The 144,179-nt window shown below is 29.2% G+C and overlaps 6 protein-coding genes and 1 pseudogene across 11 annotated transcripts in view; 4 read left to right on the forward strand and 3 right to left on the reverse strand.

The window, feature by feature from the left end:
- Positions 1 to 287: 287 nt before the first annotated feature.
- LOC147806299 (general transcription factor IIE subunit 1-like) lies at positions 288 to 16,794 on the reverse strand. Of its 2 annotated transcripts, XM_087169129.1 has the most exons (7): positions 16,551 to 16,780; positions 15,588 to 15,636; positions 14,106 to 14,415; positions 8,747 to 9,102; positions 6,010 to 6,232; positions 2,177 to 2,396; positions 288 to 525 (listed from the first exon to the last, which is right to left on the reverse strand). In XM_087169129.1, the coding sequence occupies exons 3-7, from the start codon at positions 14,388 to 14,390 to the stop codon at positions 356 to 358; spliced, it is 1,254 nt and encodes a 417-aa protein (XP_087025255.1). In that variant the 5' UTR covers positions 14,391 to 14,415; positions 15,588 to 15,636; positions 16,551 to 16,780; the 3' UTR covers positions 288 to 355. The 2 variants fall into 2 exon arrangements, with proteins under 2 accessions (XP_087025255.1, XP_087025254.1); XM_087169128.1 differs by lacking the exon at positions 15,588 to 15,636 and having other exon boundaries at positions 16,551 to 16,794.
- Positions 16,795 to 16,842: 48 nt separating this feature from the next.
- On the forward strand, positions 16,843 to 31,038 carry LOC107443930 (prostamide/prostaglandin F synthase). Of its 2 annotated transcripts, none has more exons than XM_071181231.2 (7): positions 16,843 to 16,981; positions 19,807 to 19,895; positions 21,215 to 21,419; positions 23,471 to 23,522; positions 24,701 to 24,764; positions 25,201 to 25,276; positions 28,217 to 30,764. In XM_071181231.2, the coding sequence occupies exons 3-7, from the start codon at positions 21,284 to 21,286 to the stop codon at positions 28,306 to 28,308; spliced, it is 420 nt and encodes a 139-aa protein (XP_071037332.1). In that variant the 5' UTR covers positions 16,843 to 16,981; positions 19,807 to 19,895; positions 21,215 to 21,283; the 3' UTR covers positions 28,309 to 30,764. The 2 variants fall into 2 exon arrangements, with proteins under 2 accessions (XP_071037332.1, XP_015913441.3); XM_016057955.4 differs by having other exon boundaries at positions 16,961 to 17,231; positions 28,217 to 31,038.
- A 1,482-nt stretch (positions 31,039 to 32,520) lies between these two features.
- LOC107443927 (ubiquitin carboxyl-terminal hydrolase isozyme L3 pseudogene) lies at positions 32,521 to 36,530 on the forward strand (annotated as a pseudogene). 2 transcript variants are annotated; one of them, XR_015428558.1, is made up of 2 exons: positions 32,521 to 32,812; positions 35,559 to 36,515. The product of XR_015428558.1 is annotated as a ubiquitin carboxyl-terminal hydrolase isozyme L3 pseudogene, transcript variant X1 (transcript). The 2 variants fall into 2 exon arrangements; XR_015428559.1 differs by lacking the exon at positions 32,521 to 32,812 and adding an exon at positions 33,060 to 33,400 and having other exon boundaries at positions 35,559 to 36,530.
- Positions 36,531 to 39,202: 2,672 nt separating this feature from the next.
- LOC107443928 (uncharacterized) lies at positions 39,203 to 50,104 on the forward strand. Its single transcript, XM_016057951.4, has 4 exons — positions 39,203 to 39,341; positions 44,640 to 45,119; positions 47,481 to 47,655; positions 49,363 to 50,104. The coding sequence occupies exons 2-4, from the start codon at positions 44,676 to 44,678 to the stop codon at positions 49,431 to 49,433; spliced, it is 690 nt and encodes a 229-aa protein (XP_015913437.1). The 5' UTR covers positions 39,203 to 39,341; positions 44,640 to 44,675; the 3' UTR covers positions 49,434 to 50,104.
- Positions 50,105 to 52,209: 2,105 nt separating this feature from the next.
- Positions 52,210 to 62,578, reverse strand: LOC107443934 (cationic amino acid transporter 4). The gene is made up of 4 exons (XM_016057959.5): positions 62,255 to 62,578; positions 57,068 to 58,821; positions 55,268 to 55,376; positions 52,210 to 52,497 (listed from the first exon to the last, which is right to left on the reverse strand). The coding sequence occupies exons 1-4, from the start codon at positions 62,286 to 62,288 to the stop codon at positions 52,301 to 52,303; spliced, it is 2,094 nt and encodes a 697-aa protein (XP_015913445.3). The 5' UTR covers positions 62,289 to 62,578; the 3' UTR covers positions 52,210 to 52,300.
- A 5,797-nt stretch (positions 62,579 to 68,375) lies between these two features.
- Positions 68,376 to 121,051, reverse strand: LOC147806300 (inactive pancreatic lipase-related protein 1-like). The gene is made up of 8 exons (XM_087169132.1): positions 120,857 to 121,051; positions 109,138 to 109,457; positions 95,116 to 95,262; positions 90,882 to 90,990; positions 78,425 to 78,535; positions 74,119 to 74,241; positions 72,004 to 72,285; positions 68,376 to 69,870 (listed from the first exon to the last, which is right to left on the reverse strand). The coding sequence occupies exons 1-8, from the start codon at positions 120,918 to 120,920 to the stop codon at positions 69,833 to 69,835; spliced, it is 1,194 nt and encodes a 397-aa protein (XP_087025258.1). The 5' UTR covers positions 120,921 to 121,051; the 3' UTR covers positions 68,376 to 69,832.
- Positions 117,835 to 144,179, forward strand: part of LOC147806301 (cationic amino acid transporter 4-like) — a 31,945-nt gene continuing 5,600 nt past the window's right edge. Inside the window, exons 1-2 of one of the 2 annotated variants that reach the window (XM_087169131.1) lie at positions 117,835 to 117,985; positions 142,536 to 144,127. In XM_087169131.1, coding sequence (XP_087025257.1) covers positions 117,973 to 117,985; positions 142,536 to 144,127 — 1,605 coding nt within the window. In that variant the 5' untranslated portion in view covers positions 117,835 to 117,972. Of the gene's footprint in view, positions 117,986 to 133,413; positions 133,632 to 142,535; positions 144,128 to 144,179 lie in introns of those variants that run through there. The other variant, XM_087169130.1, reaches the window with a different exon arrangement.

Here is a 144,179-nt window from a genome sequence, read left to right on the forward strand (position 1 = left end):
TCCTTTGTTCCTTCAAGAAAACAATATGAAATTGGGAAAACTTAAAATAAAAAAATATAAGTACAAATAATTTAACAAACTCTAATTATTCGTGTGGCTATTTCATTCCATATAATCCATTATACATTTTGTGCAGTTAAACAAAACCCTTTAATTAAAATATTTCTAAAATGCAACATCTTTAACAACTTCCTTCATATTATAACCATAAAAAACATAGATAGTCAATAAATAATGTGAGTAACATATGATGAAATAATGATAACTGATTATTAAATTTACAAATGGCCAGGTCATTCAAGATAAATTTATTTACATATGAAAATAATTCTTCTTTCAAGTATAAAAAAATGATTCATTCATATATACTAGCATATAAGTCTTGTGTTAGTCTGATATATGCTTCTTTTTCATCAGCAGTCATCCTTGATATCAGTTCCTCTGTGACTTCGTTTAAAGGATATTTATGGTCACCAACAGTCACCATTAAGTTATCATCTTCATCACTTTCCATTTCACCAATTTCTGCAGAAAAGAATTATCATATTTAAAAAAAAAAAAACACCAAAACTGTATAATTAATTATTAGTTGGGCATAACATAATATTTATATGGGATTTAAAAAAAAAATTGGAATAGGAAAAAAGGTGTTAGCTAAAAGTAATTGTTCCGTTAGAAATAGCTCTTTATAAAAATTACGCCTTATATGATAAGAGGATCAAAATTTTTAATATACACAGTACTATAAAAGTAAAAAGTTTGCATAACTCTCAAGTTATAAGTGATAAAAAAATACTCAAAACAATTTCAAAAATTTTAGTTTTATTAGTTATATTTAGAATATGCAACTCAAAAATCCACAAAATATGCATATAAAAGTTTTATAGGAAACTACTTACTAAAAATTGCATTCATAAAAATGTTTTTTTAATTTAACTATACTTGAATAAAAATGACACAACTTTTTGTCCAAGTGTTGCACAATTTAAAGAAATTTTTTAAAAATGAAAAAAAATTTTATCAATGTAGAACCATTAATATAGGTTTTGACATTACTGTCAAAAGAGGGAGATAATGACTCCTCAATGAAAATGGATGGTACAAAAAGTTACATTGTTTATTTCTAGAGATTTATTTTTTTCCTGCATATATATAAGCTTATATATAAGCATTTTTATTAGTTTTTATAAAAAAAATTATAACATCAGGAAAATATTACAAATTGTCAGTTTATTTATTAAATAATGTAAATTTCACAGAATTATTACAACAAACTAAATATTATAATGAACTGATAACTTTAAATTTACCGAAATTTCATTGTTAGTATAAATCAATTTTTGTAACATTAATTCATTTTAAATTATTATTAATTAGTAATCTAAAGGAATGTGAATCTAAAGAAAATTTTAAAATCTCAAGTGGCAACATACATATTAATTTAAAAACTGGGATTAATTTTTGATACATATTATTATTTTTTTTCCAAACTTTTCTTTTTAGGAATTCTTTAGAAACTTAACATAAATGAACTTAGCGTAAGATAAATTTAAATGAACTTATATACAAGGATACTCATGATTCATTTTAAGTTTCATTTCCAATATTATATTTGCCACTTTACATTTTTTACATTACGGAATCAAAAAACAACACTATTTAAATACAAAATTTGTTATGTTGCTCCACATTTATAGTTTAAAACATATTTTTACACACCTAGCTAACTTAAGGTTACATATGTTATATTTAATTTTATTTAAACTGAAAAAAGTAACAAATAAATTTCTTTAACTTTTTTTTTGAAACTGTAACAATAATATTGTACATTTAATACATTGTACAATAAAATATGTTTAACTTTTCATAGATTTTGAAGGTGCAAAAATTTGAAGTTAAAATTTTGTTAATTAACCCTGGGACACAATTTTAATAGTAAGAATTATTTTTAAGCAAATTTTGAACATAAAAAAATGAAGTTTAATTGACAACTTTATACATATTAAATCAATAATTCAGCAACTCAAAAACTATAAAAACTTAAAAAGGTCAAAAAAGTTTTAAAGAAGTATCTTTTTATTATGAAATTTAATTCTTTCCAAACTATTAAATGAAAAATTCAAAATGTTATATATTTTACGTTCACAATAAAATTTAGTTCTATCTGAATGCTTACCAGGTTCTGCAAATGATGATTGCATCGTTTTGGAATTTTCATCAGAACCACTACTGCTTTCTTCATGGTTATGTTGACCAGGAATAACGATTTTCTGCTCTGCATTACCTTTCCTTTCATGTGCTAAAAGTGCTTCCATTATATCATCTTGTTTAACAAAAGGACTACTGTCCACTGTATGTCCAGGTACTCTTTCCTGTCCCCAAGCGAAATCAGACGTCTAGAAAAATTGTTAAAACAATTCTATCAAAAATCAATTATATCAAACAATCAACACATAGAATTTTTTTTTTTTTAAAAAACTCGAAACTTATTAATAATATTCATATGTAGCACCTTAATACAGAATCTACTCAAAATTCTAAATCACAGCCAAATAATTTATTCTTGGATGAAGTGATGATGTTATCAAAAGCCCCTCCCCCTCAACATCAGTATTTCTCTTGTTATGGTCATAAAATGTGATATTAAATTATTATTTATTTAACTGTATAAAAGCCTTTCTATTAATTTACTTTGTTTAATTTTTAAATCAAATTTTAATTTTAGTGGAGAAACTATTGCCATGATAGTACAGTACACATAGTAGAGATAGGATATGATGGCAAATTCGGTAATGCCACATCTATCCACATTGCATTATAAATAGTTAAAAATCATTTTGATTATAAAATGTAATAGATTGAAATCAATGAATTGAAGTTTGTCTGAGAAGTAAGGGTGGTCAGTGCACAATGCTGACTCATGCTGTTGATCTCAAAATTGTGGAGTCTAAGCCCCTTAGCCAGTGATCCCAACAACCAGCAACATAGTCAAAATGTTTTTCACTATGTTTCAAAACTTAATTTATAACTTTTCTCACTTAAGCATTTGATTGCAATAAAAATACTACATAAGTGAGAGAAAAAAAAATTCCAAAGTGAAAATATGCTAAAAGAAATTAACAGAACATTTAAGTTAAATGAAACTAAAACCTAACTTGGTGTTAAAAAAAAATAGAAGGTTGCTTCATTATCAAACAAATACTCTTCATTTGCAAGTAGTATAGAGCTTATTTATACGTTCTGTGTCTGTGAAAGTGTTCCTGGAACCCAGTAAGGAGTTACAGACTATTGTATGGCAAGAATGTATGGTTAAGAAAAGACAGTTGAACAGAGGTCTGTACAACAGATTATCAGTGGAAGCAAATAGAACATTTGCAAGATACATAATTGAAAGAAAAGAGATAAAGAAAGCAAGGGAAAATGAAATAAAATGATAGAAAAAAACAAAAACACTGTTGTGATTGATGATGAATTTAGTATAAAGTATTATTGTGGCATTTGAACATCACACAAATGGACAGATAAAAAAATTTTTTATAAAGAAACATTTTCTCATTTCAGGTTTACTTAAGACTGCTCATTGATAGTTAAAGTGTACTCTAAACTGAATTTAAAGAAAGAATTACACATAATAGGCAGATCACGTTAAATCCTCATTAATCTACCATAAGGAATTTTTTTTTAAATCTTTAAAGCAAACTAAAACTTTTATTAAAAAAAATAATAATAAAATATTCAATTATTAAATCTAGACATAAAAACAATATGTATCCATTCATACCAAGAACATATTATTAAATAAGAAAAAAGTTTTTAAATAATAAGAATAATTTTGATATTGATTATACGTAATATACAAGTTTTAAAGAAAAACTTATGTAATACACTTTATCAATACCAAAATGAATGTAAATGTATTAATAGAAAAATACATACACAAATTTGCGTATTCAAATTGACTAATAATGCATTATTATAGTTAGAGTAATCATTGATTACTTTTATCCTCTTTTTATGGTCAGAATACTTGTATTTTAATTCAAATTATATATGTAGTCTACTTAAAAAAATTAATTTTGTAAAAAATCCAAATTATTTTAAATTTTGTAACAAATAAATCCTTACATTATTTTATTAAATGTTTAGTACTCCTGGAAAGAGTTGGCAAAGGGGTCATAAATGTTAAGGATGCTCCTCAATTTCGTAACAAACAACATGAGGGGGGCAATCTGTTCAGCAAACTCAACTGACCCCCTTTACTTCTCAGATAAACTAGTATCTCTCAATTTGAAGCTCAGCTGAACCTCAATTCTTCACAATTACACCTGAATGCCTTAACCACTGTGTCAACATGGCTTAAATGAATAAGAAAAATTTGCATAGCTGCCAAGATTCAAGAATAAAAAATAAAAAAAAAAAGATTCTGCATGTAGCACAATTTACAACATGAAAGGGATAGTTTGCAAAAACTGGGAATTTTTCTTTCTTATTGCAATTTCAATTTAAACCAGAAAAATAGCAAACAACTGCATATTGAATTTCAAAATCTGATATTATCAAGCTCTAACTGCATTGAAATTTTATATACACAAGTATTTGTCATAAATGGGCGATTTCTTTCTAATTAGAAAAAACAAAATTTTACTAACACTAATGAATAAAATTTATATCTTTAAAAATGTATCCAAATCACTAATTGAAAATATTCACAAAAATTTACCTGAATGAACATGCATTTACAATTGAAGCTGAAAAAGTGAACATATTCACAAAATTTTAACAGAATGAACATGCATTTACAATTGAAGCTGAAAAAGTGAACACATTCACAAAAATTTAACTGAATGAACATGCATTTACAATTGAAGCTGAAAAAGTGAACATATTCACAAAATTTTAACAGAATGAAATATATTTCAGAATATACAGTTGAACTTCAAAGTGAAAATATATACGAAACTCGGTATAAATAAACCTTCTTGAATGTTATATATATAATTTTACACATTTTGTGAATTTTGTCTTTTTTAGAAATGCTTTATCATCTAACATCATCTTTTTTAAAAATTTCACATGTTTTCAGCATTTTATGAATAATAAATCTTCATTAAACATGGATGACTCAAAGCCAGTCTAAAGGTCTGGTTTCTTAAGACAAGCGCCTTATCTGGGCTTCAGCGGAAAGTTGACGTAGAGCTGACGCCAAAAAAAATACTTTTTTGTTAGCTCAGCGTGAGCAGTCCGTCCAACGCAGACATTATCTCTCATTGCGCATGCGTTAATAACGTAAACAAATATTTATTTTGAATTTGTATTGATTTTTTTTGTCGGCCAGTGTTTTAGAGAACAAATAATGACTTTGTCCAAGAAAAAACACATTATAGCTAAGCTAAATGAAGAGTGCTATGTTTAATTAAGAAGCTATGTTTAATGTCAAAATCAAAATCTTGGCTGATTTCAATGTGCTGTTGGATGTTGTCCGCCATTGCCTTCTGTAGTTAATGTTACGTTGTAATCCAACTGCAGTAGAGTTGGACGGCAATTGTAAATCAAGATGAGCGTTTGATGACGTTTACTATCAAACTCACAAATGGACCAATCAGAGGTTAGCGCTGATTTCCAGCTGACGGCGTCCTGTCCTAAGAAACCAGGCCTTAACTGTCATTTTTACTTAGCTAACCTGGCAAAGACAAACACAACTTGACTTTAAAAGATCATGATTGCATACATCTGAGGAAACCAGATGCCAGTAACTATGAAGAAGTTGCCTGAATGCTTTATTTGCCAAATGGTGTGAAATGACTAAGTCACTTGTATTGAAAAAAATTGAAAGAAAAATGGTTTGCGGTATGAGATAGCAACCAGGCTCTATCCTAAACTAAGTTCATGGTTGAAGTTAGAAGAGCTTTAAAAAAGATATTAACTTTACATACTCTAAAAAATTTTTAAAAACACTTTTCCTCGCTTAAAGTTTTTAATTCTAAAATTAAATAAAATGTAAGTAAGTACATCTTTGGCTTCAGCTTTAACTGTACTTTCAACCATCCAGATAGGTTGTTCTTTCTTTTCTTGAACCTTTGTAGCAGCTGTGTTTTCTGCATTAAAGTTGACAGTAATGCCTTGGTTATTGCCAAAGTCATAACTTTTATTCCTGGTGGCATCACCACTCCAAACACCATGATTATCATTAAGAGATTGGTTTGGCCGAGAACTCTTGTTTGTGCTTGCATCCCTGAAAATAAGAAAATGTATGTTATTCATTTTAGAAAACACTTAAAAAACTGGCATTAAGTAAAAACTTTATAAGTAATTTATGTAACACTGCTTATTTACAGAGGGTGAACAAAATAATGAAAACATTTCTTTCCTAATACATTTTTACATATTTCTCCAGAAGTACTGAGAGAATCATTTTATAACTTCAGAAGAGTTTAGATCCTGCAATCGCTTATACACATCTTATCAATGAAGTTTAAAGCTTTTAGAGGTTTCAGGGACCGACAATAAATTACAAACGTAAAATGTTTTTGAACATTCTATGGCAAAAAAAAGCAGCAATATATTTATAACTTTGTGACTGCTATTTTTTTTTTTTTTTTTTTTTTGTCGTGTCTATGACATAGCCGAATCAAATGTTTCCATGCGTCTTGATTACTGCTTCTGCGATTTGCTTGATATTATTGTCATAAAGGTGTATCAATGACGGCAAGACTCCTATTTCTCTCAGATTAGCACTCATTGCTGGACACTCAAAGATGTGGCATGGTGCCAGCAGCCACACCTGACTGTTATGTTGGTTATTATATGCAAAAATTACACAAAACTTTTTAAGCCTAGCTTAAACATTTATGGATAAATGAAAATTTTTACAAACAAAAATTTTTTTTTTCTTGTTTCACGTTTTTTTGCTATAACTTTACAAATATTCAATACAATTAAACAAAATTTAAAATTATTTATAAAATTTAAAATTATTATAAATTTAAAATTTAAACAATTTAAAATTATTTATAAAATTTTTGCTCTAAAATTTGAGAAAAATTCATTTAAAACTGCACAGGAAATGACTAATTAAGTAGTTCTTTTATACTGCACGTGCAAGGGGAAATTTTTACAAAAAATTTCGTAATTTTATCGTGAATAGTATTTGGCAACTAATTAAAAGAAAATCTGATTAAAATATCTAAAAAATTTAAAGAGTTTCAAGCAATTTTCTAAGTAGTTATTGTACTTTTTAAATGAATACTCAAAATGATAAGGGGTTTTCCACATATTTCTTTCTGTACTATTCCACAAGATTTATTAAAAATGACATTAGCATTGTTGGTATCATCCCCCAGAAAAGCATCTTTTTTTTCCGTCTGTTTTCTTAACACATTAAGTCACATTTTGGTGCATGAACATTTATTGTATAGTATTATCATTTGCTGTTAAATTCTGTCACATGATTCAAAATAATATTTACAGAAAACCCCATATCATTTTGAGCTTTCTTTTAAAAATTTCTTTGAAAATTCCTTAAAACCTTTTAAATTTTTAAGGTAATCAAATCAGACTTTTTTCATTAGTTGTCAAATCGGATTCACTACAAAATTAAGAAAAAAACTTATATTTTTTGTACATGCACAGCATTAAAAAAACTATTTTAATTACTCATATTTTACACGCTTTTCAACAAATTTTTCTCAAATTTTAAAGCAAAAGTTTTGTAATTAATTTTAAATTGCTCTAAAAAGTTTATTTAGTTTTATTGAATATTTTTAAAGTGATAGCAAAAAAAGGTGAGACAAAAAAATTTGTTTTTTATAAAAATATCCATCTCTTCATAAATGTTTAAGCTAGGCTCACAAAATTATAAAAAATTATTTCATATAATAACCAAAATAACTGTCACAAGTTACAAATCTATTGCTACATTTTTTGGCATAGGGTGTTTAAAAACATTATTTTACATTTGTAATTTATTGTCGGTCCCATAAACCTTTTAAAAGCCTTAAATTTCATTGATATATGTATGAGAAATCACATGATCCAAACACTTCTAAAGTTATAAAATATCTCATAAAACATTTCCGAAGAAATATGTTGTTGTAGTTCATTTACATCGCACTAGAGCTGCATTAAGTAAGTCCGAAGAAATATGAAAAAATGTATTAGTATAGAAGTCATCCATTATTTGTATTTAATTGCACAAAATAAAATGGAAAGCTGTAAAACTGCTAAAAATGTCCAGATGCGATTTTTACATTAAAAAAAAGGCAAGAAATACCAGTTAAGTCCTCTTTCAAAAATATTACTGAGTTTTACAAAAGAGTAAAAAGTTATAAATAAGTAGCCAAGGAAAGAAGCTCCAGGAAGTTACATTTTTTGAATATTAATAAAAAAACTCAGCTACAACAAAACACATTGAAAAAAAATTCAGGAAAAGATTTTAACTTTTTTTATGGAAAAAATGAGAGAGGTAAATTTAAATAGAATAAACTTAGACTGTTCCAAAAACTGTTAAGATTTTTTTTTAAAAAAATCTAAACTTCACAAGAGAAACAGATAAAACAATTCAATTTAAAAAATAGCAAACATGCTTTTTATAAACAGAGTAAACTTATTTTAGAAAAATAAAAGAATATATTGAGAGGAAGTTTATATATTTTATATAATTCAGAAGATTGTTCACAATTTTCAAAAATCTTAACTTCATAAAAAATATATATATAAAACAATTAAATTTAACGGATGGTAAACACACCTTTTAATTTGGGACATGTCTGTAGGTTCTGGTTCAAGAATTTCTGGGGCTAATTTTATGTCATCCACTTCTCTTAAGAGACTGTAAAGAGGTTCAATTTGTTCATTAAACTTTGCCAGCATCAAGCGAGAATCTGTGGTAGGCAAAGCACTCTCATCTTCTTGCACTGGAGCATCGCAAAAACTACAGCGAAACTCATTAGTAGAAAAATCAAAAAGCATATCAGCTTCAAGGTCTGTAAAAGTTTTTGAACAAACAGTACATTTAAAAGATGCTCTACTAGTTGAGTCTCTTTCTTCGGTTTCAATTTTTCGTCTCATATGATCTAACTTGTATTTGAGAACATTAACAAAAATCTAGAGGGGGAAAAAATAAATAAGGGTTTAAACAATAACAAAGTAAATACATACAAGGTTACTGCATAAGTTTAAATACAATAGAATTACATGATTTTTTTCTTTTTGTTATGTGAGATCAGAGATACTGAAGAGAAACTTGATCAACAAATAATTCTAGAAAAGTATTGATTTAACTATTATTGATTATGTTATAATCCAAGTAAAAAGTCTATAATTGGTGAATCGAAAAATAGTTTGGTATTTTTTCACTACAAAGGACCAGATCAAAAGGTAAAGGTAAAAAAAAAGGTAAGAAATTATAAATTATAGGAAAGGTAAAAAAATTGTTAGAGCAAAATAAACCAGACTTACCAGAACACGTATTTTTCAGTTTAAAATTTATTCCAAAATTGAATTTTTTTTAAACTTTCTTTGAAGAAAAACCTTACAATTTTTGTATAAAATAGAATCCAAAACTGGAGACAATTATTGAAAGTAGGAAAAATTATTTGGATAAAAAATTAACTACAAAAAAATATTTGCAGTATTTCAATTGATTCAACATTGGGCACAAATTTTAGCAATCACAAAATAGGAATAAAAGTTTAGAAAATTTAATCACTGATTCCTAGCAACTAAAAAAAAAATTATGAACAAAATTAATATAAACAATCTAATATTAATAATAAGCTTGCAAATTACTAAAAAATACAAATGAAGCTTATACATGAAGAAGTTTTATAATTATGATTCTCCTAACTATAAATTTTACTATTCTGTTAACAACAATTGTTCAATAACTAAGTTAATATATAATAATACAAATTACAAGTTAATATATAATAATAAAAATTACAAGTTAATATATAATAATACAAATTACAAGTAATTACAGTTACTAAGTTAACATATAATAATACAATTGATACAATAATATCAATTTTAGCCAGTTTAATGATGTGAAAGTTGAAGATTGCCGTATTATTGCTTTTGCGGACGATATATTGTTGTTATTGAGACATCCAATTCTTTATCGCTTTGACCAATTGGCCACCTTCTGTCTCCCCGAACTGTCATCCTGGGCTCATAATAATAATCTTAAATTTAGTGATAACAAAACACAATGTATAACCTTTCCAAAAACCAAGAAGACAATAACGAGGTTACCAAATATTAAGATGAGTTATCAGCATAAACAATCTATTAAGCAGGTGCAAGTTCTTAAATATCTAGGAATTCTCTTTGACCCAGGATTGACTCGGATAGCTCACTTGAATCACGTTAAGGAGAGAGTTGGTAAATTTAATAATTTGATTAAGAGGGTGGCCAGGGCAACTTGGGGCCTGAAACCAAAAATTTTAAAGATTATCTACCAGAGAGCAACGGAGAGAATCGTACTTTATGTCGCCAGTGTCTGGTATCGTAACACTACTAGAATTAACGATAAAATTAATGCCATTCAAAGAACATCCTTAATAGTGATTACAAGGGCCTATTCAACAACTAGCACTGAGGCTCTCTAGATTCTGGCGGGGGTGAAACTTTTACTTTTATGCATTGCTTTTACCACGCACGATATGGATGTTTTATTCACTTTTATGTATATATTGTTTTTACTCTTTTAATTATGATCTTTGCGATTTTCAATGTGTTGGCTGGATTTGGGGTCATGTTTTTAACTGTTGTTCGCTTGTGTTTTATTCTTTTTCTTCTGGTTGTTGATATAATTTCTGATGTTTTGTGTAAAGTTTTATGTATGTTGTATGTATCTACTCTCGCATGCCCTTAAATAGGGCGGGGCGAGATACAAATAAACAATAATAATACAAAAAAAGGTGATGAAACATAGATCAAAACTGCAAGAAACACCCTGAACAGCAGAATACACATGATATAAATTTTATATGAAATAAAGCAAATAATGCCCATGAATAAAATGAAAATAAAAAATAAATAAAAAACATATTAGGTAAAACAGGGTTCGTGATTTTTTTGATTTTTTTAAAAAAAATCAAAAAAATCGGATTATTTTGATTTAAATCAGATTTTTATTTAAATACACTATAAGAGCTTTAATTTATGATCAAAAAAACTTTATAAATGTTTAATCAAAATTAAATTAATATTAAAACTATATTATAACAATATTTTAGAAGCTCTAACTTACTAAAATAATTTTTCATTATAATGCATAGCGACCATTTTGATACAAAGGCATGATTGAAATTAAAAGACAAGATAAAATAGATAATTTAAAGAATGCTACTTTAACTAATAACACAAAGTTTCAATTAGCATAGCATAATTTTAATTTAAAATTGTGATCTCTTTTTTTTCTCATGATTTATAAAATGGCAAAATAAATGCAACAGATTGTGTTTATAAATGTTGTTATTCATCAAAAAATAAATATTCAATCTATATATTTTTATGTTAAAATATTCATTTTTAATCCTTTATCAAAATACATAAGTTAAGCTAAAAAACATTTTTAAAAAAATCTATGTACTCATTGGAATTTTTTTTCACAAAAGAAAATCTGATAATTTCAAATATACAGTAAACATATTATGAGAAGAAAAATAAAAACCAGTTAATAACCCTACTGCTTCAAATAGACTTTGATAGGGAAGAATGACACTATATCAGGAAAAAAATATCTGAACTCAGCTTTTTTTTTTTTTTTCTATTTTTGGCATATTAAGGTAATTTCTTTTTAATATAACCTCAAGCTTTAGAAATATAGAAATTTCTATCAATAAACTATAATGTAGATTTGAATTTCATGCTTTTTTAATCAAAAGGTAGAATTTTAATTAACATTTGCTTTTTGAAAAAAAAAGCAGGTTTATTTACTTTCTACAGCTATGCAAGTCTATATTAAGACAGCATTAAATATTTACTTTAATCTGTACTTTCAATGTTAAGAATCAAAAGATTTTTAAACATGTAATTTTAAATGTGTTTAACACACTCCAAGAAAGAAAGTAATTTCGTTAACTAAAATTAATTAATGCAGCAATTTAATTAAAATAAATTTTAAAACTAAGAAAAGAAAATAATAAAAGTATCAATAATTTAAAGCACTGTTTTTTAACTTTTAAAATCAATGTAATATATATATATAAAAATCAGTTGATTTAAATCAATGATTTTTTTAAAAAAATCATTTGATTTTAATCATGATTTAAATCAAGCTGATTTAAATCAACGAACCCTGCCCTAAAATACATTTAAAAAATCAAAAGCTAAATTAAAAAGACTTATTAATATGAGGCTTTATCAAAATGAACCTTTTGATTTTCCACAAACTTTTCAGTTTGTTACATTAACCACCACACCCCAGTGAACACAAATCATTACTTTTTATTTGCTGATCAATATTGAATTAAAGTCTTGGCTTGATTACTGACAAGAAATCTCTGGTAAGTTAACATTTATGACATACTGGTCATCTTGGATTTTCAGTAATTTTTTTTAGGCTAATTTTTTCTCATCGCTTTTTATTCTTAACGAGCTTTTAATGATAGAGAATCATTCAACAGCACTATTTTTCATTCTTAAAAATCGGAAATAAAGGCTTCCTTCAACTAATTAGATTGAATAAAACAGGACAAAATAACTTGGAAAATTTTTATGGATTTCTCACAAACATGAACTTTATAAAGAACAATGCATAATTAACAATTTTGAAAGAAAACTGAATTTAATATATTCCTTTAAAACAAATGTTTTTGCTTACTTTTGTTTAAACTGGCATATATTAATTTTAATAAAAAAAAACACTCTTTTAACATAAACAACATGAAAACAAAGATATTTTTAAAATGTAAAAGTTATAATACTAAACTATCTTTCTAAAAAATCCTAATTCCTCAATTATAATAGTATAATTTTATCAGAAAAAAATCTGCTTTAAAGTATCATGACACTGACAATACTTAATTTTAGAATACCAAGAATGAAACAGCTTTCACTTGAAAGAATTAATAATGTCCCCATGGATGCTGTTCAGTTGGATACAGATGGCAGTAGACTTGATAGTGGCAGATCTGGAAGTGGCACTTATATTAAACTTTGAGATCAGGAAATAAAAATCTAGAGGAGAAATCTGGACTTCTGCCCGGTATTACGAAGGGAACTTATTGCAATTCTTGAAGGTCTGGACTCCATGATGTCGCTCTCGCGGTTTATTGATATCTCGATCTTTTCGGATAGTAAAAGTGCTATCCAGCACCTGGCCGATTGGCCTAATGTCAGGGACAGTGTTGGTGCTGACATTCTGAAGAAACTAAAACATCTTTCCCTTTCTCATCGGATCCACTTTCAGTGGATTGCCTCACATGTCGATATAGCTGGAAATGAGATTGCTGACAGTTTGGCCAAAACAGGTACTGGAGAGGCCTATACAACTGTCGTTCCTCTTACTTACTTGGAGCATTTCTCTACATGTAAGGCAAAGAATATGGCCATTTGGACGGTCCCGCCGGTACACTCATGGTATCAGAGTAGGTGCCCAGGGGGTTCCTTGGCTCGGGGCAGCAATAGACGAGGACAAACTGTCATCGCTCGTTTCTTCAGTAGACATCAGTCATCAATGACTTATCAAACATTTCGAAATCTGCACTAAATGTTCTGCAACCCAGGCCTCCCCTGACCACATTTTATCTTGCCTAGGACTTACCAGGCAGGACCTGGTTCAAGCTCCCCTGTTGGTGCTAGACTTTCTCAGAGTGAACGAGCTCATGGACCTGATCTAGCTCTGCTGGTCATTGGGATGGGAACAACAACAGAATACCAAGAGCTCTATTTCTCAAATTCCGAAAGAGTGATGATCTCATATTTTACATGTTTTGAAAGATACAACTAACTAGAAATTTGCTTCTAAAAATTAAATGAAAATGATTAAAAACATATATAACTTACTCTCTTTTCATGAAGACCCCATTAATGGCTAATGTAGGTTGAGGAAAAGAGGCTTTTAAACCATTTAAAATAATTAAAAAAATTACATCACTTACCTTATAATTGATATAGTAATAATTTTGCCTTGTAGCTTTACCATCAGCACCAGTTTCAATTCTTAAGCGAATTTTCACAAATCTATCACTTTTCAACTGAGCAATCAGAGTCCTCAATTGTTTTCTGTCAAATCTCAAGAGTTCAACCAAATCATCTTCTTTCATACAGGGATTACGAATCAGCATATCCATTAATATTGCATGTTCGACTGAATAAAAACCGCGCATAACCAAACGAACAAGCCTTTTTAAAGCTGTTGGCACTTCTGTCACTACTATTGACATTTTCTTCAATGGGGAATTACTACACCTAAAATTGAAAAATTATACATTTTATACATAGATGACTAATAGTAAAGCTTAGGAATAATGTGTGAAAATAACAGAACTAGTATAAAATCCCATTAACCATTTTACCAAAACTATAAATATGGTACCTGCATGTATTTTTGTAGTGATTTTAAATACCATGAGGAGTTTTAACGTTCTATTATAACATTATTCTTTAATGGTTTCCTGTGAAATACCTTTTTTTTCTGTTGTTAAAATACAATATATTTAAAGCATAGTTTTGTGTTTAATTATTTTTACAAATTAACTAAGTCACGATTCACATTCTAAAACATCAATTTCAATATGTTTTTTTTTTCTCTCTCAACCAGACTGAGTAGTAGTAACGACGCTGATCTCACATCAGAAAGGTCCTGAATTCAAATCCCAGACAAGCCTTTCACTCTCTCCACTATCAATCCTTACTGTGGGAGCAACAGTGACCTTCTATGGCGCCCCTGAAAAAGTGGCCAACAAATCTGCCTAATACCTGAATGACAAGTGTCGCATTGAAAAAAGTGGGCATTAGAAAAAAATTAATTATTATTTTTTTTTAATTAATTTTTAGTTTTAAATTCTATTAAATATGTAAGAGATACAAAATGATTTGGGGTTGATTTAGGGAATTTGCACCAACATTCCAGGTCAACTAGATTGTATAGATGCACTAAAATTGCATATAAATTTTAATGTGATTTATTTTCTAAAAAAAATTTTTAAGACGAAAAAAAAATAGTGGTTACATATATTTGTTAAAAATTTAATTTCTATAGACTGCATGATTTAGTTTGTTTGATTTGTATAATTTTTTTAAGAGGAATAAATATTATAAAGCGAAAACAATACAATCTGAGTCAGCAATAGTGTAATGATAACAAATTAAAAATCATAAATTTTTTAATCTATTTACTATGTAGCTATTTTTACAAATTTTTTTCAAAAAATTTTCCATTTTATTTGAATTATCATAACATCAAAACACAGCTTGACTTTAACAACCGAAAAAATTAAGGAAAAGAAGACAACACTTCAGATTTTATAAGTAAAAAATTTATAAACTCAGAATAATTTATAAGTTGTTTTAACTATTTTTTCATATTTAGTGTAGAAGTTTGCAAGAAGACAAGAAATTTTACAATTTCAGTTTGCTACCTGTTTCTAAACACTTCCTGATTTCAAGCAAGGGCTTTAATATAGATTTCTGAAACAGATATAAATAATGAGTATACTTTTGATCAAGGAGAGATAAATTATTTATAAAAAAAAGCAAATAAAGAAAACATGCTTCAGAACTGAAACATGTTCCTCACTTGAACTTACTGGCACCTAACACAAAATTGACAATAACTGGGTTTTACAGCAAAAAACAAGAAACTAAAACTAAGAAGATATTTTTGTATTGAGATCTCTTATGCCAACTACAATCACCAAGGAGCCAAATTGAATTTTAAAGGGGAAAATTTTATTAAAATAAAAAAACTTATAAAAGGTTTGATGGCTTCGAGTTGGTCCCTTTCACTGTTTTTTATTTTTTACTTTACTTTTTTGAGGGCAGACTTGGAGATTATTCTGCCACAGATCATGATATGGATATCTTCCCAAAATTAAGGAAAAGATATTGCAATATCTGGGAAACTTGAAAAATAAAAGTCAAAGCTCCATGAAGGAAAGCCCTAGAATACACTTTTTTTTTTAATTTATGCCTTGTATAACAAACAGGCAGTTTCACAAAGCAAGAGCAAGTACGTATACAATAAAAAAAACTGAAATTTTATTATGTATGGTTATCATTGAGAATAAAGCTAAATATCAGAAACTGATCAAACAGTTATGTAGAATTTCTTCAAATATTTTCCATAGATGACCTTAAACCATTAAATTTTAGGGAGAATAGGGTACTCTGCGATTTTTATTAAGGGCAAACAATTTTTTTTTTTCAATATTTATACATTGTCAGTTAAAATTGTCCACATATTTAAGGTCATTTCTAATTACAAATAACTATCCCCTCCTCCTGATACCATTAAAACGAATCTCATCACCAACTTGCCGCAGTTAAGATAATCCCCCTAACTCAACCTTACCGCTTTTAGAAACAAATATTATTACACTTACGAAAATGAGGTCTTGTTCTGAATCAAAACATTGACTTTCAAACCGAAGTTTTAGGAGATGAGCATACACATTAATCGTCACTACTTAGCACTCAATTCATAAAAGATAAAATAATTTTAAAGTTGCATTATAGGCAGCAAAAAAAAATAAATATTATTAAATTCAATAATTCAATAGATGGATCACACATTTTATTTGTGAGGAATTGTTTGTATGGTGGTTGGGAACCCGCCAAACGCTGCTTATTTCTGCTTTTTAAAAATCTATTTTCAATAAATAGTTCCAATAAACTTGAATAGTGACCTGTATGGAAAATGAAATAGGCAACAGGAAACGTTCAAGACGTACTTTTTCCTCAGAGGATGAAAAAAATAGAAAAACTAAATATTAACTAAGATTTAGCTGCAAGCAGTAAATAAGTGTATCTCAAGGTAAAACATCGATAATTTATTATATTGTCTGATTGTATAGGGAAATGACAATCGCTATTCTAAATAAAAAATTGATTCGTATCTCGGAACCTTGAACGTAGAAATTTTCGTATTACCCAGAATACCCATTTTATTTATTTTTTGTCTCTTGTTTACTCCCTTCTTATATAAGAATTCACAGACTATTGTTTTAACTTTATCAAACTCGCACACCCTCTACGTCTTAGTTTAGTGCTGGCTCCTTAAACATGTAAATTTTTCTATGTTCATATACTATATAAATCCTAATACTGCATTTTTGTATTTTTCACTTTTTACAGCAATTGGTGACCAAGTTTGTTTTTTTAACACTTATATTTCATAAAAACTTTTTTTATGTTATGAGTTTTTTTGAAATTGTATATAGAAAAAGCTTTTTTCTGATGCAATTTACTAACTTTATTGGCTTTAGTTAATACTCTCCAGGGGTCTGTCTAGGGTTTTCTGAGAGGTACCTATTTTGTGAAAATTTAGATATCATTTGTGAAAAATTAAAAATTATGTTAAAAAATCAACACAAAAATATGGACTTATGGTTTCTAAGGGATACAAAAATAAAATTTTAAGAAAAAGTATTTTGTGAAACTACCGTTTCTCCTAAAATTGAATTTGTGAAACTACCGTTTTTCGTAAAGTTGAATTTGTGAAGGTACCGCTAAACGGTAGTAAATTCGGCCTGGACAGACCCCTGCTCTCATTCCAAACCAAACTGTTTTTGATGATCATATTCATCTTAGTAATTACAGGATAGAACAGAAGCCATGTTTCTTATCTTCTTTCCTGACTAGTAGTTTTCAAAATGGTGGTCTAAATTGAAAATCCTAAGAATTTTGCCATTAGGTTATTTTATTGCTAGATTTTTACTAAAACTTTTGTTAAGAGGTTTGATAGGTAATACATCAGAATAAGTGCGATAATGATGCCTTACATGATTATTATTGTTTAAATATATTATGTATAATAAAAAAATCTTAAGATAATAATAAACATTTTTGGTAGGTCAATTTTTTTTATATTGATTAATGTCATAGTCTATTAATAGTTTCATCATCATGTATTCCTATATATTTTGTGTTATTTTAAATATAAAAGAATAGCTCAAGACAAGTACATTTATGTGTTTGTTTTATTTAGTAAAAGTTTTTTTTGATGAAGTTATCATTCACAAAATTTTTGTATAAAATTAATTATATTCTGAGAATAATATTTTATTTTAAAAATAATTGACTTTTATAAACTTAAATGGAAACAATGTTTCGTTCTGCCTCAGAAAAAAAAAGCAATTAAGATTAACTGCTATATTTTTGAAAGAATTTAATTTAAAAAGTGCTGTCAGACTAAGGTTTGTAAGACTAGTTCCAACGATTAGGTTTCGGTGTAATCAGCAATAAGACTATTAATAACACTTAATTACAGTTTCCATATTTATGTTAGGGATAAAACTGGAAGATGTAAATAATTTTATATCATTATGTATTGTTTGGTAGACATTGTAATATAACATAAGTTCGAAAGCTATTTCTTTTGAGTCTGAAATCTTAATCTGAATCTTATCAATCTTAAATCAATCAAAAAGAAACAAATCTATAACAAAAGAAAATGTTAATTTTAAGAAAATGTATTTTATAGCTTCAATAGCATTGCTTAATTTTTTCAATTAAAATAATAAAAAAGGATTATTGACTTAAGACCGCTGTCTTAAAGTTAAAGTTTATTTTTAATTTTTCTTATAAATTAAAGGCAACTTAATATTTGTTGCGTTAAAAATAACAATAAAACTCTAACAATAATTTTACTTACATGTATTAAAATAAAGAAAATTTTACTTAAGTAAAACTTTTTAAATTATTTGTTGAAAAGAATATGCTTTTGAAGTATCATTAGACTTTCTTTTATTTATTTATTTAAAATAGTTAAGTTTTATTAGCTGATGGTTAAATTCTATTTGCAATATAAGTAAAAATAAATGTTAGTTTTATTTTATTATTATTTCATTTCTTTAATATAAAATATCAACTTATGGAAATCGAATTATTGGTTAAAAAATACTGAATATCTAACAAATTATTAAATAAGCAAATAGTGAAATAATTTAAAGAGAAACTTTTTTAAAAAGTACTAAATTTGATAGCACTATTGTTAAATTATTAAAATGCATCAAAACATCTCTTAACTTTTAATTTAGTTTAAACATATTAATGATTTTAACTAATATCAACAAAAAAAAATTTTAAATAAATAACATTAACTTTTTCGAAATTTTTGTATATTTGAAAATGACTGAAGATTTATTAATTTAAAAATAATCAAATTATTATACTTACGTGTATTAAATAGATTTTTTAAAAAACACTTTTTATAACAAATTATAAATTACTTAAATGCTAAAGATCGCACTTAAAATTGTACTGCTTAAAGTGAAAAAAATTATTTCAGGAAAAAACAATGAAGAATCTCTTTTTCTTTTTATTCATAATTTCTTTTCATTAATAGATTGAGTTCAGAACAAAAATTAAGGTAAAAATAAATCCAAATAACAGGGTTAAATCATTAAATCGCTAGCTTCTTCTTAAATCAGCTGCTTAAATCATAATACAGATGCTCGCAAGAAAGGAAAACCGCTATATCAGCATGACGATATCTATATGTTCAATCAATCATTCGCGACATATCGATTTATGGCCCAGTCCTATTTAGAGATCAGATAAAATGTGCAAGCTTATAACTAGAAACTATAAAAAATTAATTAGCTTATTAAACTGAAGTATATCTCTTTTCATTATCAGAAACTTTGTTATTGTCGCAGAACTGAGCAACTATGAATGAAGCAAAAAAGATTGCAGAAAATACTGTCAAATCTCCTATTAGTGGAGAGGTAAGATTTAATGTGATTCATATCAGTGTTAATTATTTTTTAAAGGATTTTCTCATAATTATATGCTATTGCCAGGCTCTTATACTTGCTATAAATCCAAGAAATTGATTTTATTTTTAAATGAAATCTTTATAAAATAAGATATTAGCTGAGTTATTCCATTTTCATTTTAACAAATTTTTAAATAAGAAATTTTGCATAAATTTATATTTATTAAAACTATTTTATTTAAAGTACTGTTACATTTTGTTTTGATATATGGTTTTAATGAAATATATAATTTAATAATATTCAGTTTATTTGAAAATTCATAGTCAGTTTTTATCTAAAATTTTCTTTTATGATTTTCTTATCCTCTGTCATAATTGTACATTTTTGACTACTGTTTTTTTTTATGGTTCTCTGTTAAGGATCTGCTTTTAATAAAAAAGTGAATAATAATAGCAATGTGTCCATACTGAGAACTAACAATGCTTTTAATTTAAATTACTGACCTTAATGAAAAAGAGTGATTCTTTTTTATTAATTGTCTTTAAAAAAAAAATACTTTGTAAAAGTAATAAAAATCACACATGAAAATAATTATTTTTTACATTTCTTTTTACTTGAACAAATTGTTTCTTATAAATCTTAATGTGAACATGTCTCAAGTATTCTTCAATATGTTTTTACTTTGATTATAAAATCTAAACATAGTTATTAAAGAAATACTTTAACAATTTTTAAATAATTTTCTGAAGAATACTTTCTGAAAAAAAGCATTATCACGTTAAAAGTTATAATTTTTTATTTAATACACATTTATTTTGTTTTATTTATTTTCAATCTTGTCGAATGTAAAAGAGTGTTTTTCATTTACATCCTTGTTTATTTTTACTTTGACTCCACAAAAAAAAAACATTTATTAAATACTTTTTTGATTAAAATTACAAAACACTTTTTTTAGTGACAATTAAATCTTAATTAGCTCTAGAAAAATTCGTAATTATATATATTTCTAACTCTTTGAGTTATTTATGTTGGAAGTTTGTCTTCTTCCTGTAAACTTATTAACTAATGCAGCATAAAAATTAAAAACATATATGTTCTTTATGAATGAGTTATCTGGTACAGAAAGCAAAAGAATTTATCATAGCGATTTGTTGTACAATTTTTGCATTCACATTTTTTTTATGTTTGTTTAATAATTTATTTCTCTTTTTCAAAGTTTAATCCCTACTTTAGAAGGATGATTTTAAATTTTAAAAAAAATAGCTTTTATTGTCTAACTGAATAAAATATTAATTTTGAAATACAATCATCATTTTTTTTTCCCTTAGATTGTAAAGATGAAATCTTTATGGGAGAATCAAGATTGTGTGGTCACCTTCTTCAGACGATTTGGATGAATGTTCTGTCGCTTAGCTGCAAAACAGCTGAGCGACATAAAACCACAACTTGATACAAAAAATGTCCGCCTAATTGGTATTGGTGTGGAAGAATTAGGAGTGGAGGATTTTATTAAAGGGGAATTCTTTACTGGAGGTAAAAATCAAATATAAGTAATCAATGCACTGAGAAATATTCAACAGCTTAGAAGGCTTTATCTATTTGAAGCAGTTATTAATATTTAGTTAATTAAATGATATTGTTTTAAATTATTATTTTGCTTTTTTTTTCAATAAACTATTATTTTTATATAAATAGACATCTTGTTTTAAGCATTAAATTAAATTATCTGTAGTAAAAATATATTATGTGTAGTAAAAATTTTGAATTATATTTTACTTTGGGTTGGGTTTTTTTTTTTTTTTTTTTTTAATATTTTTCGCTGGATTTATAGGTTTCTTGACTTCTAAATTCATTAAAAATATGACATTTTTTATTTTTAGTTATTTTTGTTTTAATTTCTTTTCTTTAAGTATAGATTTATTTATTTTATTACATTTTTTAATTTATGTGTAATTATGAATTTTTTTATGTACAATAAACAAAATAATACTGATAATATCTCAACTCTAAATAGAACTTAGTTTGAGGAAAGCTATCTAAAAAGAATTTTTTAATTTTCATGATGAACTTATAATGTAAATTTATATGATAGAATCATTAATAAATTCTAAATGCAATTTTTTTTATTCACTTTTGCTTCTGATTTATGTACACATAAATTTTCCTTAGTTTTAAAATATAATTTTGTTTGAATATTTTTTCACTTTAAGCTGAAAATGATGTTTATAACTGATTTTTTTTTGTTCAATAATTAATGTAAATAAAATTTGTAATTTAATTATAGGTCATTTTCATTTATAAAAACAAAATGTTTATTTGAACTTCAAAATTTATATATTTTAAAACTTTTTTTTAATTTTCTTGAATCTAAGAAAGATGTGGGGAAAAAATTTTGTTTATGGTAGATGTGATTTTTTTTTTAAATTCTTTTTATGTAGTAGGTTTTATGTTCCTTGTTTGTAAATAACTTGTTAAGTTTGACCTTGCAAATTCTTTACTTGAAAAGCATATTTTCATACAAGAATGGAGCCATTTGTTCCTCAAAAGATAATATTGTTTTTAATTAATTAATGTTGTTTAATTCAACCTTTTAAGGAAAAGACCTTGACAATGAAGTATTAAAAACATAATCTAATAGGGAAAATTCTTGTTATTATTATTAGTGTTTGATTCACAACCAGCTTAAAATATTTCTCTTTTTTGCTACTTGTATAAGTGTTGAAAAAAAATATATATTCTTTTAATGGGGGGAAAAAAATCCAAAATTTAGTTTATACAGACTCACTTTTTTTCTCCTTTGCTCTGTGTTTATTTTTTTTTTAATCACTTGTACATGCCTATACATGCTTAATCATTTTTTTTCTTTTGCATTTTTAGCATGATCTAGTAATATACTGCTTTATTTATTTGCATTAACATGGTTTATTTTTTATTCTTACATAATTTATTAAAATAATGTTTTTGTTAAATAATTTTGGCTCATATTTTTCATAATATAACACTACAGTTAAATTTAAAATAGTACTTTTAAATGATTTTCATGTAATAAAAAGAGACAAAATATATAAATTAAAAGATGGTCCCTTTTCCATTCTTTAATCTAAAATGTTTGTCAAGATTTTTTCATATTGAAAATTAAACTTGGCTTATGTTACTTTTTTTGTTATTTTTATGATGGTATTTAATCCTTAAATTATCAAACTATTTAAACCTCTAATAATGATAAAATAAGACAATTTTTAAATTACTTTTAGCTCTTATAAGTTAGATTGATAAGTATCTGGTACAATATGTAACAGATTCGTCCAAATTCTCTCTCTCTAGTACCCAGTGCTATATTGGTGTGTACTTGATATTCATAAAAAAATTTACCACTTATGTAAATTTTTATTGTTTTAATTTAGTTCTAGTATTTTATTGTTTTAAGACAACTAATATATTTATAATCATTACTATTTAGTTGTGTATACTTATAATCATTACTATTTAGTTGCGTATATTTATAATCATTACTATTTAACTGTGTTATTGTGCTTTCAACTTGACTAATTGATGATACTTTTATATTGACAATTATGTTTCAGATCTTTTCGTTGATATTGATAAAAAGTGCTACAAAGACTTGGAATACAAAAGGTAAATATCTTTACTCTTATAGATGAGCAATCAAGACCTATATTGAGTTACTTTTTTATGCAAAATTTTATTTTAAAATTTAATTAAATATTTGTTTTTGTTTTTTTAATAAAGTCAAATATTTCTAATTTCACTTATAAATAGATTTGTAAATTTTCTCAATGAGATAGGACTTAATCTTCTTTTCTACTGGGGTGGCAGTCAAAGATGTACTGTGAACTTTCTTATAATATAATTTCTTGCCATCTTGATCGTGGCTGAAGTTTTAAAATTTTTTAATCCTTTTTCAGATAGTCAATAAACCTAAGGTTTTATTTTCTCTTTTTTTCACAAATCAGATAACTTAGCTAAGAAGATTTTTAGTTAAGATTCTTGTTCAAAATTCACTCATATTTATTTATTTTTTTTAATTATCTGTCTATTGCTTCTGAATATTTAGGAATCTTCTCAAAAAATTTTGTCGATCTCTTTGTACAGTTTATTTAAAATTATTTTAATCCAATTAACAATTCAGTAGTCATAGAAATTTTTAAACATTGAGCAAAAGGATTGCTATCATGTAAATATTTTTTTTAAAAATTTACCTTTTATTTATTATTGCAATGCTTAACCAAATGACAATTTTTATCAAAATATGAAATCTTCAGATTTGAATTTCATTTGAAAGTTAAGTAATTAAAGACATTTTATAGCAAGTTAAGTTGAAAAGTCTTATAACGTGAAGTAAAATTTCATTGTGTGTGTTTTTTTTTAAATAGTATTATACATAACTAAATAATAATTTTTTTAGTTATAAATTGAAAAATGCTTGGAAATCGCACAAAATTCATCTTTGTTTCTGAAACTGTTGTGGCATGTCTGATAAAATTTCAAAAAGTGTCTATAAACAAAAATTGACAATAATTGAGCACTTAAATTACTAGTGTTTGCTCTTATTTATGTTTGTTTCTATTGAAATCATACACTTTTACAATTTAATAAAATAATGTACGAATTTTGCATTTGAACTATGTATTTATTGTGATTTTAATGAACTATTAATTTTTCTAAGACCTGCTATTTCAATTTTGCAATAGTTTTCTTTCTAACTCTGCGAAATTTTTTTCATTCAAAATAATTACTCTTGTTATGGAAAATACTTACTTGATTATTAAATTTAATTTTGTATTTTCTTCTAGACATGGTGTTTTAAGTCTTGGTTCAGCTCTATTATACAAATCCTCAAGAAATGCTATGTCAGAAGTAAGATTATTTGTTTTATTTTTGCATTGAAAAATAAAGAAAAATTAAATTGTGATTTTAATTTTACTTAACCTTTTTGAAATAATTAATTTAGATAGTTCTTTTAATTGAAATTTTCTTATCACCTCATCATAGTTTGTAAATCTAGTGAAACAAAACATAAAACAGACTAATATTGTTGAAATTTCATATGATCTTCTATAAACATTTAGGAAAATATTTTATGCTATTTAAATCTAATTTCTAGCTGTTTGTTTTTAGTATATAATTTTATGATAAATAGGCAAAATATTTTTATTATATAGATATTGTTATTATTATTTTATTTCTTGTGAATTAAGACGGAAAAAGAATTATGATAATTAATTTTCTTTTTCATAATTTGTAAGGTTTGAATTTTCAAAAATCTAATGTGTATGTGTTTTTCTCTGTCTAGGCAAAAGCTGCGAATATACCTAATGACTTGAAGGGGGATTATTATCAAGTTGGTGGCACTTTTGTTGTCATTAAAGGTATTTTTTTGTACATTTGTATTATCTGGTTAATTAAAACAACTCTAATTTATAAATAAATGCCAATAACAGTACCGGAGAGGAAAGCTAATGCAGACAATTTTCAGAAATAAATAAAAAACGTTTACTTAAAATCTGTTTGAACATACTTAGTATTTTGTTAGCTAAAATTTAATTGAGTATTTTTTAAATCTTCTACATATCTAACATTTATTATTATTATTATTAAAGTGGGAAGGTATATCTTCATTTATAAACATAACGTGTGTTTTATGCATGCAAGTCATAAAATCTCATATTTGATCTATTTTTACTTATAAAAGGAGTGGTCGAATTAAAAAGGCAACATTAATTTTAATCTCAAAATTCAGTTTTGAAAAATAATTTTATCAATGATCATTTTAATTACTACTTGGGCCTTATGAATATTAATTAACAACTTATCCTTGTTCTAACTATTTAAAAAGTGAACAAGTTTGTTAGAATGTTTTTTTTAATGTATATATATATGTATATATATATATTTATTTATTCAATACAAAAAATATTTTATTAATAATGTCACAGTTGACTTTTATTTTCAAAAGTAATTTGACAAATCAATATAAAATATCAGCTGAGTGGAAAGGCATAAATAGAATTTTGAAAGTACACATTTTATATTGGCTATTAAAACTTTAATGAAATTCTACAGTGAATCAACATTTTGAATTGGAAAAAAAACGAATCTTAAAACATGTAAAAGCGTTAGTTTTTATAAAATTTTCCAGTTTACAAAATATTAATGAAATCTTTCAGATAAAAGCCTAAAATTTTTAAAACTGCATAAAAAAGTTTAAAACTTTATGAAATTAATCTAACTTTCTAAAGATTCCAATAAGTCATGTGTTAATTATTTACCCACATTATTATCACAGCTTAATATTGATATATTCGCACTAGCCTATATGTTCATCGGAGCTCTCTGAAGTTATTTCAGGCATGTGAACCTTCCTTTAATTTGCAGGCTTCCTCGAATCAATTTATATTCCGGCAAAATTTTCTCTGAATACCGCCAATCTAAAATATAATTTTTTTTTACTTTCGCAATATTTTGTTAACAATGCATTTATTTTTTGCCCTAACTAGTTCCTTCTTTTTTTTCTTTCTAAGTTCTCATTCACATGCAATGTGGACTTTTTTCTATACAGATTTGTTAGAGAAAAACCAAACTTCATATAATCTTCAAAAGAAAAAGTTCTATAATAACTTCAACTAGAATTAATGAACTTCAGAGGAAAACCCAAAAGTATAAAGTTGGTAATTTTGAAAGTAATTCTGAAATGGCAAACTTATAAACGAGTGTTTATCAGTAAAAATGGTGTTTTTTCTCTTCTTTTTTTTAAAAAAAAACTTATATTTTAATGCGTAGCAATTTTGCTGCTACGCATTAAAATGGGAAATATTTTTCCACTTTTTTATTGCAAAAAAAAAAGAATCTGTAATTTTTTTTCAATTTATGTATAGAAAAAAAAATTCTTTCTCTCTTTAAAATTTATAAATGTTACCATTGTGCATGTAAATGACAGTCTTTTAAATATCTTCTATCTATTAAGAAAAAGGTAAGTGCTAAAAAAATATTACACTTTGAAAAATAAAAAATTTTGATAATTTCTTCTTCCAGCAATCACATTTCTGGTCATTTGTTCACCTAAGTTAATTTTTGGTTGATTAAAAAAAAGGCAAATCAAAATATGTAATATGCAAATTCATTCATTGCATTATGTGTACTATTGTAAAAAAAAAAAATAATAATAATAAATTGGCAATTAGCAAGTAAATTGTGAATTTACTTTTCCAGTGTAAAAACTTTTATTTTCTCTAATATTTTGCTTAGCAGTCAAGTGCATTGTCTGCAACTTCATACATAATAAAGTATAACAGGATTTTGTCAAACTGCCAAATTTTGAAAGATAAATAATAAAAATATTCTTGCTGTCGACAATAGCTTAATTTTTTCTCTACATATATTTTAGCGTAGAAGATAGGTATGTTCTAACTTTTCAAAATTATTTCTCTTCAATAAATACCTTATATATACCTACCTTTGACAAACTAAAAGATAAAACTTCTGTTTTTTAATTATTGTGCAATTTATTTTATTTGTTTAAAAAATGTAATATGGTATGTTAAAAATCTTTAAATTTGATAATAATTTACTCCTATTTTATTCTTTTTTTTTTTATCCTTTAATATTACTAGCTGAAATTATTAATAGAAAAGTCGGTCTACTATTATAAACATGAGTAGAAAAATACTAAAGTTAATAAGTTGAAAAATGGTAAATATTAGTTATCATTGAAACAAGAAATTAATTTACTCTTTAAGGAATATCCTTAAAGTTCAAATTTTTATAATAGTATAAATTGTACTAAAAATATATATAGAATAAAAAGAAAATAGTAAAATATTTCTTTAAAGCAGAAAGCCTTTTGCAAACACATTTGAACAAAATGAAAATGTCATGACATATGGCTATGTAAACCAAATTTTTTTCACTTTTTATCTTCCAAAGCATAAATGATATTTTTTTTTTAAATTTGTTAATAAGAAAATAGAAAAATATTTCTTTAAAGCAGAAAGCCTTTTGCAAACACATTTGAACAAAATGAAAATGTCATGACATATGGCTATGTAAACCAAATTTTTTTTCACTTTTTATCTTCCAAAGCATAAATGATATTTTTTTTTAAAATTTGTTTATAAAATGATTTCTATAAAGCTAAGTTTTTAGCCTGATAGTTATTATTCCTCAATAGAAAATGTGATGCTATATGCCTTCAGCACAGAATTTTTTTATATTACTTTAAGAATGATGTGCAATTTTCTTAAAAATCTTTTGACAAACTGAATGTTTTTCATAATTCTTATATGGGCTTATTTTTTTTTCCTGTGCTTTAGGAGGTGAGGAGGTGATCTTTAGCCATAAGCAACAAGAATTAGCTGATCATGCTGATACTAAAGAAATATTGAAATGCCTGAATATTGAATAAATTGTTTCAGGGTTGGCATAATTTAAATCAACTGCAATTTTATTAAGAAATATATTCATTTAAACCAATTGATTTGCTTTAAATAAATCATTAAGTCAAAAATATTTTTATAAATATATCCTTTAGGATTATTTATAAAATTCTTGTGTGATTCATTTTAACAGTCTGGTTTCACTGATGATAAAGGTAATAATAAAGATTCAAAGAAATAATGAAAAGGGAATTATTATATTATGGAATAAAGTGAAAATTAAAAAAAGAGAGAAACGCTAAAAGTGGAAGGAAGCTTTAAGATTTTTCTTTTTCTGTACGTAAAATAATTTGTTGGCATTCAATATATCTCAATTGTATCCATTTAGTTTATAGTTCAATATTTGAATACTTTATGTGATTTTAAAGCATATTGAATATGTAATTAGTGAATACCAATTTTGAAGAAAGGCTTGTCTTACCTAAGAACCTTACAATAAGTTTTTTTATTGTATTTTTCATTAGGTATCTAATTGACAAATTGCCTCTCTGTCTTTAAAATTTTAGGATGAATAGCTTGAACAAAAATTACTGTGATTCACTGACTAGTTTGTAATAATTAAATTTTCAACTATTTTCGCTTTATTATTGTTATACAATTTTGAGTTCTGTTAATATATTTAACCAATGATTCGAAATAAAAAAGATCTGATTTAAATAAAATAATCTGATGATGATATAAAAAATCTGATTTAAATAAAATAAAAAATCCAATTTAAATCAAATAAATTTGATTTTTTAAAATAAAAAAAATCATGAATTTTGCCAGCCCTGAATTTTTTTGATTATTAAATATTCTTTTGAATCTTTGAAAGTTGAAGTGTTATTAAAAATGTTCCAATTGAAGTATTTTGAATATTAAAATAATTGTAACTTAATCTAATTGAACAATCTTGCCTTTAATTATGTTTTTGCCTGCTGATATAAATTTTAAAACCTTGTGCAAACTCAATTAAAATTATGCAAAAAGCTCTTTAGGAGACTTTTTTAAGTTTGTTGTTTAAAGATTACAGTGGATTTTTAAAAATCATTATATTAGTTGTTTTAAATTCAATTTTCTATGAGCTCAATTGGTGGGGGAATGTTAGCAATAATGATAAATATACTGAAGTCTTGTTTTCTATTTTAATTTAAATATTACAATTATAGTGACTAAATTTGTTTCTTTTTTCCTACCTGACAAAAATTTCTGAACTTAATTAGAAATTAATTAAAAAATTTTGTAGGACTGCATCATAGCCTAAAAATTATGGGTATGCATACTAGTTGATGTGAAATAAAAACTTGTAAAATTATTTTTATTATCCATATAAGAAAAAAAATTATAATCTGTATCAGAAAAAATAATGGAAAAAGGTGAGAAGTTTAATTTCCTAATGCAATCTTTCAATGGAATATGTTAAGTATTTAAATAATTCTAATTTATTTTATTAGATAATTTTGATCCTACTTAATCTTGATTTGAAATTTTTAATAAACTATATTTTTGTTTGAAAATTATGAACAATGCAGAATCCATGTTGATGACAATGAAAAATCCATATATTTTTATTTTTTTTATAATCTTTATTTAAATAAGGAATAAAAAATTCTGTTTACATTCAACTTTTTGGCATAATTAATTAGTTGACATTAATATAACTTCATTTAAGTCCCCTGTCTTGCCTGACAGAAATTTCTGAACTTTAATATAACTGAATTTAACCATTCTGAAAAGTTTTTAGTGAATGACATTGTTGCCTTAAATATATACGGACAATGGTTGATGTAAATGAATACTTACTGAATTGTTTTGATATCGGTTATCGGTATATGGTTTTTTATTATTATTTTTTTTAACCTTTTCATATTTAAGAAATGCTGTATGAAATCCATAGTTAAGTTTTTCACAATTGTTGAATTATGAATTTTTAAAAATGTAAGCAAAGCAGAAAACAATCGTGAAAGTGTTTAGTCAATGATATTGCTGCCCTAAAACTATGGGCAACAGTTGATGTAGATAAATACTTTCATAGTTTGTTTGATAACGTGTATCTTTTTTGTTTTACTTTCTTACATATAAACAAGAATGAGCACACTAACATTATAATAAGTTTTGAAATATGCAAGCAGAACTAAAAAAAAAATCAGTTTTAAAAATGATTGTATGTTTCAAAATACATAAATATGTGTGTTATATTGTTATTTCTACATAAGTATTATTAGAAATGTAGTTCTTTTTTTATATCATTATCTAGGCATTATTTAGTTTCTTCTTTATAAGTATTGTCATTTTGATTTATATTTTTTAAATGGTTTTGCCATGGTTTTTCCTTTTTTACTTTCTTTTCATTTTACATAAAATTTTGTTTTACCTTAATGTTGTTTGTTGTTTTTTATTTTATGTATTATAGTCAAAGTTGTTGTAATAAAAATGTTATCACTTACCAGAAGAGCCTTAAATGACGTTTTTGTTTTAAACATTCGGAACAGTAACTGATGTTCGAACTGTTCTGGTTTATAGGGATTATTTTGTGCAGAAATTAAGGATTAAAATTATGCTCTTTTTTTTTTAAAATTTCAATGTTTTGTAAATAACATGATTGAAACAAAATATTTTATAACATTAATACATGTATATATACGAAAATCTTCAGTGTTATAACCATGTGATATTCTGCACTTAATTTTTGTTTTTAATTAAAATATTTTATCTTTTTACTTGTACTGATTACTTTAACACAATTACCCTTTCAATATAAATATAGTCCAGAAACAACACTAAAATGCTATAAACATTAATCGTCGTCACATTTTCTTCAAATGTCAAGTTAGCCTATATTATTAATAAAGCTGGGGAATGTTTCCAAAAAGATATTGATTAAAGTTTTTACAGTAAAAGATTAAAAGTTTTTATTGCCATGTCTTTAATTAGAACATAACATTTGATTATGACGCATTTATACCCATACAATTTTAACATCATGCAATTAACCAATCTTTAAAACATCTTGTTTTTCTCTTTGCTTTAATAGTCATTATTGAGTGGAATATAATATTTAATCTTCATTAATATAACTTAAAGTAAATTAATTTGATCTTTATTAATATAACACCAAAGCTCTTGTTTTATGTATAAGTAAAAAAGAATTTAAAGAGACAAAAAGGTCTTTTTAAATATTTGCAAAAAAAAAAGATGTAAACAAGAACTATTTGCCTTTTATAATTTCATATTGCATCATGTTTAATTAATATATTTACTTTTATTCGTAAAACTATACTTTTTTTTCAATGGTTTGCCTATGTAATTGTGACTTTTAAATTAAAAGGGAAAAGAAACAAAATAGCAATGTGAATATTTTATGTTTAAACGATTTCTTTTTAATTATATGTGATTTAACAGTTTTTTTATTGGTTATTAAAACAATTATGGTGAGTTATTGCCATAGAAGAATTATAATGAATCAAAAAGTAAGTCTTTCTATAAAATGGAAAATAATATATCAAGTGTACCATAAGTTCTCATACATGGATTGACTAAATGTATTGTGTTTTTCATTTAGAGTAAGAGAAACAACATTAAATATAAAATTATAACAAGTATAATTTGACTTAATAAATTTTTAGTCTTTTTCTCAAAATTGATACTAGAAGCTCACTCTGCATCCATAGAAATTCATTTCCTTTATTCGCTACGCAAAGCTTCGAAATTGTTCAAATTTTTATTACAGCATCACTAAGAAAAATCTTTTAGGCCATTCAACTTTTGGCAGAAACCTTCCAAATTGCTTATGAAAATTTATCTTAAATAAAGAGCATATCCGGAAAAAATAGCTTTTAAAAAGATTCCAGTTGGAAAATTTTAAATGGACCCGTATTAACATCGATAGTTATTTTATTAATGTCTTATAAAAGTAAACATTTACTAATAAGGAAAAAAAAGTGAGAATTTCATAAAGTCAAAATGCTTTTGAGATCATTTTCTTCTCTGGAAAGAAATGTTTCCGAATTGGGTATAATATGAAAAAAACACAACTACTTCCACTTCGAAATTTTTACTAGGAATAACATTTACCTTTTAGTTTAATTAATAAGCTGAGTTTTAAATACGTTTACTAAATTCATGAACTTAGATAAAACAACAAAATAAATTATTTCAAAAGGAACTAGACTAATATAATTTCAACCTGCCGAGTAGCGACTTATAACAACACACTTCATTTAATGTGTACTTGTTGCTAGAAATCAGGTTCGCAGAAAATGCTGTTAACTAGTTAAATTTAGTAGGAATAACACGACCTGTGACGTAGGCTATATAGTATACCCAATTCTGAACCGTAAAATAAACGGCATGCATCTCTATTTCCCCTTACCTACAAGTTTTAGTAAATGATAAAAATGCTGGTTAACTTAAGCATAGTTAAGTATATCTGAGAATTACCAAGCTTTTTCAGTACAGAAATATGTATAGAAGAATTTAATCAAAATCCTAAATGTAAGTATGTGTTTATTACTATTATTTTGGTTTTAATAAAGTTTGCACTTTTGCTACTTGAATTTTTAAAAGTAAAAACTTCAAAAAGCGTACACTAGTGATAAAAAGGATTTTATATTCTCATAAAATCTTTCCTGTTAAAAATGTGAAATATTATGAATTTGTTTTACTTTCAATTTAAAATTTCATAAAGATTAAATTAGATTAATCCCAATATACGTTCCACGATGGATTATAAAGTTTGCTATCTATTGTATATTTGGAATGGTACGTTTTGCTTTTTAGCCATTTTGGAATTTGCTGTTTTGGCGACAGGTTTCAAAATCTCTTTAAACGTGTAGCGTATACTAGGATTTTACAGAAAATTAAATAAAGAATTTCAGTTTCAGATGCGGAGAATGATGCATAGCATAGTAAAAAGATTCATTTAATACTTTGAAAAACAGTGAACCTGCTGAACGTTAATCTTGATTTCCTTGATCTTTTTCATTCAAGAACTAAGATAAATTACCTTCGGCGTGACAAAACACACTTAAATGTGACAAAAATATCCTGTTAGTAGACGTTCGTAAAACATGCCCAAGCCACGTAAGTGTAGTATTAATTATTGTGATGCCACAATAGGTATTAAATATTTCTTAGCTATTAAAATTTCTAATCAAAGAATGAAACTAATTTAAAAATTCAGAAAAAGACAAAATAAGTAAGTAACATTAAAATAATAAATCAAAATGGAACGCTTAAAGCAGAAAACGACAAAAATTTTAAGATCTATTAAAATATCTCAAACTAATTTTTTTAACCCCAGCGGTATCTGGTTGACTGGAATTCTGTTCTTACCCGCACCGACCACAGTGTTGACGTAAAATCTCTGTGGTAGACGGAAAATGGGTTAGAATCCCCTTACTAACGGTAGGATGTTCGTTGTTTTCCTCTCCATGTAACGCAAATGCTGGTTAGTTTCATGAAAAAGTTTTCTACGAAAGCTAATTTGTTCAGATGCTTGATCAAAGAGATCCCTTGTCTTTTGTGTTGGGTTCATAATTACGAGGCTGGGGAATTGAACGTTAGTAGACGTTAACTCAAAATTGGGTTCGACTGTTCACCGACGGTTATAAAATAAAAAGAAAAAAAATGACAGTTGTGAACTCAGAATTGGATCGGCTATTCAACGCCGCATATGAAATAAAATAAAAAGTTCATGTTAACTATAAATTCACCTTGAAAAATTAGTAGTGCCATCTTATATTCTAAAATTTACTTTTGGGTACAAAAAGGCTGAAGACAATTGGTTTATGTCTTTTAAAACTGTAAAAATAGCTAAAATCTATATATATATTTCTCTTACACGGCACCAAAAAAAAGCCTCATTACAACTCCCCGAATGGCAACGTTAGAAAATCCACCAATGATTGCTGCTAAAAATGTCACATGAGGTGGCTCAACATATAGCGCTTTTAAAAACGGAAACAATAACCAGAGTGAGCATTATCAGGTTGTTCAATTCAGATTCCTGCCCTAAAAACATGATAATATTTAATTTAAACTGGCTCTGAAAAATATAAATGCTGTTGCCAGCCATAGAATTTTTTGAAAGCTAACTTAGCAACATAAAACAAAATGACATAGAAGCGCAACTAGATCAAAATTATGATACCTGAGCCCTTGACATAACGAATCCTTCAATTCTATAAGTGTTGTATCGCCAAATGCCCAGATTAACAATTGTGTTTTTAAAGAAATTTTACAACTTCTTACATTTTACAACTTCATATTAAACTTCTGTTGTGTGTCTGAATACTGACATTTAGAACAAAATTAAGGTTTAGAATTGCCTCGGAGAAATTTGAATTGTTAACAATGACTTAAACAAAAAGTTTTATTTTAACTGACAAATACTATATTATAATTTTAACTTTTTCTATGACTATACTCATTTTCTTATTCTTTTCTTTGTTTTTTATACATTTTATATTTTTGTGATAAAATAAAAAACTTATAGTTGTTCTGCTTCTGAACACTGATGAAAACACAAAATGATGGGCTTCATCAACAATCAAAAATATATACAATTATTTTACAAATTCCATATTATTAGGGTGACGCCCTTCAGAGAATTAAAAATACAAAATTATCTTCATCGAAGCCGATGCTTTACATACGGCGTCCAGTGGGAGACTACTATTTCATATTGTTTTACAACACATGGCTTTAGCCCTCTGGTGGGAAAGACTTTAAAACAAAACTTACAATAATTACTTTTCTCAACAACTGAAATTTAGAATAGTGTGATTAAGAAAAATATGTAAACTGTTTGCAATTTCAAATTAATATTGAAATGTACAGGTTTTGAATTTTCGACAGTGAAAAGTTTTCGGAACTTCAGTATTCAAAAAAGTATACAAAAGCTAGATGTTAAGAACGTATCCAATGAGCGAGCAAAGCGAGCATTGGATTGCGAAGCAATCCGAAAAGAACTGGGAAAGCAGTTCCGGGGGTTGACGAGCGCCAGCGAGCAGGGGGCGAAGCCTCCTAGTTAAAAATATTCAAACTATACCTGGCCTAAACTGCTTGGCAAACTATGCCTTTTTTTTAATATTGTTTTATCATTCCTTATTGGTCGTGTAATTTACGACAATCTAAGCAGAAGTTTTCGAAATTATAGCCAGTTGCGATTTTCAATGCTATTTATTGTTTATTTTTAACTGTTTAATTTAAACCTTAAGTTGCTGTTTTTTTCCCGTAGGTGTCTGATTGTAGAAATTGCTTAAATCCTACATTAATTTAGCAAAGCCAAAAGCGCCTACGATATTAAAGATTCAAATAGTCTTATCTTTTTTTGTTTGTCTTTTATGATGAGTGACTCGGAATGGATGGAACTGGAATCAAACCCAGATGTGATGAACAATCTATTGATATCTCTAGGGGTGCCAGCTAAATGGAAAATATTTGATATCCTATCACTCGATGATGAGTATCTAGATACGATTTCTCAACCAGTTCTGGGTGTTATATTTATTTTCCCATTTACAGCGATCTATAAAAAATATTGTTCTAATCTAATGCGACAGTTGGAAAAGTCGCTACAGAATGTAGATCCAAAAGTTTTCTTCATGCTCCAAACAATCAGAAATGCCTGTGGCACCATAGCCGTCATCCACGCTATTGCTAATAACATGGAACACATGAATTTAAATCCTGAATCCATAGCCTTCAAGTTCATTAAAAAATGCATAGCTCTAGATCCTTCAGAAAGGGCGCAAGTGCTTGAAAAAGACGCTGGCATTAAAGAAGCCCATCAATCAGCGAATTTTTATTCCACTCCAACAAGTCAGGGGGGTTCATCCTCTGCAGAGAAGGAGGATTCCCCTCAAGCTCCCGTAAAGACTTCGGATAACCATTATTTAACACTGGTTAATGTTAATTCGAAACTCTATGAGCTAGATGGGTACAAGGACATGCCAGTATACCACGGCGATTCTACCAAAGAGACGTTTTTAAAAGATGCTGCCCGGATTTGTCGAGAATACATAGAAAGGCAGCCGGATAGCTACAATTTTGCTGTTTTAGCTTTTGGAGAATCGGAAACGTTGGATGAACATCGCAGTCAGCAGTAAAATTTTGTGTCCTTACAGTTATCTTTATCATTTACTTATGTCATCATTGTTCTATGACTTTGTATATATGCTATTATTGCAATAAATTCAGCATTATATTGCCTAATTATCATTGATCAAACATCGCAGATTAAAATATCCCTTAATTTTTATAGAAGTTGGATAGGTTTTTTGTCTCTCAAGTGTTAAAGATAGATTCTGCAAAATATCAATGTATGAAATACGAGTCATAAGTCATGTGGTAATTATAAACAATCACGTTTTTCCTAATAAGAGAGATAACAACAAGGTAGGGATATGTGTGTCATCGCCTTATGTTCCTAACTCTTATTTTAAAATAAAATAGGGAAAAAAAATATTGTCCATATTCTCTACACTCATGTTTTTTTTCTTCTTTTTTTAAGATAAAGTATATTATTGCTCGGTATTCCATCAACTGAAGTTTTCCATAACATACCCTAATCGGATTTTGTTAAAATAATAACAGTATAAACATAATAACTGAATAAATCAATTTAAGTTAAATTTATATTTCATGAAGGAAGCTGATTTTATAAGCAACGTTATTTTTCCTTGATGGTCAACTTAGTATTATTTTTTTAAAAAAAAGGAATGCATACTTATAAGTTAATTTTGGTAATCTGAAGATCCTCACCTAAATTGGACAAAGAAACAATCCTTTTTAAATTCCCCTACGGAGAAAAGAAAATTTTTCATTACCTTTTGGAGTGGGAACACTTACTAAGCCACAATTTATTTCAATGTATTTGAAATGGTTTGTAGCTTTAATTAAAAACAACGAAAATTTTTTGCTCCTTTCATGGGACCGTTATTATTATTTTTTCTTACTACGGTTTTTTGAAATTAAAATAATGAATGAATAATGTTTTTATCAGAAAATAGATTATCCGCCGGGATCTAAACTAGTAGAATCACCAATGATTTAATTAAAGATGTGATTTAGTACAATTGAAAAATAGTAAAGACAATTAGTAAATATGTTCATTTATTAAACCGCAATAAGTACATCTAAAGCAATGGGGTACCTGAAAGTGACGTAGTGTGGGTATATCGATCCTGATTGGTTGTTTACGTTTTGTTTACGTTTGTAACTGTTCTTTCCATCCTATTTCGTGTAGTCCGAGCCCGTCAAATGTCAATTCTCATAAGTGACTCATTCTATATTCTTTCACAAAGATACTATCACAAAAATGGAAATTCTTCCATTATACATTTCTCACCTAACACGAAAACAGGCTTGAAGTCATGAAGAACATAAAAAAACTAATTATGCATGGAAGTTGCCTGGTATAAAACAAAAATATATCACGGTTACAATAAAATACGTAAACAAATAATAAATCTAAGTTAAGTACGAGACTTAGACGAGAAAGAGCTATATTTCAACAAATTCGATACGTATTTAATGAACTTAGCGTTAATTAACATTCCAACTTATGTGACCAATCTTAGCTCAACTTTAACACGCCATTTTGCTTCTAAACTATCAGTTGGAGCTGATATCATAGGTCACGTGTGTGTTTATCCGTTATCTTCTTCTTGAAATGCAAGTACCCAATTTATAACCTCTTTAAACAAAAGTGAATCTCGTTCTGTTCTAAAAGTAATGTAAAAATAAGAACACAATTCGCTCGTGATGTTTTTAATATTAGCGTTCTATGCTTCATTAATTTTCTTGTTCTTGCCAGCCTCGCTAAACATTAATTTTTAAGAGCCCTTACAACTATTTTGTCACATTTTTTATTAATTGTCTCTTAATTCACGTCATATATTTATGAATGTACTTTATATGTTTTATGCCGACATAAATGTAAGAACAACATTATAGAAAGGTGTTAAAAATTTAGAACTAAATCGTAATTTACTTTATGTGCTGAGACAAAATTTACTTCGTTTTTTAGTAACACTCGACATCTTTAGAGAAAAATCATCCTAACTTTTTATAGAATTAAGGGAAAACAAATAACTAATAAACGATTAAAACGAATTTTATAAATTCTTTAAGAAATGATGAAAAGAAGTGGTAAATTCATGATCTTATTAGTAATTGAATATGTTTCCGCAATGAGAGCACTGTGCCACGATTCGAGAAAAAAAAGTATGTGTTGCTCTTTTTACATGCAAAAGCATTTATATATTTGCTAAAAAATATTTTAAAATCAACTTTTAAAATTTTATACTTTTTGCAAACTGAATTACTGTAAGAATAGCTAATTGGAAATCTTTTGTCCTAGTTTCAGAAGTTTAAAAGTTTCAAACGATTCCGAAAGCCGGACATTTATGATATCGTTTGCTGAATATTTGTTCTTTTTTCATTTCAAAATCTTAGTCTTAAAATGAATAAATATGATTAATATTTCAAAAGTCTATAAATGAGTTGATTAAAATACTTAATGATTTTTATAATAAACCAATTAGCTATATAAAGGCACTTTTTCTACAATAATAATTAAGAAAACTTAAGAAAATTATTAATAACTAGCAAATATAATTTTTTTAAAAAATTATTCCAATAATCTAAATAATTGAAAAAGAGAAAGAGAAAAAAATGACATCAATAACATTAGAAGAAGAAGAAGACCACAAATGATTCGAATGTTTAAGTAAAATCAGAACAGAATTCAAGCTGAGTGGTTGATGTTATAATATATTCCAATGACAGCTGTTTTCTAATTCTATATTTAGAAGTTTAACTGTGATAAATAGGGAACGGTGAGACGAATATGAGGTATATTTAAATCTCTCTTTTCCGGAATATTAATTTCAAATCGAATTTTTTATCCGAAAGATATTAATTACATGAGGATAGAATTATTGATTTTGTTAAGTTCTATTATGGTGACAGAAATCATATTCCGAACATGATGGAATTTACTAACAGTGGAACAAAAGTAAGTAAAACCATTTATTTGAAATAGGTTCTTATTCGAATATAAAAATATATATGTAGAATTTTTTAAATAATTAAGTTATACAATTTGAATATGTTTTCGAGATGAAAATATTCAAGTAATAACCAAAATCTGATATTTTTATTTTAAAAAATGCATGAGAAATGGAGAACTATAGCGATTCGTGAATTAGGTAAAAATTATCTCGTTTTACTCTATTCACGTTGTACGTGTATTTATACAGAAATGAGTATTGTTTGGGAAGGTTTTGCTTTTTAGGTTGCTATGGCAACAGTTACTAAATATTTTCATTTATGTTTTTGATCGTAATTTTGGTAAGTAATTTTATAAATCTTAAAAAAAATATTTATGGTTATAATAATCCCTTTATGTAATAACATGAAAAATTTGTCAAAATGTAGTAGGGAATTTATAAGATACAAGTTTTATTTATAAAAGTATGTATACATGATATACTAAGTGAAAAAATGTATTCAACTAAAAGTTGGAATTTCAATAAAAATATAAGATGCTTTTGAACTGTGATAATAAAATAAAATGATAATGATACGGAATTCACTATTTAATATACTATTCGAATTTGTATATAATATACAAAAGAATTTAAAACTAAACTTATAAATGTGCTATTTTTATTCAGTACAAAATATAAGAAAAAGGGAAAAATTTTTTTTTGCTGTATTAATAACTATTGAGACGGAAAGAAACCACAAGGGACACAATTGGAAAAACAAATGAAATGTCGAGGAGAAAAGTTTTTGATCATTTGCTTAGGTTCTACAATTCACCCGCCGATGTATGGCCGAGACAGTAGTTTTGCAGCCAGTGGCATAATTCAGAAATTGTGGGAAATATCCTCTGCATAACGTTCTATGATGAAGTCGAAATCGACTTATAACTTTCAATTAAGAATTAAACATCGACAATACTAAAAATAACATTATAAAGTGTATACAACGTATTAGAAAAACAATTTATGAATAAAAAAAAATACTAACTGTTCGTTTAGGGGAAAAATCATTAAAAGTTTCGAAAACAATTGTAAAATTTTAGTATGTTTCGGAAGCATAAATTTAGCCAAGCCAACTAAGCTCTGAATCGGAAAATAGTTAAGATTGTATGTTGCAGAATGGGGATTTAATCTTTAATGTATAACTCTTTTTTTTTAATTTTAAACTTATTTTAATCCATTTAGTATGATTTTTTAATTTGGTGACAAAGGGAGCTTTTTTTCCATGGTTGTTCAGAAACATCCGCCAATTAACCTTGCGTTTTTGCCAAATTCCTCTAAAAAACTTAGCGTTAAATTTGTTGCCAACACATAGGCTTAATTAAGAGACTCAATTTAGCATTTTATTTTAACTTAGATTAGCACTCTCTAATTCAACAAATTTATTCAAACCCAATAGTTTTCTATATTTAATTAAAACTCTGCGAACGTAAAAATTTGCGCTGCTTTGGATTTCCTATCATGCTAATGATATTCTGTTACTGGCTTTGAACAGCTGACCCATTTTTGGGTTTATGACTATCCATATTTAACTCCATAGTATTGTAAGTAATTTTAAACCCAACCCAAAGGGAAACTACTGAATTAAGCATTGGGATTAACTAGCCCTTTTGGAGGACTTTTTTTCTGGAACCGACTTTGAGGGAAACCACGAAATCCTATCATGGAAGGAGATTTCTTTCCATAGCTGTGTGTCATTATTGTGGCCAGTACGAGCTTGAAACAGAATTTTATTTTACCAAAAATCGCTAGGATTTGAAACTGGGTCACTTAAGTAGGTATTTGTGGTTAATCACGTGGTTGTGTCAAATCACGTGGTTGTGCATGGCGGGTTAACGTTGCAGCTTTAAGGCTTGAGTTTATCACGCCAAATCAATTTTCAGGTCATATTTAATTGGATACCAGCAAGTGCCATCACGCATGGGTTTCGGTTGTCGTTTTCGATTGGCTGACCCAGGTATGACGTTGCAGGTATCCAATTTTTCAGATATTGATATTGGGGGAACGCTCGATTTTTGAGCTACATTTTAATGATATCTTCATTATCTACATAACTCTGAAACACAGTTAGAAATTAGCTTAACATTATAATGCAAACTTTATGCAAATTCCATAGACGGACGCCAACCTTAAACAGCGTCAATTTCTTTGAGAGTAGGGCTGAAATTCAAAACGTAAACCAGCATACCATCAATTTTTAAGTAAGAGATCTACAAAAAGCGATTCCTTTGAGGGATCTATTAACCAAGAACTTTTATCTGAAGACAGTTTTTTTGATTGCATGTTAGTTTCTATTTATTGAGGTTGACAACAATTTTTACTTTTTAGATTTTTGTATTTTTTTTCTGAGAAAGTTATTTTTTAGTTTTTAAATTAGATACATATGTTTCCAACTTAAAATTCAATGGGGGCAGCTCAAATATTACGTAAGCACCTAAGAGAGGAGAGGATTTTTGTGATTTGAAATTTTCTTAAATATCAAAACAAAAGTTTAAAAAAATTACTAGTGGTAAAATCTTAAATGTGGGATATAAATTACATTTGAGGAAAGAAAGAAAAATTGGTAAAAATGGTCTTAAAAGATTAAAAGTTTTAGAGAAAAAGAAAGAAAGATTTCTAATTGTTATTCAATTTCAAAGATTATTAAATGAATTAAAACGTAAACTTAGTTTAATGTGAAGTTAATATTTTTTTATTTGAATTTATATTCTAAAACAGGATACAGTAATTGTTGAAGTTAAAGGGGGAGGCTGGTGCCACGTCCTTAAGCAATGGAGGGGGTTTGGAATTTGTTGCTGATAAGAAGAGGGGAAGTCTAAAAGTGCTCTCCCATAATATTTGAGCGGTTCAGACAATGTTGGGTGGTTCAGATATTGGCAAAGATTTTATACACAGAGTACACACTCTGTAAATTCTTGAGAGAAAATTTTTTCCTTTCGGTTTAAAACTTTATCGTAGGCTATTTTTTTGTTTAGTCAACTTGGTTTATTTTTAATTTAAGAAACTTGCCAAATTCAATGATAAAGAACGCTTTCTGGCAAATTTATTAGTAAATGATGTAAACGAGCGGTCGTTACCTTAGTAATACTTTAAAGCCACGAACCTATCTTGACGCATTTTGCCAAGAGCATAAGCATATACTATAACAATGCGGGCACTATAAATACATCGGTCGGCAGGTTTAACGTAGATGATAGATGCCACTGATTTCCCAACAAAAGACCGTAGTAAACCTAACCATCTTACCTATACTCGCTTAGTTGTTCAGCATACAGCTCTCTACATACAGCTGACTTTCAACGATATCTGGAAAGATGTTAGAAATTCAAAACTGTCTGGCTACTGGGGAATAATTTCCCAAATAACATGCGTAAAACTCAGATTTTATAAATAGTGAAAGTACAATTTAGTAAAATTTAAGTGTGCTCAACTGGAAGAGTGGAAACATTAAAATAGACCGGTAGTGGGCAAGGAGCTTTGATACTGTCCGACCAGTTCAAATAATAAGTATGAATTATTAACGTATCTAAAATACAGATTTTATAAAATGGTGCTAGTACAATCTAATTTAATTAACCTTCAAGAGTGCCCGCAGATGGTTTCAGGGATACAAACTGTCTGGCTAAATGGGAAACATCTTCAATTAGTTGCTTATGCAACCTATATGAAATACAGTTTTTATAAAATAGCGTAAGCGTAAGTAAGATTACATTTTCTGCATCTTTGCCACCTGTTACCTGCCAAAGTTACCGCGACTCGAAACTCTTATTAATTAATTGCTCTTACTATGACGTAAGTCTGGCGTTCAGGGTCTCGTGTACTATATTTCAGTTAACCCTTTGCTAAGCTAAATAAAGATATTACGCAAATTCTAAATAAATATTTTAATTTTAGCTTTAATTAACCATAATAAACTAAATTCATTTTCATTTAAAAAAATGCTATCTTTGAATGATTTTTATTAGCTGCAATTATTTATACATATTGAGTGCTCCGTAATCACCATCTTTAATATATTATTAGAATCCATGTCAAAAATGAATAAAAAAGAGTGCATATTTGATGTTACATATTAAAAAAGATAAATCAGGAAACATCTGTAAAATCATTACAAAAGAGAGATGAATAAAAATCAAAAACCATTGTGATTGTTTTTGATTTTTATTCATCTCTCTTCTATATTAAAAAAGACTGCATATTTGATGTTACATATTAAAAAAGATAAATAAGAAACATCAGTAAATTCTGCAAAATCATTATAAAAGAGAGATGAATAAAAATCAAAAACCATTATTATTGTCTGCTGAAACTTGAAAACATTTCTAATAATCACCTTTCTATTTTTTCCACCTGGCAATTGGATACTTGTAAGTGACGTAAAGTGTGAATCAATCAGTTAGATTCGACGCACACGCAGCTGGTATCCAATTAAATCCCAGCCGAAAATTGATTCAGCGTGATAATAAACTCGAGTCTCAAAGCTGTGGCATTAACACGCCATGCACAACCCCGTGATTAGACACAACCATGTGATTAGTAACAAGTACTCAATTTTTTATGATGTATCTAATCCAAACTTCAAGTAGTGCGAGAAATAGTATTGTATACTGCAAAAGTCTAATAACACAGAAACCTTGTTAATTAAACATAAACTTATCTCAGTTTTTTTATTTATTTATTTATTCGTAAGTATAGACAAGGAGGCTCCGCTCATTGACCCCCATGAACCTTCTAGGTATCTTCATTTTTCCCCCTTAAAAGTCGATATTTTTTACAAAAACGAAGAACAAGAAGAAAAAAATTTGCTAAGAATATTTTGTTGAGAAGCACTTGTAATGTTTTTTAATCCGACAGGCCTAGATGGTGGTCAAGGAACTGACCTAATGTCCATCGTTTGAATCCCGATCAGAGGTTTGAATGTTTTTCCCTTCTTCTTTGTACTGTTTGTCCTTCTTACCATGGGGTTATGTAGGCACACCTGATATGATGCCTCCTAAAAGTGTAGACAACACCTTTGCCTTTCTGATAACCGGAAGACTAATGTCAATGTATATGGGGGGGGGGACATTGGAGAAAAAACATTTTGTTAATCGTCTTATCAAAATGAATCTGAATTTGAAAACAAATATTCCTCTGTACATGTAAAATTTTGAATTCAGCATGTGTGAGATAATCAGTAGAAATTTATGGAAAGTTTTAACAATTTTTAATCAATTAACAATTTTTAATTAATTTTTAACCATTTAATTAATGCTTTTTGTTTTTAGGTGATGATATATAGGTCCTTCTAGGAGTATAAAGAAATGTATAGAAATGCTGATTATGATTATAATTATGACAGACTTTCAATAGCCAGTTTTCCTGATGGACTAAAAGAGGAAGTCAGATACTTGCCATATAATGAACCACCTGTTCGCAGAACTAATAGCTGTGATGATATAGCTCGCTTTTACCGTTGTTTCAATCTAGCCCAAAGTAATCAAGGGAATGGTTTTACATGGCGTCACTACTTAAGTTTCTTCCAAATCAGGCTAAAGAGTTTTAAATTTTCACCCACTTGCCAAAAATTGATGTCCAAAGTACCGAGCTCGTCAGAGTTTTCTTTTGTGACAGCTCGCCAAACGAGTACCCCGAATGGAATGTTTCGGTTTCGAAAGAAATATTCTTCTAAAAGTCCTCGAAGTAGCCCTGAAGTTGGCAAAAGCAGCAGTTCTCTGTCTTCAAATGTGGGTACTCATGTGCTAAAGGTAAGTTCAGGGCTGCCACTAGGTCTTTCTTAAAATAGTCACTAATTTTTAAGTTGATCACTAAAATTCTCTACCACTGAGAAGTCCCTAGATGTTCCCCTTTTTTCCTTATATATATCAAAAATTAATCTTTCTTCAAAATTTTCAGTTTATATCAGGTAAATTTACATTTGTTTCGATTTATGCCGTAGATGGCACGATAAAAGCCTCATGCCATGTTAGTTCAAAAAGAATATCAGTTAACAAAGAATTCAGCAATATTAATTAGCCTGCTGATAGCAAAATACATCAACGAAATTGTTCTAATAAATTAAACTCGCTTAAACTAGTGTTGGTAGTGAATAAGCTTCTGCACCGGATGTTTCGTCAATTAACTTTCATCTTTTCAGACATTTAGAACAATTTTTTCGGACTAAATAGTCTGAAATGAAACTCGATAACAGAGTTTATTGATGCAAAAGATCAAATTTATGCAAAGTATCAATGCATTAAAATCTCCTTGCGAAAAGTATATTGAAGCAAATGGATCATATTTTGATTAAATAAACAGCTTCTGAAAAAAGATACGCAGATTTATTCATTGATGGGAAAAAAGTCATAGGATACCTCTTAATATCGTGCCGGACTTTTTTTAAGTGTAAGAAGCGTAGCAACTTGTCTTGGCATGTACTCAACAAGTAGTTGGAAGTCTCTAGCAGAAATTTTCTCCCATGCAGCCTCAATAGATAACTTGCGAATGCAGACCTCTCGATAATATCTCATAAATGTTCGATGGGATTCATGTTTTTTTTTACAACCGCCGTTGAACAGCCGACCCAATATTTGGGTTTACGACTACTAATGTTCAACTCCGTAGCCTTGTAATTTTGAACCCAATCCAGAAGACAAGGGAACTCATGGATCAAGTATTGGGAGAAATTTGCCTTCGCGGAGGACTTTTTGATGGAACTAACCCGCATTTGCGTTACATGGTGAGGAAGACCTCGAGAACCTCCCACGGTTAGCCTGATGGCAAGGGGACTCTAACCCATGATCCGTCTGTCACTGAGGATATTTCACGTCAGCACTGTGGTCGGTGCAAGCCAGATGTGCAATTCGTATCGACCAGCTATTGCCGGGATCGAACGCCGGTTCACCTCATTGGAAGGCGAACGCTCTATCCCCTTAGACATCGCGGGATTCATGTTTGGCAATCTTGGTGGCCAACTCATTCGCTTGAACTGTCCTGAATGTTCTTCAAACCAGTCACAAAAAATTAAAGTCCGGTGACATGCCGCATTATCACCCACAAAATTTTTATCATTGTTTGGGTACATGAAGTCCATGAGTAGCTGTAAGGGCCCTCTGAGTCGTTGAACATAACCATTTCCAATCAATGATTGGTGTAATCAGGCCATAGCACCCAGCCCATGCCGTGAAAGACCGCCCGCACCGTTATGGAGCCACCACCATATTGTACAGTGCCTTGATGACAACTTGTGTCCATTGCTTCGTAGAGACTGCGATGCACTCAAACTCTCCCATCAGGTTTGACTAGCTGAAATCGTGACTCAACTGATTAAATCACAGTTTTCCAATCGTCTAAGTCCGACCCATATGGTCACAAGAGCTGGAGGTGATGTCGTGCTGTTAGTAGGCACCCGAGTCGGTCCTCTGTTGCCATATCCTATTATAGCCAAATTTCGCAGCACTGTCCTAACGGACACGTCCATTTCACATCTCGCATTGATGCGCTATTGCAAGAAATGTTACTTGTCTCTGCTAACACTGGCAATTCTAGGCATACAACGGTGATTTCAGTGACTAAGTGCAGGCGGTTGCCTCTAGGTAGCACATGGTGGAAGGTTATTCCTGAAATTTGGTATTCATGGCACACTTTTGACACTGCAGATTTAAGAATATTGAATTTCTTCACAATTTCCGTAAGAAAAAGTCCCATGTGTCTACTATTCTACTCTTAAAGTTTGTTAATTTTCGTCCTGCGGTTTTAATTACATCAGAAACATTCTCATATGAATAATTTGAACACAAATAAAAGTATCGCTAGTCTATTTTGTACGTGATAAAACTGTTATCTGTATATTTGCACATAAGGATCAAGATAATACAATAGAAATTCATAGATGACTTTCTATGTCTTATTTTTGTTTCCTACATAGCAATTATAAATATTTTTTTATTCTTTTAAAATTAGTCATTCATGGATAAAATAATTTTGGCATGTCATTATTATGTAAAATTTCAAAGAGAATATTCTTCAATTTTCTCCACGTTAAGAATATTATCGAAAATATTTTGCAAAAATATTACAACCGAAAATTATATATTTCTGAATGTTTTGTTTTATATATAACTTTAAAGGTATGCAACGACACGAAGAATTTAGCCAAAGATATTTGCAAGAAAATGGAGAAAATCTCACATCTATATAACCACGGAAGTCGAAAAAATTCAAAGGAACGACGTCGGCATGATGCAGTGGATATAATAGGAGATGTTCATAGTCTTTGCAAAACTCCGATTTTAGCACCAACAGGTATACTCCATCTTTTGATAGTTATAGATTTAACGAGCCAAAAATATTTTTCAGACGTTTGAAATTTTTTTGTCTGTAATGGTTTTCACAAAGTAGAGACATATTATGGAAATAATGTAATTACTGAGGGGGAAGAAATAATATTGATCTTTTCTAATGTGCATTTCGATATTGTTTTCCATTTATCGGTTATTGTGTACTTCGAAACAATACCAAAAACATTTTAAGATTAGAGATTAACTTTTTTAATCATAAATATTTAAATTTCATTATTTATTATTATTATTTGCAATTTATGGTGAAATGGCCTGATAAGAGTTGGAACAGGTACACATGCATTGCATGCTTTATGAGTTTCACAAAAACAGTAGCACTACCAATGCTATTAAAATTATTTGCGATATTTATCCAAGTGCATTTGACGTTCATTAATGCTAAAGGTGGTTTTTCTAAATTTAAATCCGATAATTGTGATTTTTTTTTCTTGCTATTGATTAAGAAGACCACGTATAGCAAATAATTTAGGCATTGAGTTGAGAGGTATAGTTCGTTCACCAGGAGATGGCAATTGGCTCCGCCTTCATCAAGTGGTATCTGACGATACTATTTCGCTATTTTTAGGAAAATGATGATAACAATCCTGAACAAGGTTGCTATTTGGCGATCGTATGACAAAAATATTTATTTCGCAATCCTTATGTGCATTTTTTTTAACATTAAATGTTTCATAAATTTGATATTTCACTCTTTTGAGTAAATTGTTTGTCCTTTTTGAGACATTTTGCTGCAAATATATTTAATTTAGAGTAACGAAAGGTATAATAGCAGATGATAAAGCGAAGTAAGTGACTGAAAAAGAATTTACTGTTTGCGTTTGGCGCGCATTAAAGGTTGTCTCAATTTCAAGCGCAGATACGTTTCTCCTTTTACTCTCGCACTGAAATGAACTCTTCGTCCGAGGAGGTGGAGCTAAGTGCTAACTCTTGGTGAACGAACTATACTAGTGCTTCGCCCACCACCCTGGTCGGATATTGCACAATCGTATTTTCATTTTTTTTTTCTTTTGCTACAGCATTTTCTATCTGGGCAAAATACAGGGTTATTCATAATTCCCTCCACCTATAAACGCCATTTTTCATTACTACAACTGGCTTCAGTGGTACATGTTACTGCCATCTACCGGCAACTGCTTAAATTAAAACTTGAATACTTTCGGAATAATTTCATATGTTTTTTTTTTGCCATATTCGTCTTCGTTTTTTTACTATAACGCTTCGAAACCCCGGAGGGAATTATGAATAACCCTGTATTAAAAAAAAATTTCGATGTTGTACAAAATGGCATGTCTAGAGATTTTGCTCAGAAACAAATTGATTTTTATTGATCTGGCAATTAAAATTTGCACACTAGATAGCAACTGGTTGTTGATAACGAGGTTTTTATATTATCAATTAAAAATTAAAAAGTATTTAAAAATTTATTTATCTATTTGATTTTAATGTAAAAAATTACATTTCTTTCTGATCACCCTTTTCCTAAATTTTAATTTTACTCCTATTCGTCTTCTTGAAGTGTTTTAATGAAACTGTATTAAAAATTCTGCGGTTGAGTTTCCCGTGCATAGTTTTAAAAATTATCCTATATCCCGTGTAAAACTTTAATAATTTACTTTTTTTTAATTACAAAAAGACAAACTTTTTTTTGTAGGAGAATCTACAGATACTGATTCCGGAAATGCATCACCTTTAAAAGGAGCTGGCGACAGAAGAAGAGATTAGTAGTAACAAGTGACCTCTGTCATTGTGAAATTTCCTTTATCATTAGTGCTCTATTAAATTGAAAATTCTTCAAAGAGATTTAAAGGGAAAAAAATGAAATATTTTAGAGGGTTATAATTTATATTTTTAGAAGCTACGTCATTTAAATACTCTTAAAAGTAAGTGTTAAATTCTTACATACATCCCCATGAATTCTGTCTTTTAGAAATTTTCGTTACTTTCTTAAATTTTGTCAACTTTGCTACTGAGGAAAGTTAATTCTTAGATTATGAATTATTTTCTCTTTTATTTACTTCTCTGCAATCGAGCAATAGTTATTATATTTCAAGTAATAGCCATTTTTGTACTTATTGTTAAAAAAATGATTTTAACATGAATTATTTTCTTAGGTTATGCAAAAGCGGTTAGAGCTGTTTAAAAATGTGCAAAGTTCAGTCACTGAAACTGGTTTTACTTAAAGCATACATTTATTACTGTATAGTTAAGTGTTGTTGAAATAAATAATTACTGATAATCTTCTATTACTTTATTATTTTGCTTTAGAAATAAACAGTTAAAGTTATTTCAAAATGTGCAAAATTTAGCCACCACTGAAACTATTTTTACTTTATGAATACATTTATTACAGTACAGTAAAAGCTTGGTGAAATAAATAATTCTTAATAAACTTCTATAACTTTGTTATTTTGCGTTAGAAAAAAACAGTTACATTATACAAAAGCTTTTAAAACTGTTTAAAAATGTGCAAAATTTAGTCACTGAAACTGTTTTTACTTCAGGCATACATTTATCATTGTAAAGTGTTAGTGAAATAAATAATTCTTAATAAACTTCTATTACTTTATGATTTTGAGTGAGGAATAAAAACAACAATGTAATTTTTTTCATTAAAGAATTTTTTTCATAAATTCTAAAATAGCTTATAGTTAGCACCTCACTAAAATGTTTAATATTGCTAAGTAGACATTAAAAGCTTTTGACAAACAAACTTGATTGTGTAAAATCAACCAATGAAAATTGTTGAAACGTTATGATATGCCTATAGATATCATAAAAACCACATTCTATCATCATAACTAAACATAGAAAATACAGTATCTCTGGCTGTCATCCGTATAAAAATTAATAAAAATCAACACGCTATTTGCCTGTAAATGTCTATCCCTTACTTAACGTTATTTACATTTATTTATCATCCCTTTTTGTCCTAAAGTGAAATCAAAAAGAGGCGGAACTTAAAAGAAAATAATAAAATAACGAAGATTTTGCAAATTATTAAGAAAAAAAACATGAAACCAATAAAAAAAATAAAAGTATTGTCTTTATCTAGTTTAGTTTACTAACATAAACTAAATTCATTTAACAATTTAAATTCAGACTTGTTATTTTTTTACCAGTAAATAAATACACTTTTTGACGCAATTATTGCATGTAACATTTCTTTAGATGATTAATTCTTGCTTTAAAAATTTTAATAACTTTTTGAAACCCATATGAGTCAAACCTCCATTGAGCCAAACCATCGAATTTGTTCACTCTTGAAAAATCCTTGATAGAAAGTGCAGTTTATAATTTAAGCAAAAAAAAAAAAAAAAAAAATCCAAACAGGTATCGATTTATGAGCTATTAATTTATATAAACTTCAAAATTTTTATTTGTGAATCAAACTATTTCTTCGTGTTATTATTAAAAAAGGGTGGAACCTCTCGTGTTTCCCTAATTGTTAGAATTATCGATTTCAGAAAAATGTGCAAAATTGATGAAAAAGGAAAATTTTGGGGGGGTCACAATAATTTTGATCTCGTATCCTGACGCCCCTGCTTTCCAGCAGGTAAGGAAAAGAAAAAAAGGATGCTCTAATTAGTATCGAATTATTCGTATTACAAATTTTTTTCATAAATATCTTGCTAATTATTTTATTATTTAGTTAGTAATACACTTAAATAACTTCATGTACATTCAGATTTATCTGTTTTCCAAGTACAGGGATTGTTAAAATGTTACGCCCCCATATGATCGCAATTTGTTTTTTTGTCAAAGGTGAGGTAAAACACAACAACCCCTCTTATTGAGAAAAAAATATTTAAAATTCAGAAAAAAAATCAATTTTAAAAAATAATCTTTCGTAAGCACTAAAGGAAGTAATTTCCGATATTTTTTTTTCCTGATAGATTTTGCTCTGATTACTGACCAAACTTCAGTTACACTGATACACTTAAAAAAAAGTATAGTCATAACTACTATAATATGGTAAATTAATAATATGGTTCTTGCTCCATGAGAATACCAAAATGCTTGTAATTTTTACCGTTATTCTTTGATAATTATTTTGGTAAAATTAACAATATAGTATAGTTTTAAATGCGAGTTAAAATTTGGTAATTGTAATAAAATTCGATAATTTTATCATGACTCCGTATCATGTAAAAAGCATTTATTTGGTTAAATTTACTCTCCAGTTCTGTATTTTTTACTAAATATGTGTTAGTAAGAGCTATAATTTTGAAAAACAGAATTGTCGGTAAACCCTTAATACATTAACGAAAAAACTACCAAATGAATAGTTAGAATACCATTCATATAATTTTTTAAACCAGAATTATGTATTTTTTAACCAGAAATGTGTCATACATTGCGGAAATTTTAACAGAATTTTTTTTCTCCGTGTTTAAATCACACATTTCATTCATTTTATAAACATAAATAACGACTCGTCAAAAAATATACAGTATACTTAATAATAGTTTAAAATACAGTTCACTACAAACTCAAAAAATGTTACTGAAGTAGTACATATATTTATTATATAGATACATAAAAGCATTTAAAATTTTTTAAATGGCATAAAGATCTTTTACAATAAATAATTATTCTTTAATTATGGTTTCTGGTAAGGGATTATCGAAAAGACCTTCTTGAGAAGGTCTTGGTTGAGATCTTGCTCTTTTGGTAAAATTAGACCGGCCTGGAAGATTCGCTTGATTTGGTACCCAGGATCTCAATGTTTGCATAGCTTGATCTAGTTTGCTGTGTTCCATGCCATACGTGAAGTAAAGTGCAAGACCTGAAAGAATAGCATGTTTAGATTCCACTTCCGAAAGAATTACGAGGATCATCTAGAAGTTAAGTTTCCGATGGCCTAGAGAAAGAAACCATAATTTCCTGGAAAGATTTATTGCAAAACATACAGCAATATTTCAGCTACTTCTCATCATAAAAGCCACTGGAACTGTAATACTTCTCATAAGTTTTTGTAGTCCATTAAGATACAAGTCTGCTGCCAGGGGATGGAGCCAGCGTGTCACTCCTGCTGTCCGCGGAAAAGTGATGTATGGACAGATTTGTTCAGGAGCAAAAGAAGATGGAGACGGTATAGGATAACTGTCTTGTTTCATGACGAAAAAAATCTGCTACAGAAGGAATTTTACTATCCACCTTCCGATCTTGCTCCCAGTGACTTGCAGCGCGGCAGAATTCTGATATTCGATAACATATCCTATGAACAGAACATATAGCGTGGTAGGACAAAAGTTTCAATTTTTTTAATGTTGAAAAGTAGCTGAAATATTGCAAAAAATCTTTCTAGGCAGTTTTTTTTTAATTTCTTTTTATGGGCTGTGCGAAACAGATTTTCCATGTTAGTTTCGTACTCATCGTTGATTAGGAAGAAAAAAAGTTAATTTTTAAAAATAATTGCACATTTTGGCACTGAATTGATTGGCATCGTTTAGAAAGAGCATGAGAGGACTTGTCGTACATGACGGAACTAGTTTGGGAACCACAGGTACGCACGGAAGTGACATACACTTAATCTCTTCCGGTGTTTTGTGTATGAATCTCAATTCCAATATTTCTATTTTTATTGTTCACATGAAGGAACATTCGAAAAATTATTTGTTGCTATCTACCGTGTTCAACGTTATTATATACTTTAATTTTATTGTAATAAAGTTCTTGCAATTTAAGATGGCGTATAAAAATCCTTAAAACATAATCGCTAAAATAAATCAGTGTTTATTTTCTGCATACTCGATTGGCCTATGTAGTGGTCAAGGAGCTGACCTCCCATCACAGGTCCTGGGATCGAATCCTGGACAAGGCATGGATGTTCTTTCATTCTCTGTACTATCTGTCCTTACAGTAGCGTTTGACCTCCTTATAAGGTGTCCCTAAACTAAATGGCCAACAAATCTGCCCTACTGATACCTGAACAACAAGTGTGTATTGGGGAAAAAAATACATACATCCTGTTGCTGAGACAAATAAGATCGTTTCATAAATTCAAATTAGCTTCACTTCTTGAATTAAATATTTGAATTCATTTAAACGAATCATAATAAGCTAAATTCAACTTCTAGGTGTGAGGATGCTTTGATTGAATTATTACTTTTTCTCCCACTAAATTTATGCTAGCCATTATGAGAACTTACAGAATAAGCAAAGAGTTAAAAGAAAATTTAGCTATTTTTGTGGGTTATTATTACGTTCACTTTTTCTTATTAAATTAGAGTTGGTTTTTGAATGAATAAATTTTCAAAAACAAAATTTTCAAAGGCGGATAAACACCATTGCGAACACCAAATAATAAAATTTTTCAAAAATGTAGTTTTTTTTAAATTTAATTTTTTTTGTGATTAAAAAACACAGTAATTATTGACCAGCGTGTAACAAAATTAATATATCCAACAATACACTGCATTATTTAATGTAATGAAGTATACATTATCAAAAAAATGAGATTCATATATCTCTATTATAAAGACTAATAGAACTTGATATCGGCATGTAAAACTTAAATAACTTTGTGGTACAAATTTTCAATGTTTATAGAAATTTCTTCCATCTACGATGATTTATTAATGTTATCATTATATTTTTGATAGCCAATATTTATAGAAACTAGGGTGCTATATCCTGCACCTTTTACTTACGACGTCCTGCTGATTGCTTCGTAATAATTTTATATTTTGACCATAAGTAGATGTTTGCATAAAAATTAAAACTCATTAAATGTAAAGATATTTTTCATTGCATAAACTAACACTGACTCGATTCCATAGGCTTAATTTCTGATTCGATTAGGATAAAATTTAATCTTAATTACTTTGCCCCATTAAAGTTACAACTTCCTTGACTGTATTGTTTTTAAAATCTTATTTAAGTTTTGGTTACTTAAAAACTCATTAAATATTTCTCACAAAAGAGAGAAGTATTATCATGCGATTTGCTTTTTAATAAAATAGCTTTTGATTTTAAGGACTTCATTTTGAACAAAAAATAAAATCAAAAACATAGTAATTTCCGAGAATAATATTTAGAATGGCTGTTAAAGATTTTCTTAAGATCTGATGATGATATGGATTTGAAATACTGTTGAACATGGAATAAACTGAATTGATTACAGGTGAATACCGCTGAAACGTTTCATTAATTTTGTTAATAATGAGAAACTAAGATTTACGGAATTTCTATGCTTATTAAAATTATGACGAGATTTTTCTTTCCAATAAAAATACACGAAACGTTAAGACAATTATCTCTTTATGACATATAGTAATAAAATAATAAATTTTAAGTATTTTTAAAACCTTATCAAAATTATTTTAAAACTAAATTAAATTATTAAAGATCTAAAATTTGGTAACTCTAGGCCTAATCGAAAGCTTTCAAGGATGGTATAATGGAACAAAAATTATTCCAAAATATTGATTAGTTTACTGTTTAGCGATTACCTTTATCGTATGAAATAGAAACACTTATTTAAATGTGCATGAAAACAATCAATCAAGTTAGAGCTCTTAGCTAATGAATCAAAATTATTTGCAATTACTCACCAACTACCATCCAAACCAGAAGCCTCACCCATGTAATTAACTGCAAATTAACTATCAAAATGGCATTTAGAATAATACTTAAAGCAGGTACTAATGGAAACAATGGTACCTGTAAAAAGAACATTAAAGCATTTATCAAATTATTTTAAAATATTAATCATTGATCATTTTCTCAACTACGAAAATGTGGAAGAGAAACAACTAATTCAATAAAGTTTGTACTGTTTCCTTAATCGAAACCATAAATGCTTAAGCACATATAAATTAAAGATAGAAACAATGCTTAAACAATTTTTATTTATACAATTTCTTAGCAACAACTCATAGTTAGAGTAAACTATACCAAGACTAAACTAACTTTATTTAAAAGGTTCTACTTTTTTCAATAAAGCAAAACTTTATAAATCCGGTAAAAACATAACATAATTATTTATCAAAATTTTGAGTTCAAAGATAGGGGCATAATTTAAAGCATGTAAAAAGAAAAATGATAAAAAAATACCCAAAAAGTATACCATAATGTTATGTGTTATGATCTTGCTTTTAAGGGCACACAACTAAGTTAAAAACGTAGCTCTAAGCTATTTAATAAAATTTGAAGACATGTTCTTGCCAAATGATAATATCTCCGTTGATTTCAATGACATGAAACCATGTATCATGACCCCTTAGAGACGTGCCACTCTAAATCGAGATGCGTTTGCAACTATTAAACATTTTAAGTCGGCGTTCATGTTAAACTGAGAACAAGAAATAATTTCTCTCTTATTTGAGTCACGCAATTTATTAGCTGGGCTACATCGCTTCATTAGATGAACTGCGGATTACAACATACTTAATAATTACTAATTTCAATAATTTTGAAACCAATTAAAAAAATTGAGAAACATTCCGAATAAACTATTCGGTTAAACTGCTTTCCAGGAAGACTTTTTGTCATTCGTTCCATAGAACGAAAACTGTCGATGGCTATCCCGCAAGAAATCGGGATCAAATGCAAAAACGTTTGCATCTGAGGATAGTTTCGTAATTCTACGCTTAATTGGCACTCTGGATGCTTCTGTTGGTAATGGTATCTCCTACTCCAATGATGAAGCACTCGGGATAGTGAGTTCGATCCTTGAAACCGACTAAGCTCAGATGATTAAACCACGTAAGATTTAACATGCACGCTAAATGCGATTTAACTCATAGTTCTCTCGTTTAATTGTGGTGTGGAAATTTGACTAGAGAGGTACAAGATCAGGCGCCGTTCATGTCATCTGATATGAGTCAAAGTTACGTGGCATTCCTAGCAGTTTTAATAATTAAGCTATGTGCTTTGGTCCTGGCTGGGAGATATTTGATGTGCTTAATACAGAATACGAATACCTTAACTAGGATTCAAACCTGAATCATCACTTATCCATCAAGGTTTCCTGATTTATGCCACAATTTTATTAATTTGTCTAATTACGAGCTAACGATCAAGCCAAGTAGTTACTTCAAGTTATTATAACGTTTGAAATGCTATGTGAATTGGTAATAAATCTTTGATTATAATGTAATATCGACCATTAATGTTTAATTTCGTGAATTAATTGTTTTAAATCTAACAAATAAAAGAAGATAATAAATCTGTAGATAATATTCTAACGAAAAGAATGCCACTTTTTAAAATGAAAAACTCGTGTTCGTATCACACTAAAGATGACAAGATAACAACTTAAACATTTTACTTAACAAAACTTAAACAGTTAGTTTTGTAACAATGGAACTATGCTCAAAAAATTTTATTAAAGAAAGAAACATTATGCTTACTTTGTATCTGAGTTCTGTATTTGACTGATGATGCATGACGATGATAAGCAAAGACAATATAACGCACAAAAGTAAACAAACGAAAACAAAAAGAGCCCATACTTGACCACCAAAAATCCACTTTAGACATCCTCTTGTGAAGCCACAAAGGCAGAAAGTAAATATTACGAATGCAATTATCGCTTTTTGCGCCATGCGCGGTGGGAAAAACCTAAAAATATACATAACGCGATATATTTCCTTCAATCTACCCGCAGGATCTGTCTCTTCTGTGAAAGACATTCTTTTATCTTCAGTAATTGTGTCTAATTCCCGCGTAGCAGTTTTTAAAATCATAGGTGGCTTATATCTCAAGACAATGACTGATATACTCACAACAAGGTAAGCAATAAGAGCACCAATCGACATTATTTCGATCAAAGAATTGATATTTAAAATCAGTGTCAAAATTCCAGATAGAGAGACAAATATGTACATGGCAGGGAGAGGTGTCTTTGTTCTGGGGCTAATTTTAGAACAAAATGTTAGCAATAAACCATCTTCAGCCATACCATAAACGACACGAGTCATAGCAAATATTATGCTAGCTATTGCTGTTGCCATACCACAAATTGCACCTATAACAACCAAATACTTTGCCCAATAAATTCCACGCATACCAAAAGCATCTGGGAGTCCGGAATCACCAGATAAATCTTTGTAATTAACCATTAGAGTTAACACTATGGAGACACCCACATAACTAACAGTCGCTATAGCCATTGATATCATTGTAGCTCTAGGTATTGCTTTTTGGGGTGAGTTGGTTTCTTCCCCAGCTGATGCTATGCAGTCGAATCCCACAAAAGCATAAAAACAGGAAGCAGATGCTCCCAGAACTCCGTACCATCCATACGGCATAAATCCCTCTGTAGTTGGTCCGGTCCAGTTACTAATGTCTGAATAATATGCACCTACTCCGAGAATGACAATAATAACAGCAAGACTTATGACTGAAAATATGTTATTTACATAGGAAGTTATTCTAACACCAAACGAAAGAAATATCACGACCAGTAATAATAGACCTACAGCAAAAAAGTCTAAGTATTCAATCGAAAATGCCTCATTTATAGATTCTGTTATATTAATGGTTGAAGCTTTAATATAACCATCCGTTAAGGAATCTATGTAAGCACTGCAAGCTCTAGCTGTTGCAGCGACACCAATGACATATTCGAGTGCCATGTTCCAGCCGACAATAAAAGCCCATAGTTCGCCCAGCGCCAAATACGTATAAGAGTACGCAGAACCAGCTTTTGGATATCTAACACCAAGTTCAGCATAACAAAGGGCGCTTAGAAATGATGCCAAACCACTAAATAGAAATGAAATAATGATGGCAGGGCCTGCAATATTTTTGGCAACCGTAGCTATGATGACGTAAACACCCATTCCTATCATTTGTCCCACGGCCAATAAGGTGATGTCGAGAGTTGTTAAGCATCGTCGTAAGTTCGTATCCAAAATAGCTGATGAATCTATGCTCTTTCTTCTTGACATGCGAGTTGAAAAATCAGATGGTCTTCTGTCCCCATCTGAAGTTCTAATTGAAAACTCAGAGCATCTTCTGTCACCATCTGGATCTCTAGACATAATAGTTGAAAAATCAGAGGATCGTCGTCGTTCCCCATCTAGAGCTCTTGACATGTGAGTTGAAAAATTAGAAGATCGTCGCCTGTCTTCTTCTGGAGCGCTAGACACTGGGGCCGCCTCTACAAAAATAAATTATTAGTATCACGTATTAAAATCACGTTTTGTTATTAAAAAAAACACTTTTAATGTCCTAAAAAACACTTTTTATAGAGTCAATAAATTATTCACACTTATAAACTCATGATTCTAATCCAAACTCATAATTTATATGGTTTAATAATGGGAATAGAAGTAAAAATAACCTGTTTTTTTATTCATTTCTTTAGTAATGTGATACTATAATACTTGTGTAACGTGCATTTTTGCTTAGTAAGACTGATGCGAAAGGCAATATTAAGTCTTAATATCGCTTCTCCGAACCCGTTATGAAAACGTGTAACACCATAATAAGCATTAAGTTGAATTAATATAAACCATTTTATGAAAATACTAGTCGTTTTGGCGACCAGCTAGATCAGCTTTCAAAATAAACTTATATAACATATAAACTTTAATGGTAGCCGCACCGAATGCTTTGCACAACCATCTTAAATATTCTAATTAGTAAACCTTTACTCCAATCCTAACACCATAATTAGTTTCAAACAACATAATAACCAATTTGTTTCACCGTCTAGTTGTACGTGACTTTGTACACGCGCGTAAGGATTTTAGTTCAATTTTAACTACTTTCAAGAGATGTCGGCGATATTGTCTAAGTTCTTTACGTATGGAATTTTAAAAGTAATTTAAAATCTGTTCCGGTAGTCACTAAATCACACAAACCACCATAAGTATAAGAGTTCGGGGAGACTATTCAGCATAACACGCAGTAGAAGTATTAAAATTATTTTGTGAAATAAGAAAGAAAATTTAAGATAGAAATAAGATAGAAAATTCTGAGTTAAGGAGATGGTTTCTGTGGGGAACGAAAATCTCTTGGAATGGGGAAACGAGAAGCGAACGTATGACTTAAAGAACAGTGGTGCTGGAAATTGAAGAGAAAGATCGTAGTTTTTTTATTCTGATCTTACTCTATAATTCCGATCTAACCTGTCACAACTCTTCAACGATGCTCAAAATTATATTCTCTTATTCGTAAATGTCCTGCAGTGAACAAACTGATCGTGAAGACACGGTTCCCAGCAGATCACCGAAGTCAAGCATCACTGGCTGCGGTCAGTGTGCGGGTGGGTGACCACTTTGATCAGCCTGCGTAGGGACCGAGGGTGAGCGGTATAGGCCTTCGTAAAGCTGTTCTGCCGTTAAGTGCTCGACTTCGCTCGCAGCTTGTCGGGCTACCAAAACAGGGGAGCCATCCCCTCTGCAGAGGATCAAAATTGTGATGGCATGTCTTCAGATCATCCCCAGGGATGTTTCTCAGACCGTCACCAATAGCCTATTGTGCAGCTCTAGTGCGACGTAAATGAAGTAGCTACCTATCAACTTATTTGTAAATGAATCATTTTTTTATTATTAATGATTTACGGAATTAAGGGTGAAGCCAAGCTGAAATATAAAAGTTTAATGTTCCACAAGAAAAAACCGCTCTGAGTTTAAAGACAATATAAAAATTAATTGTACTTTTTTGATAAACTTATATTCTTGTTGTTTCCAATCCTTTACAATATAGCCAAAGCTATATCGAATCCACGAATCCAAACTCTCTGGCAAAATTATATACCATAATTGGTCTCAAGAGATTGTCTTCCAAGGAAAATTCCAGACATTCAAGGGGAAAGCAAGTTTCAATTTGTACTTGCTACGTGCTAGGAAAACTTTGTTTAACCCAAATTCGACAGTTAAGCTTTTTAAATGGACACTGATGAATCGTGATACTGCTGTTCGATCCGATCTACATCCCCCTCGACGTATCTCCCTTGTACTCAGGACAACCTCTAGGGCTTTTTCTGCCAAACTAGTGTTGAGCAGGAAGGGTTAACCAGTAACAACAGAAAAACTTGTATTTAAAATGTTAATGAATAAATCATAATCATAATCGAATATTCATTCAGCAAAATAGGTGTCGCAAACTCTTGTGTTACGATTTAATATTTACTCGCATTATATGTCGGATCTCGAAAAGAAAAGAGCAAGTTGCAAAGCGAAATTTACACCTAGCTGTACTTAAATATTTCCTTCAAATTTCATCCTGTATACTTCGGTGTACCAGAACTTAAATATCAAAAAAAATGTGAAACTCATCATATACAAAGCCTTAAATTTTTTCTAACAATGCTTGTGAAAACACGAGTTTATTAATCAAAATATGGCTTTGACTATTTGTAAAGAAGAAGAATTAAACTAATTGAAACATTTCATGGACTGAAAATTTTCAATTATCTCAACCGTGGAATATTTAAGCTTCGTTAAATATTACTTATTTCATTGGTTTAGTATTTTATTTGATATTTATATCAAATAAAAATTTTATCTACACATATTTTCTTTACCTATATTTTAATCTATCGTAGAACTCATTAGGATTTTAAAATACTCAGAGCCTCTATTTATACGTGGTTACAGTACAAAATAATGATCTTTATTTATGATTTAAAAAAAATCTTTTATCTTAAATATTAAAAAGTTTTTTTTCGTACTGAAAGCAAACATTATTTTAAACTTATTGTATGTGTAGTTCAATTTTAATTTAACCTAATTATTAATATTAGTTTTATCTATAGCATGCAAATGATATCAGAAATGTTTGGATCAGCTCAAAATATAAATATCCATAATGTACATATTTATGACGTATTTATTTGTATATATATACATAAAAATTTCTGATAAAATTTTCGTGCCGTATAGTAATGACATTTTTTGTAAAAAAGAAGAAGAAAAAAAACAGGTTTATAAAATCAAAATATACGATATTTAAATCATTCATTTTGTAATTTTTACCATTCCTATAGTAACAGTTTACCGGAAATTCTGCTTTTCAGAATTATAGTTTTTATCTATAATGTAAGATAAAATGCTACACATTTAGAAAAAATATAAAACTGAAAAATAAATTTAACCGAATGATTAGTTTTTATGCTATACTCCAAGGTATCGTGATAAAATTACCAAACTTTTTTGAATTTACCAAATCTACGAATTTGTTACATATTTATCTAACCATATTTTATTGTTAATTTTACCGAAATCATCACTGACGCCCATCGGTAAAAATTACGGAGCTTTTAGGTGTTCTCATAGAGATTTTAACAAGGTAAATTTTACCATATTCTAGTAGTTTTCACTGTTTTTTATTCTTAATGTGTAAGTATGGAAATTATTAGAAGTATGTAACATTCAGCATTTGTACCCAAAAAATATCTAAATACTTATTGTAATAACTTCTTATTTACTTCTGGAACCAATTAAAGTGCAAATATATAACATAAAAATTTTACAATAGTAGACTATATTATTTATTATGAATAAAAATTGATAATTTTCAAAAGACATCACTTATAAATTAAAAAAAGCTTAATTAATTTTCTACGTAAGTTAAAGTATACGAACCTGTAACAATTTCTAAATGCCCACTCATATCCATGGATTTTCACTATAATGGTATCCAATGTTTTTGATAAATAGATCTTATGAACTTGTGTTTAATTTTTTACTTCTTAATTTATCCATGATATATATCCATAAAATGACTTAATAAATGCTTGTAATACTAAATTATATGCTTAAAGTATATAATTAGAAATAATGCGTGAAAGATTTCATTGCTGCAGACGCCTTCGGATAAAAATTCGAATCAAGTTTCATGATGTCTAAATTGTTTGTACAACTGCTTAAGTAATTGATATAAAAGTGGATTGAATTTGTGTTAAAGTAGAAGAGTAGCGGTTCTGTTTGGATTTTGGGATTATATTTACTTAAAAACAAATATATTTCTGTTTTCATATTACGTCGTAATATATAAAAAAGGTAATAAAATCTATGTGTTCTTAAAGATTTATATTGTAATGATAAATTCCTTCTAACCATACATTCTCTTTATGTTATCAAGATGTGCTGACATTTCATTTTTTATCAGTTTATATTAGGGATTACATAAATAATTAGCGTTTTTTTTTTGAGCATGCGCGCAATAATTAGTTGCAAAAAAAAAAAAACAATTTCTTAAGTGTAACTTCGTTTCGTTTTTTATTTCTTGCTATGTTCTTCAAACGGCGTTTTCTTGCAATATATAATACTTTTACCATAGCTAGCGTTAGCTTAGGGATAGAGCGTTCGCCGTCCACGGGTTCGAATCCTAGCAACGGCTGGTCGACAGGAATTCTGCCCCCTGCTTGCCCCGACTGCAGTGCTGATGTAAAATATCCCAGTGGTAGAGATCATGGGTTAGAGTCCCTTTGCTGCCTAACTAACCCTGGGATGTTTTAGCGGTTTTCGTCTCCATGTTTTAGTGGTTTTCGTCTCGAAATGAAAGTTAGTTCCAATCAAAAGTTCTCCAAAAAAGGCAAACTTTCTCTCAATACGTGATCCTGGAGTTCTCTTGTTTTTTGGATTAGATTCAAAATTACAAGGCTACAGCGTTGGTAGAAGTAAATTCAAAATTAGGCCGACTGTTCACCGACGGTTATAAAATAAAATAAAAGGAAATTCAGATAATGATTATTCAAAGATTTTATGAATGTTAAAGTGAAATAGTTTATGTTTGTAGAATTTGACTTTTAATAACGAGAGTACAATTACGTACACTATAAAGAATTCTAAATAAAAATACTGTATGAACCGGCACTCTCGGAGAATCATCCGCAAAATTCATTTTTACCGTAAAATATTATATTGTAATTTTTGCAGTGATATTTATGCAATTAGAGTGATTCAGTGATATTAAAATAATTACAATAATAAATGTAAAATTTACGGCATATTAGATATTTTGTTCCATAACATGTTCTGGTAAAAATGGATTGTACGGTAAGAAGTACTCAGGATGGATGTCGGTGTTTAAAAGGAATTTTTATATTTTAATTCGCTTAAACTAGCATAATTTTTAAAAATGGTTACCTATTATCAGTTGTTTCGAGTACTTTACCCTGCGGGCTAGACGTCATTATAATTTTTTTTTCTGCAAATTTTTACTCCTTTTTCTTCACAAGAGTGTTTGTTTCACATTTATATTGAACTCTTGTAAAAAATGGAATGTTGAAAAAAGTTGTACACTGTCGATTTCTCGATGAAGTCTATATATATATATATATATATATATATATATATATATATATATATATATATATATATATATATATATATATATATATATATATATATATATATATATATATATATATATATATAAATCGAGCTGCTTTTCATAATTTTCGTGGCAACACTAAATTTTTATGGTAAGTTTCGTACTTAAAAGAGGAATGAAATTTATGGTATTTATTTATGCAGCAAGACTTACTCCTAAACTACGAAAACTAAAAGAAATGAAGAAAAAATCAGTCGAAATTGGAAAAACCCATTCCCTGAAAAAACCCGAATCGGTTTTTTTTAAAGAAGTTTCTAACAACCTTGATGATAATAATCTGTCATATTGCCGATATAAACCTTTTAACATACACACACACAGACATATATAATATATAGACATACATAAATCGAGCTGCTTTTCATAATATTTATTGCCAACACTAAATTTTTTACGGTAAGATTTGTAGTTGAAAGAAAATTGATAAAGTAAATTATACATTTCGACATTATGGTTATTTAAGATATCCACGACATATTTTGCGTAAATTAAATGTTAATGAATAAAATGACTCTACTTATACTAATAATGCTGGAAATTAAATCTGCGCTTTTACAATGTTTTTATTTGCCGCATCGTTAAGCTATTGTTAGTTTAGCACATATTTCGCGTTATGTAAACAGTTTTTATTTCACTAATTTTGAAAACAACTGAGATCATGAAAACATACTTTGCAATAAATTCTAACGAAATTGCAACAAAACATGTTTACAAAATTGCTATAAATATTTGTTTGTGCTCCTTCTACAGGAAACAACATAAGTATCTTTATTTATTTAATTAAAAAAATTGGTTTTAAATTATACATAATTTCAATAAAAACTATTCCAACTACGTTCATACCGACGTAATTAATCAATTCACCAGTTACAACTGGTAGAGGTTAGGCAACACCATGAATCGCTAGGTTGTTATAGTATTATTCCAAAACCTGCACTTTTTTTAACTAGTCCTCCGAATGATTTTTTTTCCGCAGACGAGAACGGAAAAGAACTTCTGTCAATTTCAGAATTTGGGAACAAGTCCATTCTTCAAACAAATCAAAACTAGAGTTTTTCAAAAGAGGTATTTTTAATGCGTCTAAAAATAGCATTACACCAATGATATAAAGAAGATTTGAGTTACTGTGAGGCAATCAAAATAATTGGGTTAATGCAAAGAAAGTAAAAAAAAGAAGAACTGAAAACTTATTAAATATAATAGTACTGAGATCGCGACTAATAAAATCACTGGATTATAAATTCAGCCGCTTTTAAAATCAAAATTGCACGAACAAAATCATTAAAATATCAAAATATGCTTTATTAAAATCACTGTGGCTGTTTTTTTTTAAAATTAAACAGTTGTTTAAAATAATTAAAAACTCTGGTTTCTCTTTCTGTTTTCTCAAGTTTTTAATGACTTTTTTTAATATTTTCTCAAGTCCCTTGCGAATAATAAAATAAATAAGTAATTAAGAAAGTTGCAGGTGTAGATAATTTACGGAAATTGAAGGGAAACAGTTAAAAATTTCTGAAACAGGGAACTTACCGAAATGCAATGAAAACTGTTTATGAATTGAAAATAATATAATTAATTAATTAATAAAGTTACTTGATTAATTCATTAAATGTCTATCATATCACTCAAAGTCAGTGATGCCTGAAAAGCTCTTGATATTTTAAAATGAAAATTAGAGTAACGAAAAGGAAATATCAAAAATTACAGAAGTTTTTATTAAGTTTCGAACTATGTTGAATATTTAATTTAAAATATTGCTTACTGAAAAAATATACAAATATTTTGAAACCCTCTCGCAAGTTAATAAACAAATGTAGTTAATTTTTCATTAAAATGTAGTTCCTGTATAAATAAAATATGTATGTAGTTATCAATGTAGCTTTTAGAGTATTTGTAAAATTTAACATTGAGCTTTTTTATCCTGAGTTTAAATCTTCTAATTTATTAAATCAGCAGCATTCTAAAATTAAATTATCTCAGAATGAACGTAATTTTAAAAGGTGGTGGACACTGAAATTCAGGTTTATGCTCATTTTGTTTCTTGATCCTACTTCATGATCCTATAATAGTACTTCATGATCCTATGAAAGGTTTTGAACTTTATTTTAAAAATTGAATATTTTTTACATAAATTATAAATATCCATTTCAATATGAAACCAGTTTGAAATAAATCCAATGCGCACAAAATTTTAAAAAATTCGAAAAATGTTAGTTCTAGATTTTTTTTTCTCCATTCTACGATGATTGGAATAAAAAAGACTTTCACAAAACGATTTCTGTAAACATTTCCAAACAATCTAAATGTTATTAGAAGATATGTCTGTAAGATATTTTCTATGTAATATGTATGTTCTATGAAAATATGTATGTAAGAAAATATTAATGCAAAAAAAAATTATAAAAAGCTTGCAAACTATCCTCCTTATATGTATCGCTTTTTGAAGTAAATAGATTTTCTTCCCTAAAAAAAGTTCTATAAATATTTATAAGCATATATGGGTTTTTTCGGAAAGCGTGACAGTCAGATTTTAATTTGAAACAAATTTCAATAGAATGACGTGATGCTAAAAATTATAAAGCATTTTCAAAGAGTTTCCCCATATTTTATCAATATATGTTTTGCTTTTGGTGCAGTTGAGACTAAATAAGATTTTTTTCCGAAATCTTCTAGAAATATTTCCAGCCGTATATGAGAGTTTTCATAAAATATGACGTCCATGTTTAATATGAAACAAGTTTCAAATTAATTCCTCGAAGTAAAGAATTATTAAAAATTCGTAAATTCACCATCTTAACATTAGCCGTATATATTTATAAACTGATTTTAACGTGAATTGGTCTAAATAAGACTGTTTCAAATCGCTTCGATAAATATTTCTAAAGATATATGGGTATTTTCGACAAATATTATCCTAGCTTTAAATTAATCTCTCCATCTAAAAAATTATAAAAAAATTTGCAAATTTTTTATTTAAGGTTATTTTTATTTTATAACCGTCGTTGAACAGCTGACCCAATTTTGGGGCTTACGTCTACTAGTATTCAATGCCGTAGCCTTGTAATTTTGAACCCTATCCAGAAGACAAGCGAACTCCTGGACTAAGTATTGGGAGAAATTTACCTTCCTTGGAGGATTTTTTGATAGAATTAACCCGCATTTGCGTTACATGGAGTGGAAAACCACGAAAACCTCTTATGGTTAGCCTGATAGCAAGTGAACTCTAACCCATGATCAGTCAGTCTACCACTGAGGATATTTTACGTCAGCACTGTGATCGGTGCGAGTCGGGAACGGAATTCGTATCGACCAGCCATCGCAGGGATTCGAACCCGGTTCACCTCATTGGAAGGCGAAAGCTTTATCCCCTGAGCAACAACGGCTCCCACCCTAAGGTTAGCTCTATAAGACTAACTGAGACATTTTTTTAAAAAAATTATAAATATTCTTAAACATCTATGGTGGTTTTCGGAAAATATGTCCCTGATATTTTAACCACTTTGACCAGTTTGAAATGAATCCCATGATGCAAAAAATTATAAAAAAATTTCAAACTGATCCCTCCTAATATTAGTTATTATATGTATTGCTATTGTGTTGGTTGTATTAATAGATCTTTTCAGAAATTTTTTTTATAAATGTTTCTAAACATAGAGTCAAATTTTAATATAAAATAAGTTTCAAATAAATCCCACAATGCAAAAAAAAAAAAAAAAATGCAGTGTCTATCCCATTATATATATATGTACTGCTTTTTGTGTAGATTGGTCTTAATAGGCATTTTTCAAAAATTTTATATCTTTCTAAATATATAAGGGTATTTACGACAAATATGACACCCATATTTCAATATTAAACCAGTTTCTTTGATCTAAGAAATTATTAAAAAAAAATCGCAAAATGTCTATCCTAATGTCAGCTTTATATATGAACTGTTTTTTTTTCTTGAATTGGACTAAATAAAAATTTTTTTAAAAATTCGATAAATATTTTTAAATATGAATTGAGTGTTTTTGACATATATGGCGCAAATATTTAAATATGAAACCAGTTTCAAATAAATCTCTCGATCTAAAAAATTATGATAAGTTCGCAAATATTTTTAAATTTTATAATTAAATGTTTTCAAAATAATTAAATGTTTATTTATAATTAAATAATTAGCATTTAAAATTGCTAGCAATAGAACTTTATGATATCGGAGTCCCGCTATAAAAAAATGGGATTATTTTGGGTTCGATAGACGGAAAAAATTGAAACAGCTGGTCTAAGAAGCATTAAATTTTCATATATATGAGGAATGAGTCAATTTATTGAATCCATTCAGGTTGCTTAATCGGCCCTATTTATAAAATAAGGAAAAAAACATTATTTTGAAATTTTATTTAAAAGTACACAGCAGTAATAATACAGAGAAACTATTACCATGTATTCACAACGCATATAAGTTATTCTTAATATGCACAATGTAGTGTGTCACATATTAACAAGAGTGTGAGCTTATTCATATATACCTAGTGCAGTTGTGACATATATTTACAATAGAAATAAGTTATTCTTATATACACCGTCCAGTTCATCATATATTCACAATACAATGATGTTATTCATATTATACAGAATGAATTATATACAGATTTCATATTATATCATATTATACGGAATACTACATAATCATAATAGGTTGAAGTTATTAATCTGTACACATTGCATTGTATCATATATTCACAAAACAAAGAAGCTGTTCAAATCTGGACATTGAAGTATATCGATATTCATCGATATGTATAGTGAATTTATTCATATATATAATTTAAAAGTGTAAAAGGACCCCGTACAAATCTTATGGAAATGAATTCTTTGTCAAATAGGCAGAAAATTTAATATGTTGTTCTTCAAAATATTCTGAGAAAAAATTCTCATTTACGCAACGTTCAATAATGGATAGTTTCCAAGATACGGAAGCCTCAAACATAGAGATAGAGGCAGCGGTCAATGTGGTGAAAGGTGCTTCAAGCACGCAGCGTTGACTTTATGTGAATGCGATGTAATGTTAGCTACTTATTTAGCGTAAGACGTACTGACGTGCTACTTGAATTTCATTGACTAATCTAACTTTCAATGCATATTTATAAGTTAATTATTAACTTCTTTTTTTTCAATTTCCTTGGTACAATTAATTTAATAAGATTTGTGCAGTTTCCTTTCCAACACTTAAGCCAATATGCAATATTCTATATTACAAGTGAAAATATTACATTTTGAAGTACAAATATTTTAAATATACAATGTTGTAAACTATTGTTCTAGAGACAAACAAATACTTAGTCAAAACACATTTTACAAGGATTCTTTTTTAATGCTTCTTGTTGTAATGTATGTTGTAATTCCTATACAAGTAATAGTAGCTACAAGCTACTTTTTTCTTTGAAGGTACTTGTTAATAACAACTATTATTTGCTAAACAAGCAATAGTAGCTAAATACTACAAGCTACTTCTTTTTTTGAAGTTACTTGGTACTGACTACTAGCAATTGCCATACAAGTAATAGTAACTATTTATAACAAGCTACTAAAACGGTAAAATTTCATGGTATATAAGTGTCTTTTCCTTTGTAAAAAGGAATATGGCATAACTCGATAAAAAAAGATACTCAATGTTTCATGTCATTCTGAAAGTCTTGTTGCAATAAATATTAATTTCCTTCATGTAGCAAATATGAAAAACTGGAAGAGCCTTGCTGCCAAATCACAAAGACAACTTGGGATAGTCTTGGCCTGTAGCAGGCTGTAGTGCTTTAAAAGAAGAAATATGCATTTCGTCTCTAAGAAGTTGAGACATTTCTAAAATCATTACTGTAATCTAAAATGAAACAATTTATAAATTGATAAATATGAAATATTTGGAAGTTTAAAATAAAATATTTCGAAAACATTTATACAAAAGGAAAAGAATGCTTGTTAATGAAAGGTATATAATGTACAGTGTGGAAAAAAAGCAACATTCTGAATAACAATTGATCTAATAATCGTAATGTCTCACACTAAATCTCATTGGTTCGTGAACCCAAGCTTAAATATTCTAATTAATAACTACTTTGTGCCAGATTTCGTAACTTGAAAATATTGTCTGCACTAATTAATTAACATATTATTTACCACGAAGCCATTAAATCTGAGTCTTTAATAGCATAAAAATTCAGTCATTAAATCACAGGTTATTCAGAATATTCCTTTTGAATATTCAGAATATTACTCACTGTACAAAAATTTGCAAAAAGAAGTAAAAAAATACTGAGTCGTATTAATTTTTAAGTAAATTTCCATTTTAACTTTCTCGGGAAAATTTTTCATTTTTTTTGCTTTATTTTATTTTTTAAGAACTTGTGTAACTTATATCAAATACTTAATTTTACTCTTACTAAGCTTTGCAAATGAAAGAAAATAAAATTATTCGAATTAATTTGCAACTTGTTGTGAATACCAATGTCTTTATATTTTTATATAATGAACGTAGTTATATAATAATACTTTGATTTCACAAAAAGTACTTAAAATATGTAAAGAGAGACTAATGCTCAAAATTATTCATTTGTAAAAGCTGATAAATGTAATTAATTATCTGTAAAAATAATTAAAAAAAGATTTTAAGCAGGTCATCAATTTAACTCATAATTACAATATCTGTTAATATGAATATTTTTTTACGTAAAAATCAATAAATAGTGTTATTAGATATTAATCTTTAAATTTAATGAACATAAAAACTCGGATAAAAAAATTTCAAAAATTTAGTTCCGCAAAAAAGTGCTATAAAGTTTCATTCATTTTAAGAAATTACTTCTGATTCGATTTTCGAACAAAATTTTTGTCATTTCATAATTTTTTAAATTTATTTACTGATAAATTTCAGTAATTTCTGTAACTGATCAGGTACTTAATTTTATTGTTAAATGTCCGATTATCAAATTTTATTGTAATTAACATTAAAGTTACATTTTGATGTCGTTTGATGAACTGTAATTACAAGAATTTTTTTTTTTAGTTTAATTAAAGAGTTCTGTTCATGTATTCTCTGTAAAATTTCCTAAATTTTTCATACGCAAAAGTCAGTAAATACTGTGGGTTGAGACATTATTTCCCTAAACTTAATCAGCCAAGAAATTAAAACATGTACAAATTAAAACATGGAGACAAATTTCAGAAATTTTAGAATTATTTGTGGAAATTTCTCAGAAAGAAATTCTATTTTCTCATAAAAAAAACCTTTTTCTGCGGAATTACTCATTATAGATTTATTTAAAACTTAATTCAGTTAACAATACAGTTATATTAGAGGGTTTTTGATCCAACAGGAAGTACTAAAACACAAAAGTACAATATAACTCGTACGAATTCGCCTGATATAAATGGAATTAACTTTTTACGAAAAAGATTAAATTAAATTTGGTTAATTTTAAAATTTATTAAAACAGACAAACTACATGACCCGTGTGGTTCACAAAAACTTTCTACGTAAAAATAAAAATAAAAAATGAATAAATGAGCATTCCTACCAGGTTAAAAATTTCATTCACTTTAAAAATATATGAATAGAAAATAAAACAGCATTCAGGTCTGGCAAGTCTTGAAAATGGATGCCTGTTTTGAGAGCTTGAATTATGCAGATTACAATTTCCTATTTATACGTTCCTAAAGCAAATAAAGTTTCTAATTTGGTAAAATATTACTGATTCAGCTTCTTAAGATTACTTACTTAAAATAAACATTAATTTGTTTGTTTTTAAAACAGCTTTTTTCTTAATCCGCAAATGCATTCTATTTAGAATAGATAACTTAAAATCAGTGGAATTTGTGATAATTTTTAATATAAAGTTGTATTTGAAACATAGTTTTAATTCAGTTTCAGCGTTTAAACGAAAATCAAATTTTTACAAAAATTTATTTTTAAACGTATTCGTGCAAAAATGAGCAACAAGCAGTTTTAACTACTCACCACAATATGGATATGCTATGGTTGTGTTTAAATAGAACTTTCGAAATCCATCAATAGTGTCTGTTAATGATTCATTGTTCATCTTGATGTACTGTTCATAATTCATTCCCATGACAGCACAATTCTTGAAATGCTGATGACAGTCACATTCTCCTGATAAAAAGCTCTCATAATCAGGACAAAGAACACCAACCATTTCACATTTGTTAGGATTAATTGAGGCTTTATAATACTGCACTGCATGCATATGACTGCAGATTCTTGGAACTAAAGATATAGTTGCTGAAAGATAAAAGAAATCATGCATCAAATTTTCTCCTGATTTCACTTGTATAAAGATTTAAGATATTTCGTACGGAGGGAATTTCGACGAAAATATTATATTGAAATCTCTACAAAATGAAACCTAAGAAAAAAGATTTTTAAAAAAAATCAAATTCCATCTATTTAATCATTTAGACGTCGAACTTATTTTTCATGGAAATATTCTGCTCAAATTTCGCTTTTTTCGATTTTGATTGCAAGAATTGAATTTTTTGAATTTTGTTTCATTTGAATTATTTCACGCTAGAATACAGCTTTGGAGAATGCGGTAATATTTTAATTATTAAAATTTAATTTCCAATGATTTGCACCAGCACGGAGAAAAAATCCTTATAAAATTGCTGTACTTTATCGTAATGATATTTCTAGTAGAAAATAAATAAAATTCTGTTTAATAAAACCAAAATATACGGCATTTAAATCATTCACTTGGTAATGTTTCCCGTTCATATAATATCGGTTTATCGGTAATTCTGGTTTTTAAATTATAGTTCTTATTATCATACATTTAGGAACTGAAAAAAATATTTAACTGAATAAATGGTTTTTATGCCACGCTTTAAGGTATCATGATAAAATTAACAGAATTTACCACAATTACCAAATTTTATCACTGATTATAAAACAATATTTTATTGCTAATTTTACGAAAATCATTACTACAGCACTTCAGTAAACACTTCCAAGCTTTTTACTGTTCCCATAGAGACGGAAACACGGTAAAATTTACCATGTTCTGGTAGTTTTGATCATACTTTTTTCTCTGTGTGTTATAGAACCGTTTAAAACGATATTATAACTTTTGAATCTTAATCGATTCTGCGTTGCAGCCTCTTTTAAAACATGAGGTATAAGTTTTGCCCTTTCCATAGAAGATTAGTAACGTTTTTTTTCTTCTTCTTCATTTTTTTTTCGCACCGGCTATTCTTTTCTACACTGTGGCCGGAAAGCGTTTAGAAGGAATCTAAACGCTTTCGGTTTAGTTTACGGATGGTAGAAAGACCTTCAGTTAAATCATTTTAGCACTAGATCATGAAGCCGGACACACTCAGTTCATAACACTGTATCGGTTAACTTTCAATGATTGCGATCAGACCAACAAAAAGACAAATTTTTTGTTTTGTTTTAGCCTAATTGTTAAAAATATGTCAATTAAACATATTAGAGATTGTGCAACAAAATGTGAAGCTCATCGAAATCGTTTACTTTTGTTTCGCAACTTAGTGGAATATTTTCTTCCCTTCGGTCACTGCATATCGTTAATCATGCTGCACAAAATTTAAAAATAAATGTGTAAATAAATGATGATATCTACAAGTTTAATAGTGAAATATTTTTCTTTATTTTTAAAAATCTTTAATGTTTCTTTATTAATAAAAAAGAGAAATCATTCTCCATTCAAAACTATAAATGAGTTATCAAGCTTTTTATTTTGTTTTAAGTTGATGTTTTTTGATCAACATGTTTCATCTAGTTTACTTAAAATATATCAAAAGTTCTATTTTTCTAAATTTAGTTTTTTTTTGTCTTTTTCATAATTTTTTTTCTATGAAACTATATTAACATATAAAATTATATTACCATCTAAAACAATATCATTATATAAGATTATATTACCTAACAAAGCTATATGACTTAACTATTTAAAACTACATCACCATATGTTTTTCTAAATCAATATGTATAGTTCGCGAAAAATTATTTCAAGATTTTGTTTATAAATTCAATTTTCTTTTGCTTTTTATATAGAAAACTAAAAAAATATAAAACTGTATCCATATATAAACGTACCATATAAGAAATCGAGAGCTAAATAGGATTTTAAAATGTAGTGTCGACAACTGTGTTGATTTGTTCCTCCATTTGGATAGAAATCTGCATGTCCCAATGGATTAATATCTCCAATTACATCTCCTGAAAATAATTCGTAAAAAGTAATGAACAAAACCATAAAATCATTTTTCTGCCCTTAGTAAATACCCATACATTTTTACCCATTCTTTTTAAAAAGTCCCAAATAAGACTTTTGCTTTCCTTAGGTAAGCAAGAATTACGTCCTAGTAACTCTCCAATTGAATTCTCTTTTATTGTGCCAGACATAGTTTCTAATACCATTTGATTTTGTCTCCGAGATTACGTAGTATCGTATAAATTTGGTACAGTGAAGTCAATCAGAGCTTTTGTGCCATTAAACTGTGCATTTAAATCAAATTCATTTGTTTTATTTATGATTAGACCTAGTAACGATGTTTGATTTTACAATTGGAGCTTATTGACATAATTGTGTTTAGTTATAGTATAACAACTTCTGGTTTTGAAAATTATGATCAAATAGTGCCATTAGTCTCTAGAAAAAAGCATGAACCAAATATAATAAATGAAAGAGATTTGAAACATGAGTCCTATTTAAAATAGCACCGATTTCGGCGTTAATAAGTCTCTTTATCGTTAAGTGTGCCTATTTTTACTCTTTACTTTTTTTTTATCAAATATAATATTATTTTCTTTTTCTAAATTAAATTAATTGGTTGCCTTTTTACGATTTTCATTCTTGAAATGAGATTATAATAATAATGCTTCCGAAAAGCATGGAAATAATTAAGTATCTCTAGAAATACTCATCGAATCAAAAATCTAAATGTATACGTTCAAAATATTTTCAAAAGATGACTGAATTCATTGGTACCTCATCTCTTAGGAAAGAAAGGGAACTTAAAAATTTTAAATGGGCATCTCCTATTTTTTTTTATTGCTGATTTGGATTCTTCCGAAAAAATCACTAAAATTAATCCCCATTCCACTCCCTGTGACTGGAGCGCTCTCTGGAGATAGCGCTGAGTTTGGGTGTGAGCGTCGAATTCACTACAATTTAAAAAGCTTGTTCCAAATATCAAACACGTCTATTTTTATTTGTTCGATCTCACTAATATTTCTGGAGATATCTCCATTTTAAATAACACGTGCATTATTTCTATGTTTTGACTGCAGCTATCGGAAACAAAAGCCAGCACGTCAGTAGCTCAAATCAAACTACTTTTTTTCCTCATTCCTAATCTGCAATAAGAGTTTTTTCATTAGTATTTATTAATGCATCTTTTGAAAATATTTCACATGTGTATTGTTATGTTTTTGATTCAATGCGCATTTTTTTAGACAGTTGATTGTTTCCATTATTTTTAGACGTCTTATTTAATACTTAACAGTTTTGGTAGCAGTGAGAGGAAGTTTAGCTTCTGAAACAATGAACTTCTACTTCTAAACTCTTTAATAAAGCTGAGTTATGATTATTTTTGTTTCTGATGTGAGAAAGGCTCATTAGTTACAAGTAGTTAGCAACAATTTGATTAGTGTTTCCTTTGCAAAATGCAATTTTTTTAATGAAAGAAAACTGGATTAATATATTAATTATAACTACTTTATTAAAAAAAATTACTTAAACCATAATAATACTTAAATTTAGCTCAAATATGACCTTACATCAGGGAGAAATATTTACGAAATACCTTAAAAAGAGGGACTGGGTAAATTATCAGTAACTCAAATAAATGAAATAGATAACGAAATAAAATTTAACGTCTGAATTCAGTGGAAATTATTATGGGAACAATAAATTTTCTTCAGCGTTTATAGATGCCTTTAAGAAACGAAATAGTTCTGGGTCAAAGTAGACTACTTTATGAAACTTAATAGATCTGGGTTATAATAGATTCGTTTAAGAATTTAAATGGAATAAAATAAATCTGAAGTAAATCATAGATGCCTTTTAGAAACAAAATAGATCTGGGTCATAATAGATATCAGTAAGAAACATTTTGAATCTGTTATGATAAAAATTATGTTGGTATATTAACAGTTACAAATTTCAGACAATATTCTTGAACTTAAAAAAGACCTTGTAAGAACATAGACGAATTTTAACTTTCACATAGACTTGCAACGAACACGAGGAAATGACATGTTTCCTTCGAAAAAAAAACATTTCATATCAGTTATCATGCAAATTATATAGGTATACTATGTGTTACAAATAACAGACACATCTCCTAAAAACAGCTTAAGCATTATTATATGTTTCAAAAGATAAAGAAAAACCATTTTTTTTGTTCTGTTTCTAGAAGAAAAAAAAAGCTTTTAAGAGCAAAATTAAATTTTCACTTCGATTAGTTAAAGACATCTTTAGATAATTCGTTAGTCATCAAGCAAATTATATTGGCATACTATACTTTACAAACAAAATTGTTCTTGAATCTCCAAAGAGCAGCTGAAGCAAATTACAATATTGAAAATAATATAATCAAAATTAAAAATTTATTGTAACAGATGCAGAACATCTATAACAGAAAAAACAGTCATTTTGAATTATAACTATTTCAGGTTATCCAGCCCTTTTGTCAAATAACTTTTTCTTTTACTTTTCAGTTTCTAGATTTTTTTCCAATTAATTCAATTAGGAAATAAAATGCTTCTGAATTTACGTTTGAACTCAATACTAAATTAGTGTTGGTTAATAAACAAGTTGCTGATTCTGTGTTGATTAATAAACAAGAAGCCAGACTGATAGAAATGAAAATGTCTATAAATCACAATACATCGGGGTCGAAAGTCAACGTTGCCGCCTCAAATCTATTAACATCTGACTGCATTAAAACACCCTCTGTTTATGACCAATTAATAAAACTAGGTCAGCTTTTTTCTGGTGTTCTAACGTGAATAGGCTCCTCTGAGAACGAAGACTTCTGCAAGTGTTGTGGTTTGAATTTAACTTATAACCCTTGTTTTTGTGGATGCTTTTTATTTAACATGAACAATGCGTATAGTAATGATGAACTTGATTTAGCACATGTTGATGATTCTTGTATTAGAAATGAACTAACTGTGTTGATTAATAATTACAAACCAAACTAAATTAAAGACACTAAGTTGACAATGAAAATTATTTTATAAGATGACATCCCAGTATGTCAAAGAGCTAGACGTTTATCCTTTTCTGAAAAACAAAAAGTAAATGATAAGATATCTGAGTGGTTAAAGACAGATATAATTAGAGAGAGTTGCTCTGATTATTGCTCCCCAATAGTTCTTTGCAAAAAGTAAGATGATAGCCTAAGACCATGCATCGATTACAGAAAATTTAATTCAAAAACGAACGACCCCTTACCGATAATTGAAGATGAGTTAGATCGATTGCATGCTGGCAAAGTATGTAGCAAACTTGATTTACTACATACTCTCACACTTATTATTCACATCCACAGTTTTGGTTCTATATTTAAATCTTAAGTATGCATGAATTAGCATTTTAAATTTTCTTTAAACTGTTTTCCTTAAACAGATAAAAAACTGTTATGTCATAAAAACTGTTAAAAATGGAGATCAAACTCTTCAATTATTACAATGTTTTAACTATGTTAAAATTGTTATGATGTTTACAAAAGTGTGTTTTTTATAATTCCTTAAACTGATAATATATTTTATGCTAAGATTACAAATTTTATTCTTTTCATGTTAATTGTTCTTCTAACATAGGGAAAACATTGCAAATAGATATTTTTTTCTTCAAATTTTTAGATGGTAATAAAAGATTTTTGGGGAGGGGGGATGTGACATAAAAAGCTTCATCTAATCTTTTTATGTTATTTCTTTATTTAAATCTTCTTCTAAAATTATTATTCAAAATTAAACGCTTTCTAATACTTTATTATTCAGACCCGCTGTTTCGATTCGATATTTAAGTCTTAAGTAGGCATGAATTAACATTTCAAATTTTCCTCTAAACAGAACCGTGAGAACCATACTATTCCCTCTACCCATTTTACGTACCAATTGTAATTACTAACGTTTCCCTTTTTGCATGTAACTTAAGAGACTATCGGGATAATTTTGCAATATTTTCCCTAAATTTTTATTTAGGAGCACTTCGATTTTGTGTCACTTGGATGATCTTTCTCTTGTTAATAATGGTTAAAAAAGTTTAATTTGCTCTTTTTAAATCCTGCTCTTCTTCTTATGCTCTTGATTACCAACGGTCAACAAATGATACTAGTTTCATTGAGCAATATAAAATACACAAGTAAACAAAAGTTTGTAATTCTCTCACCAACTTCAGAACCACCATTTGTATGAATGACATCAACTAAGTTAGCATCAGATACATCTAATCGCTCAAGCTTAGATTTATTTTGAAAAGGACTCAAAGCTGGATCTAGGGCTGAAAATGAAAAGATATAACTAAATTAAACTTTATAGCGATATGAAAAAATAAGTTGAGTACTAATTGCATAAAGTACTTTCTGTTAATCTAAAAAAAATGTAAGGATTTTAATTACATAACAAAGTTTTATGTCAGAATTGAATAAAGCCTTTCAATGTTGATTAAATTAAACTTGTAAACAACTCATTTATGTAACAAATTTTACGTCACTGTTACATAAATCTTCTAGTGTTAGTTGATAAAAGATTATTTTGAATTTTTTTTCTTAAATGGGTATTGTCAGGAACTCATTCGTATAAAGAAATTTAATGTCAAAACTAAAAGAAATTCTGATCTTAGTTGATAAAAAATAATTGTAACAACATTTTGTTTTATAATTAAAAAGATTTCTTGATTTAATAGCGTGAACTATCAAATAATTCATTTATATAAATAAATTTTATTTTCTAATTAAATTAAAATTCTGATGCTGCTATAATTTATGATAATTTATGATTCGCCGGCCTGGTGGCCGAGTGGTTAGCGTTCCTGACTGCGAAGCCAATGTCTACGTGTTCGAATCCCGCTCTGGGCATGGATGTTTCTTTCTCTTCGTGTTGTCTTCTGATGTGTGAATGTATGAATGCGGCCCACCCTATGAACGGGTATTTGTGGCAGTGTGGCGTGGGTAATATTGCTAGCCTCCGTGACTTTGGTTCACAGGTGCCCACTGGGTAACGATAAATGACCAATACTTCCGGCATCTTCTAAGGCGAAGAACGAAAGTTCAGTGCCTGCCGCTATTGAAAAAAAAAAATTATGATTCAATGTCAATATTATGTCAGAATTAAGAGTAACATTTTAATGTTAATTAATAAAGTGAACTTACAAATAACTTATCAGTGTCATGCTAAGTTGAATCTAAATACATTTTACCTTTATTCTGATGGTATTAACTACAAAAAACGAGTTTTGCTTGGTTTAGTTAAGTAAAGCCACCTAAAAGGGCAACAAATAATAGTAAATAAAAAATTTAAATTATTTTATCTATATTTCCTGAAGAACTAAGTGGAAGAACGAGGAAAATATTTTCGGAGAAGCTAACAACGAAATAGTGGTATACGAACTATTGTTTTACCAATTTATGATAAAGCAGGACTAGTAATTCTTTGCTTTCTATTATTCACCACTACCTAATCTGAAATCGAAACCACGCTAACGAGAATAAGTTATATTAAGCTTAAAGTGAAAGAAAAAACAATTCTGTTACATTCTACATACCCATATTGATGCAATCACTTTACGCTATTTTCTCTGATTCATTATAATTCCTTTAAAAATGTCACTTACTTGGCTCTTCCACTCAGCTCTTCAATTGTGCTGGTATATGCCTTTCAGTTTTAAGCAAGATTTCGTAGTGTTGTTCAGTACTGATTCATTGATTCGTTACTTTTTTACAGCATGCGAAGAATGGATTTTTAGCTAGTTTATAAATAAATATCCATCAAGCTATGACAAAAACTATGATAATAGTAAACGTCACAAATCCAAAATAATTGGCCAAGAGTGATGTTGCAAAATTGCATTAAAGTTTTTTTACCTCTTTTAACCTTAGGTAGGTACTTTATTTACGTCGCAGTAGAGCTGCATAATGGGCTACTGGCGACGATTTGGGGAAACATCCCCGAGGATGATCCGAAGACATACCATCGCAATTTTGATCCTCTGCAGAGTGTATGGCTCTCCTGCTTTGGGGTATCCCGACGACCTGCGAGAGAAGTCGAGCAATTTGCTGTAGAACAGTTTAACGAGGACCGATACCGCGCACCCTCGTTCTCTACGTAGGCTGATCAAAGTGGTCACCAATTTGCTTACTGACGGTAACGAGTGAGACTTAACTTCGGTGTTCGACTAGGAACCGTGTCTTAACTATCAGTCTATCCTCTTCACAGCAATGCTGGTCTCATAACATATCGCACGCTGCTTACAAGTTGCTTTTCGTAAAGTCTTGAGACAATAAATTCCCTTCAGTAAAGTCAGATTCAATGAGGCTTCAATAGCCCAGGCACGCTTCTGCAAAAGGGTGGAGAGTTGCAAATGCTCAGGCAAAAGTCAGCCGTGAGACAAAAGTCGTTATACCCCTTAGGAGAATTTGCCATAGAGAAGCCTATGGTAATTTATGGATACCATAGAAATTTGTATGGCAAGATACCATACGCCTATGGTTACTGTTGGCGCCTCTATCGGCTTTGGCTTCGTTTATCTTTTCATTTGGCGAAAAGAAGAGCTCTTGTTGTTTTTGTTTTTGATATCGTCGGACGTCTTCAAATGGCGTCATTCATCGTTTGTTAATAAATTGTTAAATAGTTATCGTTTGTACTTAATCAATCGTAATATACAGTCCGCATATCGACCCCCTCAACATGTTCCTGTCTACCCGGAGTTCAAACCTGATATAATTTCGAAAATATTAATTTTGATCAACTTTCGTTTTCGTTTCGTCATAACTTCGTTTTGATTTCGTTTGATACATTTTGATTTGCAAAAATGACTGATACTGAGGAACAATATGAAAAGAGCTTAAAACAATTGAATCGTCGTCGTGGTAGCTCTAAAAGCAAAATAACTAGGTTGGAAAGCTTTATTTCTACAAATGGAAATGAGGCTGATTGTCTCGAACTGCAATCTCGTATCGATAGCATAGGATTAATTCTTCAAGAAATTGAAGTTTTAAAACTGGATTATTATTCAATTTTGAAGGATGAAGAATTAGAAGCTTATCAATCCCATTTTGATGAAATGGAGGAACAAATAGAATCCTGCAAGGTAAGCTTACAAAGATTTTTTCATTCAAGAAGTTCTAATATTTCTCATTTGCAAAACAATGAACAATTAAGTAATAGTAAAATAAATGTTAAATTGCCAGATATTTGCTTGCCTTGTTTTGATGGAAAAATCGAAAATTGGAATAACTTTAAGCTTCAATTTGATAGTTTGATAACTGAAAATCAGTCTTTAAATAGCATGCAGAAATTGTTTTATTTGCGTTCAGCTTTAAAAGGTGACGCTAAATATATTGAAACACCAGAAGATACTTTTGAATCCTTGATGAAAATCCTAAAAGAAAGATTTGAAAATACTCGTTTAATTGTAAACAATTATATCTCGAACATTTTGAATTTTGAAAAAATTTCTGTTGAATCTTATAAAGAATTGAGACATTTAATTGATACTTTAAATAAAAGTTTAAGAGGTTTAAAATTAATGAAATTGGAAAGTAATGATCTTGTTGAACAATTAATAATTAACATAACTGTTCAAAAATTGGATAAGGAAAGTCGCAAACAGTATGAAATGAGTTTAACTTCTACTGAACTTCCAAAATTCAATACATTTATGGAATTTATTCAAAAAAGATGTCAAACATTAGAAAATCTTCAGGGAAACTTTTTTGTGAACAAAGCTAAGAATATTCAACATCAAAACAAAGCACGCAACTTTGTTGTGAAATCGAATTGCAATAAATGCCATTTGTGTTCAAAGGACCATTTAATTTACAACTGTCCCTCTTTTTTAAAAATGTCACCAATTCTCAGATTTGATGTTGTTAAGAAAAATAATCTGTGCATTAATTGTTTAAATGCATCACATAAACTGAATTCCTGTCCATCGAAATTTACATGCAAATTCTGTCAAGCTAAGCATAATTCCTTATTGCATCGCAAGGAAAATAATTTTCGCCAAACGGAGATTAATTCGGAATCTCTAATAGAGCAAGAATCGCAGGCGCCAGTCTGTAATCCAACTTCTCAGGACATAAATAATGTTTCAAATGATAATTTAATATCTCATGTGTTCGCTACTACAAACACTTGTAAAAATAAAAACATAATTCTCGCAACGGCTCTAGCTTGGATTTGGAATCCTGTGAGTAACTGTTTCGTTCAAGGACGTTTGTTGTTGGATAGTGGAAGTATGGTAAATATTATGACTTCGGATTTCGCAAACAAAATCGAATTGAAAAAAGAAAGAATAAATATTCCAATAAGTGGGTTAGGAGGAAATGAAACAAATGTTAAATATAAATTGAATGCTCTTGTTTCTAATAAAGATTCATCGTTTTCGCTTCGCACTGAATTTTTAGTAGTCAATAAAATTACGGATTTAATTCCATCTAACACTTTGAATTTACAGAACATTGTTATTCCCAATCATTTAATATTAGCTGATCCCTCTTTCACTAAGGCTGGAAAAATTGATATGATCTTAGGTGCTGAACATTTTTTTGAAATCATTAAAGAAAATAAATATCGCACTTCAGAAAACTTAACATTTCAAGATTCTGTTTTTGGTTTATTGCTAGTGGTTCATATGAATCCAAAAATCCAAAACATTATTGTAATTTAGTTTATCGTGCAGAAAACATTGAAAATAGCATTAAGAAATTTTGGGAAATTGAAGAAATAGATAATTCCCGAATTTTGAGTGATGAAGAAGCATTTTGCGAAAGTCACTTTCAAAAGAATCATAAAAGAGCAGAAAGCGGTCGTTACATGGTCAAAATGCCTATTCGTGAGGAAGCGCTGGAAACTATTGGTGAATCTCGTTATATAGCTCAGAAACGCTTGAATCAGACCGTGAGAAGATTGAACACCAATCCTGAAATGAAGAAACTTTATTGTGAATTCATAAATGAATACGAAAATTTAAATCATATGGAAAAGGTTGTAGATGATATTTCACCTTCTTTATCATATTATATGCCACATCATGGCATTTTTCGCCCGGACAAAACTTCTACAAAACTAAGAGTCGTATTTAATGCCTCTACGCCTACATCGACAGGACAAAGCTTAAATGACATATTGCTAACCGGAGAAGTGAGAGAAAACGTTTTTGATTTGATTGTTCGATTTCGAAAACACAAGATTGCCTTAACAGCTGATATTAGGAAGATGTTTCGTCAAATATTAATCGATCCGTCTCAAAGAGATTTATTGAGAATTTTGTGGAAAACTCAAGAAGACGAAGTGCTTACAGTATTCAGAATGAAAACAATTACGTATGGAACAAAAAACGCTCCATTGCTGGCCATTAGAACATTGAAGCAGTTAGCGATGGATGAACAGTTGAATTACCCTCTTGCTTCAGAAGTTGTTCTTTCTGATTTATACATGGACGATGTAGTTACTGGATCAACAGATCTTGAATCGGCTTTAGAGTTAAAGACTCAATTAGTTAAAATGTTTGATAGTTGTGGCATGACATTGCACAAATGGAACTCGAATTCCAGGGACTTGATCAATGACAGCAACTTTAACGAAGAATTCTCTTTCGAGACTGAAGAATCTACTAAAACACTAGGTATAATTTGGCAACCGGGACAAGATACTTTCACTTTCAAAGTATGCGTGTCCCAGCAATCAACCTATACCAAACGAGATGTATTGTCAGTCATTGCTAGGTTGTATGATCCAATTGGCTTTCTTGGACCCGTCATCAGTAGAGCTAAGATAATGCTTCAAAAACTTTGGACTCAAAACCTTAATTGGGATGACAATTTGCCGGAGCACATTGCTCGAGAATGGAATCGTTTCGTCAGTAACCTGAAAGCTTTAGAGAACATTCGAATCGACAGATATGTTCTAACCTCTAAAGTTAAGAAAATTGCTCTCGTTGGATTTGCTGATGCTTCCACTTTGGCTTACGGAGCTGTGATATATCTTCATCCTGACAGTTCTAACTCTGCCTTTAAAATCCTAGCCAGTAAATCTAGAATTGCACCTCTAAAAATAATATCCGTACCTCGTTTGGAGTTATGTGCATGCCTTTTACTTGCTAAGTTAGTTCAAAAAGTTATAGCTGCTTTAAGAATGGATATCAAAGAGGTCACTTTATTTTCAGACTCTACCATCGCCTTGGCTTGGATTAACTCATCTCCGCACCAATTAAAAACATTTGTTGGAAATCGTGTATCCAAAATTCAAACACTTTCAAATAATTTTCACTGGAGACATATACCATCTGAGGAGAATCCTGCTGACTTGATTTCGCGAGGAATCGATCCTTCCGAATTGGTGTCACTGGACTTGTGGTTCTCTGGACCATCGAATTTAGACATTCAACCAACAGATCAACAATCCATTGAAATTTTGAACAGTGAACTTTGTGAGCGTGAACTTAAAAAATCATCGAATATAACTCTTACTTTGTCTTCCAACTCAGACTTTGTTAATAGTTTTCTCACTTTAAGTAATAATTTTGTAAAACTAATTCGTATTTTGAGTTACATTTATAGGTTCATTTCTAATTGTCGGAAACAGGAAAGGATGTTTGGTCCCATCACTAGAGAGGAACTTCAGCATGCAAAGCTTTCTCTAGTAAAGTTAGTACAGGTAATTGTATTTAGGAAGGAGATACATGCATTAAAAAATAAAAAAAGATTGAAGGACAGCCACGTAAGTAATTTAAATCCTTTTCTTGATTCTAATGGTTTGGTTAGAGTAGGGGGCAGAATCAACAATTCGAATTTATCTTATGATCAGAAGCACCCATTGCTAATTCCAAGAGATCATAAAATAACTACTTTAATTTTCCAGTATTTTCATTTAAAAAATTTGCATGTTGGTGCGCAAACTTTGCTTCATTGTGTTAGACAAGAGTTTTGGCCCTTAAATGGTAGGAACACTGCTCGGAAAATCGTTCACGATTGCATAACATGTTTCAAAGCTAAACCTAAGATAGAACAGCAAATTATGGCTTCTTTACCGAAAGAAAGAGTTACCATAAGCCCTCCCTTTTCAAAAACTGGAACCGATTTATGCGGTCCCTTTCTTATTAAATATAAAAATCAGCGGAAGGGAATCTTAAACAAAATCTATGTTGTAATTTTTGTATGTTTTATTACCCGTGCCATTCATTTGGAAATAGTAAGTGATTTGACAGCAGAAGCATTAATTGCCACCCTTAAAAGGTTTTTCGCGAGAAGAGGTCTGCCTTCTATTATATTTTCCGATAATGCCACAAATTATACTGGTGCTCAATCTGAATTGAGAAAATTGCATGATCTTGTTAAAAATTCAGAAAATCTTGCTTCTTATTTATCCCATGAATTCGTTGTTTGGAAATTTATTCCTCCCAGATCGCCAAATTTTGGTGGCATTTGGGAGGCGGGAGTTAAATCTTTTAAGCACCATTTGAAAAGAACTATTGGAAACTCTAAATTAACATTAGAGGAAATTTTAACGGTTATAAACCAAATTGAAGGTGTATTAAACAGTAGACCACTTTTTCCCCTTTCTTCGGACCCCAATGATTTTGAGACCCTAACTCCCAGTCATTTTTTAATTGGGCGACCCATAAACAGTATTCCAGAATTTCCTGTTGCAGACATTCCTGATAATCGACTCTCTCGATGGCAAAGGATACAAAAAATCAATCAAACTATTTGGAAAAAATGGTCAAGAGATTATCTGAATAATTTACAGCAAAGAAGTAAATGGTTATTCGAAAAAAATAATGTTAAACCAGGAACACTAGTTTTAATTAAAGAAGATAATCTACCCCTTTGTTCATGGATTATTGGTCGTATCCATGAGGTTATCCCAGGAAATGATGGAAAAATTCGAGTTGTTATTGTAAAAACTGCACAAGGTTTCTTTAAACGCAGCATATCAAATATATGCGTTTTACCTATCAATGAGTCTACTATTAATTAGTTTTACATGTTTATTTTTTTTCATTGTTGTCATAAAGAATGTGATTGTGTGCATTTAGTTTGCTTTTGAAAAATATTATGTTATTTGTTTATTTAGTCATAAATTTTTAGAACTCTTTTTTTTTTATCATTTGCATTATAAATTGTCATTTATTGTTGTGTATGTATTTGTTTGAAGTGGATATTTCAAAGCCGGGCGGTATGTTGGCGCCTCTATCGGCTTTGGCTTCGTTTATCTTTTCATTTGGCGAAAAGAAGAGCTCTTGTTGTTTTTGTTTTTGATATCGTCGGACGTCTTCAAATGGCGTCATTCATCGTTTGTTAATAAATTGTTAAATAGTTATCGTTTGTACTTAATCAATCGTAATATACAGTCCGCATATCGACCCCCTCAACAGTTACCATAGAGATTTGTATGGCACAACCCCAATAGCCTGTGGCTAGCATAGAAATTTGTATGGCAAGATACCATACGCCTATGGTTACCATAGAGATTCGTACGGCAAAACCCCAAAAACCTATGGCTACCATAGAAATTTGTATGGCATAGGCCAATGGTAACCATAAAGATTTGTATGGCAGTATACCATAGGACGAATCGGCCAAAGAAGCAACACAAAACATTAAAAATTATTCCTTTCCTCTTCCTGTTTCACACTTAAAACAATCTCTTAAAAAATCTTTATCTAGTAATTGGCAAAACCAATGGAATAATTCCGATAGAGGAAGACGTCTGTTTAACATCATCAATAATGTCAACTACTTTAATTCAATTCCAATTAAACAAGTTGTCTGGTTCCTAACAGGTCACGGCCCTTTTCCTTCTTTCTTTCATTACCTTCATATCTCGGATACAGACCTTTGTACCTGTGGTCAACCAGGTACACCAGAGCATTACTTATCAACTTGTCTTTACACAATATCATGGCATACACGACTTTCAAACATTAATAATTTACATATTTGGCAAAAAAACTTTCTTACAAATAAAACATTAAACTCCAAATTAATTAACGTAATGAATTTTCTAGCAGAAAACGACTCCTTATTAAAATTTTAATTAAACCTGACTTTTTAAGTAATCTTGAAAGTGTTTAACAGTTTCTGATTTTGTCCTTCATTATACATTTCGTCCTCGTTTACATTTTCTTTATTTGTTTTCTTTTTGCTTCTTTTTTTTCAATTATTATGTATATAACAAAATTCGCTCCATTTATTGTTCTCTTTGCTTCAATTTTTTTTTTATAAATTTAACTAATGTGATAAGCATTATTGTCATCTGTATTGCGCAATTGTGCTTTGTAATTGTGGTGCAGTTATGAATTTTGTAATGGTTTACTTATGTGCCGCGTTTCGTGCGAGCTAGACTGTCGTCCGGACGTGGTCTATACGGTTAAGGGTTTTGCAAACCTAGGTACGTGTCCACGTCTGGAAGGAAAAAAAAGTATACCATAGGCCAATGGTAACCATAAGGATTTGTATGGCAGTATATCAAAGAGAAAAGCTGATCTAGATTCCCACCAACGAAACAACAACTTCTATGGAGTCCTCAAAAACATCTTCTAAAAGAAAGAAATATCCATTTTTTCACCCCGAAGTTAATTAAATTCAACATGTAATCCCACAAAGCATTCCTGGTGAGTCTTTTCCAGCCTCCTGGTGGCCAATTTTCCCATTTTTGAGTGTTTGAAATCCGATGTTCCATTCTTTTAGGCTTAGAGTCTCAGACCGCCATATTAACGTGTCATTCACTACAAGTGGAATCTTTCGCTAACTTTGGCTACTTATTTTAATATTTTTTCGATCTTATTCTTGGTCAAAAACATTTTATTGCAAACGCCTATGCGATTATCTATCTGAATTTATTAAGGTTTTAATTTCCGGCTGTCTGGTACTTTTATTATCTGTATCTTTTCAAAATATGTCGCGATTGAGTATAGGTTTTCGCTATATTAAATTTTGCCATTTGTTAAGCTGACTTTGTACACTTTAATTAATATCTTGCTGTTTATATTTTTATCTAAAATTTTTATATTTCTTTCTCCCAACTGTTTCTGATTAAGCGACATCTTTCTTTTTATTTTATCCCCTCCCTCTGATTTTATATAAATTTTTAAAGTCACATCACTTTTCCATTATTAATGGTGTTCTATTCCCCATAGCAGTTTGTAAACAATCTTCATGATGAAAACCGTAGTTAAGTGCTTATCATCAAGCCAGATCCATCATTTCTTTAATAATTAAAAAATTTTAATTCTTTAAACTTGTTCGGGGATAATTTCATTTTATTGCTGTCATATATGAATATCAAAGTCAGTGTTTACATTCTCATAAGTTTTTGATTTTAATTCCACTTAGGTGCAATGCTTTTTTACATTATCTTACATATGTTAGGGCTATTTATATTTTTATTTTGTGTGTAAATTTTTTTTACCACTAAATTGTTTTTTATCATGTCTCTGCGTTTTACTATCTTACAACTAATATTTCTTGAGTATCCACATATATTTGTACAATGTTCTGTTACATATTTATACATAGCTTAGGGTCATCACTTAACTAGATTTGCTGGATTACTGGTTGACAATTGTTTTGCTTCAATATCATCAACTTTTTTTAAGAAATGGCCAGGGACTGTCCCAGTCCCTGGCCATATCATCTGCTGCTGTTACCAAAAATGCTTTTACAAATTTAATCTTTCCTTTACAACTTTTTCGTAATAGCGATTTCCTATACCCAATTAATTTTTATTTACTATCCCTGACCAAGTGTCAATTTGTCAATAGCAATTATTTATTTTTTCAATTTTAATCATGTCTTAAACATGTTTTCTATTTACCAATGTTTCTATATTGCGTTCTCTTTTCTAATTGTGCTTAACACAACTCAACATAAATTTTCTGAGTCTTATATCCCTCACTAGTAGGGGATCAACTAATTTAGCCTGTTTTCTATTCTTAGCTTTTCATAGTCTAATACCATCTTTTTTATGGATAAAATTTTGTTCACATGCCACCACTGGTTGCACCGTTACATACTCTTTTTCCTTTTGAGTTTTCATAGTGTTTTAGTAGAGTAGTTTCGTAGTGTTTTAGTATTTTTAGCTTAGTATCACAGATCAAAATTTAAAAAACTTTCATACTCGCTCCGACCATCGAACCATTATTTTACTTCACTTTCTTTTAGGTTCCTCTAATATCTGACGCTTATCTAGCAAATTATAATACCAATCAATCAAATTAACGTTTTTTATACTCGCTCCGACCTCCGGACCCACTTTCTATTTTCTTGTGTTTTACAGCTTTAACAAAAATTGGTTGCCTGCACAAATTTATATTTTGTTCCTAATTAATATAACTAATATTTTCCCCACTCGCTCCGACCACCGGACCCATTTCTAACGGTTAGTACTAACCGTTTAAAATTTATTTGAATAAGAACAGCATTCAGAAAGGATTCTGCAAGTAAATTAGGGGAAGTTTATCAAAGAAATTTTTTTAAAAAAAGCTTTCTGGATATATATTTAATTTACAATTATTAAGTTTTGCATTTTTAATATCCATTGCGAAAGATTCTTGTAAGTAATTATTTTTTGATGTATGGTAAAATATCAAAGAGAAATGTTGCCATAGCTGTATGGCAAAGGTGTACCATAGCCTATGGAAAAATATTTCTTCACAAGATGTAGCACATCTTAGTTTTATGGCAAAAATTTGCCATATAAAAAAATGCTATAGGATATTCCTATGGGGTTTTGCCTACGGCAAAATGTTGCCATATAAAAAAATGCCATTGGGCATGGGTGGCGAACCAATGGCACGCGTGCCATTTATGGCACGCAACACAATATTCTGGGCACACCACCGATCACAAAGTTCACTATGAAGAATATTAACAATTAAATTAAAATTCACAGAAACAAACAAAATAAAATAAACAGTTGACAAAAAAAATTAACAATTTAATGCCAAAAAAACAATAACTGTAAAAAACAAGCTAACAATAAATAACTAGTAAAAAAAATTAACAGTCCTGCTTAAAACTAACATCTTACAACCTAATATAAGTAATTTGTTTTCTAATCTGCAACAACAGAAATCACACTAATGTTACTTTAGGTCGAATTACGCGTATAACTGAGACATTGCAAAATGCTTTTTTTTTCTTAGTAAATAAAGAGTTCTGAGTTGATATTATTTAGTATTATTATTTTTCCAATAATCAAGAAGTCAAAATTACTTGACGGCGCGTCTATGACCTCATTAAAATTTTTTTGAAAAAATGGCACGTTGGTGCATAAAGGTTCGCCACCCCTGCCATAGGGTATTCCTATGGGGCTTTGCCTATGGCAAAACCCCATAGGAATATCCTATGGCATTTTTTTATGGCAAACCTATGGCAAATTTTCCTAAGGGACAAATCGTGTCTTTTGTTCGACATAAGTTCACTGTTAATTGTATTCAAAGCCTCTCTTGTTGGATTTTAATAAGACATATGCAGCTCTTTTGTTAAAAGTTGTTTAATTGGTTGGGCAGTTCTTAGTTCTTGGTAAGCTATCGCACATTTTAAATAAGCAAAAAGATTTCATGCTAGATATTTCTAATACAGTATTTTGCCTATTTTATAAATTATTATAATTAGGATCACCTGTTATTCGTCTCAATTGTTTCACGCTTTTTCCAACAAACCCAGCAATGTGTGCTCCTAGACTATGACCAACCAGGTGAAAAGCTTCTGGACCAACTCCTATTTGTTTCTGAAATTAAGTAAAAATCAATAAAATAAAATTGAGTAAATGTAAATTTACATATTTATTGCAATGGTAGTTTTTATAGGCTTGTATTTAGTTTTCACTGAGTCTAAATTTAGACTTGTTGTGTGTACAGTACTTTTAGTGTAAAAAAAACTTTGCATTAAAATAAAAAAAAATTTCGCATGCAGAAGAATATTGCAGAAAAAAAATTACGTGACATTTAAATTAATTTAGAAATAAGAGCTTTGAAAATAAACAAATTCAGCATAGATTTGATAACTACTGATTTAATGGTAATATATCAACCTCAGAATTAACTATGTTTTAAATATAGAACAGAAAGTGAATTTATTAAGTTTTAACCACAGAATATATTACTCATAATTACTTTTGGTTCTAACTATTAACTCTTTTCCTATCATAACGATAAGTCCAAGGGAAAAAAATACTCTAATTGTACAAATTCATTCAGATATCACCGTATCAATCAAATGTCAAATGTTAATTGATTCACGGGGTAATAACTTGTTTCGGTGACTTTTTGTTTTTAACTTCCAAGAATTAGTATAACATTTTAGCCATTCTTTTATTCATAAATTTTTCTATTTATATGCTTTCAATGATAATTGCTATGTTGTAAGGCGTCAAGATTAACGTTTTGTCGATTACATGGAAAAAATATTATGCACATCAAAAACTACTTTTCCGTTTGACACAAAAAAATTCTAAATACCAGATAAATAATAAACAATTCTATAAATAAGTATTCCGAAATTATCAAGTAGGAAAAAATAGATATTGAAAAGCCATTTTTAGAAATAAACAAAATAGCATCGAAATAAATAAAGCAAAATATTTATGCGTATATGTATGCATGTATCTTATACAAATTCGCAATTCTGACCGATACGCACCAAATTCGGTGTACAGTGAGCAAAAAAAATAAATAAATAAGTGGAACATCCTTAATAACTTTTAATCTAATGACTATTATCTTCACGTTCTAGGACTCAATCTTAATGGTTCGAAGGGGTGACCTCAAATATGCTAATCAATAAGCGCAGACGATATTTTAAGTTACGAAATCAGACACAAAAACGTACTTTCTCTGAATAAACATACCTTTTTTTCGACGGATTCGGATTTCTGACTAGGTAGCTTTCAAAGTAGCCGCAATCTGGGAAATATGGTTCCAATAGTTTGGTCAGGTAAGGGGTCCTAACAATATAGATCCCTTAATGTTAATTCAATTTTTTGCATATTTCGCTATATTTCGGTATCTTTTTAAGCGAATTGAAAAGTTTTGCACACAGCTATTAAATTTGTTTATCCAAAAATATAATTCCATGCAAAAATAAATTTTAGTTAATATTTATTATTTTTATTACATTATTTAGTAATCATCGAAACAATTTTGAATCGTAAGACGTACAAGTTTTGCATCATTTTAAAGTACGCAGTTTTAAATGGGAAAGTACAAAATTCGACCAAAATCGGTTGATTAGTTCCTGAGAAATCAAATTTTAAATATATGACTTTTTAAAAATTCGATTTCTCAGGAATTATTCGACCGATTTAGCTCAAATTTTGTATTTTGCCATTTAAAATTACAAACTTAAAAATTATGCGCAAAAAATTTTATACCTTGCAGTTCATGTTTTTTTTTTCGATTATTATTAAATGAAATAATAAAAAATAATAAATATTTACAAAAATTTGATTTTTGCATGAAATTATCTTTAAACTAAAAAATTTTATGATTATGTGCAATTTTTTTTTTAATTCGCTTAAAATGTTTTCGAGATTTAGCGAAATACTCAAAAAGTAAAACTAACATTAAGGGCCGCAGAAAGTAAAACTAACAAAACTTTGGACCGCTCTCCTGATCAAACTATTGGGACCACATTTCCCAGATTGCGGCTACCTCCAAATATGTCGAAAAGAAGCTATGTTTATTAAGAGAAAGTATGTTTTAAAGTCTTGTTCCGTAACTTAAAATATCGTCTGCACTTGTTCATTAGCATATTTGACCTCATCCCCTCGACCTTGAACGTGATCCGATCAAAAACTATTCAGAGTAGTCCGCTCTTCTTTTTTTTTTTTTTTCTTCTTTTTTTTTTCGCACTGTATTTACGTTTACGTTTGAAAGATACGGAGTTCAACATTAAAACTCCCTTTGGTATCAATATTAATTGTGCCAAGTAGGTTAAGGTGGCGCTGATATCTTTTAAAACGTGAAAGTACAATTGAAATCTGCAAGCACAGTTATAAGTACAATATTTAAATACTTCATTCAAGAGTGTTTGATATCTGATATGTCCAAGAGTCAATTATTTATTTTTAAAATATGCATATTTTGGTTCATTATTTCCTTTTTCATAAAAATTTCTTTAAAATATAAATGAAGCCGGAGGCAAAGAGAACAATTTTAAAGTAATTGAAATTTTCTTAATTGTATTTTGATAAAGATAAAAATTTATTTTCATGTAAAAAAAACTGCAAAATTTGAACCTGAATTGTTCGTTAGATTCTTTTTGAAAATTACCTAGATAAGAAAAGTTAGTCCCGAATGAAGTTCAGCACCGCGAATAAAGCAAATAATTGCACCAAAACAGACATGCTACAGTTTCAGTTCTATAAACAAATATTCCGTCAGAATAGTAACCATAAAAAAAAAAACGTAATCAATCGAAAATAAATTTCCGAATAATATAGCTGACAGGATACAAAACGCAATAAAAGAAAGAAAAAAACTTATAAAATGTACCGTACGTAATACTTTATACCGTGGAACAACTAAAATACGGTTAATTTATTGTGTTTTTCAATCGAGAGTTATGTATATTATTACTAAATATTAAGCACTTACAGAAAATATGACACATGAATAAAGTTAAAAACAAGGCGGATAAAGAAATTATTTCTTAAAAACAGACATCTAACAATTACGGTATTAAAAACAACAAAAAAAAACCCTGCTTCTCAGTGCCGAAACACAGAATAACAGAATTGTGACCTCTACAAGAAAAACTATTTAATTTAAAAAAAAATTCCGATCAAAAGAGCTGATAGGATACAAAACACAATAAAGGTAATTAAATAGCACTATAAATAAAATAAATATTTTATAGGTATATTTTATAGACTATTATATAGACTGCGGTATATTTTATAGACTATTTTTATTTATTATTATTCATAATAAATGAAAATAATCTAGAAAATATACCGTGCATAACACTTAATAGTATGGAAGGACTCAAATACGATTAATTCATGCCGTGATTCAAGCGAGGGTAATATAATTACGTAAAATGTTAATCATTCATAGCGATCCGTGGTGGCTCGGGAGATAGAGCGTTCGACTTCCAAAGAGGTCAATCCCGGCAATGACTGGTCTATACGAATTCCGCACCCGGCTCACACCAGTCACAGTGTTGACTGAAAATATCCTCAGTGGTAGAGGGATCATGGGTTGGAGTCCCCTTGCTGTCAGGCAAACCGTGGGGGGTTTTCCTCTCCATGTAACACAAAGGCAGTTTAGTTCCATAAAAAAGTTCTCTATGAAAGCAAAATTTCTCCCAATTCTTGATCCAGAGTTCCCTTGTCTTCTGGATAGGATTCAAAATTACAAGGCTTTCGAGGTGAACATTAGTAGTCGTAAGCCCAAAAATTGGGTCGGCTGTTCAAGGACGGGTATAAAATAGAATAAATTAATTTAGAGCAAACATAAAAACATTATACTATTACAATAGTAACACGCTATTAATAACATTCAAATATAATATTTCCTACTACTCCTTTTAATTGGATTTAAATTTATAATTCGTTTTCTGTGAGTCACACTACACAATTACTCTACAAACACACAACTTTAAATGTTATAAAAATACTAAAAAAAATACTTGGGAATAAGAATAAAACTGATTCATTTCTTTTGCCCAGAAAATATTTTATTTCTCATTTTATAATTTTAAGGTATTTCATATTTTTAAGTTAATTGTAGATAGTTAGTTTATTTCGAACTAGATGTCACCACTTATCAAATAACACTAGTAAAAAGATAGGCACTTTTATGACCGTTTTCTAGAAAATTAACCGATCGGTAAGGGGTTACCATACTCTTACCATTATGTTTTTAATGACATAGGCAACGTGTTTTCCTACAGTCTTCGTATTTTCAGCACTTGGAAGGTAATCGGGTCCATTTCCCCATGTCCAATCAACCAGAATCACATTGTATAAGCCACGTTTAAACAGCTCGGTTTTCATCTCCTAGTGAAAAATGACAAATTATTCAGCAATCACATATTTTCTTTATAATTACAAAAATTAAATATACCATAACAACGTATTCAAAAATGAAAAAAAAAGCTTAGTAATATTTGCTCAGAACTCATTCGAGTTATCTTTATTATATATATATATAAAGAAAAATTTCAATTCCAACCCGATTTCAGCTAAAAATTATTGTATGTATATATTTATTGGCAAGCTTAATGTGACGCTTATCGTCACTTAATTCAGAATCACAATAAAACATTTAAAATAGATTTATCGTAAATTGCAAAATAATTGATTAGATTTAAAATACTGTGGAAACTTCCATTAGTACATAGAACTTAAGCAAATACAAATAAACTCTCTTGATTAAAGTTAAGAAATACGTGTCGGAAAGGGTTAATCAGAAGTTTATAGTCCAAGTTTGATCTCTTGTGTGACCTTTCCAGAATTTAGCAATAGTTTTATCTAGCAAAAAGTTTAGTATAAAAGATCAAAAAAAGACAACAAAAACAGTAGCAGTAGTAGTAGAGAGAGTAGAACCGAGTCATTTTGAGGTTCACCAACTTCCAATATGAACATCAGTATGGGTAAGTTCTCTCCATGCCAATTAGTTTATTTGTAACCAATCAAAGCCTTTTAATTAATTTGTTATTTAAATTTTGTATTTTATTAAAGTGTTATTAATCTAAGTATTTTAAATAGTTGAAGTATGTAAATTAATTCGACAATATATGCATAAAATAAAACGATCACAGGTTAAATTGATAAGTAGTAGTTTTGTGTCTGTAAACCACCGTAACAATATGGTGCCGTGTAACAATATGGCGCTTCCAAAAAAAAAATTTTTTTTCCCTCTCTATCCCTTTGAGGCACACGAACATAAATTTTCATATTTTTTTAAAATTGAGAAACTAATTATGATGCTTAGGATCTAAGAATGGGAAAATGACATTTAAAAAAAATTCTGATTCATTGCACCACACAGGGGGTGGTGGTTTCGGTGGTTAACCAGTGTCCACATAGAACATTTTCATGTGAAAAAAATATATTATCTTTTTTAACTTTTTTTACAATAAATTTTCACTTTTCAGAAATCAAACAATAAACTTAAAGTACTAAAACTATTTATATAATTTTAAAGACCAAAAAAGGCTTTAACAAATATAATATAATACAAAAATAGTATATAATAAAATATATATTAGTGAAAAATAAAACGCATGAATTTCAAACACAAAAAATACTCTAAGTAAAATATAATATATATTATACAATATCAGGATAAAATAAATAGTACAGAAATATATAATAATAAAAATAAAATGTATAATAATAAAAATAAAATATGAAATAAAATGAATTGATTATCATTGAATTGAAATTGATTATCTTAATTGAAAATCAACAATATAAATAAATAATAATAATAATAAAAAATTTAAATTCTTAATTTTTAAGACAAATAAAATGCAGAAAAATTTTAATAGTAGAAAATGGATATTATAGCATCAACTAAATACGACTGTTCGCTTATTCAAAAAGAACTCAAATGAGCAGAATTAACTTGTTTCAGATAAGAAATTTGAAGTAATAGACTTTATTTTCAATAGAAATAGATAAGAGACACATTGCTCCCCATTTATAAGCCCCATGAAGAAAAAACCCTAATAAATTTTTACCCACTTCACTATCTGAGTGAAGGAAGGGGGAAAAAGTATAAAGACTCGTGTTGGTGGATATAATGTTCTAGGGGCACAGTGGCTTCACTCTGAAACCAAAAAATATAAAGGTAAAAATTAAATACTTTTCTGAGGAATCTTTATTGGGAAAAATTTGTGTGTCAAAAGAAGCTCATAAACAACAAATCTGAGTGATATGCTTCAAACTTTTTTTGTATTTTATTGAGTAAAAAAAAAAAAAACTTGCAGTAATGAAAAAGGGCCTTGAAAACTTTTTATTTTTTTCAAAGGAAGATATAATCTAAGTGTAGTGCTGCTATCTGGTGATGTTTAGTAAAGTTAAAATAATACTTTAATATTATTGGTTTCGGAGATTGACCTTTGTGCCGCTAAGAATAATTTTTTAAAAAGTGCGGTTTCGCTGTCGTACCACTGTGCTTAAAAGGGCTATGGTAATATGCAATGAGTTATTTATTTTCGAATGATTTTATATTGTCAGGTAATTTAATTTTTCGTTGTAATCATGCATTAACAATGCAAGTGTAAATATTTCTAAGTGTTTAGTACTTTAAATGTTGTTGACAAATTTCACTTACTAGTGTATTAAAAATGGCAGAAATCCCAAACCCTAATAAAATAGCCGGTTATCAAAATCTAGTTAACATCTTTGACGGAGAAATATTTTCTAATGTTGCATATTTTCTTACAAATCTTGAAGAGGTAGGTACTATAGCAGAATGGAATGATGCAGAACATATCGCGGTTATGAAAAGTAAACTAAAAGGCCCAGCATTACAATTTTTTATAGATGATCCCGAACTCCTAAATGAAAAGAAATATGAAAACATTAAGAATAAATTTTCTAAATTTTTTGCAAAGAAATCTACTCTTTTGCACCGCCAACAACAATTTTCTAATTGCAGACAAAATCCAGGTGAATCAATTCGAAGTTACTCATCTAGGTTATCAAATTTAACAATTAACTATTTTGGTCTTGAAAATTCATCTAAGGAAAATGCAGATACTATAGTCGACCAAACTAAACTGGCAAAATTCTTAGAAGGTCTCCAGCCATCACTTAAGCGATTGACTTTGAGTCGTAACCCAAAAACATTCAATGAAGCTGTTGAAAATGCTTTACTGGATGAGGTTAACATTAAATTCACATCGGAACTTGAAGTAGTAAACAATGTAGTAACAGAGCCCGAAACGGCGATTGAAAAGAAAATGACAGAATTTCTTAACAAACAAACTGAAATATCAAATAATATGATAAATACTATTTCCAAACAATTAGAGAAAATAAATTTTGATGATAGAAATAGGAGAATGCCCCAACAAAAAACTCAAAGAAATCTATCTTGTATGCACTGCGGTCGTCGGAATCATCTTTCATCTCAATGTTGGTTTCAACACAGTAGGAGCAAAAGCAATCCTTTGGCAAATAATAGGGATACTTTCCCTCGCAATAGAAATAATTACAGAACAAATCAAAGCAACATGATTTTGAACGCTTCTAACCCTTATCATACGAGGTCAATAAACCAAAATCCCCGTTTCACAGATAACAGATCTACCGTACCAAAACAAAGATATTTAAACTTTCAAAGGGATCGATAAAATCCCAACGAATCCCTCAAACTTTAAAGGGTAACACTCAAAATACTTTATCTTATCAATTAGGTCAGAATTGCGCATTGCCAGTCATTCAATTGGAAATCGGAAACATTAAATGTTATGCACTTTTAGATTCGGGAGCGAGTGTATCTCTGTTAAGTGATAAAATATTAAAGAAAGTAAATTCAAAATTGATAAAGTATAAACCTTTTAATTCAAATATCAAAATAACTACTTTAAGTGGAAGTGAAATAAAATCTTATTCGAATGTTACCTTACCACTTTCAATTAATGACAAAATCTTCCGACATGATTTTTTAGTCACCTATTCTGACCTAGCTCAAGATTACGACATAATTTTAGGAATTGATTTTCTTTCCTCATTTCATTGCAAAATAAATTTTGTGGATAAGGTTGTTACTTTTAATGATTTACCATCTCAAATACATAAATTCGAAATTCATAAAATAAATGTTTTAATCAAGGAAACTATAGGAAAACTTGTTAGAAAGATTAAACTCAAGCCTAATGAATCGGTTGTTGTAAAAATCAAATCAGATAAGAAAATTCAACCGGGAAGTTCTGTACTGCTAACTCCAATGAATTCTAATTATAAGATTGAAATGCATAACTCATTGTGCAAAGTTGATCAAAATGGTCACATTCCATTGATAGTAAATAACCTTTCACAGAATAATTTACACCTAAATAAAAATATGAAAGTAGCCCAGATAAATTCTGAAATTAAACTGGAGGCAAATGAATCTATAGCTGACATTCGAAGGAAAGAATTTAAATTAGATGATTTTAATATGTCTGGGGTTCCAAATAAAGCAAAAGAGGAATTATCTCAACTACTTGTTGAATTTGCGGATATTTTTAGCACGTCTTTAAAAACTATAGGAAAATGCACATTAGAAGCTCCTCCAATAGAAATTACTAATTTTAACCCGATTCAGTGTAGACCTTTTCCTGTACCTGTATATTTGCGAAATACACTTAAGAATCAAATTTCAGACTTAGAAAATGCAGGAATAATAGAGAAAACAAATAGTAGATATAGCTTTCCTTTAATTTTAGTGCGAAAAAAGGAGGAAAATCAATGGCGTTTAGTTATTGATTATCGTAAACTAAATCAAATTACAATTTCTTCAACAATTTCTTCAACTTATTTAATTTCTGACATTCTAAACTCTTTACGAGGTTCAAATTATTTTAGTACCTTGGATGCAAATTCCAGTTTTCACCAAATTAAATTGCGTGACGAAGATAAACATTTAACAGCTTTTTCAAGCCCGTACGGAAATTTTCGATATAACTATTTAAGTTTCGGGATGAAAAATTCTGCACAAGTCTTTCAAGAAACGGCTGACAAAATCCTTAATGGACTCCAATCAGAAAACATTTCAGCATATATCGATGATGTTATGGTACCCTCTCAAACAATTTCTGAGTCTCTACGAAAATTAAGACTGCTATTTGAACGCTTTCGTCATTATGGGTTAACCTTAAACCCAAAGAAATGTCATTTTCTCCAAACAAGCATCCGATATCTCGGACATATAGTTGATAAGGAAAGTATAAAGCCTCTACCGGATAATCTTAATTCCATAAAACATTTTCCAGTTCCTAGTACATTACGCAAATTAAGGCGTTTCCTTGGACTAGCAAATTATTATCGTGATTTTATAGAAAATTTTTCTGAAGTGGTAGCACCTTTAACTGATTTAACTAAAAACAAACATAAGTTTAAATGGAATTCCTCTGCACAAAACGCATTTGAAATAATTAAATCCAAACTATTATCAGATGTCATGCTTAAACACCCTAATTTTGAAGAGATGTTTTACTTGAATACAGATGCGTCAGCGATTGCAGTAGGCGCTGCTCTTCTTCAAAAAGATGAAAATGGGATTTTACGTCCAATAAGTTATTTCTCTTATAAATTAAAACCCCACGAGAAAAAATGGCCCGCGATGCATCTTGAAGCCTATGCAATTTTACTTGCGGTACGACACTTTAAAATTTTTCTCTATGGCAGAAAATTTACTATACTCTCAGATTGCAAATCTCTAAATTATTTAGTAAAATTAGATTCTCCAGCGAGTAAACTTTCACGTTGGCTGCTAGAACTTTCTAATTACCATTTTGATTTTGAGCAAATAAAAGGTTCTGACAATTTCTTAGGTGATCTTTTAAGTAGAGATATAGATGAAACCATTAATGTTGTAAAAATTGATGTACCGGACATAGAAAAAATTAAAAATGAGCAAAGAAAAGATTCTTTTTTAATACCTATTATAGATTAATTGGAAGGGAAAAGTGCAAATTGTAAATCACAGTATGAAAATTATTTTTTAGACAAAGGTTTGCTTAAAAGAATTACTAATCGAAACAAACATGCACCAAGAGATGATTATTATGAACAAATAGTAATACCTCAAAGCTTAATACCACATATATTGGAGGGTTGTGAAACTGTACATTTTGCATTTTCTAAAAATTACCGTTCCATTAGGGAAAAATATTATTGGTCGGGAATGTATAGTGATATTAAAAACTTTTCCAATTCATGTAAATTATGTATTGAAAGAAAAGGCTTTACAATAACTAAATCTCCAATTCAAAATTTTGTAACACCTTCTCAACCTATGGATCTTGTGAGCTTAGATATATTAGGACCATTACCAATGTCTATTACAGGGAATAAATATGTATTAACTATAATTGATCATTTTACGAAATATAGTACATTGTACGCTCTAAAAAACATTACTGCTGAAACTATCGCTGATAAACTTATGAAATTTATCATAATTTTCGGTATTCCAAATTCCATTTTAACTGATTTAGGAACGAATTTCCAGAGTCATCTTTTTAATGAACTCTCGCGACAACTACAAATTCATAAATTGAAAACTACCCCCTATAGACCACAGACTAACAGTCAATCAGAGAGAATAAATAAAAGTATTAAAACGAGCTTGACTTGTCTCTCTGAAACAATTTCTAATTGGGATACATATTTAGACTACTATAGTTATATTTATAACAACTCTTATCACGACACTACTCATGAGAAACCTTCATTTCTAATGTTTAATCGTGATCTTATTTTACCTTTCCATTTATTGGAAGAAAAACCTAATATTCATTACTTTCCTTGTGACAATTACATCGAGGAAAATTTATCAAAAATGAAATTTGTTTATCGTAATGTATATAAAAACCTCGAAATGTCAGCGGAAAAGCAGAGTAGAATTCGTCAAAATGTAGCAAAGGAAAAGTCATTTCACGTAGGACAAAAGGTTTATCTTTACACACCAGCTACAAATCAATCAACAGGGCGAGCATTTTCAAAAAAATTTTCAGGCCCGTATCGTGTAATTCAAAAACATTCTGATTTAAATTATTCCATAGTAGACATTAATAAACCCCGCACGAAACCAATGCGGATACATGTTGATAGAATGTTTGCATATGAAGAACGTCGACCTGACTTATTATTATCGGATACTCAGAAAATTCCGCAGAAGTCAGACGTGGATATATCAGTAACGCATAAAAATGTTGTACCGAATTTGTTTTATGAAGAAAACGAAACTGACGATTACTGTCCCCCCTCTTATCATATGCCGCAAAAACGATCGTCAAACAACACTAATACTTCTAACGCCAAGGTAGCGATAAGTGACAAAACAGTCCCTGTGGATAAGCCAACTCAGAGCCGATATAATTTGCGGTCAAGAACAAATAAGGTAGGTGAAATAAGGACTACCACTAGTCAAAACCATTCGATCGCTGATAGATTGTTAAATTGGGCAATTACTGGTGATAAAAATCAAGAGGATAAGAATATAGTGGATAAGATATCCGATGCCATAGCAAATAAATTTTTGGATCCACACCCACCTGATTCTGTCAATACATTGTTTTACAAACCTCACAAGACACGTGTTTACTATCGAACGTACTAATTTAAATAAATAAATACCTAAAATTAAATGCAAACAAACGTTATTTACAAAAGAATACTGAAAAATATGGCAACATTCATTAATTAAAAAATAATTAAATATATACTCGTAAATACTTGCGTTGGTTGTGAATAAGTAAAGGCCTAACTTATCCGTGATCAAGAATGATAATCTCCTTTACTGTTTGTAGAGATGTATTGCGCAGGCGTAATTGCAGGTTCTTTTACACTTTAGTGGATTATCATAGGTATTTCGAATTGATAAAATACTGGCATTTTGTAAATAATTTTGCTATTTAAGAGATATTAATGCATAAATAATTACTTATAATTTCTAACAAATAAATAAATGAATGAAGATATATCCTAAAAGATTTTTTTTTCCTTAAAAGAAACTTATTCTACATCTACCTGTATTAAAAAAAATATTAACCAATTATTTATGAAGAAAATGATTTTTCATGATACTTAACAAAATTATATGGTATGTAAAGTCATTCGAAGGTATTATACTTGTTACTCCTTATCTAGTTATTGGTGGTAAACAGACAATTCTACTATAATGAATACTATCATTAAATGTTTGAAAAAAAATACACAACGTAATTTTGTACAAAAAAAATTTAATAAATAAATAAAATAAATTAATTAAAAAAAAAAAAAAACTTTTTTGTTAAAAAAAAAAAAAAAAATTCTATCACAATCATGTATATATATGCATAAAAAAATGCTATACTGAATAAATTGAATCAGAGGAATAATTTACGCTTTAGTAAGTTAAAAGATTAATCTTTAAAGGCTTCAACAAGCAACATGTATATGTATATTTAATTTCCCTTTTAAGAAAATGGAGAGACTTCCCATATCTGTTTTCATTTCAGTCATTTTTCTGCTTGCGGTCACATTTATTTCTGTGCAAGCCTATGAAATCAAAATGTGCGAAATAACTCCTCATGTGAACAAGAGTTGCAGAGATTTAAACTCCACAGAAGCAGAAAGTTTAGAGTTGCCACCAACGGCATGCCTTCGGACCTCATGCAACAACTGTGTTCTATCTTCGCAAGCATTAATAGTTCAGCAGGATGAGACCCTTACGTCACCTACAAAGTTTCTGTCCAGACCAACCAACAACAATGGCAATATATCTTCCTTTTTGTGTTCAGAAACAGACTTGGAGAGAGGTGATGCCATAGCATCCCCTTGTGAGTGTTCATCGGAGAACTGCACAGGAACTCCTGAATTCTGTTCTTTATTCCCATGCCATCCTCATGCGACATGCAAATGTGTTGTTAGAAAAGTCACATATGAACTACTCAGTTTCGAATCTAATCGCTGGATTTTAAACACGACAATGATTACCTTCGACATATGTCTATTTAGAAAACCTTTTATAGGTCGGAAATCGAGACGTCCTCTTGAATTTGAGAGCGCACAATTCATCCAGCATAATCTCACTCTAATTTTCAACGAACCTGTAGTCTCTTTACCTGGACCGGGTAAATTAATCGCAAGAATTTCAGGGAATGAAATTATATTTAATGTCGAAAAGGATTTAAACGTAATTTTGCCAACAGAACTAATAGCTTTTAAGGAAAAATTAACCTTAATCTTTATATCAACCGATGGGAAAGCGGTCCATGGAGAGATCGTGTTAGAAGGAAAAGCCATTTGCCGTTCCACGAATTGCATTTTTTGCAAGGAATTTTTGTTCCAAATTAAGTGTTGGCCTCGTCATATAGCTTACACAGTTTACGTTGTTCTTGCCATATTACTACTCCTCCTATTGATATTTTTAAGGCTGATTTTTAAAGGACTAGCAGCATTTCTTAAAGCATCACTTTACATTTTATTAATCATTTTTAAATTACTTAAAAGTATTTTTCGATTTTTCTTGCTGGGAGGAGCTATAGTTGGTACAACGACGCGCCGTCAGTTGCTTAACTTACACGATTTTTTGGAAAATAATGCACAGCAACAAGCCAGACAGAACACATTGCCCTTACTATTGCTTGTATCTCTTTTTGCAACTGTCGCAAGTGACTGCACTAGCCATTCCATCATCTCTTCGAAACTACAGAACTGTCAAGTAGTTAATGGACAGCAACACTGTGCTATTTTTACTACAGCGGAGATAACATTAAAAAATCTTGAGTATCAGACCTGTTTGTGGTTTCAGGACACTCATAAAAATAACCTTTTTCACCTAAAATTAAAACTCATCTCTGCGCAGTGTAAGTTTTCTTCAAAACGATTATATTTTACATTTCCCGTTCATGAAAAAACCATTAGTCAGTTGGCCTGTCCTCAAAATTATTATTGTGCTTGGGGTACACATTGCACACCTAATAAGGATTTCGAAGCACTAACTGATGAAAGCAAGGCATACCCAGGAACAACGAATTGTCACCCGTCTAGTGTGGGAAGTGGCTGCACAATTATTTCTAGGATGGGGTGCTTGTTTTACAGAGTCTTCTACGTTCCTGATCTTCTCCACTCATATGAAGTTCGTTCAATAACAGGACACCACTGCTCTTATACTATCGCTATTGAACGATCCGAAAATAAAACTTCGGAGGTTTTGACATTTCAATCCTCGACCCAAACCAGAGATGGTATATTCATAGAAATTCAAGGCTCCCTTAACCAGCCTCAACTCCATTTCACCGATTCCCTTGTCATAAGAGTAGGTGACCCCTCCGAAGCCTACCTAACTCCAACCAGCCCACAGCACGTCCCAATGGCAGGTCTCGTTGGACAAATCCAAGCCAATGAAAGCTATACAAAAGATTTCATCTTCGATCCAGAAATCACACAATGTGATTTTTTTGAAACAACACTACGATGTTCAAGGAAGCCAGATGGTCTGCAAAGACTAGTGAATTCCAAGGAAAAGGCTCTTCCTTCGGCCAGAGAACTTCACTTGTTCTCAATCGAAAAAGGTTCTCTTATATCAGACCTTTTATCGACAGCTCCTATTAAACTGTCTCTCAGTTTCAGTGACTTTAAAATTAGTCTTCAAACGACTCAAGTTTGTCCTAAAATTCTTGAAAGTCCAGTGACAGCTAAAGGCTGTTATTCTTGCCAAATTCTCAGTGATCTGAAATTTAGTGCTCTTTCTAGCTGTCAATCAGGAACAGTGTCTGTTGAATTACAGAAAATTACTTTGTATACACAATCAATGATTTTAGAAACTGAGCCAAAAGAATTTATAATTAAATTTCAAGCTGAACATAAATGCTATGATGAAAAATTATGCCTCGTTGCGAGGGAGATGAAGCATTGTAAGCTTATTTCCTTTTGTTTAAGTGAACCAAGCATCAATCTTATTAATTTTAATTCCACTTACACTAAATCCTTTATAAGTGATGATTCTTCTGGTTCAGGTTTCTTTAGTTTTATATCTTTTCCTGCTTTATCAAATATATTTTTTATACTAAAAATGATAGGTGCATTTTTGATTATTATTTGTTTAAGCATTACTGTTATTTCAACATGTATTACCTGTTGTAGACGATAATATATATCTCTGTTAATTTTGACAATAATTAATTATTATTTATTTACATGATTATTTTTCTTCTCTTCTTTTCCTCGTGTCACACTTGTGCAAAAGTATGTATCTACACAATGATTATGTTTCTTTTATATACATTTTGTTTAAGTAATATTTGTTTTTATGTTTCTTGTGTTATTAGAAAAAATATTTTTTAATTTTATTATGAATGCATGCTACTTTTATGTTTATAATTGGTACAATAGAGTTGTATATTGGAGAGATACTTGCCTATACAGGTGGCAAGAATTATTTTTTTTCTCTTTTTTTTTACTGTTCATGAGGAAAATGTGACGCTTATCGTCACTTAATTCAGAATCACAATAAAACATTTAAAATAGATTTATCGTAAATTGCAAAATAATTGATTAGATTTAAAATACTGTGGAAACTTCCATTAGTACATAGAACTTAAGCAAATACAAATAAACACTCTTGATTAAAGTTAAGAAATACGTGTCGAAAAGGGTTAATCACAAGTTTATAGTCCAAGTTTGATCTCTTGTGTGACCTTTCCAGAATTTAGCAATAGTTTTATCTAGCAAAAAGTTTAGTATAAAAGATCAAAAAAAGACAACAAAAACAGTAGCAGTAGTAGTAGAGAGAGTAGAACCGAGTCATTTTGAGGTTCACCAACTTCCAATATGAACATCAGTATGGGTAAGTTCTCTCCATGCCAATTAGTTTATTTGTTACCAATCAAAGCCTTTTAATTAATTTGTTATTTAAATTTTGTATTTTATTAAAGTGTTATTAATCTAAGTATTTTAAATAGTTGAAGTATGTAAATTAATTCGACAATATATGCATAAAATAAAACGATCACAGGTTAAATTGATAAGTAGTAGTTTTGTGTCTGCAAACCACCGTAACATTAATATTTGTTAACTTTTCATATCATCTAAAGCAAATGCTAGGTAGTTTCGCTCCAAAAGTTGTCAATACATTCAAAATTGCATTAATTTTACATTTTCTTTTTTTGTAGTGAATCCCTTTTGTCTTTCAAGTTTCAAACTGCAATGTTAGAGAGTTAATACCTAATGATTGTACGTTCTGCATGCGGATATGCTTTTCATTGCCAGAAATAAAACAAAATTATCAAATTATATCATTATTATTTTCGATTGTCGATTTTACAAGTAATTGAATTCTGATTTGCGATTTGACGTAAAACGTAGATTGTTTTTAATACCAGCATTGAAACACGTAAGAGTACTGCATCAGCTAGGCAGATAGATTGTTCAACATCTATGATGAAAAAAGAATTGTCTAGCTAAACGGTTCCCAAATCTTTTCAACTGCGGTAACCCTGAATGATTGACCTTCTTTTGACGTAATCCCGAAGTGAAGTTCATAAGCTATACTGAACATATTAACCAACTGACTATTTTGAAAATATTTAACTTGAAGAATAAAATTTTTTCAATGATTGGTCTAGCTTTCTAACAAGTTATTATTGCCAATTCGTAAAAGTATTGAATGATCCTAAACTTGTGGTTTGATTTAAAGTTCCCTATTCGTAGTTTTGGGTGATAGTGCTGAACACTCAAGACTATAGCATCGGCTATGGAGATCAGTTGCTTGACATCGGTAAAAAAAACTTAGATATATTTCGACCACTATTGTCTATGACTGTAAGTAATTAAAAGCGCAAACCATGATTTAAGATTTAATTGAAGGTTTTCAAATTGCATAGCCTTTTGAATGTAGCATTGAATAATGAGTTTAGCCTTAGCTACTCAAAATTGCTTGACATTAGTGACAAACAAAAATAAATAAAATGAAAGGAGATAAAAAAAGCATTTAGTCATACAGAAAGTCATTAGAGTCAATTAGTTGGAAGTAATTAAATGCACGAACGCGTGATCCCCAATTTATGATTTGAAGTTTTTGGCAGTATTGAAAGTATATAACACCATGTGTGTTCAACGCATGTTCAACGTTAGTAATAAAAAAGAAAATCTAGTCCTACTACCATCGATTATTGTTGAGGGTTATAAGTAATTAAGTGCATGAATGCCTGATCTCCAATTTATGTTTTGAATAAGGGTTCTCTGTTTTTCATAATATACATCGATATTTATCGAAGAAAACTGACAAAATCTATACAATCTACAAGCAAATTGTTATCATGCTTACAATGAACTTTATTTACATGAATTAAAGTAAAACTAAAAAGCACTATTACTATGATTTTCTGAACCTTTCAGAAACGACGCACTTCCCAGAAAACAGACCACATTATATTGAATTTTCATTTTTAATTGGTTGGCACAGAAAGGTTGACTAATTTAGTCATTTTTTAAACTTATTAGAAACATTAGTAAGCAAAGTTGGATTCCTTGAAGATTAAATAAAGGTGTGCAAAAAAAAAAAAATCTCGTCTTTTAACCTTAACTTACGGGTACTGTAAACCTTTTTTTTTTTTTTTTTTTTTTTTTTTTTTTTTTTTTTTTTTGCCCTTTTTTCATTCTAGCTTTGTTCAGGTTCTCAAATGAAAAATTTTATTTGTGTTGAAAACTTAATGATAAGTTCAAGAGTTAAATTATCATTAAGATTTATAAATTAACAAGAACAATGTTTATAATTTAACCTTCACTTTTAAAGTGTTAATGAAAGTACATGAAAGCATGAGCGAAAATCTTGTTTCAGTGATCATCATAAAATCTAAAATTAACATTGAGGAAGTGAATTTATCCGCAGTTTGAGAACTCTTTCTACACTAGATTTGCGATTCATCCTCATTTGCAGAAGGTTTTTCTAGACTTGTTTTGTAAATACAGATACAATCTCGCAATCGACAAATCAATGCAAGCCTAATATCATAGCGCGTAGAGTTACATACTTAAGTTTAACATTGTTTCAAGTTTGCATGGTTTATTTGCTAATAATTTATAAGCCTTGTTGGGCTTTGTGATAAATGTTATTGCTGACATTAAAATCAACCTTACTCTGTTATCTGAGCTTGTGAATTCATGGTTTTTCTTCGCATGGTTTAAGGATACTTCTGGTAATGAGATCACAAATACTTTTTCACTTACCCTCATCCATGCTGATCTGCAAACTCCGTCCAAATATCCATGAATGAAGACTTCTGTTTGGTGCAGGGGGTCGAAATTGGAGTTGCTGGGAAGCTTCCCACCACATAAATGTAGAAACTCTGGATTGGATGGGTTTTTTGGCGTGAAAAGAAAGAACAAAGTTTTTGGTTTAAGAAAGGATTCGTGAGCATTTCTCGAGTTGTTGGGAGAAGAAATCCAATGTGAGCCAGCACAGTCTGAGGCTTTAAAAGGTTGGAAACAGAAAGCGGGGTCTTGTTGGAATATTTTCTTTATGAGTTCATTTTCCCAAATCGTTATGCCTAAAATATTTATTTACATGAAATCAATACAAAACAATTACAGTGCTTTCTACAAAAAATAAACAAACTTTGCGAAAAAAGAATATTAGTTTGGAAAATATTGCCCGAAGAAACATGCTTCATTTGGACAATTTTCTCTAGACCAGCACTTCATAATAGTCTGAACACTTCACACATGATGAGATTAGTGGATGAAGGCTCTGAATAATATTTTAGTGAATTTGACAAGATTTATATATTTACAGTTGATAATGAATACTATGCCAAAATGAAATCTATACTATTTCTTATTCTCAAGCTTCCAGTTGGCGAAATTTATAAGTCCCTTGTAGCCAAAAGACAGGTTCTCCTACTGTTTATTACTCGTCTACTGTTTATTGTCAAATGCACTTAGATCATTTTTCCGCTTCAGAAACACCCAGAGACTGCAACTTGGATTCTTCATCCACTGAGATGTTCTGAATTTGAACACTTATCAAAATTAATGTTGCATGATTAAATAAAACTAAAGTAAGATCTTACCCCCGATAAAAGTAAATTTATTACCAAATTTAAAAAATTAAAATTTTTACCCACAATTCGCTCAGTGTCTCGTGATCAGTAATCACCTAAAACTATTCATAATACCGTATAAATTAGTATTAACCTAATTAAGGTGTTAAAATAAAGCATATATCCGTTAAAGTTGAACCATATTATTGGTACACGGAATCACTATAAAAATGCAAGTTTAATACGGCAGCCTTATTACGGTGTCAAAATATAAATTTAACCCTGGAACTATGTAATGAACTTCAAAGAGATCTAATTTGCGACATGTTATTGCGCAATTGAGCTTCATATTAATGAAACAGCAAATCTGAATAATACTATGGTAAATTGGTGCAGTAAAATTTTCAACAGAGTAAGTAACCTATTTAAATGATCGTGTGGTGTTTAATAAAAAATGTTTCCAAGTTGGAAAAAAAATGAGTTGACGTCATCGCTGTTTTGGTTGTTCAAATTTACGTTACAAAACTTGAAGTTTTAGAGGGTGTGTAGAAAAATGTACGATGCAATAAAAAATGTAGCATTCTATTACTGTTGCTGTCGTCGACTATTAAGGCAGAGGGGGTGCGAATATAATTGTTTTCCAGTGGCTCCATCTATGGCCAAGAATTCGAATTCTGCCACACCCATATGTCACATCCGTTTTATAGGATGGACCCACTTATACATCCATTCATTCATCCACAGATCGTAATTTCGACCTGAACCAGAGAACGATCAATCTCTGATTCAGTACTCCCAGAGGTATAATTTGTTATGGGATCATGAAGGACTTTGTGACCCGACAGATTTAACACGCACCATTCACCATTTATTCGGCGGCAAGTCTTCGGCTGGCTGGTCCAGAGCGCAGCCAAACAACTGTTAAACTCGTATTAAAAAATACCGCGCTGGTTGATCATTAACCATTGCTTGCTGCAAGATGCTATGCAATAAAAGATTTGAAATTTGTCTTGGGCTATTTTCACTTAAAAACTTTTCGTTACGTTTTTATTTATTTATTTATTTTTTATTATTTTTTTAAAGTTTTAATTTGTTCGAAAGTTACTACAATTTTCATTGTTTTCGTGATTTCAATTTCAAACATTGCAATGAACAATGAACTTCATTGTTTCGTATTTTTTTCCCACTTTTTTTTCCTTAAAGTGATTATCATTTATTCATTGATGTAGAAGTATTTTTTATTCTCCATCGAGATATTTATTTTCCTAGCTAGCTCTTGAGTTGATATCATATGTAACAGCAAAAAAGAAATAACTAAAACAAAAAAAAAAAAGAGAGGAAGGGGGAGATTACATGTTGCCAGATATAAATCTTAACACTTATATCGAAATTTTTAAAATTGTAAAAGACTCGAAAGATATAAAATACCGTTTCGAACTTATACTATCATAAAATATTAGGTTAACGTTATATATTTTTAGAAAGTAAAATTACTATTGTTTTATTACTTCTTATTGTATCGCACATTTTGCATTTCTAAGTGAAATTTTTTTTTTCAAAATAGATACAGTTATACAGGGGTTTTATTATACTTTTGTTGCATTTATACAAGTACTTGATCTTACCTAATTCGGGAGTGGGAGTTTCTGATCTAAAATTAGTTTTGTCCGGATGGCTACATATTTTTTCCAAAATGATGTTTTTAGTTTACTTTAGTTTTTGAATGAGTGTGCAAATTTATAAGGAACGTAAAGATGCATGTATACTTGTATCTATGCATACTTGTCATTTATCATGCATACTTGAATATACTTGTGCATATATACTTGTCTGTTCCTTTGAAAAAAACTTTTAAGGCAAACGAAATGATCTTAACGTAATCCAAAATATATTTTTGCCTTTTTCTTACTACTTCCTATGTAGCAGAGAAGTGGGGACGCCTCGTATGGAGTATCCCTAGTATCCCTCGAGTGGATAATAAAAAATTCCTGGTTTGGAATATGTTATTAAATTGCATAAAAACTGTAGCTCGTAGAAAAACCGATTGTTGGTTTGAAATTAGCAACGCGAAAATATCTTGCGTTCCGATCAACTAAAGTTTTCATGCAACAGAAAAAATTCAACAGTGTTTTTTTCCCTTTCCAAATCCAAGTAATTGCTCATTTTTCATTAAGATATGCATAGTAGTAAAATATTCTATCACGAAATTAAAGTAATTACATACTTTGAAAACGAAATGACATTTTATAAAAATATAATGCCAACATTTAAAAAAAAAAAAAAAATTATGAGCAGGCAATTACGGGGTTTGTTGAACAGAGTGAGCTGGGGGCGAAGTGTTCTAGTGATATAACAATTTTATTTTATTACTTTTAATTTATTTTATTCAATTGTATAATTTTTATTTTTAGAAAAATAGATTTTCTATGAAAAAAAAGAGTCTTTAAATTTCAAGTTAGAAAAAAAAAATTCGAAACAATAACTAGTGAAGAAAGAGAAAAATTCCAGTAACTGAATTGATATAAAATTTCCGTGTTTTCCTTATTATTTCTTTTTTCGCAGAATTTATTTTAGCACGTGATTATAAGAAGTAAAACATTGTCAGATGCTAAAATTTTTAAATGATGTTTAAAAAATTACAATGAGCTATGCGATGCACCTGGTAGATTTGACACAAGCGAATAAGATGACTTCGTGTTTAAAAAATAGCTTAAGTACCCTCGTATGAAGTTTGATGGCTAAAATTAACTATTTTTATTAAACAAAAAACAAAAATTCCTCAATCAGTAATCCATTTGTCAACTTGTACTGCTTTTCATACTGCTCCCTTATGTTTTCTTCACTGTCTGATAATGGGATACATGCAAGTGACATACTGTGGGTATCTCGAACCTGATTGGTTGTTAAAACGTGGCTTTGTTTACGTTAGCAACTGTTCTTTCCATTTAATTTCGAGTTGACTTACCCCGTCAAGTATCAATTTTCTTTAGTGATACATTCTATAATCCTTCACAAAGATTTTTTCACAATGATTTCAATTCTTTCACCATATATTTCTTACTTAAAACAAAAACAGGCACGAAGCCATATAGAACATGAGCAAACTAATTATGCATCAAAGCTTCTGGGAACACAAAACAAAAATATCTCACTTTTTACAATAAAATATATAAACTATTAATAAATCTAAGAAAGAATTATATTTCAACAAATTGAATTTGGCGCTGTAGCTAATTAATTTCACGTTAATTAACATCTCAACTTTGACACGCCATTTTGTTTTTTGACGATCAGCTGGCGCTGACGTCATACGTCACATGAGTGGGTATATTTGATCTTCTCCTCGAAGGGCAAGTACCCAATGGAATTTTTTTTAACTGCATTAAAACGGAGTCAATCAGAATTTTCTTAATAACCAATTTAAAATTTATGACGAGAAGGATATTTTTCAGTGCATTTAAATTCTTTTCGTATCTTTTTCTGAAACATGAAAGAAAAAAAAATTGTGTATTTAAATTTTTTTTATAGTATTTTTATTCAAGGGAGGTGAAACTAAACACTTGACATTTTTTTCAATGACATGTAAACCTGACGCGAAGTACAGTGGGCATAATAGAAAATGAAACATCTTGATAACTTTTCTATTATCCAATTATCGTATTTTTATGTACTGAGTTAAAATCTTACTGGTACGATGGCATTTTGGAACTTTAAGCATACTATTTTTCTTACGCAGACGATATTTGAATTTCACATTCTCAAAATATAGAGGGTGAGGGTAAGCCTATTCTGGAAAATTGTTTTTCAATAGTTTAGATTAATTTCAATTTTTTTGTATTATATCATGCTTCTCGAACTCTTTGTGAGAATCTAAAAATTTCTGAGCGCATGAAACTCTTTCATCGAAATCTAACTGAATAAAAATAAAGATTTCATTTAACATTTATTTATTATTTACAATTGATGAATATTAAAATGGTAGAAAAAGTCTTATAAGTTAATCAAATATCTGCATAATATTGGGAATAGTAATTTCAACTGACGAAATCCAAAATTTGAACGGAATCGTTTAAATGGTTCTCGAAAAATGAAAATTGAAAAATAAAACTATTCTGAAACTTTATTACAAAGAAACTATTAGGCTGATTTCGTTTGAATGCAGTGTTTTGCCATTTAAAATTACATTAAATGAAATTAAGCCAAAATTTGTTGCTTTTAACTTCAGAATTTTCTAACCATTTTTTTGAAAAATAAAAAAAAAAATTTAAAAAGGAAATTTTATAAAAACTTTATTTGCATCAAATTATCTTTGGATTAACTAGCCTTAAAACTGAGAACTAAATTCTTTTCAAATGTTTAAATATTAACGAAAGAAAAAAACAAAAACAAAAAATGAAACTAGATGAACCAGCCCAGAGATTCAGAGAAAAAACGCCTTTTATGGCTGATTTTCTAACTTAAAAATATCGTCTGCTAACTGACTAGCATATTTAAAGTTAATTTCTCGAACCATTAAAATTGTATATCAGTGACTGAAATTCCAATTATTAAACGAAAAGAATGTAAGATGCTCTATTTTATATACTGCACACTCTACTCTACATAAATTACAAACAGGTTCGTTCTACCTTTTTTTAATTTTTTCGCTTTTGTAAAAAAATAGATCTAAGCCATTTAATTATGCTAAAAAAACTTCTTTGACTTTATAATTACTTAATTAATACAAAAACTTAAACATTTGACCTAATTAATTAGAAAGCATAATCATTTAAAAAATGCTAGTTGAATTATTTTTAAATGTGGAATCAAATGAATTTTAAAGTATCTACTATAGTTTTATTTTTAAAAAAAATCAAAATACAAAATATTGGTTGAATTTTAAAACTTTAATTCGAATTTAAATTACTATTTTTAAGTTAGATTACTACTAGCATTTTATCTCAAGATAACTGTTTTCAAATTAAATGAATAATTTTAATTAAAATTAATAATTACATTGAAGCTAATAATTTCTTATAATTATTTCAATAAATATAAAAGCTTAAACATTTGAATTAATTAACATGGAAGCTTTATCATTTAAATATGCACGTTGAATTAGCTTTTACTGTTTAATCAAATATATTATCAATTCTCTATAGTTAACTCTATATATAAACTAAATTTACTATGTTTTAAAAATAAAGCTTATACTTTAAAATTTTTATTAGAGTTTAAATTACTATTTTCAAGTTACATATTACTATTTTTAAGCAAGAAAACTTACTTTTAAATTAAAAGAATATTTTTAATTAAAATTAATATTAAATATAGAAGTTAATGATATTTTACTATTACAGTCAAACCCCGCTATAGTGAACCTTCAAAGGACCGAAATTTCGGTTCACTATAACCGGGAGTTCACTATTTCCGCTACGCAGGCAATTTCACTAATGGTTCCCAAACTCCTCCCTTTTATTACATTATATTCATATAAATGACTGAAAAATATTATATAGTAGCAAAAAATGTTCTATTTTCATCACTCTTCGTCTTGCGTACAAATAAAAATTTGCTATCTTTAGCTGATGAGCAATCCTCTACATCAGATATGGAAACACTTCCCGACTCTCAGATAATTTTTCCTGAATTTCTGTTATTCCGCTTTTTAAGCCTGTCTAACCTGCCATTCGAGCACATAAAAGAGTTTCTATAGATGGTTTTAAAAATCGGTATATGTATTTATTTTGAAGTACAAATTTCAAAATTATTACAAGGAAAATGGGGGGGGGGGGAAATCAGTCGGAGACAGGAAAAAGTTCATTATATCCAACTTTCTCACTTTTTTGGTTCACTAAATCCACTAAAAATAACATTATACGTGTATAGCAAGGCACGGGACCGAGCATTTCGTTCACTATACACAGGAGTTTACTATAAGCCGTGTTCACTATAGCGGGGTTTGACTGTATTTTAATTACTATTTACAAATTAAAGTTATTTTTGCAAAAAGGAAACAATAAATTTCCAAGCAAATTAAGCTGGTTAGCCTACTGTTAGTTAATTTCAAGTAATGCTTTTCTAACTGATATTTTATGAATTTAAACTCATTAAACGATTTGTATTTGCGTTAGGTTTGCCTTTGGGTTATTCTACGTCAATTTTTAATTTTTTTGCAATTTTTTAAGTCTTTTAAAGTTATTATAACGATTCAAACAATAACATTGTAATTTTTTTTAAAATTAAAATTAAAACGTGTTAGTCAAAAAAGTAAATTTCGCAGAAGTTTTGTGCTGCAATAGATTAGAAAAGAAAAGAAAACTATGCACAATATAATTTTTTTATGAAAAACCTCTTTTTTGAAAATATTCTTAATTGCTTGAAATCACGCATTTTGATTATTTGTTAACATTTCTTGTCGTGATTTGTTGCCATCGATCATTATTACTTGTAATCATGCATTTTGACTATTTATAATTGATCTTGTGATATGTCGTTGATCATTATTATTTGTAATCATACATTTTAATTGTTTGAAATCATTTTTTGTTGGGATATGTTGCAGAGAATGATTACTTTTAATCACAATGACAAGATCTTACAAACTTTATCTAAAAAATAATTTTCTGTAATTTATTACATTTAGACCCGTTTCAGAACAGCAACTATTTTTACATGAAATTATTTTAAAGAACCTTATTTTTAATTTTGAAAAAATGCTTGATGTTTTTGGAATTATTCAAATCACTCTTGAGAGTGAGTTAAATAGTTCCTACTTAAAAATTTGTCCCGATAAATATTCAAAACATTTTTCTTCTCTCTATTTTATTATATTTTATAACCGTCGTTCAACAGTAGACCCAATTTTGGGTTTACGATTACCAATGTTTAACTCCGTAACCTTGCAATTTTGAACCCATTCCAGAAGACAATAGAGAGTAAAACATTCGCTATTATTTGATATATCAGGTTTTAGTATCTTTAAGACACTTTAATTAAACAAATTCATCATCCTTAACCCTTTATTTTATAACCGTCATTGAACAGGCGACCTAATATTTGGGTTTACGACAAATAATGTTCAACTCCGTAGCTTTGTAATTTTGAACCCAATTCAGAAGACAAGGGAACTCCTGGATTAAGTACCGGGAGAAATTTTGCCTTCGTTGAGGGATTTTTGATGGAACTAACCCGCATTTGCGTTACATGAACCCATTCCAGAATCTAATCAATCTATTAACATAAGATATTAAATGCTGGCGCTATCTATTTTGGTTATAAATTACTAAATAAAAGTAACCAGGAAAATGACAGATTTTCATGTGACAAACAAATTATTAACAGAAAAAATCATTTAAAAAAAGTTTTTGTAAATAATACCCTCTGCGTATATTCTAGAAATGCTTACAACGGTTGAGATAAAAAAAAAAACGGTTGAGAGAAAAACCACAAAAATCTCCCACGATTAACCTGACGGCAAGAGGACTGTAACCCATGATTCGTCTACCACTGAGGATATTTAACGTCAGTACTATAGCGGGCGTGAGCAGGGTGTTGAATTTGTATCAACCAGACATCTCTGGTATTCGAACCCGGTTTACATCATTGGAAAGCGAACGCTCTATCCTCAGAGTCACCGCGGTTCTCTTCGGGGTATTTTTTTTTAAAAAAAAGATCACAAGAATTTTGAAAATAAAATTTAAAAGAATAGGCTAATCACTCATATCCGCAGAAGAACGATAATTGATTCCGTCATTTTGTTCCGACGTGTTGCCAACCATTCTGATCGTAATTTTCATACCTTATAGGCATTTGGGACACGCCCCTTACGCCCTCCCCACTCTGAGATGGAAATTAAAAACTTCCTACTTGATAAAATAATGAAATAATTTCTGACCCATTTACCAGTCTACTGGTTGACCGTCAAAATATTGCGTGATAATTTCTACAGATGGCCAACATAGTTCATGTTCTTAAAGAGTATTACGTTATCAGACTGAATAGCTGCATATATTTTCTCACGGGGAGCTTGGAATGAAATAAAATGGGACGCTACGGTACTGTAACTTTTCTTACTTTCATAAACTATTGGATAAAAAAATATACTTTTTACTAAATAAATATGTTTTAATATTACCAGGTATTAAAAATGCTCTTAAAGTTTAAAATTAAAATAACAAAATTCCTTTAAAAATTTGGCAAAATTACCATACTTTATGGTGACGATACTTCTTGTAAAAAAACAACAACCATAATTCTGAAAAACAACAACCATTAAACCAAAATATAGGGTATTTAAATCCCTCATTTAGTAATTTTTCCCGGCTACAATTTACCGGCAATTCTGGTTTGAAAATAATACTTTTTATTACTATACATTTAGTGAAAAAAAAATCCAAAGTTGAAAGGTAAATTAAACTGAATAAATAGTTTCATGATGTGCTCTAGGGTATCGGAAAAAAATTACCAAATTTTTCCACAATTACCAAATTTTATTACATGTTACAAAACCGTATTTAATTGATAATTTGACCTAAATCATTACCAAAGTGATTCGGTAAAAATTGCCCTGCATTTTGCTGTTTACATAAAGCCAAAAATATAGTAATTTTACCATATTCTGGTAGTTTAGACCATATTTTTTTTCTGAGTGTATTTTTCCTATAATGGATAAATTTGCGCTAGTAAAGTTTATTACTTTTTTCCATCTGAATAAAACATGAAACATTTTTTTTACTCAGATACTGAACATAGTAGTTGTATCGAATGTAACCATGTGTACTATTTCAATATTTTAGAATAATATGTTTAACTACTAATACATAATGAAATACATATCTTAACATGATTTAGCAATTAATATGTATTATAAATATTCGAGGTATGTGAATTTTATGAAAATATAAAAATGAATTAAATACTCAAGTTTTATATTTTTATTTCCATGACCCTAAATTAAATATTTAAGTAATTTTTGCTCTATATTTTGCTTCATAAAATACACTCGACATCGGGCACCTCTTTTACATCGGATTTTGAAATTCGGCAATGTTGCCTTCGTTTAGCATTTTTTCCGAGAACTATTTTAACAGTTTGACTTTAAATTTTACTCATGTTTCTAAGATCTAATTTTAAAACAACAAGATATTTTTTTAAAAATTCCTTGGTGTGAAAATTGTTTTAAAAAAACTTAGTTTGTAAGAAGCATTGTGATATTAAATTTTGTGTATGACGAAGAAAATATTTTAAATTTAAAGCTGGTCAGTATGAAAAAATACGTAATAAGTTTTTTTTTTTTTTAATTTTTAACGCACACCTGATAAGTCAGTCTTTTCTTTTTTTTTTAAAAAAAAGATATTGTTGAGCATTTTAAAGGTTGAGACTTATAATTTCTAAAATAGAAGTAATTGAAAAAACCTGGCAAATATGGGGGGCATGGATAAAAAGTAGTAATGTTGCAATACATTTTGACAAATTTTTTTGGATGAAAAGGGGGGCACCAGATCAGGAGCTATCTACGTCGTCTGACCACGTGGCACTCCTTCACCATAGCCGTTAAAAAATACAGCCCTGAAAGACTTGGTAAGGTGTTTGTGAGGAATTTTTTTTAACCTTTTAATATAAAAAAAACTGCTTATACCATATTAAACACCTTTTAAAATAATTTTTTAAGGAATAAAATTTAAAAAAAATGGAAAAAAAATCTATAAATAAGTAAAAATTACTTATTTCCACGCAAGTTACAGCATTTTTAATGGAAAATAATTTTATATAATGACTTATGAAAAATATCGAAAAATGAAATAAGACAAATATTTTTAAAAACCATGTTTACAAAGTGAACTAGAAAAGAGTTGACCGTATACATAAATATCGTCATCCCAAACTTGCGTTCAAAACACAAGGTAGGACCGGAAATGCATTTTATCTTAAATCTCTACTTTAAGTAAAGAAAAGGCAATTAAATAAGTAGTAAATTGACATAAATATGAAATTAAATAAGTTAAATTAAAATATAAATTACGTTTTGACACAATTAAAGATATCGTAACACTAGCTTCTTAGAAAGTCATCGATGTTTAGACTTCTGGCAAATTCAAATTGGCTCTAAATATTAATTAGTTCGGGAAACGACAGAAATTGGTATTTTTACGAGGCACAAAAATTCATTTAAAATTTGAGCACTATTTTTAAAATCGATGAGAAGTCGTTAATTGTCTCTAATTCATGCATATTTGTTTCGATTTAATATATTTTATACATTAGTGTTTAAAATATATTTTTTTAAAAAAGTAATTTATTTTCTTAACGTTTGCGTTAAAATAGTATTTATTTTGAGTCAACACATTACACCTCAGCATTTTCTAAAAAAGTCATTTTCATTAAAAATAATATAGTAAGAGATTTTATATAATTCAGTTAAATACTATTTGCTTATAAAATAAAAAATAACTGCTAATCTTAATTAATTAATTTATTTTTTAAAGATAAGTGAATATAAAAAATTCGAATTTCTTTATTAAACATATAAATCCTTAAAAACAGTTTTTGTTAACACAATTTAATCAGCTTTCTTTTCATGTTAGGTATTTTAAAATAGCATAGCAATCACTTTGCCCAACAGAAATGTGAAGTTGACTTCAAATAAAACTGTAGTGATCTCAATATATTTTATAGTATAAATTTTTTTTTTATGCTGGCACAGTTTCGAAAATATTAACTAGGTAAAACCTGTTACTTAAATATATTACAAGTTAGAAAAAAGATAAACAATTAATTTTAAGGCCAAATCTTAACCTTGACGAGGAAACATGGAATCTAATTTGTAATTCAAATAATTTTCCAACTCCGCAATTATAAAGACCTTCACGAAACATGAACAGTTACAAATTACGCAATTAATATAGATTTTATTCCAATACACTTACCTGTTACATGTAGGACCAAGAACGCTTGTAAATTAAGAATCAGTACTACGTAAGTTGTACGCATTTTCGGTGTTGAGCTGAACCAAAGGTAAACACATAATCAGTAACCGAATCGTAAAGGGATTTTTCTTTGTCATCTGACCTTGTTAATTTTTGAGCCCTGAGGAACAGCGTGTTCATGTCCTCGTTCATTACTGCTGAAGAAATCGAAAGTGAAGTCCCCACAATTACCCTCAGCTATCTACAATTCGTTTTCGAACAAGAATTGTTAAATAAAAAATCGTTTGGGTCAGTTGCTGAAACGAAAACTTGTTCGAGTTATCAATACGGCAATTAAATATTCGATTTGTTGTGAAAGAAACGCAGTTTTCCTGAAAGAAAGTCATTGCAAGTCCTTAGCCATTTTGAAGAGATTACTTTCGTTTGAAGAGTTTTGGAATGATTGGAAAAAGTTTTTGAAAATACTTTTTTTTTTTAAATTTCATAAAATTTTTAATATTGATTTTTTTTCAAGATCTATAAATTAACTTTTTTTAAATTAATAATTCTTTTTGTTAATTGTTTTTATGTTTTTATGCACCGAAAATTCCATTTTTATTTGTAGTATAATTTGCCAAACATCCAAATGAAGATTAAATGTAATTTGTACTGCATATGGATAATGCTAAATAACGTAAATTAAATTCAGTTTTTGTGCCATTATTTGGGTTTAATTCCTGTTGTTTAGATTTATGAATAGCATAAGTATTAAGTTATTCTTCCTGTAGTGGATCAAAATTGCGATGGCATGTCTTCTGATCCTCTTCAATGATGTTTCCCAGACCGTCGCCAATAGCCCATTGCGCAGCTCTAGTGCAATGTAAATAAAGTACCTACCTCCATGTTTTGTTTATTGTCTTTAATCCCTTCTTAATAGTTCTGCGCCTTGTCACTTTAGCTCTACCCCTCTTTCGTTTACCCTTTGTTGTCCAGTCTATAGAGCCTGTTTTACTTTGAATTTGCTGGGTTTTCAAAAATGTGTCCAATCCATCCACATTTACGTTTTCTGATTTTTAAATCTATTGGTTTTTTCTTAATCTGCAGTGCGGAAAACATGAATCCGCTGTATAGATTAACATAAATGTTAAGTTCAAACCCTGCCACACCATATTGGTTAAATAATATGTTAGAGCGAAATCGGTTGCATTGATTAATAAAATTGTTTTGTTTCAGAATAGTCTGTTAAATTGATTATTCAAATATTATGTTAACGAAAAGTCTGCTCTATTGCTTAGTTTAAATGTTATGTTAGTGTATAATCTACTTCATTAGTAAAGAAAATATTATGTTAAAGCATTATAGATAAGGATCAAAGTGGTTTCCTTAAAATTGAAAAATGATCTACTGTTTCTTATTGAAAATGACATCCATGAAAAATTTTATAAATAAGACCACTTATTTTATGATTTTTAAACGAAACAATTAAAATTTTCAAAAGTGTTACTTAATTATCTGGGTATACTTAAAAGTTAAAAATATAAGTCATATTCATTCCTATTAAAGGGGCATTTAAAAAGGAACTTTTTCTAAAGTTATCTAGATTTCTTCATGATCTAGATTCTTTATATAAAAACTTCATTAAATTTTAAATATCGAATTGTTCTAAATAACAAAAAGTTGAAAGCTGTAAGTTATTTCAATTTTTAAAAAATTCTATCCACGAAAGAATGTATTAAAAAAAATTCTTTTTTATAAGGTTTTAAGTAGAATAATCTAGATTTATTTTATGACCATTTAATTATCAGAGTAGATTCCGAAAACCTAAAAGTTGAAACTTAGTTGAGGTCATTTCCATTTTTTCGAAATTATATATATGAGAGAATGCATTGAAGAAAGCACTTTTTCTAAAGTTTCCTGTAAGACAAACTAGATTCATTTTATTAATACTTAATTAGCTGAGTAGATTCGGAATACCTTTAAGTTGAAAATTATGAATCATTTCCAATTTTAAAAATGATATCTATCAGAAGGGGAATTGAAGAATGCACTTAATATTAAGTAAAACAATCAAGATCCTTTTTCATAAAGATTTAATTAATTAACCGAGTAGCTTCCGAATACGTGACTGCCGAAAGCAAAATGAGTTCATAATTCTCTTTCGAATAATTTAATTCAGCGTCCTTTTCGTCTTTGACTTCCTCTTCCGGTTTATGACGTGTAGTGTTTCTGTCTCGTTTTCATTCCACAGTGATGAATATATCAATTGTATTTATTTCTCTCCGTGAAGCTGACAAGTATTAATTTTATTTATTAATTAAAAATATTAGTTTTATTTTTAGCAGTTAAGCTTGTCTCTGCTTAACTATGTGTCAGAAATGAATAAAGTTTTAACAATTGTTAAATGAAACAATTAGAGCTTATAAAATACGGTATTTTACATAGCAAAAGCATTTTATGAATGTGCAATAAAGTTCCACTTATCCTAACTTCATTAATCCATAAACATGGGTAATCTGTACAGGTTATGTTGAATTCTGAAGAAGCAATCGTTAAGCAAAGTTATGTACCATCGCAACGAAGTTGATAGACGTGGTCTCAGTTCTCATCCTTGGACTGTGGAGTGTCTCCTATAAGGACTGGTTTTTCCACATACTAGAACAATTTGGAGCATTTGCCCCTTAAATAATGAACTTTTAAATTGTAGAACATCTTCTTTGACGGGTTGCTTCGTCGGAAATGCTCTGAGCCATCATCTCAACAAATCGAAGAAATCTACTATTTCTCTTGTTTGGAGGATACGAATTTCGTCAAAAAAATTGGCTTATTTGAACATATCGGTTAATATGATTGATTAGGAAGCACAACATAGAATGAAAAAAAGTGTAATTTAATGAGTTCGCAAACCTTTCCAGAAGTCGAACCAAAACATTCAACTTAACTAGCGAACAAGTGAACCCTTGGCTCTTGTAGCATCTAGTCAAATAAAGGAAATGGTATACAAATCAGATAAAAAAAAATGATGTAGAACTCGCTGAGTGAACTTAGCTGATACACGAGTGAGAGAGCTGTTTCGTCAAGCATTTCCCAGCTTTGAGTTTCATTAATTATCACGAGATTTCGTGATGAAATTGTTGTCATAAATAAATAATACAGTATAACAGTATATACAGATAAAAAGAGTGCAAATCGTCTAAAAAGAGTGTTTTATTTCTGAGAGGTGTATATGCCGTTGGTTAAGTGAAAAACAACCCGGCTTTTGCATAAAGTGAACTTCATTTGTTAGGCTTATTGCTGTGAGCTTTCTATGCGCATTGGTACAGGAATTTCGGCAGTTTGCAAAAACTCATATTTAACAATTAGCCTACTACAAATATATCTAATCGATAAGGATGGTTAGCATCTGGTAATACCATGCAGCAATAACATTAAAGCTTTCAAGAAATCTTATTAGATAAGCCTCACATATCGTAATCTTCAATAAACAAGGAGATTTTATCAACCAGTTTGGCGCATCGTAAAATAACTGTGTCATTTGCAATCAGCCGGGATTTCCAATTACCTTACGGACAGATTTAACTCGTAGTGGGAGCCAATTTACCTAAATGTGAATTATATTCTGGTTTTGAAGATTTCTTTATATAAATAAATTAAAATGTGGACAAATACGAAGGAACTTAAGTTCCACTTTACTAAAAAAAATTCGGTTCATTGTCTGATTATTTCAGGTAGTCTGGCACATCGTAAAATAACTGTGACATTTGCAATCAACCGGGATTTCCAATTACCTAACGGACAGATTTAACTCGTAGTGGGAGCCAATTTATCTAAATGTGAATTTCGGATTTTGGAGATTTCTTTACATAAATAAATTAAAAAGTAGATAAATATGAAGGAACTTAAGTTCCACTTTATTAAAAAAAATTCGGCTCATTGTCGAACCATATTATAGATACTGTGAGCATATAATATGGTTCATAATTATAGGTACTATGTGTATAATAAAGTGCAAACTTTTTGTAACTTTTATACAGTGTTAGTTTGAACAATATTTCCATCTAAGTTATCATATTTCCATTCAAGTTCGAACCATGTTTAACTACACTCTAATATAGCATACTCAAGTGTTCTCTTTAACTTTTAAGATAATATGGGACAGAGTTTCCTAAGTTCACATCAAATTCGCAAAAATACAGTTCAACTCTTACCAATGTTTTACTAGAGTACAATTACCATGTTGTAGTTTATTATATATAGTATTATCGTGCAATTACTGAACCATTCTAATTGAATAAATATTATGGTATAATATTTTATGGTCAAAATGTATTCTACGGTTAAATGGATTTTACGGATGATGCATCTAAAGTGCCGGTACTAAAAAATCAAGTTACTTTTTTTTCAGTCAATACACCTTAATCTTAATTTTAAAATAAAACAGGCAATACATAAGATATTCCGATATTAGATAAATGATTAAATGTGCCATAATTTTAAAGCTCTCAAACACGTTATGAAACAAACTTACATCATTTTTTTATGAAATTACTCAATGGGGTATGAACGAGCTAGTTGAAAACAAACTATAAATTAGAACAAAGCGGTACTCACTTGTTCAACTTGCCCTTTGAGATGGTAATTAAAATCAACAACCATATTAAATGTATATTTCTTCTATACAAACAAATGTCTTGTTTTAGATGGATTACGATTGGCTGATTAAACAGCGTTTTATACCTTGAAAACATCTGGTTTCAAAAAGTTGCGCTGTCGTGAAATGAGCGGCCTTAATGATAAGTACCAATGATAATACCATAAAACTATTTGATGATAAGTCAGATGGAGAATTTAAGGTATTTCTTGATAAGCACGCGAAGTTACGTTTATAGTGTTCAGATGGTGTAGTGGGGTTGCCAAGATAATAAACATCATATTTATTATATTAAATATAATTAGCCCATGTTTTTGAAGCGAAGGCTTATCACCTTTTTACGATTACAAGGAACAATAATAACAGATCTGTCTGAAAACTTTTTTGTAGTTCTTTAAGTAAATAATGTACTTTCTATATCTTTCGTAACGTGTCCTTAAAACAATAAAAATGTGTAGTCGTAGTTTTATATTAAATTCTAGAAAAATTTTAATTTAACAATATCAGTATTAATTTTTAATTTTAGAAATTTAAATCTGTTTGATTTTATACAGGATAAATAGGTTTTTTTCTTAAGTTATTATGTTCATAAAAGAGAAAGGCTAATGACGCTTAAACAGTTATGTAGCGATGAATATAATATACTTTTGTATTTTACTCTTTTTCCTTGGAAATAGAATAGAAATGAATTTGAATTGCATAGATCCACTATGCAATTTCAATTTCTCTTATAAACGTGCAATTTTCTAAAATGTATGGATATCTTAAACGATTTCAATTGGAAGTAATGCTTACATAATTTTCTCTTTTAAACATATAGAAATAAAATGAGATTTGAAAAGGAAGTTCCACTTATAAACTTTTAATACCTGAATTTCTTAAGCATGAAACCCACTAAATTTATAAAATAACTTTTTACTTTCATTTAGTTTTAAAGCTTTTATATTAAATTTAGTTAAAATGTAATGTACTTGATTGAAAACAAGTTTGCTCTCCTTTTATATACAAAAACGTAAGACACTTACTTCGATAAATTACCATAATCTTACTTTGATAAAATACCATAAATCCGAGCTACTTAAACCCACTTTTTCAAGATTTCGGATGCATTTCCTCTATAAATTTTTATAAATATATACTTGAGCTAATATAAAAGTTCTTAATTTACTTAAGTTCTTCTGTTATTTTACGATGGCTATTCTATAAAAAAATAAGGAAATAGTTTTCTATTTAATGGTGCATAGTTTCAAGCAATCATTAAGTTAGGTTAGTTGAACCCCTGATTTATATTCATATGTTATTGTACAAAAATTTATGATGAATAAATATGCTGTTATAATATATGCATGACGAATAATATGCATGACGAATAATATGCAATTTTTTAAATGTTACGTATCAATAATTACTTAATTATTTGTTTTTGAATAAAAATATTTGTAATAAAAGAATTATTATACTCTATAATTGCTTATAAAAAAAGCCAGGGGGTTGCAACTGAACCCCCTTGCACCCCGCTGCCGGCGCCCTTGTTCTCGTACTTTTCATCAGACCTGATGAAATTTATGCATACAGTTATTCAGTGAAAAAAGATTTGTACTTCCCATTTCCTGGCAATTTTTTGTACTTGGACGGCATTGCCAGTCTTGAACCTGAAAAAAAATTTCACTAATTTAATTTGAACACATCACGTGATCGATCCGCTGTGTCCAGCCAGTCAGAGAAGCAGAATGAATTTGGTAATTCCCCGTGGCGCTTAATGAACGCCACCTCCACTTACTCATGATCCTTTTGAAGATCATGCGTGGGTGTTATAAATCTTTCTTTGAAGCAAACTGTTAAGATATAAATTATAAATTAAGTTAATTCATTATTATAAAAAAGAAAAGCTCAGTGGTAGATGGCTAATGGATTAGAGTCTCCTTGCCATCACGCTAACCGTAGGAGGTTTTCGTAGGAAGTGCGGGTTAGTTCCCTCAAAAAAGTCCTCCACGAAGGCAAAATGACTCCCAAAACTTGATTCAAGAGTTCCCTCGCCTTCTGGATTGGGTTCAAAACTACAAGGCTACGGAGTTGAACATTGGTAGTCGTAAGCCCTAAATTGGGTCAGCTGTTCTACAACGGTTATAATCGAAAATTAAATAAAACATAAAAACTGTTTTTTTTTTTAAAATTTAATAATGTTTAAGAAACTAGTAACTATTCAATTTTTTATAATTTCATAAAATTTAATTAGGTTTGAGAATTTTTTTTCTGAGCTGTATAATTAATTTCAGAAATTAAGATTAACATTTTTTTTTTCCCATTTAAAAAAATGTAGAACGCGTAAAAAAACATGTAAAAAATAAAAACATGCAAAAATGTTTGAAAAAAACAGTAAAAAATTTATTCGATTAACAAATTATTTATTGATTTTTTTGAAGAAATTTGCTTGATATAGTTATTCATTATCCTTTGTTAATATTATTCTCTACTATTGTTATGACTTGTTATTTTTATTTTTAGTTAAATTATTTTTATTATTTTTAGTTAATTATTTATTATTTTTATTATTTTTAGTTAAAGGAAAAGTTTATTTCTTTTATTATATAAAGCTATCATGTAATATTACATTATTACGTAACATTTTATAAAAACTCATTGAAAACTTTATGTAGCTTAATAAATAGTAAATAAGTTACATTTGCCTGTACTATAAGTTTTATATAAAACAGTTTCCAAGAAAAATTTGCAATTAAAATTATGATTTTAAAACTGTTGTTAAGAATTAACGCAACATTACTCAACAAACTATTTGGCGATAAACAGTTAAATAATTTTATGATAATCAAAAGTTGAATAGGAATTTTAAAAAAGTGCAGATTCATTTGTAATGGTACCAGAGGAAAAAGTTGAATTTTATCCCAACAGACTTCGGAACTAGCTCTGTGTAAATGCAATAAAAAAAATTTGGAATATTTTAATGGAATAATTTTAAATTCTTATGTAACAATCTGTTTATTGAGAAGAAATAAATATAATAACATAGCAATTTTTAACTTCCTTAAAAAAACGAAAAAGCCCAATTTTTTCATCAAAAACTTGATAAAACCCGGGATTTGATAAGGCTGCGAGTTTGAAAAAAACCCGGGTTCTTCCAAACTCTACTCCTTAAGCCTTTTAAATTGCATACTACTACGTGAAAATTAGATCATCAGATAAAATGTACTCAGGTTTCCGTTGAAACAAAGTCGAGAAACTGCAACATGGGATGACCTATAAAAATTTAATATGATTTTAGTTTGGAAACTTACTTTTTTTTAAAAAATCTATTTTCATCCGTTATAATTAAGAAAAACAATGCCACAGTATCTAAAACTAAATGGTGATGATGCGAAATTCAACAAGGTTAACTATTAAAATGTCTAATAAATAAATTTAAAAAAAAATAAATTCGATGAAATGGTGAATTCAAGTTTTAATTTTCATTTGGATGAAAATGGATAAAAATATTGGAAGAAATAAATACTCAACCATTAACTATTTATACCTAACTGTGTAATGATCACAAAATGAAAATTAGTCTATTACAGTTTGTTCTCTAAAAACGTCACTTTTTTTAAATTTTATCCTGTATAGTTTTCTGCCGTACTGAGTACTGTGACAAAATATTTGGTGAGTATTCCACGTACTTAGTTTACTTAAAAATTGCGTGTTTCTTTGTTCTTTATCAATTGTAAATAAAAGTGTATTTAATCTTTTATTCAGTTCAATTATTTTATATTTTAACCGTCGTTGAACAGCCGACCCAATTGTTTGGGTTTAAGACTACTAATGTTCAAATCCGCCGCCTTGTAATTTTGAACCCAACCCAGAAGACAAAAGAACTCCTGGATCAAATATCGGAGAAAATTTGCCTTCGTAAAGCACTTTTTGTCAATCAAAGCACGATCCTCAATGAAAAAATCTACAAACTGAAATAATTAGATGAGAATAAGAACTAGACTGCACTTTCACTTAACAGATGCCAAGCAGGCAGCAGATAAGATAAATCATTTCCTTCTCTGTGTCGATGACTCTAAGTTTCTTGAATACATATTTCGATTTAGTTCCGATTTGGGAAAGATGGCTTAAAATAAGTGGCGCCAAGCAACTCTAAATTGTCTGGTTTACATAACAAGGAATGATGCTTTTTATGGCGCATGAAACATGTGTTACTATTTCCATTCCCTTTGCAAATGATTACCATTTGTAATTTCTAAGCATATTTTTTGGCGATAATAAATTATTTTTTGTATAAGTTATGAGTAAGATTACCTTATATGCAATTTACAATTACTATCTTCTATCTCTTGAAGAGCAACCGAAAGAGAAGCAGAGATGCTAATTTTCAAAACCGATGTGAACCAATTTAAAAAGTGAATTAATATTTCTTACTATAAAAGAAACTCCTTACTTTTCATATAATAGGGGTGAGTCGGGTAGCCCCGCCCAGCGGGTACCCCCGCCCTCTGTCAATTTCATATGTATAGAATATTTTTTCAAGTCAATGGGCCATCGGACATTAATTGTTATAATAAAAAAAAGATTCTTTTCAAAGTTTCATGTATTTATGCAGCTGTTAACATGGTAAACAATAGTTTTGAAAATATGTTGAATATAGTAGTCATGAAATTAAGAGAAATTGGTTGAATGTTTCAATTAAACTTCATTTTAGTACTAAAAAAATAATTTTTTTCTATACATACAGCATTAAAGTATGTAGTCTTAAGTTTAATTTGCACAAAGAAAGAAGTCTATATGCGAAAAATTGTTCGAGTAATTACAAATTTACAAAAAAATTGGATATCGGGTAGCCCCGCTCACATGAATGTCTGGTATCAACAACCAATTTTATTTCGTCAATAAATGTACGGTTGCAAAAATTATTATTTTATTGCTTCAAATTTGAATGTTATATGCCTTTTTAACAACAAATAATGTTGTTATTAAATGATTGTTACTAAATGATAGAATTCATTGAAAAAGTATATAAATATGTAATAAATAAAATAATTTTGTGATAAAAATGATAAACGAGGTTTACCTATTGTCAATACATTGGTCACTTTCATTTACACCTGAAAAAACAGTCAAAAAACATAATTTTTGTATCTGGGCGGGGCTACCCGACACATTTTGAAAAGAGCTGAAAAACATGTTTTTTTAAATTTCTACTTTTTTAAGTTAAACTATTCTTTTTTTGGTTTATTCTTTTTGCATTATTTAATTAGATGATAAAACAATAGAAACACACAAAAATATTTATTATTACTCATTATTATACAGAAATATAAGCAATACTCCTTAAGTGAGCGGGGCTACCCGACTCTCCCCTATATAATTCTGCTTCATTTTTGTATTTTATCACAGAAATTCTTTGGTTGTATTTTGTTTTGTGCCTTCTAAAATATTCTTAAATCAGTCTATATAAATTTATAATCGAATTTTTCTTGCATCCTTTGAAATGCTTCATTTCAGACAAGTCCGTATTCAGGGAAACACTGCTGATTTATAATTTTTTTAATTTTTTAAAACTTATAAAAATTTATTTAAATGGAGAAAATAGCTGGGGGAAACGGTGTTTCGAATTTTCCCCTTTATGTTTTCTTTTACAAATCATTTTTTTTTTCTCGTTCTCGTCTGACTAGTCTTCAGAAAGAGTGATTATTTTTTGAGCTCACAAAATATATCAGCTTTTATAACCATTTTCAATATTTTGAAGTAAATAAAGTTTTTTAATCACTAAATTTTTATTGTGTGTATTATTCCTTTCAATAATTTAGGGCGTAAAAGTTTTCAGTTCGAATATTGACAAAATTCCAAACAGTTTTCATCCGTGCGATCATATATTTCTTAAACAAGAATACTAGACCAGGGGTTCCCAAAAAGTGTTTCGTGAAACGATCACAGGAACAATCTTGTAAGTTAGTACCAGTAATAATTTTTGATATTTGTAATATCCAACCTATTATTTATTTAATATCTTGGCTGTTTTCATGAAATTCTTTCAGTGAAATTGCAATGAGAAAAACTATAGTAAAATTAAAAAAGAAATATAAGCTTTTTTAATAACAACGCATTAAATAAATCACTAAAATAACATGCATTCAGAAATAATTACATCGGTATTTATAACTAACCCTAGAAATTGAAAATAAAATATCAAATTCTAGAATAAAGAATAATTTTTCTTGGATATCCATTTACGCTGTTTATACGGTTATTCATCAAAAGCTTGTTCAGTTTATTTTATTCAATTTCAATGTATGCATACGCAAAAAACTACTAGACTAGTTGGCACTGTATACCTGTGATTTCAACTGTCTAAGATAAAACCTAGACTATCAATGATAAAACAATAAAAAAATTTCATTCTTCACATTGAATAGTTTTTTTTCACTATTTTTATTTATTCATTAATTTTTTTAGCATATTTAGAATTGTTCGGTATCTGGTCGATACAAACTCCGCACCCGGCTCGCACCGAACACAGTGCTAGCGTAAAATATCCTCAGTGGTAGACGGATCATGGATTACAGTCCCCATGCCGTCAAACTAACGGTGGGAAGTTTCCGTGGTTTTCCTCGCCACGCAACGCAAATGCGAGCTAGTTCCCTCAAAAAGTCCTCCGTGAAGGTAAAATGTCTCCCAATACTTGATCCTGGAGTACGCTTGTCTTCTGGATTGGGTTTAAAACTGCAAGGTTACGCGGTTGAACATTGGTAGCCGTAAACTCAAAATTGCGTCGGCTGTTCAACGACCTGTATGAAAAAAAAATCACTGTTTAAATCCTAAAACGAACACATGTTTACGAAAAATGTTAGTATCTCGTACAATAATTGAGAAATTTCTTTTTACAAGGAGCTTCATGTCATGCCCTTCAAAAAAACGTTTAATAATGACAAATTTTATAAATTTTAATGCAAATTTAATTAATATCTTTTGAACTAATTTTTAGATGAACCCTTATCTCATCGTAATCTTTGCATTGTTTTCTCCACAACTCTAAACTTTTGGTTGTCTAAGGCAGCAGTTTCCAATCTTTTCTGGCATGGAATCCTAAAATGCAATTTCAGTACAACCAAATAGACTTATAAATCATGATGTCTAACTTTTTAATTCACTGATATCTAATGCGATAAACCTGGAAAGAAATCCATCTTCTCATTTATCTGAAATCATTTATCTGAAAAGCATTTTTTGGGGCGAAAATAACATTATTTCACAGTTGATAAGGGTAGTTTTTCAGTAGTTCAATTGACTTAAAATTTTAAATAAATCGTTTTTTGCTAAAACGAGATATAAATTGGGAGCAGCTAAACGTTTTAAAAAGTTGAAAAATTCGGGTCAACATACTGCTAAGTGACAAGTATTTTCTTTGAATACGAAAACAATTTTAGAAATTATCGAGACGATATAGAGAAAATTTCAGATACATTTAAAAGTTATTTATCTTTTAGAAAAAAATTCAAACAAATATTTGTGATTTAAGAAAGAAAAAGTCCATCTTAAACTAAAAACAAAAATTCCTTATATTCCCATATCTAAATATAGACACCATATGTTTACAGCTTAAGATGAACGTTTTCTTTCTTTCCTTCTTTCTTTACAGTCGTTTGTTTTTTACAAGAAATTCTGGAGAGAAAAAATGTTCTGGGAAAATAAGTTCATTTTTGTTTAAAACTAAAGATTACACAAAATTTATAATTCATTTCAATACATTTTGAACTAATATTATCTCGGAGGTGATTATATTATCAACAACGAAAACGATGTCTTAGGTTGCGTAAATCTTTAATTTGCAAATAAAAGTTTTATTAGCATCCCTAACATTCTAAATATCTAACTATAGATAAGGCGCAGTTGGCGAATTTATTTGGCGATAAAATTTGTAGTAATATTATACGTCATTCTATCATAGCCATAAAGGGTAATTATGGGTCTGGCTTTACGAGTTCTCTGAAAATCTCAAATATTATAGCATGTGGTAAAAGAAATATATTGCTATATTAAATAAAAATTACAAATGATGAATTTCAAAAAGAATAAAATAGTTCGAAAATTAAAAAAAGACATTTTTTAGAAACTTATTTTATGATACAATTATGGACGATACAAATGAAATAGGTAAGTAGTAAATTATTTCTTTCGTATAATTAATTACATTATGTATTCTCTTAGAAACGTATTGAAAGTATGGATAGCTTATTCAATTTATTAAAAAAGTTATATTTGAAATATTTTTACAAATCATTTGATTCTTCTCTATCTACGTAATTTACATGAATTTTTCAAATGATTTTTGCTAAGGTAAAGTTAAAAATATTCTTGAGATTAGAAAATTTTCACTTAAAATGTTAAACATAAAAATTTATTGGAAGGAAATTTAATTTTGAATAAAAAAAGTTTGAAATACATATTGAGTATAGAAATTAGTTCGGTCCGTTTTTTTGTGGTCAAAAATGCATTTATTTTTGAACAGAATGAATGAACAGATTAATCAAAGTATTGTCCATCGCTGACTACTTATTTTTCCCACCTCTCAGGCAATTTTCAAATTCCATCTCGAAAAAATGTCTCGTCCTTTGAGGCGATCCAAGTTAGGGGCCAATTTTCGATTTCCACGAAAGAAATAAACCGGTGACCTGCCAAATCGTTTTGCATCCGTCAGAACAACCAGCAATCAAAAGGAGAAATGTCTGGTGAATACAGTGGGTGCGGTAAAATATCCCACTTGCGCATTTCCAAATAATTTTTTGCGACATGAGGCCGACCGTTATCATGCAGAAGAATAACTACGTCATGTCCGTGCTCGTATTCGGGCCGTTTTTCTCTTAATGCACGACTCAAACGAATCAATTGTAGCCTATACCGATCGCCCGTACTAGAATCAGCAGGTTGTAACAGCTCATAGTATACAACACCATTCACCATTCTTCTTTCGCCATTCACCATTCTTTATTCACCATTCTTGAAACGTCGAAACCATTCCCTACATGATTTATCAGCTGGAGCATTGTCACCATTAACTTCTACAAGCATTCGGTGCGCTTCAGCTGCACTTTTCTTGCAATTAAAGCAGAAACATTAAAACCTCCCGCAAATGGTGCTTATTTACCACAAAATTCGACATATTCAACAAAGTACAAAACAGGGTTTTTGTATGAAATTCAAAGTGATGTAAACTGAATATTATTGACAGATGTATAGCCTCTCTGAAACCACCGAAACCAGCTGTCACTATGAAACATTCTTTACAGCCTGAGCTATCTTTTGAAAACGGACCGAACTAATTTGTACCCTCAATAAAATTTTAAAAGGAAGACAGAATACAAATTTTATCACAAAAATTATACTAATCAAGAATATAGATAAGTAGAATTCAGTCAGTAGGGGACAGTGGGATCAATTGTAACATTTTTTACTTAACTATTTTTAATTAACAAAAAATCCAATATATTATTAGTATTAATTGACAGACGACAACAATTTTTGACAGTCGTGAAATTGTTACAATTGTCCCCACTTACGGGGTCAATTGTAACAGTTCATAAATTCAACTTAAACATAGTTAATTATACATATTATCACAGTTGTGATACATTTTTTATTGATCAAAATAGTAGTGATATTTTAGGAGTAAAAATAATAATGAGCAGAGACCTAAAGGGTTAAACTTTTAACTTTAAGGGGTTAAAAATTTTAATTTATGCTGTGAAAGGTGACAAATAAAAAATGCACATGCAACATAATATAAATGATATAGGAAACTATTGGTGGTTCTTAAAGAGTTAAGTAATGGTTTGTATTATTATTTATTTTAGATTATTTATTTTCAGCTGTTACAGTCGGCCCTTTACTTATTAATACAATCGTCCCCAAGACGCCAGTTCAACTTCATTTGTTAAAAGCAATGCTAGTTAATTAACAAAACTAATCTTTTTTTCTTCTTGAAATGTTAATTAAGGTGTCCACTTACATATTCGGTTAATAATTTTTATTTGTTTAAACAAAATTACTTTGTTACAATATAATATTCTAATACCAAAAAAAGTACTTACGTAGCGTGAAAATATCTTTTGCGATGTAACTTTTTCAAAAGTACATAAAAATAGTAGCCAGCAGGGGTGTACATGTAGATTTATTAAATACACCTTGTGCGCTACCTAGGAACCAAATCTAGAACCCGACCCTCGAAATTTTTGCTCTGTTACAATCGTACCCTGTTACAATTGACCCCACTCTCCCCTACTGTAGTACTTATGTAAAATATGTTGAATGCAATTTTGAAATTAATAAAAATGTTATTAAAGTTATTGAAAACATAAAACTCATATGAAAAACTAAAAAAAAAAATAGATCAATAAAAGACTCACTCTCATGAAAATTGTCATTTTAAGCTATAAATTTGTTTAAAAATAAATAAATAAAACGAATTGTAATTATTGTAAATATATTTCAAAAGCAAAACCCTTATTTATTATATTAATGTTATTTCTAATTATATTAAGACAAGAAGAAAATATATTTTAATCAATAGCGATTTATTTTTTGAAGTTAATGCTCTAGAACAGCGGTTACCAACTGGCGGCTAACGGGCCGCATCTGGCCCTCGAAGGCTTTTTTTGTGGCCAGTGAACTAAAGTATATTAGTTGACATTTTTTGCAGAGAATTTTCGTAAAAAATCTATATGGGTTTAAAATACTTTACTTTCGTTAAAAAAAACCTAATTTCTTCGTTTCTGTGAAATTTAACATACCAACGGCGCAAAAAAAATTATTTCTCAGGTTTTGCACCCAAGAAAATATTTATTCAAATACAAAAATAATCGTGTGTATGTTGCTTAAAAATCTACTTCTAATTTTAATTTGTAATTCAATACGCTTGTTTTGTACAACTTGATAAAAATCTGACAGTAATATTTAATTTTCCTTCAAACATAAAAGAGTCCTAGATAAAATTTTGATAAAGTTGCGGCCCGTCATTTGATTTGTGTTTTTAATTGCGGCCCCGGCCTCATATAAGTTGCAAACTCCTGCTCTAGAATTATTCCCCCTCTTCTCACCTAAGCGTCTTACTCTCATTTTATGCATGGGTTAAAGAATGTCAATTTCATTAAAATTAAAAAAAAATTTATAAGCTTAATTGAGTTTTGAAATCCATCATATCCAAATATATTCAGATGAAAAACATCTTATAGTGATAGACTTTTTATGTATGATTCTTTATTTTCTTTTTCTTTTAAAGAAAGATATGAGGGTATGATAAATATAAAAAAGAAATTAACCTAATTTGATGTATTCAAAAGAATTCCCCAAAGAATCGAAGATGGAATAGAAATAGACAAGGGATAGATAGATCACTTACAATTTATTTTCCCTTAATAAATTATAAGTTAATTGACGTTAAATATTACCCCATTGGTAATAAATTTAAATTGTAGGAGTAATTATTTTTTATAAACAGTGTTAAATGTGTCTATCTCACTGACGTTATGTAAGACGTATATCTCACTGATGAGGAAGTTATGTAAGAATGCAAATGAATGTAGGTCTTGTAAAAGTGTGATGTAATAAGAATGTCTACTCAAATTAGAATAAGAATGTCTACTCAAAATTTGTTATGAAGGGAACTTCGTGAAACATAGAGTGTAATACTAATTTTAAAAAGTTAAAACAATTGAACAACTTACAAATTGTTTTATAAATTGTGAATATTTGAAATGTTATACAGTTTTTGTACGCTTTTTAATCATCCAAGATTTTGAAAATCTTTCCAGAATTTCCAAACTCGATGTACTTAACAAATGGATATCAGTTTTTGATTTACGTATAATAATTGTTAACAATCCGACATAGAATTTGATAGTTAATAATAGATGTTCGCCAAGTTAATATTTTTTTAGTAACTTGGCGAATTACCAAGTTGTAATATTTGAGTGAAAAAAATTGAAAAGCATTTTCTTTTTGACCATTCATTAAGGCAGGAAAGAGAGTAAAAAAATAAACAAAAACCTATTTACGGCTTTTCCCAAGGTCAACAGCTTGATCACGCGGTGTGCAATAAGATTAAGGATTATCCCATTTCGTAGGGATACATTTACTCTCATGTTGCTAAGTATTTTGATTTGTATGTCTTTTTTCCTACCATAATTTTTAACTAACTACTTAATACTTTTTTCTATAAATTATTTTTTTAAAACATGATACAATCAGAGAAAAAATGAAGACATTTTTGAGTGGAAATTGAGATTCTTTATCCTTATTCTAATTTTTTTCTGTAATTACTCACAATTTGATATACTGATATGCTTTTAAAATTATTATTTTTAATTAATTTGCTTAAGAATTATATAATTTAATCTAAAGCTGAGTTGAAAGTATTGTTTTTTTTATTGAATTGAAAGATAAGAGCTAAGTTATTTAATTATTGATTTAATAATTTTTCCTTAATGGTGGGTGTAAATAATACAAGAATACAACGATGCACAGTGTTCAAATTTAAAAAGTAGACCACCCTGAATAACTTTTTATCTAATGATCGGATCTTCACGTTCTTTTACTCAATCTTAATGGTTTGAGAGGGTTAACTCATATATAGTACTTAATTGGTGCAGTACGATATTTTAAGTTACGAAATCAAACGCAAAAACGTACTTTCTATGAATAAAATAAATTTTTTTCGAAGAATTCGGATTTTTGAATCCCGATATACGGGGGGGGGGAAGCAAATACATTTGGGGAGCATGTTCTAATAGTTTGGACAGGAGGGCAATCCAAAGTCTGGACCTCTTTATGTTAAGTTTATTTTTTGGGTATTTCGTCATATCTTGTGAACTTTTTAAGCAAATTGAAAAATTTTTGCTCGCAAATGTAAAATATGTTTATCCAAAGCTAGTTCTAGGCATAAAATAACTTTTAATAAATATTTGTTATCTTTTATTATTTTATTTAATAATAATCGAAAAATACTTGAATCGTTGAACTTAGATATTTTTATTTTAACTTCTACTACCATTATCCAATTTCAACCTTTAAAAAGAAAAGTCAAATATTTCTCATTTGAATATCAAAATCCTTGAAATGCGACCGATAATAATTAAAAAAAATATTCATTAACGTATTTATCATGCATATATTTATATAGATAAATTTAAAAATAATCGAAAATTCATTTACGTTAGTTCAAAAATTTAAGAATTTAAAATTATTGAAAAATAAAAAATAATTTAAAGCGCATTACCGATTGAATTATTGGAGGAACAATGACATAATCTTAATAATGAATAGGATTCTATTATCTCTCAATCCTACTCCTCGTACTTGCAACGTCACTTGGGAGGAGCCTATTTGCCCGCCGGAAATGGATTGCATTCACTTTTTTTTTAAACGCCTTAAGTGTCTTAAATGATTTAAAACCTTTATTTGTCCCTAGTGTCCTCTATAATGATTGAAGATGACAGAAAATCAGATTGAGCCCGAGAGCTTTGACCCAAATTATATTATTCTATTACCGATGGTTTAACTATTAAGTATAGCTAATTAAATAGTAATAAATTTCTTCTTTTGGAAGTAGGAAATCTCAGATAATGTCTTTTAAAAATTTTGGCCTGAACCTGGCCAATTTAATGTCGGACTCGAGCTCAAAAAATTATGTCGATCTCGGGCTTGGATGGGATTAAATTCAAAATCGGTGAGCAAATTGTAGAAAACCTGTTTATTTGTTTAAAGGAACTGGAATGTATAAGCTTTTTCGATTAATTTAGAAAGAGATTTATTAATTCAATTACAATAAAAATATCTCCTGTGCAACAGTTTTTTTTCAAAACATTTAAATTTTTCTATTTTATTGTCTCAAATAAGATTTACAACAAATGTTACTTGAAATAAATTCAAAAATTTAAATTTTAACCGTAAATTATTTTGAAAAAGTTTTTTTCTTCTTTAATAAAAATTTTATGAAAGTTCAAAATTTTATTATTTTTATACATATAAACATATATTTTCGAAATTATTTCAAGCAACAATTGTTCTAAACCTCATTCGTGACCAACTTTTTTAAAAAAAAAACTAACATTATTTTAAGAGATTTGTAGTTTAAGGGACTCTTTTATTTATATCTAATTAAAAGTATGTTTTAAAAAGTATATTTTAATTAACATCTTAAATATTTTTTAATGTTTTCATTTGAAACTTGGTACGTTAGTTATGTTGCATAAGAATAACTGATACGCCAAAATGATGTTTCTAGTATCAAAAATAAGGAAAATCATTTTAAATACCCTCTATCTCCTTTGCTTGTTTCGGAAATACATAGTTAACTATCTCCAAAAGCTCATTACAATGTAAAACATTTGCGGGTCAAATTACGGTAAAAAGTACCGGACCTCAGGGTATTGGTACTTTTTATCGTAAAATCCTTTTTTTTGTTTTCCGGATTATGTTACGGAACAAAAAATCTGTTTTGACATATATTTAATGAAAGTAATTCAGTGATTTTACGGTAATTAAACTGTCAAATTACTGTATATTATTTTTTTTTTAAAAAAAAGGGATTTTACGGCAAAATGGATTTTACGGATAATGCATTCAAAGTGCCAGTACTTTATACCGTAATTTGATCCGGAATTGTTTTTAGTATAGTGCAGCTCTAGTAGTAGCTAAACAAGAGCTACGAAGTAAGCAAAACGACACTGTCAAATAACGAATTGTCTATTGTCTGTATATTTGTATTTTTGTGAAAAAAATAATAAAGTAGTGAATAAAAATAGTAAAGAAAGATTATGAATATAATAAACACTAGATAGTAACATTATAAACTAAAAATAAAATAATAATAACCAGTAACAATTAAAAATCAATACTAATCTCAACAAATTTAAATAAAAATAGGAAAATAAATATAAAATCTAATAAATAAAGATTTAAAGAAAATCATGGCAAATGTATCTTTTTAATTCTTTTTTTAAAATTTAGATTTTAAATTGATTTACTTTTTTAATTTAAAATTAATTTTAAATTCGTTAATTATTTTTATTCAATTGATGATTATTTAAATTCATGATTAAAAAAAAACATATTCCCAAAGAAAGTTTCAATTTTTTATTTTCCTTTTGAAATCTTGTTTCTCGTTGTCTGAAATATATTTATGCAACTAAAAATCTAGTAAATAAAAATCAAAAAAATCATGGCAAATATAACTTCTTAATTCTTTTTTAAATACATTAAATTATGATTTTTTCCTTAAAATTAAACTAATTCATTTCTTTAAAATTAAATTAATTTTAAATTATTGTATTATTTTATTCAATTAACGATATTTTTTTTAAATCGTGAAGATTTTTAAGAAAAGAAAAAGATTTACAAGAAAATGTTCAATTTATTTTTCTTGTTTAAATGTCTTTTTCTTTGTCTAAAATAAATTTACGTGGTATTTGATGCAATATACTCAAGTTGTTGAAATTTCGAAACATGAAGTTGATCATATAACTTAATTTGAGCGAGCAGCTTTGATTTTTCGTTTAGCACTGACAATTGGCCAGCATTTAATTAAATCATTAACTATACCAGACACAGCTTCAAATTGTAGTGACAGCCAAAACAGATAATTCCCTACACTGTTTTAATTAATTGCAACATAAATGATGAATGATATTCTTTCTGATGAGGCGCTATGATAGCTTGAAAATTAGTTTTTAATTTCAAAGTTGTTCGACCATAAATAGCAAAAATTTTTCTTTTTCCCTTTTCTAATTACATTGGTTACAAAATCCGTGATTGTGAAGTAAACTTTATGAAAACTGTCTGGTTCTAGGTAAATAAATTTAAATGGTCTATTATTTAAATTACTGGGAAGCTCCGCATTCTGTTCCTTGCTGTCATCTCATTTTTCTTTTTTTTCCCATCTTAAATTTCGATACTTTTTAATGAAAGATATTTTTTTTTAATAAAATATGAAATTATTATAACTTTATGTAAAGGAGTCGTGATGGATCATGAGATAGAGCGCTCGGCTCTCATTGAGGTGACTCAGGTTCGAATTCCATCGATGGCAGGTCAATCCGAATCCCGCACCGACCACAGTGCTGACGTAAAATATCTTCGGTGGTAGACGGATCATGGGTTAGAGTACCCTTACCGTCTAGCTGTGTTAGGTTTTCATGATTTTCCCACCCTTGTAACGCATAAGCATCTTAGTTCCATCGGAAAAATCCTCCACGAAGACTAGTTTTTCCCAATGCTTAGTCCAGGAGTTCCCTAGTCTAACGTTTTATAATTTTATAACAGTTGAACATCAGACCCAATTTTTTGGATTTACGACTTCTAATCCTCAACTCCGTAAACCCTGTAATTTTGAACCCAAACCAGAAGACAAGGGAACTCCTGGATCGAGTATTGGAGAAATTTGCCTTCTTGGAGACTTTTTGATGAAACTAATCCGCATTTGCGTTACATGGAGAGGAAAATTCGAAAATCTCCCTAGCTTAGCCTGACGGCAGGGGGACTCTAACCTATGATCCATTTGACCCGATTGACTGAGAAAAATGCACAAACAGTAGAAAAATTGTCCATCAGCTTGGCAGATTTATGACAGTTCAAATGACTGCGGCAATGCATGTCTGTCTCCTCCAATGCTCTTGTTGAGCAACATCACTTAGGGCGAACGAAGATGTTTCTGACAATATGTTGCTATGTTATTCTGAATCACCTTATGCTTTCTGAATCACTCTTATATCACCTTATTTGGGACACCCAGTTTAATAGAACACAATAAATATATTTATTCCTACAAAGCGTCGCAAAGATGAAATTTTCTGTAATAAAATAACCATTGCGAAAATTTATATTAAAAATATTATTTTATTAACCATGTAAAACAGTTATTTATTTAGTATTGTGGTTGCAGATATAATATTATTATTCTTTTCATACAAATTAATCGTAGCATCAATTAGATTTTTTCAATTCTGTTCACAATATCTGTGGTTAAACATATTTATTTAAATTTATCGATTTTTTTCTTCTTTTTAGGTACTTCACTGGGAAGAAAAAATTGGTCGACAAAATGTTTCGAATTTTCCTCCCGTTTGACTAGGAAAAAAACCAATATTGGTAAAGCTCTAGACACAAATCTGAGGCGATGTCTCAGTACCTTAGACATAACTCTGATGGCTGTGGGTCATATGGTTGAAGCTGGTGTCTATGTACTTACAGCAACAGTAGCAAAAAGTATGGCTGGCCCAGCCATAGTACTAGCTTTCTTGTTCAGTGGTTTTGCATCTTTCCTAGCTGCTCTGTGCTACGCTGAACTGGGAGTGAGATATCCGAAATCAGGCTCAGCTTATTCTTATACCTATATGGCTGTAGGTGAACTGTGGGCATTTTTAGTAGGATGGAACATGGCATTGGAGCACACTATAGGTGCAGCAGCAACTGCGAGAGCTGCCAGTGCCTACATAGACTCCTTAGCAGGATACCACATCAAAAATGGTACAATGTCTTTTACAGGACCTATAGAAGCACCTATGATTGCAGATTACTTGGATTTTTTCGCCGTTTTCATTCTTTTCATATTTGTGATATACCTTTCATTTGGAGTCAAAATGACGTCCTATTTAAACAACTTGTTTACCGTTATCAATATAGGAGTTATCATTTTGATTATTGGAGTAGGCGCCTACTTTGCTGATATAAAGAATTGGACCAACCCAGAAACAGGAGGTTTCATGCCATACGGATGGTCTGGCGTTTTCGAAGCATCCGCTTCTTGCTTTTATGCTTACATTGGGTTCGAGGCTATTGCTGCATGTAGCGAAGAAGCAAAAGATCCCAAAAAGTCTATCCCAAGGGCAACCATGGCAGCAATGGGTATAGCTGCTATTGGCTATATAGGAACAGCTACAGTTCTTACACTTATGGTAAATTATAAGGATATTCAAGACGAGTCCGGAATACCAGAAGCATTAGGCTCTCACGGGGCAGAATGGGCAAAAATAGCAGTTATTGTCGGAGCAGTTTGTGGCACATCGACAGGCATTATTGGCAGTCTTTTCGCTTTGACTCGCGTAATCTACGTCATGGCAGACGATGGTCTTCTGTTGAACTTTTGTTCGAAAGTCAACAAAAAGACTCAAATTCCGCTGAGGGCTATGTATGTATTCTCTTTCTTATCCTTCATTACAACATTACTACTGGACATCAATGCTTTAGTGGAAGTAATATCTATCGGGACACTCTTTGCATACATTGTGGTAAGTGCCTCCGTGATTATCTTGAGATACAAGCCTTCTGATTTGACGGAAAAAGACGTTCTAGAACTCACGCAGAATGACGATCCCATCAAAAGTAATTCCATTCCGTTAACTGATACCGGTGGTGAATTGAGAGACAATTTTGAGTGGATGAAACGCTTTATTGATTGGAGTCCTGGAAAATTAGTTACCCACTCTGTGGTATACTACTGTGTAACAACTTTTTTACTATGTGGTTTTATACGGATATTTTCCAGTTATTTGGACTGTTGGTGGGCCATAATTATTGTAGTTATCCTTCTTGTAGGATTCATTCTATCATTCTTCACTATCTCAATTCACAAACAGTCCATAAGTCCTCTTTGTTATAAGGTATGTTTATTAATTTTTCGTAATACTGTGTATACATTAAAAAGAACTTTGT

This window comes from Parasteatoda tepidariorum, chromosome 8 (assembly GCF_982258835.1).
Source record: "Parasteatoda tepidariorum strain Cologne lab strain chromosome 8, Ptep-v5.0, whole genome shotgun sequence".
NCBI classification, from domain to species: domain Eukaryota; kingdom Metazoa; phylum Arthropoda; class Arachnida; order Araneae; family Theridiidae; genus Parasteatoda; species Parasteatoda tepidariorum.

Coding starts and splice junctions, on each gene's coding strand:
- LOC107443930 (XM_071181231.2), top strand. CDS start 21,284: ATGTTCTGTCGCTTAGCTGCAAAACAGCTGAGCGACATAAAACCACAA. Junction 24,765..25,200: donor CAAGAAATGCTATGTCAGAA/GTAAGATTATTT, acceptor TTCTCTGTCTAG/GCAAAAGCTGCGAATATACC. Junction 25,277..28,216: donor CACTTTTGTTGTCATTAAAG/GTATTTTTTTGT, acceptor CCTGTGCTTTAG/GAGGTGAGGAGGTGATCTTT.
- LOC107443928 (XM_016057951.4), top strand. CDS start 44,676: ATGTATAGAAATGCTGATTATGATTATAATTATGACAGACTTTCAATA. Junction 45,120..47,480: donor TGGGTACTCATGTGCTAAAG/GTAAGTTCAGGG, acceptor ATAACTTTAAAG/GTATGCAACGACACGAAGAA. Junction 47,656..49,362: donor TCCGATTTTAGCACCAACAG/GTATACTCCATC, acceptor TTTTTTTTGTAG/GAGAATCTACAGATACTGAT.
- LOC147806300 (XM_087169132.1), bottom strand. CDS start 120,920: ATGCGTACAACTTACGTAGTACTGATTCTTAATTTACAAGCGTTCTTG. Junction 95,263..109,137: donor GCAGATCAGCATGGATGAGG/GTAAGTGAAAAA, acceptor ATTTTTCACTAG/GAGATGAAAACCGAGCTGTT. Junction 72,286..74,118: donor AGCTCTCGATTTCTTATATG/GTACGTTTATAT, acceptor TTTATCTTTCAG/CAACTATATCTTTAGTTCCA.
- LOC107443934 (XM_016057959.5), bottom strand. CDS start 62,288: ATGGATATGAGTGGGCATTTAGAAATTGTTACAG. Junction 58,822..62,254: donor GCATTTAGAAATTGTTACAG/GTTCGTATACTT, acceptor TTATTTTTGTAG/AGGCGGCCCCAGTGTCTAGC. Junction 55,377..57,067: donor ATACAGAACTCAGATACAAA/GTAAGCATAATG, acceptor TTCTTTTTACAG/GTACCATTGTTTCCATTAGT.
- LOC147806299 (XM_087169128.1), bottom strand. CDS start 14,390: ATGTCAATAGTAGTGACAGAAGTGCCAACAGCTTTAAAAAGGCTTGTT. Junction 9,103..14,105: donor ATTACTATATCAATTATAAG/GTAAGTGATGTA, acceptor TTCCCCCTCTAG/ATTTTTGTTAATGTTCTCAA. Junction 6,233..8,746: donor GACATGTCCCAAATTAAAAG/GTGTGTTTACCA, acceptor TCTTATTTTCAG/GGATGCAAGCACAAACAAGA.